The sequence below is a fragment of the Apteryx rowi genome, unplaced genomic scaffold, assembly GCF_003343035.1.
Source record: "Apteryx rowi isolate R43461 unplaced genomic scaffold, aptRow1 scaffold_383, whole genome shotgun sequence".
Taxonomy (NCBI): domain Eukaryota; kingdom Metazoa; phylum Chordata; class Aves; order Apterygiformes; family Apterygidae; genus Apteryx; species Apteryx rowi.
The window spans coordinates 60,750-204,928 of NW_020450341.1; the positions used below are offsets into that span (position 1 = coordinate 60,750).

A 144,179-nucleotide genomic window follows, 5' to 3' on the forward strand; every position below is an offset into this window, starting at 1 on the left:
GATCTCCTATATATTTGTCTTGTGCTGATATTTAATAAAAGCTGAACTGATGCCACAGCTTTTGAACATTAAAAATTCTGTCTTCTGTTGAGATGCCTATTTCCACAAACTTCATGAGACCTCTCTATTTTTGCCAAATTTTGTTAAAATCATCCCAGGTGGTCAATAGTTAGTGGGTAGGACTGACAATACTACCATATAAGACTGATTTTTCTTTTTTTTCTTAAGTATCCAGACTAAAGAATAACTCATCAATACTGAGCCTTATCTTCTGAGTCACTGATATACGTTTCTTCCTCTCTCCACAGCTTTTGACAATCAATGGCTTAGGGATTTCCTGAGCTAGAGGCAGCATCTGGACCATGATATTTTAATAGCCAGTGGTGGACCTTTTCTCCATGAATTTGTCTAGTCTCTTTTTAACTCCATTTATGCTTTTGGCCTTAACAACATCCTATGGCAAAGAGTTCCAAAATGTAATTATGTGTTGCTTGAAAAAGTGCTTCCTTTTGCTGGTTCTTAAATACTTGTTACAGGCAAAGTGTGTTCTCYGTTGAGCGATAACACTGATTTCTTTACTACTCTAGGAAGCAATCACACCCCAGGCAATAGGTGTTCCCAGCAGTAGGCCAATGTGGTTATATGTAGACATCAGTGAGAAGAGTGAGGGGAGAAAGGAGAACTGTGTAGTGGCCCCGAGTTCATTTGACTTTGTTCTGTCATGAAGCTATATGTAAGAACATTATACACTTAAATAGAAGCTGCACTGCTATATCATTTATTGCTGATGTTTAACAAAGTGGACAAGTGTTTATTGAAGGCTCTTACTCTTACTTTGCAAATGAACTGAAATATAAACTGAAGTTTACCATACATGGCTAGGTGTAAGCTTCTATTGATCTATGTTTAACAAWGTACATTTTATATATTATGTACCAAACACTGGTGTCTCTTGACGTAGTTATCRGATGTGCCCCCAAGCATCATGATCAAAATTTTTGTTAGTAAACATGGTTTATTTGGTAATAAAATCTTTTCCAGATATACTGATTTAATTGGAATTGATGATTGCTTAGAACTTATGAAAGCGGAGCTTCTGGCTTATGTAACGAAATACAGATAAAGGGAGTTTTAACCCAATATTAATAAAGAAACTAGTGCCTGAAAGGTAGGAAAAAATTTTGATCATCTAGATCCTCTTATTCTTGTCAGCAGTGTCCCAAAAGACGATTAGGGCACATACAGGTTCTCTCTTTTTTTTCTTTCTTTCTCTTTTTTTGTAGCGAAGTGCGTTAATTTGGTATTATATCAAATTGACTGTGCATTGAGCTTACATTTTCAGAGCAATCCTATATGTTTTTTACAGAAAGATTCAAGACTTATTGCTATTGTAGAAGTAGATCAAGGTCATTTTTTTACCTGAATTTTGAAGACTAACTAAAATAAATTTTTTATGGAGACATATTTAACTGCATTATAACGTGATCTCCTCTTTCACTGTTCATTAAATTGAACACATATTTAAAACTAAATAAAGACAAAAGGTTACCATAGAAATGTCTTCTTTTACTTGTAAAGGCAAAACTATTGCTGTACATGGTGGTTGACAAAGAGTGTCACAGTATCAGTAACCAGTGAAACTGCATTGAGTTGAGGCCATGAAAATGCAACAGATATAGTCTGTATTATTAAAATGCCTTTTTTTCAGGGAATATGTGGGTTACTCCATACTGTCAAATCTAGGTACCTAACTCAGATACCTATGTTAGCCGGCTAGTCTCCCCTGTATAGGAAACAGTAAGAGAAAAGAAGGTATTCAAAGAGGGATTTTGAATAAATGAAATCCGACTCCTCTGCCAAAGTGAGAAGGATAGGTTTGTGAAATCAGTGTATAATCGATGGAAAGGGAGAGTCACTACTATAGAAAGTAATTCATCACTCCTGTTCTGAATTTTCATTTGGAGGTGTCTGATTGTCTCTGTTAGCTGCATACAGATGTTAACTTTGAGAAAATAGCTTTGTTTTGCTTGGTGAAGRTGAGATTTTTCCCTGCAGGTCTGGTTCCAGGGAAGCATGGTGAACACTTTTGTAGGTGCTGTGGGAATTCAGAATACTGGAGGAACAAGAGAGGGAAATTGCAGCATTCATAGGAACTGCAGGATTCAGTTAACAAGGAATTTCACTTTATTCTAGATGTATTTCCAGCACTTAAACCTAGTGCCATGATTATGCAAACTTAGGAGGTCAGAGTGCAATAACTTCAGTCAGTACCATTTGACTTTAATTTCACATGCAAAATCACTTTCAGGGTTTTTTTCCCCCCCTCTTTTGCTTCATAGGAGCATAGCAGTTTTCTTGTTGGTAAAACATTCAGCAGTAAAGTCACTGTTTACAGACTGGCTTCCACCAGAGGGACTAGAATGTGCTTACAAATTTTTTCTGTAAATTTGTAATGCAGCTGACAGAGGAGTCATGATAGATAAACAAAAACTCACCATGTGAAACATTACAGTCCTCAAATCATTTCCTAAAATTTATCAGGGAAGTAACAGGCTTTTAAAATGTTAAATATATTTGCATCATTATTCTTGAATGTCTGATTTCTGAAATAAATATTAAATCAAGCCTTGTTACTTAGTTAGGAAGAGTTGCATTGATCTAAAAGGAAATTACTGAGTATCATTTTCCAGAATTGGCATTGCCCATGTAAGTCTGTTTATTTACCTCATGGTAAATAATTTGATTTTTGGTGTTAAAATCATGTATTTTAATAACATAATGTTTCTCTTTTTACAGACTGTATCTGATCACAATAAGCTGAGGTAAATTACAGGTGATGGTAATGGCTCTGGTACAAACACCAATTACCAGTGTCCCTCTAATCTGCTCTAAAATGAAGATATAGGCAGATTCTCAAGGGTACATGTTGCTTCTCTGAAGCCTCCATTTGTGAATACAAAAGACCCATATTTTCAAGAGTGACTAATAATTTTTCATGTCCAGTTGAAGATCCTTAAAAGGGGTTAAGTTGCAGGGGCAGGAGGAGAGGGTAAAAGCACAAAATTTCTGAAAACCAGGCTACTTCATGATACTCTTTGTGTTTGGTATTTACAAACGTAGGTCCCCTAAGCCAGGAAACACTTTAAAAAGGGGGGCCCACAGGTTTATTTGCCAGAGTATTTTGCTACTGGCAGAGCCTCCTCACCGAGCAGAGCTAAGTGGAGGAGGCCTTAGAATAAAGAGTGAAATTCAGAGAGGAGATATGCTGTAGCAGTTACAAACCTGCCAGCCTTAGCTGTCTGAATTTCTTTCAGCAATTTCTTCAGTTATTCCATGGTACTTTTAAAATAGATGTTCACTGTATTAAAAATTCTCGTGCAATTAAAGGGTCACCCCAGCTATGTAGACACAGCTGAGCTTGCTTAGACTAGTTGGCTTCGGCACTGGTAACAGCCTAGGCACCATGGAGATCCCCACGTTGACTAGCTGCCTGTATTTAGGCAAGTTCCCAGCCAGGCTTTGCAGCCTTAGTTAAGCTCCCTGTTTTTGTGGTTGGACTGTAATGAGTGGGTTAGGTTAAGACTCTGTCAGGAATGTCACTCCTATAACTGCAAAAGTAGGTATAGCCAAAATATATTCTGTGATATACAATATTTTCATCTTGATATACCTGTTCCAATAGTTATGCTTGTTAGGACGAGATGAAAAAAGGTAAATGTTACAGGTAGGAAAATATCATCTGTTTGGACTCTTCCACTATTTTGTATAGCTGGTTAAATTTAATTTTGCACTGATACAAGTATATAAGGACAAAGCAGTTGGAGTTGCGTTATTAATATTCACAGCCTTATTTTCTTTGACTTAAACTTTTTGTATGTCCTTCACAAGCAGTGGAATTACAGTGAATTTCTACACAAAGTTTACTGCATGTACCTTGTTTTTTCAAGTTCTGTTAGTAGATGTTTATTTCTCTGCTTGAAAAATGACCTAGATGATAAATAAATATTGCAAAGCACATTGTCCTATTAAAAACAAATCTACAAACAGTGGAACTAGTTCTTCTGTCAGAACAGAAGCTGAACTCCCCTTGAAGTTAGCTGGAGTTGTGATTACATATCTGAAGTCAAAATTGTATCCAAAACCTTTTAAATGTACAGCACAGAGGGGATTATGTGTATAACTGACACTTTAAAAATATTTCATTTTTAAATAGAAATCAAGGAGTTCCTGTATTAGAAGGAGTGAGAAGGGTGAATAACACAGGGAATTTATTGGAGAATATTTGTAAGTGTTCAAGACAAGCTTAAAACTTCTAGCCATATGGAGAACATATGTATACACTAGCTGAAAAGATGATGTTATTTCCACTGTCCAGGCACATAGAATTTATTTATTAAATGCATTTTTGCAATAATATTTGTAGGACATAATTCCTAACCAGTGAAACCCACATTTTTTTTGTTTATTAGCTCAACTAAGCAGGTAGAATCAGCTCTTCCAGCAGCAAAACTGAGACAGCATTTGCTATGGCTCACTTTGAGCCCCGTTTTTGAGTAACTGATAATGCTATTTTGAGGCAGAAACACAGTAGGCAAAAAACTTCATGTTTGTTGATATTTATGCTAAAAATGGAAGAAAATAAACATGCTTTTCAAAGTATAGGGTTTTCCTTGTTTTCTTAAATAGTGGCTATCTTTGTGCATAGCTTTTTCATTTTAAAAGTTATGTATTAATTCATGTGTAACCTGTTGCTCCTATAGACATGTCATGACTTGAGAGAGGAGCGTCATGACCTCCATAATGGTTCCTGGTTATTCCTCCTAGACTGGTGCACTTCTGAAGGGAACATGAGTTCCCTATGGGCATATTCAGWCCCTGAATTAGGTTCTTCTCAAAATGATTATATTTTGCAGGGTACCTGATTGTATTTTGAAGGGTACCTCATCATTCTGAGTAGATTTTTTTTGTTTTGGCTCATATTTTGTTTGCTGAAGAATACAGTTTCTTGTGACCTAGAGCTATTTGAAACAGAAAGAAAGAGCAGCTGAGGTCCTGCCTGTGCAATCTGTTGTAGCAGTCTCTGGGCTGATTGGTTTGAAGCCCGAGGAGTGAGAGGGTTTAGTTGTTCAATGTGTTCAGTTTTTCAAGGTCATGTCAGAGACAACAGAGCATGTGAGCAGCATGGGCAACCAGGARAACAAAACCCAGCAACAAAACAGGGAGTGAGCCAAACCAGGCAGTGTATGCATGCTCTGTACTTCCTGCTCGAGGGAGGAGGTCAGCCACCAAATCAAAAACATTTCAAGTTATCAGTTACTGATACAGTGTGTCTTTTATATATTTAGACTTTTTCAAGATAATTACTTAAAGCTGAGCACTTTGCCGCCACTAAGATTTTAGTCTTCTGAATTGCTTTTTCCTTGGKGTTGTTCATTCTGTCATATTCCCAGTGAATGAATGGTTCACAGTTGCCTGCACTATTAACTACCTGAAATAAAATTCTTTTCCTCCCTCCCCCCCACAGTCATGACCACCAACTTTTGGGTTATACATGTTTCTCTCCGACTTTGGAAAAAAGGTTACTATACATTCCTGAATATAAAAGGACATTGATTACTAGAAAARCAGTTTCAGAAGGAAATTCCTCTCACTTAAAATCTTTAGACAGCCTCCAAGGGAGCCTTTCCTATCGCATTCCATAGACTACAGCCCTGCTCCTAACTTCAAACACAAGCCCATGATTTCATTTCTGAAGTAAGGACAAATAAATGTAGCTGACAATTTTCCATTGCATTCCTAAATGCACAAAGAATTTTTGGACATTTTGTCCTGCAAGGGCACTTTTGTATAAAAAGTGTATTTTTAGGTGGAACTGAAATAACAAGGGAGCAATGAATCCTCAGAAAGCAGGAATGGCCATAAAAGCTTCTCATACTTGTTGTAGGAGAAAATAGGAAGAAGATGAGACCTGCAATTCTTCAAAGTGTGGTGTGTGCTACAAGTCAGGATAAAAACCTCAGACACGAGATGCTTTGAGCAGTGGTCCCCTGAAGAAAAGGCAGAAATTCTGTTTTCCCCTTGAATAAGACTCCGATATGGGAGAATCTCCACATCTGAGGCAAGAGGGCTGCGGTCTAGGTGGGTGGAACAGTAAAAGGTGGTGAAAGACAGGAACCTGAGATTGCACTGAGACAATGCTGTTGTGATAAGCAGGATCAACATTGGCTTCTAGCTGGTGACTAAGTTGGGACCTTTGAAGAGACAGTAGGAAGTCTCCCAGCCACCGCTGCAGAAAGCTGAGACCTGATCAAGATCTTGAAGAGAACTCGGATCTGCACTGAATATCTGATGATGAGCAAGTCCCTGCTACTTAGAGATAAAGATCACATGAACTGTGCGGGAATGTTTGTGTCTGGAGATGGTGAAGTATCAGTTGCTGGAACAAGCGTTTGTTTGAATTTTTCTTTGGATTTTTTTTTTTTTTGAAGAAGAAGAGTGTAGTTCTGATTGCTAAATCTGAAGACTCATTTCAATTTTCTTCCCAAGTGGCACAACAAGGCTAAAAACAATTCACCGCCCAGGGCTGAAGAAAGAAGTTTCTGTGAGAAACAGGTTTAACTATTATGGCGGTAAGCTAAATACTTGTAATATGGCTTTTAGGCTTAAGCCTCTATTTCTAAGATTTTAAAATACAGAGCTGACCATGCAGAGCTTATGACAGTGTGGCTTAGCTGTTACCTATATGACTGCTGATGAGCAAGACCTAAGAAATGCATTCAGGAATCTTGTTTCTACATTGGAGAAGACAGGGTTTCACATACACCTTGACCCCTTCTTCTCTTACACATTGCCAAGCACTTTTCTTTGACTATTTTTTAGAGAAGACAAGGTTCAGTACAAAGTTTAATGTAGGCAGGCAGATCCCTATAGATTTATTGACTTTCAGCTGAACATTAATGCTATTTTAGTGTAGCTCTTTGTTGTGAGTGTCCTTTTTTGTTAGATGGTTTTAGAAATTCTCAGATAAAAAAGTACTTAGAATTGCTCATATAAATCTGAATTCTCACCTTAAGTGATCAGAGTATACTACATCTAGAAATATGGCCAGCCCCAACATTACTCCTTAAAAARTATTAAAATTCTACCTTGTTGAAATGAAGGTCTGTGTTGGTCCCATTTCCAATGACAAGGTAATCAGTCAGTAGTCCTAAAGATAAATTACTCAGAATTAAGCAGCAAAGATCTAATGATCTCCATGAAACAGTTCCTTCAGCCATTTTTAAGAATACATTGCCATCTGGTGTACAGAATTTTGAAGTCCTTTGTCTTTACTATTTGAAGTGTAATGTCCTTGAGCAGAATATCTTCCACCAGCTGAAATTAACTTCCTGGAATCAACTTGCTGACCTCAAGGAAGTCAAACCTCCAGCTGAGGTCACCTTTCAATGCCAATTATTGCCAATGCATGTCATAAAGGTTTTCTGAACACTTGTGATTTTATGCAATGGAAATAATATACTTTAACTGTCACAGAGACTAGTTACATTTAAGAGCTACTGGACCCCTGCGTGACTGAAATTTATCTTTTGGTTTATCTCTAAGCTAAGAGAGCAAAGTGAGCATAATCCCACGAAAATAAACTGTGTTTCTATTAATAGGGCAGGCATTGCACTAAGGTGTAGTATCGCTACTCATTGTACCTTGTGCACAGGGAAGTTTAAAAATAGAGGGGCAGATCGTCAGTCCAGATTTTGTAGATTTTAGAGGATGTTTCACTCATTTAAGTTAACTAAAGATTTGATCCCTAATATTGAGTTTTATTAAGTTTCGCCTGTGTCCAAAAAAGTACGGTTAACTGCAGATTTGGGATAATTAGTTTCATTTGGTGTCTTGATAGTGTCAGCAACTCTGAGTTTGTATTAGCTCTTTAGAATGTATCTTGGATCTTCTGTAAAGTTTGATCATGGTCAATCATGGTATTATGAAATCTGGTAAAACTGGTTCCTCAAATGTTACATTTATCATATGGTAGGCATCATACAATGGTTTTCCTGCTAGAGATATGGGCAATCTGAAAAAAAATGGAAGGCCTGCATACTGCCTGTTTTATTCTGTGGTACAAGCAAAAGTCTGAAGTGTCTTAAAAACAAGAAAYACAAAAAACCCAGGCCCTTCACTCCCTGCAAACAGTTACATTCAATCTGAAGAGAGATGGCATGGAGTCTCTGTTTCAAACTTAATTTCAGGATCAGTTCTATGTTTTTGTGTAAGGAATTTTAAATGACGATGATGAGGTTTTAAAAAGTGCCCTTTTATTTTTTTTTTAACAAATGATTTCTGGTGTAGGTAAATTCTAGGTAAATTGGTAAAGTGACTGGCATTCCTGACAATCGTGGTATCCTTGCTGCTTTGTGCCTTTACAGTGTCTAGTACAATAGGTCCAATTCTCCTTGGTCATGAAAGACTGCCATGGTATAAACATGTTTAATACTAATCTTTCTTATCTAGGGTTCTTGAGGACCTCTTTTTCTCTCCTCATGGAGTCTGAGGAACAAACACACAAGGTTACTGGGTCAGGCTCTGGTCCTTCTAACAATGAACTCTGATTTGTTTAATTTATCTGTCAGGATTTGTTTGGCTTTACATAATTACTTCCAGGCTTATCTCTGATAACTTAATGGCTTACTTTTGTTGTGACCTTTTTGGTAAGGTTATATATAAAAAAATTCACTGATTGCTTAAGAGGATGTGGGCAGTATTATAAAAGACATTTGTTTGATTAAATGATAATTAAAAAGAGAATGTAATTAAAAATACTGTTATGCCCAACTATTTTGTTCAGTATGATTCCTGTGGATCTTTAAGGTCAGTCTACACTATTACCACAGCTATTACTATTTATTACACATGTGCCAAACCAAGCATCACACAAATAAAAAGCTAGAAAATAGCTTTTGCAGTCCCTTTCAAAAGTTTATTATCTAAAGTAAATTTAGAAGGAACCCCATTTTAAAACTCGTATCATTTTTCTTCCTGAAGTTGCTCATTGCAATCAGGCTGAARCTCATAGCAGAACGCTGACCCTTAAGAAGACAAAAATTTTCAGGATAGAGAAATACTTTGGCACATCCTGCAGGCAACTAGGGTTGCTTTGATTTTTCTACATTCTGTTTTGGGGTAATTAATACTTCAAGGGAAGCTAGTCCTTGCTGTGTGTGAGGATGTGGTTGCACAAGCGTGGGAAGACAGTGGATATTTGCACCTCCTAAGGAAAGAATGCAATGAAAGAAGCAAGACTCCCTACATCTCCATCTCACTCAGACAGCTTTATCTTATCCCTGTTAAACTATGCTGTGCACCTGATTGCTGGTGAGAGAAGAAAACTAGAAAATACCATGCTATAAATTCAGGAGTAGTTTAATTATAAATGTAAGTAAGAAAAAGCTCAAGCTGTTTGGTTAGGCAAAAGAATCAAGAAAAAAAGAAGTCAAATTTAAGATTAAGTACAGACCTTTCTTTCTGCTTCCTCATCAGAATGATTTGCAACACAATCTTTAATTCTCTGACCACACTAGAATTTTTAAATAAGACTGCACTCTGCATTTTTCTGATATAACTATACAAACATGGTGAGTTAATCAAGAGATAAACTCTGATGTATTTTGTTTTCTCACTGAACTGCCTTTTTATCTGGGATGGAGTCTAAGGCTTGAAGTCATGACGTCTTAATTTCTGTTTCTACCTTTTTTTTGTTGACTAGTTTTAACACCCTTTACAAGTCTTATCTAACGAAGCTCTGCAACATAGCAGAGGTGGTTACAACATCTTCACTTAACAAATGGACTCTCAAAGGCACAGAAAGTTTAAACGATGTGTTCATAGAGAAACTTGTTTCATAAATGGGAAAAACTTCCAGATCCTGGAATAAACTAGATTTTTATTCTTTTTAGTCTTTTTTTTTCTATTTTCCTACATGTTCTAATCTATGCACTTCCTTATGTGAATAGTGTCTATTTATGCTTCTCTGTCAAATGATTTGTAATCAGAACAGCAAGGTAGTTCAGTTCATTTGTATTTAAATTTTGAACCAAACAAAATTCCTCATGAGTCTGATACTATTAAAAAGAAAAGAATACTGATCTCTTTTGCATCCTTAGTGCTAAATTTCTAATTCTTTTTTTCTGTTTCCCTAGTAGAGTTAGCTGTAAATTCATCTTGGTCTATATTTTTAAGGAATTTTAATATTACAATGCTGATCTTAATCTGCTGTGCTTGTGCCAGATCTAGATGTCTCCTCATCTATATTTCTTCTTCTGAAGTTAAATTCTAATTCAGGCCAGCTGCTAAGGTAGCTAATGTCTAGTTTTTCAGCCAGTGAAAAATAGCAAATAGTAGTAAATGCTCACTGTGGATGTGGAGGATCGGCAGTTCAGTTTCTGCTCTGGATCAAGCATGAGCTGTACCAGCTGTAGCAGGTATTCGCATGCCAGATGAATCTCCCAAATATTTCTGTGCTGACCTTTGGCTGTAAGTATGCTCTGAACAGGCCTGTAAGTTTGAGCTCCACTAATGAATTGGGTGTTTTCTATAATGTTACGTCTGTAAATGACAGTAACAGTAAATTGCTTCAAAAGCTCCATAGTGGACTGTGTACCTTTCCAAGTGGCTGGAGAAGACAGCAGCTCTGAAACCTGAGTCAATGCAAACATATATATATGTATATATAAATAAAACAATGTGTTTCAGCTCTGCTATCCGTTTGTGGATTTGACATGCAGGGCAGCTGGCTAATGCTCATTTGGAAGTTAGCTGCAAGCTTTCAGCAGCAGGATGATCACGCCGGGTCTCTTCTGGTGTGCCCCCAGGCAGTCTGCCTGACACCGGCCCCGGCAGCCATCTGAAACACGGCTGCTCGTGGAAGGAGCGGCTGTGGCAAATACGGGGACATAAAGTTTGGAAACGACCATTTCAGGTGTCTCTGTTATCTCTATTTCAGGGTTAGAGAGAGTTCACCCCAGAGTGAGCAGGCCAAGAGAGTTCAGACAGGTAAAAGAATGAGGAGAAGGCAGGATTACTGCCTTCAAATGCAAGACAAACAGGTGTTTTCTCACCAAATACAAATGAGCTCAGTGAAGTTTTTTTTTTTTTTAACATTTGTTTACCTAGATTTAGTACAAATGTTTAGACCATTATGTCCCTTGAAAAAAGTTGGTTTTGAGCCAGACAATAACAGTAAATAAATATTTTCCTGATGCCTTCAGTTACTAGGGCTCCCAGGGGAGGGAAAACAAATAATGCAACAAACAAATGCATGGTTAAACTTATTCTAGTATTAAGTTTTTTGCTGTTGTAAATAATCTTCCAATGGAGGATGTATTATTTCCTTTCCTGCTGACCTTTAATATTATAAAAAACTACTGATTTAAAAACCCGGACAAATTCAGCTCTTCTAGAAAGCAAGCCCTTTCCTAATGGTCATTATTGTGATGCCTGCGGTCACTTTAACCTTGATTCTGAAAGTGGGTCCTTGTGGTCAGAATTTGGCACTGGCCTGTAATCCTGAGGTCAGTGAAGGTTTCAGAGTGATAATGTCTAGCTAGAGCCAGTGGCACACAGAGGATAAAATATCCAGTTCAGGTGGGCCTGAATTGTGATTTTCATATTCAGATGTGGACCAGAACAACCTCTTCTCTGCTGAATTCAAGGCTCTTGAATCTAGTAGTTGGTGCTTCTGTGTGGAAAGTCTCTGTGGATTTAAGATGTAATTTGCTTTATGGCTTGGCTGTGGGAATGTAAAGGAAAGTTGCAAGAGCAGTCYGTATTCTTGTCATTTTCCTCCAACAGAAGTGGACAGCACAGCTTTTCAGGTTTCCCTGGCACGCTTCAAGATCAAGACTGTGACTGTATCTGTAAATAATATACTGCTTCTTAGGACGGACAGTTTGGAATCATATATTTAACTTTAAGAACATCCTGAAGTGCTCCAAGAGATTAAGTTAGGGAATTAAACATGTTCAAGGTTTAAAGTCTTAACTTATAGAAACAAATATTAATGCAAATCTTACTAAAGAAATACTTATATTACAGAGATTTCAGAAAAGGGCCTGTTTTGTTACTAACCACATAACAACTGCAATTGCTTTTCAATGAGTACAAGTATTTCTTACCTTCTAGTTCTCAAAGCAAGTTTATCTGTGTGGAACAAGCTTACAGGAAGAGAGCCTGTGAGATATTTTGTCCACTAGATGGCAGAAGACACTTTGCACCAGGTTATTCCTGAGCTCTTTATACGAAAGTTAAACTTGCTGGATTTAAATACTGCTTTTGACCCACAACTCCAGAGTTTTCATTTCTTCAGGCTATATCTGGTCATACGTTAGCCAGTTTCCTTTGAGTATATAAGCCCACTCTCTCTGAATTATCGCAAATAGATATTCAAAGTTAACTCTTAAAGGCTTGACTACATTATTCTCTTGCATTTATGTGACATTGAAATTGTAAATGGGTTATAGAAACATCAATGAGAAATATATACATACAAAAATCTATCAGTCAAAAGAAGATGCAATTAAACTGACACAAATGCTATTATTTTAAGTGTTTCTATTATAATATATGTCTTGTTTTGAGACTATATATGTAATACATTCTATGCGTGCTAAACTTTTTACATTAGATAGTGTATTGAGCTGCCATATGGCAAATGTTTTACCCGGTCATTGTTTTCACTAGCACTTTCATTGCTGTTCACTTTGCTGTGGCTTTGGTACAGCGCTGTGAGAAAGCAGGAGTCTGTGTTTCGCCAGCTCTTCTTAGAGCRGTGTGCGGGCAGCAGGTGGGGCTTTCACTGGGTCATCACTGCAGTAAGTCTGCAGTGCTACATACATAGAAGTCACCCTCTCTCTAGCATACACACAAGTATGTAAATACGTATCTATTTTCTGAAATATTTTTCACTAGGTGCTTCTCTGACCATCGGACAAATGCTGCAATTGCTAAGGCCGTTGTTTTCTGTGGATGTTTTCCATGCAGGTTTAGTTTCAGTAACATCTTGCAGGTTTGAAGCATCAAAAAAACCCACTACCTCTCAGGCTGAAGGTGATATAATATATTCTGAAACATTCAGTGGAAAGCAAAAATGTGTCAAAGACCTTAACTCCAGCAAAACCTATCCTATCACTCTATAGCCACAAAACAGATGAACTGCTAAATATTGGTAGAAAGTTTCCAGATGGAATAAACTTGGAGCTCGGTTAGGTTGCTTTAATTAGCTTATACTTAGTTAACTTGTCCTGTGACTTGAAATATTTTCCAGATATTATGTAAACTGTATATTATAGAGACTAATAGAATCGCCCGTGCTTTTAATATTGTCAGTTCCAAGAGCCACTTTTCAGTTCCTTAAGATTTTCTAAACAGTAACACTTCAGGCTAGTATTTTATATCCTGGCTCTGCCTCAGACTGAACTTTTTGGAAATTTTTGGCTGAGAAGGTTCAGCCATTTCCAAGAAAGCCTAGGGAAAATGAGTTATTTGTTCCATGTTTAAAAAAAAAAAAAATCTGGGATCTGTTCTTTGACTGACTCTTGCTGTCTGATGCTCTGAAGTTGACATTTGAAATTGAGCTGAGGAGGAATGGGGAAGAAAAGGCAACTCAGAATGAGAACGTGACCTTTGCTGCTCATGGGAAAATCTGTTACAGGCTTTTGCAAAATCACTCCCTGTGCATATACAGTATAGTGTCCCTCATTTTTAGTAGCAGCCGTCTCCAGAAAGCATGCTTAATCGTTGCGTGCTGTCCTGCGCTGAGCAGCCAGAGCACACAGGATCCCCACGGCACGGGCGGGAATGCTGCCCTCCATCACGGCTCGCGCGCGTCAGGGTCGCTCGTGTACACGGCACCGAACAGGCGAGTGCATGCCAGCCTGCCGACTGCGGCCAGAGGCGGGAAAAGGAGGAGGTTATAACACCTCCCGCTTCCCACACTGTTCATGGCTTGAGCAAGGGCACTTCCTAACAGCACGTGAAGGCACCGCCGTGCTTTTGGCATCAGGCACTGTCCCCAGGGCAGCTCTTGCAGCTTGGTGCAAACCCTGTCCCTCAGGTCCTGAGGAAAGCAATTTGCTTGGGATGCATGGAGTACCCTAGTTCACCTCAAATAACAATCCACTGCTCCTTAAGTATTTCTAAACTACCAAAATTATTTAAGAACAGAATAAGTCTCTTTTATTCTATTAAGAGAAAGGGTTAAAGATTCATTGTGATAAAAGAAAAGCTACCAAAAAACAGAACAGAAATACACTGTTGAAATTTAACTCTGTTCTAAGCTTTTTTCTATGCGGCTTGTCATAAGCCTAAGGAAGGAGAATATATTTTAGCAAGAACCATGTCTTGTAGCATAAGGCCTGAGAAAACTATCCTAATGCTACTGCAGTAATTCTAAATTCTTACCTTATATGAGGAACAATAGATCGCAAATGGCTTTTCAAAGGACACCCTGTGGAACACCATCCTTCTTTCTACTGTTCAGTTTGAGGAAGTCCATTGTATTATTTTAAACTACTGATATGATGTGCAGATATAAGCAAAATATTTTCCCACTTATTAGAGATCCCCTTTAGTTTGCCCGGAGGTTTTTACACCCTCCTTTTTATTTTGCACCCTCCTTTCTTCATCATTTCATTAGGCAGGCAATATAAATATTGTCAAACTTGTTTCCCTTGTTTTAACTGAGTTGTATTTTCTTTTGTAGAAACCGTGTGTTATGCATTAATTATATTTCTTAAATTCTGTCATCCGTGTCTTCTTAGCTAGAGTTTTCAAATATACTAGTTCACAAATCATATATCTTAAGAAACAACTGCTATACCAATATCCTAGTAGCACTATAGAAATCAGCTTGTCCTCAACAGTTCATAGAGACCAATTAGGCTAAATAAACATTTTTCATTTCAAAATTGAAAGAAAATTCTCCAGACGGTATAATGCATATTCTCCCCACACCATTTGTTTCAGGGAACTGTTCCAGTGGGGTCTGTCRCACACAATGGTATCATGTTCTAGAAATATCTTTTCTTGTGTATGAAAAACTTTTTGTTTTGTTTTGTTTTTAATATGAAAAAGAAAGGTAGTTGATTGCTTAGATAAATCTGGATAACTGTACTTTGCTATTGCTAAACATTAAACAGAGTTTGATGTTAACTAATGGAAGTCAATAGTTTCTTCTATGAAATAGTTTCTTCCTGTGACATTTCTAGCTGATCTGAGACCAGCTAGAGTTCTGTGCAGATTTGATAGTTTCTGACTAAAAGTAAGGGCAGTTGCGGATTTTGCTTTGTGGTTGTGGTTGTGAGCAGGTTTTACTGCCTCTCGCTGATACTATACAAATATTGCAAGAAGGCTTACGCTTGAGACCAGTTAAAAAATCGACTATGTCATTTGGTAGTATATTTGCCTATATTCCCTTTGTTGTTGCTGTAAAAGATAACACAGCACTCCTTTAAATGTACGTTTCCTGTCTCCCATAAAAGTCTTGGCTCTTAGTTTGCTTTCATGTTAGCAGAAGAGATTTGTTCCAAATAACATTAAGAATCAAAGAAACTCAGAAAATTAAGGTGGCTTGAAAAATCTGTCAAATAAATCAAATCTTATGGATTATTTGGCCTTGATAGCAAAAACAACATCCTTTGTCTGCTAAGGTTTCAACACAATCCTGCAATGGAGGTCAGAGCCTTCCTTGATATGAAAAGGAATCCTGTTACAGGGATAAGTAATCAACCACCTGGGAGAATATAAAACTAAAATGAGAGGTGTCCACAGAGACGCAGCAGTGCTGCCAAGTTGAAGATTTAAATCCAAATAAAATATTACAGTAGTCTCAGGTGATAGCATCCATAGAAGTTTGGACCTCATTAGGGGAATTGAAAAGCTTAGAGCTGTTTCCAGTAATAACACTCAATTTAGCTGGTTAAATTAAAGCCAAACTAATCTCCTTTCCCTGAAGTGTTTGAGCAAGTTGTAGAAAACTCCCCCATCAGATTCTTGTAGGAGAGAGAAGTCCCACGTAAATAGCTCTGCAAATTTGAACTCAAACTCTTTGTACCAACCTGGCAATTCCCATTTACATTTTGGGGTGGTCATATATCTCTACCTATTAAACAAATTTAAGGCCTAACCATTTCATCCTTCATCAGATCTTATAAAATCAAACTCTTGGAGACTGAGTTCGAGACTGGCAGCTTTATTCTTGTGAAGAAAGTGGTGAGTTCATGACTTCAAYAGAAGCTAATGGAATTTGATTTGAAGGAATTGGACTTGAGTTTTCCTTTTCATGTGGTGTCCTCTGTTTTTTTTGTGTAGTCCTCAACTACTCATAAAGATTCTTAGGAAACATTTAACTAGCCAGAGTTAAAATGAAAAGATGACTTTAAAGGAACTATTGAAGACAAGAGCAAAACATGTTCCTTACATTGCAAATCAGTATTAAATTGAAAATGAACCAAATTAAGCAAAAGCAATACTTCTTCATAATTCAGAGAATACTGAATGTAGAAAATGACTTTGTACAGTGTATGTGAATATCCTTAAAGCCTTTTCTACAAACTGTGCTCACAATATGTCAATCAAATTATAAGTTCCAGTGTTTATTGGTGATTAAGCTTACTCAGGGCCCATCTCAGTCTTTGTCTAGCTGGTATTGAACAGCACTGCTTTCCTTCATTCTCTGTATTTTTCCATGGCATTTCAGAAACAACTGTCAGTAATACAGTAATTTTGTTTTCCAGTTTTCCCCGACACTTTTGAATGCATATCGCCAGACTGAATTAAGTGTCTCTGTTTAGATTTACTAAGCATTTCACTCTAGCTAAAATTAGAGTGCTCCAGCAAATGTGAGCCTGATATCATAAGCTGAAAGTTGAGGACACCATGAAGGCAAAACTACCAGGTTTTCTATATAGAGTTTTAGTAAATTCATGGAAATAAATCTTGAAAAATAAGATGTGTCTGTTGGCCTTTTTTATTACTTACTGTATACCACAACTTATCCTGGATCCAATAAAATACTTAAGATGAATTGGCTTCAGTGAATTTCAGCATGTGTTTAAAGGTTAGCATGTGCTGGAGTGCTTTGCTGAACTGGATGTCTTGCTTGTGTATTGTGATTTATCTTGCTTTTATTATGCTTTCTAATAAGTTTCTTGTGCTTGTCACCTTTGCTTTCACAGCTTAGATAATTTCTTGCTTTTAAAATTCTCTTTGCATTTGATGAGTAGTGTGAAGTTTCACTTTTCAATGCGAAAAGTAACCTTTCCTGTGGGAACTCTGTGTAGCAGGGATGACAAACAAAAGACGGCAAGATTGATCGGAACCACTGAGTCAACAGGACCAAACCAATGAAATTGCTTTCCTATGTTGTGAGGTAAGGAGACAATTTACCATAGATGAGCTTGTTTTCTTTAGTCCGCTGCCACCATCGTGCCATAAACTTTCTCCAGTGTGATCTACTCAAAGCTTAATGAATGGTTTTGGAAATGTGTTAAATGTGCTCAGGGATGAGGATAGAGTTCCAAAAACCTGTAGAAACTAAGACTTTGCACCATAATGGCTCCATCCACCCGTAGGAATATTATTGGGGAAGTTATGTCTTCCATCCATAGAGGGATGAAAGGCCACATGCACATCGCATGGGTGCTTCAGAGTGGGTGTCTAAGTTTCTCCTACTCTGCATGTGTCCATTGTGGACAGGCTGTGAAGTTTAGCTGGAGTATATGGCAAAATGAGGGCAAAACTGTAGATTTTAGGTTGCATAGCCTCAGCTTAACACATGAATCTTGCAGGTATTGCCATGTAGTCACTGAATGGATTGTACTAATTCAGATAAAACAGTTTCTGCCACTGTCATGGACTGGCAGCAGAACTGGGTGATTCTGCTCTATGGATTGGACTTAGTAGCCTGTGACGAGAAAGGAGCAGACTGCCTTGGTCCCAAGCTATTGACTTTTGCTTGCTGAGTTAGCCCTGCAGAACATGACCAACACATTGCTAAAAATACTTGAAGTCTTGAGTAACTTCTAAAGGCCTCTAAAATATGTAATTATAAATGCCTTAATAACTTGCAAAGTTATGGAAGAGGAATATAGTGAATAGCCTCATTTAAAAAAATCAAACAGCAAAACATGAAGCTAGAAAGTTCAACAATAAAACTGATATTCCATGTCAGAGGTACACTTTTTTTTTTTTTAACAAAGGCTGAGGCCATTTAGACTCTTAAAATTACCTGTGTTAAAATAATCCATGTTAAGTAACAAAGTCAGATGGTTTAAAGACATAACAAAGTCCAGCTCACACTGAGTTTTGTGGATTTAGTGTGGCATTATTTAAGAGGATGCTCTTCCTTTCCACTCCTCTTTTTTCTTCTCCTTTTTGAAATCTCTTTTTGTCCTTTACTAAAACCACTGATACAGAAATTGAAGTACCATGAGATCATTAAATAGCTTTTTTTTCTAAATGGCAGTTGATGCAAAGTCTTCTTTAACACTGATTCTAGATAATAACAATCACAATTAAACTGTACTAATTAAAAAATTRCTCTAACAAATTAAAAGCCCAAGCTAGCACTACTTGCTGTGACAAAATCCAATGGAAGCTTTGCAGATGAAAACAATGCACACTTGGACCCCAAATAATTACACAATTATGTACTTTCATTTTAATCAGTGCTCCTAAAATTTCTAATTGAAGAAATCAGATTATAGGAATGAATCATGTACTTAATAAATACAGCACATTTGTGAAACTAATCTCTCATTTATGCCTTACTCCTATTGTACAGAAAGTCTTTTTTTTTTTTTTAATAACCTTGTATAGCTCTCTTAAACTGTGTGAGTCTCTTTGGAATATATGCCTGTTTATTTTATTGTGCTCTGTTTAGTTATTCTAAAAAAAAAAGTTACAGACACATAATTGTAGCCATCTGTTGTGTTTTAAGTCCAATCTAGCCCAAAAGTAAAAAAAGTCATGGAAACAACTTATAAAAACAATGGCAATAATAAGAACTCACTATGGTTACTGGTGAACATTTATTTCTCCCCTAAAATGAAGTAAGTTTCCTCAGAGAATTATTTTAATATTTGATTTATTTCTTTATTAAATTTGCCCAAAGTATGACCAGCTTCTCCATCAAGATTGTCATACAGCTGTCTCTTTGATAGTAAATCTGCATTTCTCCAAAAAGTTAATTCTATTTTTATACAAAACCAAACACTAAGGAAACCCTCTGCTTTTGCCATATATTATTCTGGCATAAACCAGCAAGTAAGGTTGTTTAAGAAAATTTATCAGAGTGACTGAATAATAGTTATCATATAATATATTCAATCCATAGTCTGACAGATTTAAAATCCATTATTTATAGATTTTAGCTATTTGAAGTATACATTTGGTTGTACAGTTCACTGAAATATTTAGCAAATAATTTCTTCCATGAATTTCATTAACATGTCAGTGACTTTTATGACAGATTTTCAGTTTTCAGTATTATCCTGTTTTCTAGAAATCCCCAGTTTGTTAGTTTACAACAGTTATTTTAACTAAGAGGTATGCATTTGGTAAGGATAGATTTTTGAACTGTGCAGAATAAATGCCACAGCTCTATTGAAACTGGCCTCTAGATGTATTGGACAAAATCAGATAGATGGATGCTTCCTAGTACTGCAGATAGTGGACTTGTTATATTTCAGTCTTTAGTTCCCTTTCCTCTATATTTGTTTAAGAATCATGTTATAAAAATCCACGCACAATTTTTTTATACAGTCATTCACATGTCTATCTCCTGTTAAGCAGAAAAAGCTAAAGAGCATTTGGAGAGTGGTACTGTCCTTTTAGTAGAATTATAAATCAGGGAATTCTAGAGGATTATAACTATCTGAGAAATGTGAGGGGGCCTAAGATATGAAATACGTATAGTCATTTCTCTCTTTTGACTATGTAGAGCCTAGGATTACAGCAATCCTAATTTGGTGCCTCATTCATGCATATAGTCAGGCAAGATGGATAAGATTCCAGGTCACCTCAAGACATATGTTGGTCTAATGAAGAAAATAACATTTTCTCCAGATTATCAAGCAGTGGGCATTACCATTTGCACTATTAAGTTTCACAGTAGTCACCAACAGGGAACTGGATTGTTTCTGTGAAACAAAATCTGGTATTGTAATGATGAAGTTAGGAAGAAAAATAACAGAACAGAGATCAATTTCAAGTTGTTTAAGCCACCTCCATGTGAAATGAGAAGAGATTTATAATAATGGACAATGGGTATAGATTATTTCATTTAGCTAATAATAATATAAGTAAAATGACAGGTATTTCAAATTGCTGTAAATGGGAGGTGTAATAAGAAATGTAAATGATGGTATATGTGCTAACTTCATTCTCAGATATAAATGTCATGGAAAAGCCAACTGCTGTTTTTTCATTTGTCATTTACTGGCTTAATTAAGTTTGTGTTTGGGTGTCTTTGCTTTTACTCTAGGTTATTTTTCTTTCAGTTTTGATAAATGTCTACTAAGCATGGGAGTGAACTCACTCTCATTGTTATCAGCCTTATACTACCACTAAAAGTGACTATTGGGCTTACTTTTACAAGCAAACTTATTTCAAGGGTGTACAAAAAGTATCAGTTTCTAATATAAAGATGACATATTTACAAAGTGATAGTAACTGCAAAAATTTGGCCCAAAATATCAACTTTGTTTTTTCCACCTGAAAAACTTGTACTGAAGAATTATTTACCTGGTCCTGGTATTTTCATGGGTTACAGTGGAAAACTTTCTATCCACTGATATCTTGGATTTTCATTTAGGAGGCCTTGGAGTCTTTTCCTTCATTGCTTTCCCACTCTTGCTTCTATCAGACTTCTGATTCTCTCCCATTTGAAGTAGTTTTCCAAGTATTTATCATTATTTCTTGTCTGCGTTTGCATTTATGCAAGTGGAGCTGTCTGTAGTCATTGTCTTTTGAATCTTGATGCCTGAAGTTAACTGGAATTGATTTTATTACCATTTATTACCTTTTATCAAGCAATACAGTAACTAAAAATCAGCTTGTTTTATATCATTTATACCAATTACTCATTTCTTTACTATTCATAGTACAAAACTTTCTGTGGCTTCCAGTATTAGTTTGTTAGAGGCAGGTCATTGCATACAATAGGACACGCCTGTGGTTCAGAAGGCAAAAGGTGCATGCTGTTGCAAAAGGAAAAATGTGCCAGACTCTAATATGATCAGTAGCACAGTCCATCACCTCACGTGGTTCATCACCCACGCACAGCTGGGGCTACGGTATGCAGCTGCAAGAGTTTCTGATTTTTTAAATACTGTGTCATCAATAGCAAGTAAGAGAAATGGTGTTAGGAATAGAAAAGACTTTATGACATTCTTATTATGCAGCTCAGAAAGCTGAAATACTGATGACACTAATCTTGAATATAAGTGGAATGAGTTTGGATGACTTAAAAACAAGATAAAAAAAACTCTGAAGATCTGACACTTCTAAGTTTCTAATCAGTGATCTCATCTGTTAAACAGGTGGTTGTATAAACCATTTGAAAAGTATTAGCAAGATCAAAATATGAGTTGTATGTTGTAGTGTTTGGAATTTCAATTCACTATAAACCTTGCTTTCCCATTTCATCTCTTTCAGTCTTTGTTTAATATTAATCCTGGGTAATGGTGCAAACATTCTGGGTGTGATGCAACAAGGTATCAAAGCGTGTTCGTAATTTGAAGTATTTAAGCCATCCTTTTAACTGATAAGCATATGATTAAGTGCTTTGCTGGAACCGGGCCAGAGTACATTTTACTGCTGGCTAGGATGAGTTATCTAGCACACTGAAACAACACATCTTCAAATCCTGCTCAGGGCAAACCCTCCCTATACAGGACAAAGTAGGTACGTTGTGGATCGTTAGCACATTAAACAGCCAGACAGTGTTCAAACCATCCTCCAGTGCAGTACAAAAAAAAAGATAGGAATCCTGATCTGTGCCTGAATAAAGAAAGCAGGCCAATTTCCACAGTTTGCCTGAAGGAAAAATCTCCCACTGACTTAATTAGGTGCACTGCCTGCCTAAAGCCTGCATGATTTGGCCAACATTTTGTATCATTCCACTGTTATGACAGAAGTCACCAGAACAATTCCAGCTGAGAAGCAGTCATGTTCTGCGTTTCATTTGGAGAACAAATGGACGATTACTGCAGGACCTGAACACGGACTTATAATAGCTAATAATACTACATAATCTTGTTGCTCAGCTCCTGTTGAGCTCTCAGATTTAATGACCCTTTTATTTATACAATGACATGAGATGGAAAAGGTTTCCTAATAGGTAAACAGAGTGAAGCTTTTGCTCTTAGGTCTTGTACGTTTTGTATAGAAAGTGCTGTTTCTTTAAAAATAGCATTTTATTTCTAATAGACACCCTTAATATTTTATTCTACTTATTATATTTTTTCTGTCATTGATATCTGGTGGCAGAGGTTTAGTTTCATTGGTTTCCCCTTTGCATATCATTCTTGTCACACTGATACCTTATTCTGATTTCTACCAATCACTTCCCAGAGTATTTTTGGTTATCTCTCTTCTCTTCTTGAGCAGACTAAATCTTGGCAATAACTCAAGTTCACATTACCAGACACTTCAAGATGAAAAGCTTTTGGTTTTCAAGGACTTTGTATGTGTTACAGCTCTCTTGACCATAGATGACTTAGAATTATCTTGTCTTCTATTTTCTTTTTCTTCTACCCCTTCTTTTTTGTAAATTTTTGGTTTCTGAAATGCATCTTTTTTTTCACACTTTTTGCTTACAGTTTTCAAAAGACCTTGTTCACTTCCCTTCTACATCAGAAAAAAACAAAATGCTGTAGTCAAATACGTTCTCCTAGGAGATGGACTCTATTGGTTTCTACTTTCACCTTTGTAGGCATCCTTTTGTGAGAACTAAAACAAGCCCCCAAAACCAAAAAAAATGTGGAATTGATAAACATGATGCCAAAGCAATCAGTCCCGTCAGTTTGTATAAGGGAGTCAGATGATGAGGTTAGTGTTTTCTTTCTTTTTCATTGTCTGTCACACACAGCCTTTTTGTTGTAATGTGAGTGATGAAATATTACTTGAGCCATATTTGGGGACTCAAATAAAGAGACGTTTTAGCATATATCCAAGGGGGAAAAAAATGTGTGGACCTGAACCTACAGTAGCACTTAATGCAATCATTCTTCATGATCAATTTTCAAATCTACTGGCTTTTCTAACTCCCCACGGATGCACTCCATCCTATTTCCTTGCCCTCATCTCCACTTCCTGCTCGGGCGGCTGGTCCTGCTCGACTCCTTGGCGTCTCTCCTCCCCCCGGCCGGCTGCCCAGACCTAGGGTGCTCTTTCACTCACATTGCATCAGCTCGCTGGAACTTGCTGAACTGTGAGTCACTTCCATGCTCTACAGCTCACCTTAAAAGCCTCTCTCCTTCTCCCGAATAAAAGCAGAGTGTGAGTTTGCATCCCAGAAGAGAATCCACCACTGGATCATTTGGATGTTGCTGTTCTTTGGTATCTCATTGGAAACCTGGCTAGAAGTAGGCAGACTCTAATCTTTCCAGACATCCCATGGGTTATTGCTTGTTCTCCAGTATTTCTGACTGAGGACAACTTATCACTGAAGCAAATTTTCCAGCCTATTTTTTCCCCATGCAATTGAAATAAATGCTACCTAATGAACAGCTGATGAAGAGGGACATTTGAGGTATCTGATACCTCAAATATAGATATTTGAGAAAGGCTTATGCTATAATTTCTGTGCATTTTCTACCAATTTTCTTGCTGTGTATGCCTTCCTTCTCTGCTTTGCATTTGTGCTCCAAGGACACAAAATAAAAACAAATATTGTATTTCCATTTTCATTCAGCTGTTTGGCCATAATTATAGCTCTTTGGTAATGTAATACTGTTAGCTGTTTCAGGACACAAAAGCAAATCACAAGACCATATAATTATTTCCCTGCTAATATTTTTTCAAAGTATGTGGTAGGAGATTGTCTCCTGTGCTCTTTTCCCTGTGCTCCGCTTGGAAGATACAAAGGCAGCAAAGACTTGTTGAAGGTCCTCTTGGCGTGAGAGAAACTTCTGTAGGAGGGAGCAGGGAGAGATCTGCTGGTAAAGCTGACTCCTTTATCGCTGTTCTTAGCCTGGGAGTGTGCTGGAGACAAGAAAGGAAGTGACATAATTAACTTTGGTAATTTCCCCAGCTGGTGGGTAGTCCCTGGAGCAAAATGACTAAAAAGTGTTTGTTAGAATAGCGTCACTCTGAGGCCAAACTGAGAGAATAAAGGAGCTGTGAGCAATATTTTTAGCCCAGTCTTGGCTGTACCCAGTGTAAGCCAGGCATAGAAAAAATAAATTGGGATATATATTGTTCTAGTCCTGGACTGTTTTGTTTTTCAGTTTTAAATGTTAAGCACTTATACTGATCTCACATTGTCTATGTATCTATCTGGTTTTATGATGCAGAATCTTAAATTAGACATGTGCTGTTTTTACCTGCTTAAGTTTGTGTGTGTCAATGTCCATCTGAATCTGTGTAAATTCCACTATTGGTTTTCCTAGCCAAATTAGATACACAACATTTATGTGCCTCTTGTAGTCGTTGGCTATGGAAAGATACACACTCCAGCAACATTAAGCTAAATGAAAATAAATCAAGAAACAAATGTAAAGTCTGAAAAATTACAGAGCATATTTATAACATAAACTGTTACTGATGGAATGGAAAACAGTTTAGAGCTGAGTGGTATTTTCGGCTGGTTGCAGTGTCAGCGCCATGTACGTAGTGTGCAGCACCAAAAGGTGGCAGCATTCCATGCAACATTGTCAAGGAACAGCTATTGCTACTGCATGCATTTTTTCGGGCATATCACAGTAAAACATGCCTTATATCTGATGCTTTTCAAACTACTGTGATTTTGCTCCAAAGACATACTACAAAAGGCATTGTATGCATGCAGAAAATATTGTTTAATATCAAGGAGCTGAAATTCTCTGTAGAAAACTGAAATTCATCTCAACTGAGACAACACATGGCAGAACCTACTGAGATACGCTTTTCAAAGCAGTGTAGAGAAGTTCTCTGTGTTTCTGTCTCACTTGGTAGCAGAATCCATATGTACTTGTCCAGTGCATTAAAGGAAGCCTAATGCCTTTATAAACAGAGTACAGCCAAAGAACTTACTTTCCTATTTAAGGTCTGTGTGGTAATAGAGTAAGGCAGATAACACACATAACATAGCTTTATACTTCTCGGAGACCTTGAATGTAAACCTTTTCTGGTCACAGATAAGAGGAACAAAAATCTCCATTAAAAAAATTATAGAACAATTGAAGTCACCAAAAGACAGTTAATAATAAAATGCGTGCAATCTTCCAGTCAACAATATAAAATTTATTTAAAATATTTAACAAAGAAAGACTACTAGAGGCAAGAGGCTATTTTACAAGAGTATCCTGGCAAGAGGGGCGGCATAACAGTCAATTATTACAAACAAAATCCAGGTTTCTTAATTAAAATACAAAATACTGGCTCTGCTGAGTAGCCTGTAATAAGTTATGTCTTGAGAAGACTGTAATTATGCTGGCGCCTGCTAGTGCTGCCATAGTTAAGTCTGTCACCATTTCCATTATAAACCCCATTTTTAAGCAATTTATAACTTAGCCATAAAAAATAATTTTAGACTGAAACTTGGCAAAGAAGTTCTTGGACCAAAAAGTTTTTTTTCTTTTTTTAATACAAATAATCTGTTTGGTCATCTTTATGTTTTTTAGAAGAGCACTAAACAAACCAGAACTTTTATGGTTTTGAAGCTTTCTAGCCATCGTTTAATATAAACAGTTTCTTTTTTCATCTGCATTAAGAATATCCTTCATTGCTTGGAAGTAGAAGATTTTAGTTCTTTGAAGATCCATGAATACATGAAAACAAACTTCATGATTCTTTACAGAAGAGGTGAAGTATGAAGTATGACTAACATTGAATTTCAAAGGAGAAATGAGAATGAATAGAGATTTGTTAATCCTGGGCCACAGAAGAAATCACTGTAAATTGTTTCTGTCTTCTAGTTATACTCTCTGTCCATTGAAATGCACGGCCTAGCTGTGCATACTAGGTATCTTATATGTGCCTATAGATGCCTGGTTTATAACCAGGTATCTTAGATATGCTTGACATGCAACAATATGCCAGGAAGATGGCACAGCTAGCTACCTTGAGTCTAACCTTGGCAGAAGCCAGCAGCACCTTCCCGTGGTGGAGGAAGACGAAGCAGAAGCTCCAAGGGACAGCCTGTGGTGGAGGAAGATGAGGCAGAAGCCCCAAGGGGCATCATCTCRTGGGTCTCACGAGAAGGGAGTTGAGGCTGGAGCTTTTGTGGCAGACCCTCGTCTCTGTTTGTTCTCCAGGTGCTCCCGGGAGGATGAGGACAATATTTGTCCAGAAGTCACATTTTACTATCCCATAGAAAGTTCTCAGTAATTTGTCCCTGTGCACATTTTATCACTGAAGGATGATAAGAGAAAATGAGCATATAAAATATCGGGCATCTGCTCTGAAAAATGACCATGAGAAGGTACACCTCTGTCCTTGGGCTATGCTGCAGTAAACTATACCTGCTGAGCATTATAGATGTAACAACAAATTAAGTCAATGACGTTCCCTGTGTATAATCCTAATTTGAGCTCTGAATAAACAAAACTCAGGTTATTTTTATGTTTCAAGGCCAAGTTTCTAGAGAGACAGATACATTTTTTGATGAGTAGTGCTGAATCACAAATAGCAAAAACCATGAAAATAGCGTTATGAAACCACTTCCCAAAGGAAAAGATTGTTCTGCAGTCTCAGTCTGCATCTGTAGTTGTCTTATAATTTACATGATTTAACTAGAATTTTTTCAGGAAATATCATTTATTCCAAATTAAAGATCTTAATGCTAAGGAAGGAGCAACAAAGGTTGTGCAGAAATGAAGCAGAAATGAAGGTCTATTTGTGTATACCATGTTTAGACTATGGTGCAATTTCAGATACAAAGCTTGTGATGTAAATTATGCTCTTCTTGCCTGTGCCTGTTTCATGAGGAACATGATTTATTCTATTAAACATCAGGCAGATCCTGTTTTCAGAACTCTGCCTGCATGAAGGAAAGGTTAGCAAGCTAAAGCAATCCTTCAACTTCAATATACAGATTTAAGTGCAAAGTAGATAAATGCTTTCCCCATTTTTTCAGTTTTTCTCAGCTGTAGTAACAAAGCACTGAGGGGAACAAGTGGCTTTTCCAGGCCAGCAGTGTAGACTGACTTTTGACTTTATTCCTTTGCTTTGCCAGCTTAACAAATTCTGGCTTGAACTACACTGTTTGTAGTAGTAAATTTTAGCAACTATTACCTATTGTTGATTAAATGAATTTTATCACCTGTGGCAAGTTGTAAATATTTTGCAAGATAAAATCATTATGTGCTAGAAGGGCATACAGTCTAATGATAGAAATTGAGGAAATCATTATTTTACTGTGAGCACTTTCTTTGACTTGTGTTATGGTCATTGCCGCCACATTGCTTTTGTGTTTTGCCTGGTTCAATAGACCCAATACTGGAGACTTTACAGATTCGCATGAGGTGTTCACACACTTGCTCGTCACAATGCAGCTCAGCTCCTGTCTGCTTTTGGTTCTTGTGATGACAGTTTAGTATATACACAAAGGATACAAACAATGTCCTTTTTGATTGAACTAGCAGTAAAATGGTGGGCCAGCAGAATATCCTTTTCTAATGTTACTGGAAAATTCAAAAAATACCTGGTGTGGTATTGCTGACTCTTATTTGACTCTGAGTTGTCTATTTTCCTGAAAATGCTGTTGTGGCGAAGACTTTACAGCATTTTGCTGTTGAGTCATTGCCAGTTCCTTAGCTGGATCTGGACTGCTTCCCTGATGGATGACCATGCCCAAAGAAATCTATGTAGAAAGAGCAGTCAGCATGTACCAAAGATTTTAGGGTATGCACGGTCTTACAATGGGCCTGTGCACATCCTTTTCTTTTGCAATCCTCTTTGAACAGTGAGAGATGACTGGTCTCTCAAGGACTGCATGATTCATGGCAGTACTCATTTAATTGAAAGTACTGGAGCAGCAGCTCCTCTTTTACTGCCTGAGAGGCCAGCTGATCTCTTACAAAAGGGGAAACATTGCTAAACAAAGGAAGTCATTTTAAAAGAAGAAAATAACATCTGTCTACGGATATGTGGGGAGGGAAAGAAGAAATATGAAGGGCAGGAAAGGGGTAAAAGAAAATGGAGATGGTAGGGGGGCAAAGGTTTAAAGGTTAAAAAGCTGAAAAGAAAGGCCATGTGGGAGCAGAGGCAGCACTTTCAAGCAGCAGACTAAAAGGAGAGACGTAATGGGAAGAAGTATAGGAAAGAGAGGGAGAGGGCATATAAAACAAGCCAAGGGAAAAAAGTATAAAAACAAAACTGTGATTTACAAAAGGAGATTGAGAGACTGCTGTATCCTACAATTTCCAGTAGAGGTGCTAAAGTCACAGCTATAGAATTTAGTGAAAAAATGCTCACGGGAAGAAGCAAATCCCGGATTCAGATAGGCAGAGTATTTCAAGAAACAAACAATACTGCAATGCAGCTACTTAGAGGGCATCAGTTTATGAACAAAGTTTTATACACATTTGTATTTGAAAACCGAGAGGCAGCCAGCAAGAGCTAGAAGAGGTTCGCTGAGAGAGCACTGGGGACAGCACTGGCACGGCAGAAAGTGCCTGTGGAAACACTGCAGCCAGGGAGCAATGAGACTAGCAGGTACCAGTGTGCAACTGGGGCACGGTAAAACCCTGCTATGAGCTCAGCCAAGAATAAGCTCCTGAAAAAGTGCTACGCTTTGCTGCTTACAAATGTTGCTCTCGTCCAAGTGTTTTGTATTTGCCTCAGTGCAGTTCCTCTTTTTTTTTTTTTTTTTAACTAATTAGAGGCTTATTGTAAACCAAAGGGGATTTCTGGGAGCTCTCTAGGTTTGAAAATTATGCAAATGACAGCACTCTGATGCTGGCTTATATTATTAATTGTATATTTTGTGGTTCATGTTTTCTAAAGAATATGTGTGAAACAAGCTTTTTTTTTTTTCTAGTCCTTGAACACAATAGGTTAAAAAAAGTCTTTAGGCACATAACAAAATTATTTTTCCCCACTTTCTTAAAGAAGAGTATATTTTTAATGCTGCAGACTATTCTGTGCTGATAGCTTTACAATGTTGTGCATGTACTATGAACAGAACAAACTTCACAGATGATTATACTTGAAGCTGGAGGTCTTTCTGTAAATTTAAAACAAAGTGTTCTATTAAATGCCGTCTATAAATTCCTGATGACTTACCTCCTAGGCTGATTTGTGATTTTGCCTGAACTTTTGAAATTCTGAATGAAAAACTCTTGTGCTACGGGAAGCTGGTTGGTAGCTGAATAAATAGCACTATAATCTGCGTATTGAACACTTCTACATAGCGGATATTATTTTGCAATGCATTCTTCTGCCTGGAACGTAAAACAGAAGTGCTTTCTATATATAATGCTTAATGATCCCCAGGAATATGTGTAAAGAGTATGGATATTGGGTAAAACCCCAATGGTTATCCTAAAATTCCCCTGTGGTTGAGGAGAATTCAGCACAGCTACCTTTCCATCCTGCTATAAAGTTTAATAAAGAGATAACATTGAAAATATTTTCTATTCCGGAAATGGTAGTGTTTCTGCATGTGAAATYATTCCTGTCTTTCATACAATAATTAGCATATGTCATGAGATTATTCTGAATAAAAGGGGTTTACATAGATATGTTGCATTTAAAAATACCATAATCAATATATGTCTCCAGCTGCCTATTTCTTCAGCTATTTTTACCAGTTTTTACATTGTTTCTATTACAAATGGAATTCCCCTTGCATTAGGAGACTTAGCTTTCATTGATACAGAAGGATATGTTTGTATCTCTTCTACACGTGTAGGAAGTAGGAATACAATTTTCACACAACATCCACTCAATTAAACTAGAAAGTAACTGAGTGAAATATGCCTATGTATTTTGTTAATTTGGAACAAATGCACGTAGGTATAATATGTGTGAATACTCATATGTATACCTCCTGTTGGCCATACCATTGTAAATACAGTTTAGATAGTGGTAGTATAACAACTACACATAACTGTGGTGTCTGTGCAATGTTTCTGTCCCAGGAAGAGAATGGAAGACTTGCTTTCTTTTTACTGGGGAATGTCTAGTTTTAACCCCTAAAGATTTTCCTTCTTTCATGAAACCTTTTCATAGAAGTCTCTTTCTCCATGTACTTCTTGCAACAACAACCTTACACATTTTTAATGCTGGGTCATCTGTTTATGTATAATATTGATCTGAATGCCAGATTTTGCTGGTCGTTAAGGCGGAAAGAGCTAGCAGAATCATTCAGCCTGCATTTGTAGGTATCAGATTTAGACTGTAAATGTCTCGGAGTGAGTGTGCATTTTCTTCTAGTTTGTATGTGGCAAACAGCTACAGAGAACCATTGTTAGGGCAAATCACCCACGGTTACTGTGATACTGAGGATCCAGTGGACTGCTACCTTCAGTAGCCATTTGCTGATTTTATTTTGGAGTAGTGGGCAGTGCCCATCAAAACAATCACACCTGCTGTGATTGCTGTGGTCTGCTGGATAATTATGGATTTTTCCTGGTTGTAGTGTTACGATCTGTTGGAATCAGAGATTGGCGAGATCCTGATTCCCAGGTTTCATTTTTTTCCTTACAGTATTGACCCTAATATTGCCTAGGGTAGTGCGACTGCTGTAAGCTCTGAATTCACTCATCATATATGTATATGCCACACTGTTTAAGACATTCGTGCAACTGCTTCCTCCTGCCTGCTTCCAGCAGTGCCTGCATGGGTGGCACTGCGCTCCTGCCGCAGGGACCCCAGGCTCCAGATGCTCCACGGGTTACATGCTCCTCTATCAGCTATCTATCCCTAACGTGAGCTCACTCGTGGAGTCATTTTAGTTTTCTTTTCTAATGACAGGGTAAGGACCGGTCAGGTGATTTTCTATGTTGCTTACAGGTTGACCATCTAGGGAAGAAAGCAGGTCAAGCTGCGTGTGTATTTTCTACCCCAGAATTTCAGTTTTAGATGCAGGGTAAAACTGGAATCTCTGGGTCATCTTATTCAAATCCCTGGTTTTGATTCTGGGTCAGCATTTTATACTGACCTTAACTGTTATTTGGATTTGACTGCACTAAAAGCAGTACGAACATGCCATTTCTTTCAAGTTTCAGTATTATGCAAACAACTCTGAATATTTTTTGTTGTAAAACCAGAAACCTAGATCTAAGGTGACTTTGAAACTGAACCCAAACCTAAACTAAATCCAGATATCTGTGCCCGTGTATTTTTATATATTATCAAATAAAATATCTTGACATGCTTACATTGTATATCATATTTTCCTTTAGAAGTTAATTTACCTATTGGAAATATGAAGTGGGACCTATCAGCTACCATAGACTCCTTTAATTTCTTTAGCAAAGGCTTTCATTTTTAGAGCTGGCTATATCTTACGTTTATAAGATCTCCACATTAAAAGTGGTTGTTTATAGAACAGAGGTTTATTACAAAAGGACATCATTGTATTTATATTGATGAAAAACAGTTAAAGGCTTTTATTTTAGAGGTTCCAGTCAAGGATGCCTGGTGGCTCAGTTTGGCTAAACTAGTTTGATTACTAAAATATAAATCTTTTGTATTTAGGTTACACGTTTGGTTGTGGCTTCGTCTGAAAATGATAGGAGCTGTTTTCCTCAAATGTGTGATTACTAGCTTATATGTTTTCTTACTCTGTTTGTGTCTAGAAAGATGTTTACAACAGAAATGCACCCTGAAAACTGAGGGCATTTTTGGCTTTTTAAACTGGAAAAGATTATCTAAATGTGGACTCCAGACACTCTAGTGCGATAATATAGGAAGTTTCTATTGCTGGATGTACCGATGGGCTGAGGACTTAAATCCTCTGAGCAATCAATCCACTGGCTTTTATGAATGCTTAGGGAAAAAAGGAAATATATTGCTGGAAAAGAGAAAAAAAACCCTGCTTACAAAATACACGATGGCCTAATTCAAAAAAGACATATGGATAGTAAGCTCTCATATATCATTGCAACTGTTTGAGCAGGACAATTGAAAGCAAAACAAAAACAGGAAATAATAGTTTTCAAATGGATTTAGAGGGGAAAAACTCAGTAAAAAAAGAAAGCATATTGTTCCTCCACTGAGAATAACAGGTCTTTTGCTAACTAATCTTAACTAATTTTAGTGTTAATTCAGCAGGTCTACTCCTTTCTTGGTAGAAGCACTATCTATTATGCATGTTGATTTATGAGAGACAATTAGCTATATTTTAGTGATAGCAGAACAAGACTGTAAATGTAGAATAGGACTCACAATATATGAGAAAAACTCGTTTGTACTTCATATACTAGATAAATTGTTCCTGGCTTCTTAGGGTGTGATTATACTTGCTGTCACACTCCCAAGTTTACTCAAGTACTGTGATTTGCTGAGTAGGTGCTAGTCATGTAAGGGAAAACCTGATGGGATGCGTTTTATATACCTGTTTCTTTCCTTAACGTCACATATTTTGTTAACTTTTTTTGTTCATATTTTCTCTCCTTCATCAAAAGAAAGTCTCCACAAGACTTAAGGCAAATTATAGGAGTTAGAAAAATAACAGCAGATAATATGAGCAATATGAAATTTAGCATTATGATTTTGTTTTAAGTGAGAGGAAAAACACAAGTTGCTGGCTATCGTAAAATTCTTAGCTGAACCTTAATTTCATACATAGCAGTTAAAAAACAAAATCTATTTAATATTTCTTATTTCTTGAGTTAAGAGGTTTCTTTCTCCAGTTAATAATAGGTTGTGGGATTAAATCTTAGCTTTTGATATTTACTGAGAAATGTAGTGTGGTGATTTATGAGTCAAAATGTATTTTGAATAAATTATCATTGCAAATTACAGTTTATGAAAGTTGTGACTATAACTGTAATTATACCATTGGCTATGCACAATTTGAAGTCTTGCCTGCTGAATAAATTTATTTTCTTTCAGATTGCATTCCCAGCATTTTCAGAAAAGAGTAAATTGAGGCTAACTGACCAAATTTCCTACAGAGGAAAAGGTCACCTGTATTTCCTAAACTTACCTAAAATATAAACATTTCTTGAATTAATGAGATGCTTTTTTAGTTTGTTATGAGAGTTTCATATTCAAGTTTATTAACTATAGACTCATAGGATCTTCCACATTACGCTATGACTTTAGCTATATATCCTAAAATTGTTAAAGTTAAAATTGATTGTTTGGATATTCTGGAAGCTGTCAGGAAAATTGCAGTCGATAGCCAACTTAGGTTTGTTACTGTAAATTGGTAGGTGGGGGAGCTTAAAGCTTTGTCTGGCAACAGAAGGGTTAAGGACTTTTTTGCTATACCCGTTTCAAATTACAATGAGAAGCCTCTTCTTTCCCAGCAGAGTTGTGCTTACATTAGTCTTTAGATCTCTCTTGAAGAGAGCTGTTATATTTGTGCCTGCTAGAGTTGGAAATAACAGTTAAGAAGCTGCAAAGGGTTGAATGGATTTACAGAAGTTTTTTTTTTTTTTTTTTCAAGTAAATTCATGGCAACACATTAATTTGATTAGTACATGCTTTAGAATTACTTCACACTAAAGCGATTCAAAAGATGTTAAAGTTATCACCAGGCTGCTGGACAAATGTATGTTGCACCACCAAGGTACAGATCAAGACAAATCTGTGACTCAGGATTTTATCTTGGAAAGAGCGCAAGGTGTACGAAGAACTCAGAATAACAAGGGAAGATAACTCTGGGAACTACAATGTGTCAGAAGAACAGCTCTTGCTAATACAGCTCCCCAACAAAGACCTGGTTATCTAAGGTTTATATAGGAATGTCTAGGTCAGCTGACAAAATACTGGTCTTCTGCTCCATAAGTGCAGAAAAAACGATAACAACAGTGGAAAATTGGAAGTCTGAATTTCAGCTTTCTTAGAAATAACTGCAACCTGACACATTCCATAATATTTAAACAGGGTGGGGGGGAAGAGAAATCACCAAAGATGTTACGTTTAGAGATGACACTGACATGAAGAATAGGTAAATTTTGTTTTTCAGCCACTGGGCAAGCAGACCTCATAGGAACTCAGAACAAGTAGGAGAACGATTTTTTGTTGTTGTTGTTGTTGTTGTTGTTGTTGTTCTTTTTCCTTTTCAAAGATGAACCTAACTGCGTTCAAAGCTTTCGTGGGCTTGCTCTGGAATTGCTGGGCTCTGGTGGGTCACGCACAGGGAGGGTTAGGAGACAATCATGTCCATTCGAGTTTTATTTACAGGAGGCTGCGGAACCATGAGCGAAGGGAGATTCAGAGAGAGATTCTCTCTATCCTGGGTCTACCTCACAGACCCAGACCATTTTCACCAGGAAAGCAGGCTTCTTCTGCACCCCTCTTCATGCTGGACCTGTATAATGCCATGACAAATGAAGAGGAGACTGAGGAGCTGGAGTATTCACTAAAGGGATCAATGGCAGGGGAGAGCAGAGGAATACGGAAAGGATACCCTGCCTCTCTGAATGGATATTCGCGGAGGATACAATTGTCTCGCATGACCCCCCTGAGCACGCAGAATCCTCCCTTAGCCAGCCTGCACGACACCAACTTTCTGAATGATGCTGACATGGTCATGAGCTTTGTCAATTTAGGTACGTCTAAAATTTTTTGTTTCTGCTCTGTCTGACAAACTGTTAGCCTGATCTTGAAGTCCTTGCAGAGGCAAATCTCTCAGCTGGACCTTAGCCTGCTCTAAACCAGCAGGATTGGGCCCTGGTAGCTGTGCCACTAGTGAAAGAAAAGTTGTACTAACAGTAAAGTAGCTACGTTGTAGGTGGCCATGGAAAAAGATTTTTCTCACTATTTATATAAAGTCAGTTTCTATAACTCCCCTCTGCTGGCYTCTGTTTTCTTTTTTTCATTGATGTAATGAAAATTCTAGCCTTAGGCCAACTAACTCCTTATTTTTTTAAATCTCAAAAAAATCAAACACTTAAGCCTATTGCTAGGTTATTTCCTGCACTGTTTTGTTTAAAGCTTAGACATGAGCAAATATCAGTTGTTAATATTTTAAAGACTAGAATGTTATGAAAAGGGAAAATTTAAGCCATTTCTGAAAAAAGAGGACTTCTTAGGTCATTTAGGTTTCTTTTTTTTCTCTTGGTAAGTCAAATTTTTATTATCTTTTCAGCTGGATGGCTGGATTTTAAATAATCTGTTGCTGTTTCTTTGTTATTTCTATTTAATAACCGCGGACTGTTTTATTAAATTGCCATGGTGCCCAGAGTCTGCGTTGATTCTAATTTTCTGTGTCATAAATACATTAAATAACAAATAGAGTATTAAACACCAGAAACATGCAGGCAAAGAATGTTTTTGAAAATGATATCAATTCAGATATGAAAAACTGATAAAACTAAACTATATTAGCTTGTGAATGTAAACATGCTTACCAGTTAGGTTGTGGTTAAAAAAGCAGTTACTGATTTCTTTAATAGAAGGTAACTTAAATCTAATTAAGAACGCTGCAAATATTTCATTAAATGTATTTACTATTTTTATAAGTATTTCAAATGCTGCAAGGCTCATAAGACTATCTAAAATTTTTTTCACCTGAATAGCAAGAGATTGAATTGAAAACTTGAAGTTTCTCAGTAAGCTCGTACAAAATGTGATAAAGTCTTGCTTTCCGGGATAATACTTTCTGTAGAAACTTTTTAAACAATGGCACATGTTCTGAAATGCCTTCAGATTATCATACACATTTTAAACCTTTAATGTCTACCAGGTCTGTAATCCCTGCAGCAGGATTAAAAATGTTTCCAATCACTAAACTTCTCAGCAACTAGATTTTGTAGGAAAATGACACTCTAGAGTTTAGTTGTCATAATAATAAAATTACATTTCATTAATTATTTGGCAGATTAGAAGGTGTTCAATTTTGAGGTCTTTTTCCATATGAGTAACATCTGCCCACAACTCTAAATATATGTGCTTATTGCTCTTACTCCTGAAATAGAAGACTAGAAGAAAATGAAATCCCTATTTTTAAAAAATGTGTTCCTCATCCTTAAAAAAATGTTTGATATTATCTGTGTATTACTTTAAAGTTATCAGTTGTATGACTCAGTTCACCCAGAGTCTGGAGTCAGCTGAATTTAAAATGGCAATGTTATAAAGGAAAATAGGAAATGCTCTGATCTCCTAAGCATTAGCCAAGGCCCTGATCCCACAAAGAATTTCCTCATGTATCCTCAGACAAACCCTCAGTACATATGTCACAGACCATTTCATCAGTGGCACTGACGACTGTTTGCATGGGACCTAGACTTTAATTTCAAGAAACATCCTTGATTTCAAGAGAACTTCTTACAGTGCGTGTGTATAAGTCTTTGAAGGATCAATGTCACATATGTGCTAGCCTGATCCTGCTGCACTTTCCTAGGCAAAACTCCTTTCGGGAAGAATGCGAGTTTCGACTGAGTGTCTTACCTTGACCAGAGACTTTTTGATATTTRTCTCATTTTGTTGGGAAGTCAATGTTCCCTTAACAAAGTATTTTTAGGAAGTCAGAGCGCATCTTTCACCTTACATTTCTAAATGTAAACTGGGGATCAGGTATTTTATTTTTCTAGTGATTATAGTTAATCGACACAATTAACTTAAAAAATACCACATAAATACCAGGTTTTGTTTATCTTCTGTAAATTTAAAATGTATCTTAGCTCTAAGTGAGGCTAAACTCTAAATCACTTCAAATGCTCTTCCATACATGTTGGTTATTGTGGCCTCTCACACATTCTGCCATGTAACATTCATAACAAATATTGATGACTAATACAGATTAGGTTCAACATTTTTATTAAACAATCCTATGTTTCAGTATAATTAACATCATAATGAAATAAATTATGGAAACAGGTAACCCTTTTATATGATTTATACAATATAAGATCATGACAGATGAGGGCAAGCTCTTTTAATGTACAAGGGGGAAAAATATGCAGTGATAAGTGAATGTTAACACCATACCCTAAAATCAATAAATGCTGATGCAGCACAGTAATAACTCAACTGGTTTTAGAATTGAAGCATCAGTCAACTTGCAGCAAATTAATCTGCTCTGGAAATAGTATTCACCATGTTCGAACTTGCACACCATTAATTACATAAGGTGCAATTMTAAAGCTTTATTAATCATCATGATATTTTAAATTGAATCTTCTGTATCTTCAGTTATAAAATTTAAGACATATATATTAAAACAAGATGTGTATCTGAGATATTTGATAAGAATTACTAAGCATGACCCTCAGAAAATAAAACTGAATCAGACTGAAAATTAGAGTAAAAAAATAGGCAAAGACAAATAATTTTTATTAAAGAATAAAAATTGAAACTTATATGCTAATTTCAATAGAAATCAACCTCTCAGTGGTGCAAATACCTCACTTTCAAAAACAAATTTAGAAAACACTATCAAGGGAATTGTAATTATAAGTCTGTCAAGCAACCAGGGAGAAAAACAAGACTGCATTTACTTCTCCTGAAGTTAAAATTGTAAACACCTGCTCTTTATACTGGAATTTATGCCACAATTTCCAGCTCTTTCTTTCTTGAATGATACAACAAGACAGAGACTATGTCTTGTCCTCTGTATTGTATAAGACTCTGAGCATTGGCAGCTCTCCATAAATACTGATGATTGTAACAGAAGAGTTAACTGGGGTTGGTCCAGCAGTCAAAGAATAAATCCTCCACTAAATACACTGGGGTTTTCAAAGATCTGATTATATCACCTACAAGTTCAGGACTCTGTTTTCCTCACTGGGTGTTTTTTTATCTTGTTGTTATATTTTATTATAGGGTTGCAAATCACTGCCTGTTTAGAGTTCTGGCATCTTCTTTTTGACTGATTTCCCCAAATGACATATATAGGATACCCTGTTCCTCAGAGAACAGACACAGAGCACTCATGTAGTCCTATTCGCTTTCCTGCTCACTCGGAACATAGCTGGGGAAGGACTTTGCGAAGATAAATGTTAGCGTTCCCACTCTTCACCTCTCACCAGAAGAGTGGGATTGAATAAAAGATGTATATATGACCAAAACTTGGAGGAACAGTGAGACTTTTGACAATTGCATTTAAACACTTCTAGGAATGAATTTTCCATGTACCATCAAAGCGATCATTAAGTTTACTGTATTTAAGAATTCCTTCACATGCAATTCAAATGTTCAGTACTTTCATTTGTTTACAACACATCTGTAAATATTTATCTAAACAGATTCCTGCATTTGCTAAGCAACTCTGTTTTCTTTCTCCATATTTTCCTATGAATTGATCTGACCTCTTTATATGATAGAGGTGAAAAATATAAAAGTTTTGTGTTTTTCAGTTATGTTTTTCTTTCTTAACATATAAAATTAATTTTAAAAATCTCAAGGTCATTATAAAATTTATGTTTTTGACCTGCACATGCTAATTTGAAGAAGGATATGATATTATGAAGATTTTTAAAATATCCAGTGCACCATGAAAAGTCACCTTTTCTTCTTCAGGGCTTTTTGGAATAGATTCTGCAATCTTAATTGAAATAATTCTCAAACCACACCCACTCTGATCTGTTATTAAATCAGACCCTGAAATCAAAGGAAATTTTGCCTGTTTGAGGCAGAGAAGGCAGTTCATATTTCTCCAGATTGTCCACCCCAAGTTTGTACACTGTTTTGAAGATTATGTTTTTCTTTAAAACACAAGTCACAAACAAAACACATAATTCTGCAATGTTTACAGCCCACTGTCTTCATCTGAGAATGCTCATGTGGTAGAGAACAACTTTTGCAGAACTCTTTTAAGATACCTATTGTGTGTCAATCCATACTGAATACTTGTGCAAATATATTTTTGTTGCATAAGAAAAATAAAGGATTCCTAACTGCCTTTAGACCTTGAGCGTATATAGTAGCTAGTTTCTTAAAATAATTCAGTTTCTACAGCCTCCTACTCACAGCTAACATATCACCAGCGAGGGATATGGAGTGCTAAGCTATAAAATGTCAGGAATTGTGCAAGTGGAGCTGTTTTTGAAGTATACATGCAAAAAGGCCTCAGAATCATTAGCTTCTCCATTCATTTAAAGCTTTGAAATGACCACACTTTTTTTCTTTTTCTTTCTTTCTTTCTTTCTTTCTTTCTTTCTTTCTTTCTTTCTTTCTTTTCCACCCAGTTTCAGATGTTGCTGTCTTAATTTTAACCTTAAGTTAGTGAATTCTTTGGCTATGGTACAGTTTTAGCCCATAAAATGCTGACTTCTAATGAAAATATTGACACAGTCTTAATTGAAGTGATGGAAATAGTGCTATTATCTTGTGTTAGACAGAGGGATGCTATCAGAGAGAAAAAACTTGTTAAATAACAAATAGATCGCCTGTCTTTATTTGTGGAATTGGATCAATATCGAGAAAAAATGAGAAAACATTTATGAAGATTTGGCAACCCAAAGTCAATACAATGGTATTTTTCACTCTTTTATTTAATATTAAATCAGATCAAGTGCATCTTCATCTTACACCTTACTGGCATCTTGACATCCTAAGATTTTTTTCCCTTTATAATATTTTAGTTACCTAGTCAGTGAGCGGAAACATTTTGTTGTGACCTAGGTATGCTAGGTACCCAATCAGGCATTAGAAATACATATTAATAATGAAATCATTTTCTATGTGCAAATTAAATGCTAAGACAGCTTTTTAAAAAATAGGTTATTTATTTCCAGAACAAAAGAGCTTGACTCATGGGCTAACATTTCCTAAAAGTCCTCACCCAATCTTAACAATTCATTAGGCAGTTTTAACCATTTTTGTGTAATGACAGAACAGGTTGTTAGGATTTGTTTTTGATTTCAAGCATGAAATTTTCTCCATATTCCTTTTTGGAATTACACTACATTTCTTGTTTTATAGCAAAATATTTTACATTTCCTTTGAAATCTCTCATGTTACATGAACTTTATGAACTATATAGCTCTACCTCTAAACAGGTTTGTGTGTGTTCCATAAATATCATCTAACAAAATAATGTTTTTATAACTGTCAATTTTGCCAAAAAAATGTCAAGCTCTCCATTAACTAGGATAAAAATCTGTCTGACTTTCCTTGCCRACAGATTTGAAAGAAATTGTAGATAACTGAAGAGAAACTGATTTAGCAGATGGTTAGATGTGCATGGTGAAAAGCTATATATATATACACATATAATGTGTGTGTGTGTGTGTATATACAAATATGTATTATTATTAATATTTTTCCCATTGGGAAGAATGGCTGACCCATTTCTGCTTCTTCTTTAGAGTGTGCTGCTTTCCAGACTAAACACAGACTTTGGGTGGGGTTGTGCGGATTGTATGTATTGTACAGAACATATTTTCCCAGGAAAACACAATCTCACAGTGACTCTGGCTGGCTATGAAAGGGAAAGAGAAGGGTTCATGGAGCCTTACTCTGTGCGGAGGATATTAGGGGAGGAATAAGCCCGCCATGAACTACATGGAGATTCAACTGGTTCTGTTCCTAAACCACAGCTTATTTTTTAGATAACAGGACAACTTTGGCACATATGGGGTCTCCTACATTTATTGCTTCCATTATTATTTTCTCTGAATGCTAAATTATGTAAAGAATTTTACCATGGCTACCTGCCTACTGACTGCCTGAGTGATGGAGGTAATTATGACGCAGGCAGTTCCTTTTTCTTCTCTTTTTAGCCATGGCAGTTCCTTTGAGCTTGCTTTCACAGGCCCACAGACTAATAGTGTTTCCGCAGAAAATTGATTGATTATAGTCTGATCATTCTAGGTGTCATCTGGTGTTTTCACATAGCTGAGAATGAACAGTTTATGAAGTGCCAATTGCAGCCTCCAGCTAAAGAAAGGCTCCCCAGGGCTTCAGGAGAGCTTTGCCTGCTACCAGACTTTATAATTATTTCCCACACTTTTCCCCATCCTCTCCCGCTTGTCCTTTTCCTTGTCTCCAGCCCCCTCAGCCCAGGCAGGGTCACTGAACTTTAATTTTGTGTCAATGTCATTTGGCTGCAGAAGGGATTAGAGGAAGAAAAGTGGTGAGAATAGGTGCGAACGCAGGAGATGGCCAGAGAGGGAATTAGAAAAGGAATGAGAGAAAAATGGCAAAGCACAGTCCAGGACTTACCTGAAAGGGTGCCCTCTTCTCCATGGGCAACTGCCAGCCTGCGGGCTGGACGTGGACCTGGTGAGGACAGGAAAGGGCCAGCACAGAGATGCACAGCGAGATTGCACTGGGCAGGCACTGGTGTTAGTCCTGTTCCTCTGAGCCTGATGTGGAGCATGGTGTTGTAACCCTGAGAGCATTTCCCAGCTCAATAAAATTACAAGAGCGGGGGGACATAGGAGGGAGTTTATGATGGTAGGGAGGAGAAGGCGTATGCAGACAGAAAGGGGGAACGCAAGAGAAAATGAGAGAACAAGATAAAGTTAGATAAGTAAGTTTAAGAGAAAAATAAAATGAGTCTGCGTTTGGGATTGTTTTCCTTGAAGGCCTTGCAGGTGAAGGGAGCAGTTTTCTTCACAGTCCCTCACAGGAGAGCAACTGCTTCAACCTCCCCAACCACTTGGTTCCCTGGGCAAACATTTCATTCCTGCAAAATAAAATGCAGCCCCCCACCACCCACTGAATGTGCATGCGGGGAGTACACAGACGGGCTACTAACATTTATGGCCATAAATAATGTAGAAGCTAGCTTTTAAAAACCACAGGTTAAAGGATGAGGGCTGCCATGACGCACACAGAGAGGCTGAGATCAGAGGAGCAGCTAAAAGGGGTCGGGAGAAACAATGAATCCCCTTGTTCTGAGTCACATTTATGAGTGCTCCATTGCACCTAAAGTTCATATTTTATTGACTAGGCCATGGGGTTTCCCCATTTGCTCATCTCTTAAAATAACACCCCTGGTTAAAATTTCCTATAAAACACAGAAGTGCTACAGCAGGCAGAACTTGTCAACCCTGACAACTAGATTATTTAAGTTGGTGGGTGGGGTACACAGGAGCTGGTTTGTGTTTTCTACTGAATTATAGATTTGTTTCTATACAAAAAATGACTATAAACCAAGTAGAAAATGAGAGGTTTTACAGTTCAGTTCTCCACTCAGAAACTTTCCAGGGGCTACTACTACTGAGAGATCCTCCAAAAGGTGAATCTACATTTTACTCTTCTTGGGCAACTCCTCCAGTGCAATAAATTGAGAACTTGACTTTATCAGCCACTATTGTAATTCAATGGCATGTACAGTACTTTACCAGAGTGTGGCAATACTTTCTTCCCAGTGTAATTCAGGGCAAATGGAGGCAGCAATTATTAATGGGTCAGAGCCAAGAAAGCCGGTCAGGAGAGCTGGTGATAGTAAATACTATATATCCATAGTTGACAACCAGTGGCTTTGCAGAAGGAAAATTCCATCTGACCACTCCTTTTGGAGGCTGAGGAAGGCCTTAGGAGAAAGACTGATAGGAATTTGACGTGGTGAAATTTCTAATAAATAGGTTTACCTTCTACAGATTCAGCAATATTATCCATTCAGGCCCCATGAGAACTTGGTCTCTAAAATCTCTGTGTAGATCACATCTATCAAAGGAAGTTTTTGTTGTCCTAATTCTTATAGTCATACTAATAAAGCTATATTTATATTATCTGGAAAAGTTGTAACCATGATCTAGTACAGTTATTAGAAACTGATAATAATTTTTCTAAGTATGTTAATTTAAAATATCCTCTTTTTAAAAAGTAAGGGGGAAAATAGGTAGAACATTCAATTATAAGGCACTGCAAAATAATTTCAAAAAGATGTTGTGTTGGACTTTGATGAAATGGAAGAGTGATTTATTACTAGCATCAATTTTGGAGGTAGATGTGCTAATTTTTGTGCTAACAAAATGAGAAGAATAAGCAGGGACGCTAAATGATTTGTGAATTTGGTCTTGGAGCAGTGGGTGAAAGGCACCTCATTGCACCTGTTGCCTAGAGCCATGGCATGCTCCTGGTATATTTTGCAAAAAAAGGTGGCTAAGAGAGCAAAAGAGTAAATGAATAGTGGGGTGGATGATAAAACCACGAATGCACCATGACAGCTGTAGTCTTTATGGTAATTTATGAAAGCCAAGATACAGCAGGAAGGTTGTGCTGCTGTCCTATCCTGTCCTTTGGGAACATTGTCCCCAAGGTTGCTTCAGCTGGGGTATCTGTCGATGACTACAAGTCCTAACATGTTAGTGATTCAGAAGTTTAATCTGCTGCTCCTGAGCAGGTAATCTCGCTGTACCATGCGTGAAATGCTGTGCAAAGGTCTTGCAGTGAGTCTGTCACAGTCCCAGTGCAGCTTATACCTGAAAGTCAGTGTATGAAAAGTCTAAGGCACTAAAAAGGAAAAACCTAAAGAGACTCAGATAAAAATGAAACCAATATGCCTCAGTTTCTCAGTCTGTAAAAAGAGGATGGGCAAATACCTGTGTGTTCATTTCACCTCTTGTGCTCTCCTCCATTGGGGGGGGGGGGGCTTTTTCCTTTGTCCTTGAGGAGTACTAGAACAGCTTTCTTCCCTTGTGGCCTCTTCTTCCTCCAGCAGTGTGTCCTGTAAAAGATCTAGCTCCTGAGAGCCTTTTAGGACCTTGCATTTTCTCCTGGTGATCTCCAGCATTATTTTTAAAAGGCTTCTATAAACCTGGGTCAACAAGTTTATTTACTGTCCTTGAGACAGACAAGCTGTGCAAAATAATGAAAAAGAAAAAAAAGTACTGGAATTCATGCATCAAAATTCAAATTTGAGTCCTGTTGCAATGAAGAGATACTATGTGATTGGTTTAGCCCTTGTTCCCAAAGTACAGAACTGTGTCTCTCTGCAGCATGTGTGCATGCGTATCAGCACGTGAGCACGTCTTTGTCTGTGTAATATAGAAAGCATGTAAATCTCTTCAGTTTTAGTCATTCGGATTTTTTCCCCCTTAAATCATAATATTCTTTGCCATCAATACTATGTGGCTTGAGCAGCCCCGACCTTTCCAAGCTGCCTGTTTGGACCAATGTTTATCAGATGACCGTTTGACCTCCTTGTTAATTGTACTTAATTACATCCTGTCGTAACATTTTGAAATAAGGAGGAGAGTTTATGGATCTGCTCCAAAGAGCTGAACGCTAAAACAGCAACAGAATTCAGTGGTATGAGGTGCTGAGTAATCTCCTAGTTAGCTCAATAAGAGTTGTTCTTTGCTCAGTTGACTGCAAAATTAGATCCTTAAACTCCTCCTCTTCCATTTATGATCCTTGGTATTTCTGAAAATAAAATCATACCATTTTCTTTGTTCTGTCAAGGGCATCTTCTCTCTGAAAAAAAGCTCAGAGCTTTCTCTAAAGACATCAAGGAAGGAGTGAGAGGCCTACCAACAGCATTGCAAGGGCTGAAGTTCACATACGATGATGAGCCTCTGTCACCACAAGTGATCTCTCTGTGGTTTTCCAAAACTTCAGAGTTCCTTATGTTTCTTCCCTAGAATTGCCGGTTCCCATGAGCTTACTGAGAGTTGCATAATATTTGGTATGAGATTTTCTAGGAGTTGATGATTTATGGGAACATCTAAGCTTTCATTAAAAAGCAGCATTTATCCCCTGTAGTTGCAGAAAAATAAAAATAAAAACAAATCAACATCCGGAAACAAATGTAGTTCTTCAAAGTAGGCATCCTAAATGCTCAGAAGGCAACTTCAAACACTTCATATTTTATAATGTTTTTCATATCGTTAGTGGCTTTTGAAGCACATTGGGTTGCCCATATTGCTTCTCTTCTTTCTAAAGACGATATATATAAGTTTTCTCTGTTGTTGTTGTTCGACAGCTCACTTGGCAATGTTTGCAAATAAGTTTGATTAAACTTGTTTTCCTAAAATGAAAGAAAAAAAAAAGGAATAGAAGTAATCAATTAAAAGGGAGGTGGTTATACAGCATCATATCCCTTTTTATTTTGTATAAAAAAAAWATATATATATATAATTTCCTTGCCTTATGTAAATAAGGCAGCTCCACTGATGTCAACAGAGCAGCGCTGATGAATACCAGGTGACGATCTAGTCTCAAGGCTAGAATCGCAGGATGGAAGAAAACATCTTCAATTTTATTTTATCAGAACACAGATAATGAGACTTATTGGAGAATGAAGTGCCATGGAGAATTAAGTAGGTTTGTGATAGTAAAACACCCATAACTATGACATTACTGTAAAAGGTCTATCATCCAGCATTAGTCATATTCTAGATAGAAAAGACAAGGTACTTGGCGCTGTGCTGTAAGACTCTAGTCTGATACAGTACTGCCCATGAATGTCACTGTGAAGTGAACAGCATTATTGCAGAAGCTTGAAATCTGTACTAAGTCTTTGAGGCAGCAAAGGCTAAACCTACAGTTTAGCTATATACAATTGCATTTACATAGTTATATCTTTTTACATGTTGATTTAGGTTATAAGCATGTATGATTAAAAATAAAATACAGAATTTGCTGATTATCATAGTAAGGTGATCAGAAGATCATGTTTGAATCTTCTGCAGTTTTTACCAATCTAAGTATAACAGAAACCACACAATTAAATATGATGACTTTCAAGGAGGGCTGTTTTATTTTTCAGAGTTTTAAGAAGTATGTGGATTGTGAAACAACATAGTAATGTTTATCAAAGCAGTTTGATATTAGGTGTCATTTCAGAATAATGTTCTTTCTTTGACTCCTTGGTATTCTCCTTTCTGAATGTCATTTCTTAGCTCTTGAGATTTAACCACCTGACTCTTCAGAGAGTAATATATATATATATATATATATATTTCTTTATTTCTTCTTAAAATATGGAATTAATAATCATGTTTAGTGGGCTGGATATCATAATGAGATCACATGTAGAAGAGATGATAGATTTTATATATATATATATATATATATATAAATGAAAAATTCAGATACAGTTTATGCTATGGAATGAATACAAAGGATATCGAATTCATGTTGCAATTCACTGTGTCAGAATGTAGGGACTGATGTCACTAAGATTAACAATATATTTTCACCATTTTGGTTTCCCTGCAGTTGTGGTACACTATGGCATGCAAGCATTCAAAATGGGTGAATACAAAGGCTATGCTCACTAGGATGTGCTTGGAGGTGGTGTGTACAGGGGAGACCTAAGCTACAAGGGGTCCATCAGGGGATTCAAATGAATGAAACAGGCACATGCATGAACTGAAAACTTGGCTCCATAGACATAGAATAAATTATGAAAAAAAGTCCAGGCCTGTTCATCTTGCGTTAAGACTGCCACCTGCTGCAATACAAGATGGAAGCTTCTTTTATTAACATTTTATTAATGTCACATCACTTTGGGCCAGTGAGATGTGCTGTGGCCTCCATTAAACCTTGCTGCTCCAGTTTGCCTTTAGGCTTGCCTGAAGTGTGCCCTGGAGCATGCTCTGGTCAAAACGGGAATGAAAGAAAGCCCCCCAAAAAAGAGACTGTGACACTTTCTATTTTGGGAATGGGCAACAGATAGTTCTGAGTTGCTTTGTAAAGAAAACCAGGCCTGTCACCTAAGAACAGGGCAGCAGTCACTTCTAGCCCTAGTAGAGACAAAGGTTTAGTGTAAACAGCTGCAAAGGCTGATCACACACTGTAAAATAATTGCCAAATATTCTTAATAGTGCTGTACTTAAGAAATTGCATGTGAATTAAAAGTACAGTGTTAGTGGCCACAGTCCCACTCCCTGCTTGTCTTTACCCTCTGCTGAAAAAGACACTCAAATTTTGTCTGAGACACTTTAGCTCAGTTATTAGTAGTGGAGCTTCAGGAAGTCATCTTTGCTGTTTCAGAAATCTGTTATATCGATAGATGCGTCTACAAGAAGCATGGATATTCTGTGTGTAAGTAATCTGGCCAGGAACTAAAGTGATATTCCTATGAAACATTGTATCTATGTGCCCATGAGAAATGCAGTTCTCGGTAGAACAACAGTGCAAACACAGGACTGGTGCGAGCATCACAGAGAAGGGGGCTCTTGCTCTTGCCGTAGTCATTTCCCTCAACCTTTGCTACTCTTTTTTTTGAAGTGGGGTGATGATCTTAGGACAATTGCTGGATGTACGTTTCTGTGGCAAGTATTATGTTTCTTCTTTCTACTTTGGATATTATTTTCATCCTCTTTATGTTATTTTGACACTCCTGTGCCTCTCTCCCCCAATCTGTCCAAAGTAACAGGAATTTGCCTATTGTGAGGGATCACCACCCATTTTTGTGTTACTTAGAGCTAATCTGAGGTCTTCCATGGCACAAATATTTTTTTGAGAAGACTGTTTTTTTTTCCTCTGGTAGCGCATGGATAATGCTGGGTGGCCAACACAGAAGACTTTTAATTCACTATCAGTTAGTAAGTTTCTGCACTGAAAGAGGGTTGAAGCATTCGTTAACCTGGGTAAGATTTAATTTAAGTTCCTTTCAGGAAAAAAAAAAATCCATGTGTTTGTTGCTTCCTGGTGAGGAGACTCATTCAGTATGGTATTATATATGGGTGAAATATTCTCTCCTTGTGGTGAATAAATCCTGATCAGAATCCAGAGTACCAGAGCTGCAGAAGAGACGATTCTGCTTGAATCAATATAACAAGCTGTTAAAATCACAGCCAGCTCCCAGATTGGCTGTTAAAACCTGCCTCCTGAAAGTGCCCCTCCTCACCACGACTGCCCACTGCCCTGGCCCTGCTTCCTTCTGCTCCCGTTTGCACCCAGGCACGAGGTCTGGGAGGGCCCCGCTGCTCCTGCCACTGCCCTGCCTCTGCCCCCAACTCTGCTCCCCTTCCCCACTGCTTAGGGTCACCCAGGCAGGTGGTATGTTGTTGGCCAACAGCAAGTATGCATAGCGCACGCCTTCAAAATAAGGGCTAAAAATATAAGTATCTTTGTATTTTTAATCTTTAAGGTGATGATTTGGTTAATATAACGATTAGCCCAGTATACACTTGTGCTCACAAAGTATACATTTGAGGAACTCTTAATTAAGTGGAACCATACTGCCATATCAGCAAAGAATGTGGCCTTAGATCAGTTATTTTTGTAAATGTGTTTATATAATATCCTATATAAAATGTAGTGTATAAAAATAAATTTTAAATTATTGTATATCGTAAGAATTTTTCTGTTCTCTGAATGAGATGTTCTTGAGGGTTTTCTTCCCCATCGTTGTTACAGCTGGACTGATTTAATTGAATGTTTGGTCAGTGTTAAACATTTGGAAAAGAAAATGCAGCAGGGTAATAATAATTGCCTACTTAGTCTCAGGTCTCTGAAAGATATGTTGTTGTATATATTCTGGAACAGCTTTCATACTTCAATCAAATACAGTTTATTGTAATGTGTTATACGCTTATAAATCTGAAGTGAGTGTAGTATGGGTAACACTAAAATACTCCAATACGAGTACAAGTTAAACAGAAAACAGTGCATACCCAGCCATATCCAGTTAGATATGTGGTAAAAAAACCTTCTATGGAAGCTTTTCAGACAAATTTTACTGTGGGAAATGGATGGAGATTATTAGACAATGTATGTAAATGGTAAATGGTAGAGTAACTTGCCACCATTTGGTGGAAGTGAGTAGAGGGTTAACATAAGAAGGAGCTAAGAAGATGTGGGAAGATAGAATGTGCTTTAATGTTTAGCTTTTACTCCCCTGTCATTTGCCCTATGATGATATATACCCTTTCACCCTTCTCAGAAGTTATGTTCCATCTGTATACTTTTACAGTGTCAAAACAGTTATAACTTACACCTATTTTCTGACCATTGGATTCCAGAGGTATAACTTTTGTTCCTATTCAGTTGCAGCTGAACCCAAGAGGGTTTTTTTTTCTGTCATTTGTTAACCTTGAGGTTGTGTTGATCTGATATCCTGACTTTCACACGCAGTCAGAAACCTGGGAATAATTGTTAGTTTTCTTTGTGACAATTTGTGATTAGAGAAAAACAAAATGAAATATCAGAAAAAATGGAAGACTATTAACAGATAGTGTCAAAATGTACTGGGTATGTCAAAGTCCCAGTGAAGGAGACATCAGTGAAAATGCAAATTAATAGCTTCAGTCATGAGGTGTAAGGATTAGTTAATTTATCTATTCATTAGCCCAGAACTACCTAGTACAGTGATCTTTATTCTAATCTAGTCTATTTATTCAAGTAAAGATATATTTTTCACTGATGAAACTGAATATGACCAAAAATCTAGTGGATAGGCATTTTTAACAAAGGTATTTGTGATTGTGCCTCTGCAACACAATGTAACTTAAAACCATGAAGAAATCACAGAGTCCTGACTTATTACTTTCAAAATAACAAACTCCAAACAATCTCTTCTTCATCACCTGCTCCCAGATCATTGGTTATGATACTTCCCTCCTATGGCACATATTATGACCTACTCACAGTACAAAATAAGTGTGAAGTTCCTTTGTTACTCCTAGAAGCAGTGACTAGCTGAATTTTAAACTGTTTTAATTTAAGGAAGTGGATTCAACTGAGATTCTTCCTGCTACTATAAGCAGGATTCAAAAATGCCGTATATGAAGTATATCTTTTGTTGTGCTTTGTGCTACAGCTGAACATCTGAAGTGAAAGTTTTGCATTCAAGAGGCCGAAGCTCATTATACAGTAGAAGCTAGAAAAAAAATTAGACTTTGAGAAAAGACTATCAACTACCTTTGATATTAGGACTGTGATAACACTCAGACCTACAATCTCATAGTTCTGTTCACTTCCAAAACCCTGCTACAGCAGGAATCAGCCAGGCTCTTTATTCTGGTTACTTATTCCTACTGTTACATTGGCCAGGATCAAACTAACATAGGAAAGGCAGGGTGCTGCTTTTCCGTTCCTTCAGTATCACCAACTGAAGCTTTCCAGCATTTAATTATTGGAGCAGCTGCAGTGTAGCACTTGTTTTGACATGTCAGGCAATTGCATTTGACTTGGAAGACACAGAGAGGAGTAGATTGAATGAATAACAAGTTTACCAATGAACATTTCAGTAAAACCATTCACATATGAATCATGCGACCAGCAATTTCATTAAAACATACATTTTGTCCCATGATATTTTAGACAGTGTAAGGTAACAGGAAGGCATGATAAGTAGTCTCATTATGGGCGGAACATCTGGCAGATTATGCCTGAGAACAGTGCTCAGTCAAGCCTCTCTGGTCTGAGCATTTCCTCAGGTCCATGCTTATAAAAGCTGTTGGTAGGCACAGCCATACTGTTCCTGCTAAGGGTGACTGCTGAACACTTTTAACTACTAATTGAGCTTTGTAACAATGTAATAATAAATTGCTTGGGTAAGATCCTTGAATATTCTAACTTAATTTTGTTATAAAGTATGGGATATTGAAGTACCTTCCTTCTATGGAAGGTAAAGAATGAAAACTAATGTGTGTTTGAAAAAAGTCCAGATGATGTATTATTATTTTTTTTAATTGTGGTTTTTCTTTTTACTCTTGCTCTAGAACCTGTTGCACTCACTGAAATTTTTTCTTTGATTTTGTCTTGCCTTGAATAACTTTGCAATACATACATTTCAGTAATTCTGTGTAACTATGGAGGGGATATTCTACTAAGTCTGTATTCAATAAACAAGAGATGATTTTTCATGTATTGAAACTGCCAGTAACTGCATAGTATTTCATCAGACAATTTTAAAGCTGTGCCTAACTTAGTTGAACAAAATAGCCAAATATTGCTCATTGATGTCAGTAACTGACTGAAAATAAATACTTTAGTGAAATAACTCTGAACTTACAGCAGTGACTTGCTTCAAAATGTGAGCTACCAAGTTTTCTGATTTGTGTTTTAATAAAAAAAAAATTATGTAAAAGCTATTTACATCGCTCTTTCAGAACCACATTTGTAAATCTATAATTATTTTTAATACAACCATTCTAATATTAATATATACAGAATAACTTAAATATACAGTACTGCAATACTGCAGTTTTTAAGAAACAGAAGTGTTGCAATGAAAAAGGTAAAGTTTCTAGAGACTCCTCCTCCTTAATCAAGCTCTCATTGATTATGGAAATGGTTTTGCCTCAGTTGGAGGGGGTCAGAATTTGGAGTAAGATTCTGACAATGAGTTTGATGTTTCAGATGTTCTGAGTGGGACGTAATTTGGGAAGACAGATAATTGTGGGGCCCCCAATTTCAACCAGTGCCAACCTTTTTGACCTAAGGGCTCCTAATATGCCTGAACTTGAGCCTTGAATATGTACTGATCCACTTTGATCAGTCCCAAAAGACCTTAGTTCAGGAGGTAAATTCTGAACATGCCTAAGACATCACAGAATACACAACGTATTTTCCTGCAGAAACCAGGTGGTAATGATGCCATCTCCAGGAACCCCTTTCATGGCCTAATTCCTTACTGAGGAAAGGGGGGATGTGGTTTTAGTTCCCTTCTCAGGCTGGGGAGGGAGGTGGGGAGGGAAAGGAGAGGGATATGAAGTCTATATCACCCACTTTCTCTTACAACTGGCTACAGAATATGAGCGGGGGCACCAGCCCTCCCCCGTTCTGCTGCTGAAAATGGGTCTCAGTGCAGAAAGATGTGCAGAAGACTTTGTACCGGAAGGAGAATGAACAAGTTGGCATATGACATATGACTCTGAAGCTTTGTAGTGTAGGACACTCAGCTGAATAATGATTATTCAATAGATGCCTAATATCAGATGAATAAAAAGTCAGATGTGGGAACAGAAACTTATTTTATTCTCATTTTGACCCCATTTCTTCTGTGGAGTGGCCCAGGATGTCCCTCTACCAGGCTACTCAATATCCTGGCACTTAGGATATAGTCATAGAAAGTAGCTGATACAGATTGAAATGCCCATTGGCTGAGAAAGGGCTATGTCCCATTTCTGGTCCCTGGGACTTCAGCTGACTAAAGAGGAAATGCAGATATACTCGTCTGTTCTTCTTCCTGGCTGGCTGGAGACAGTTGACCCTCAGCAAACGGAAGAGTCTCTCTATTGACCGTATCAGGCAGATAACTCTGGTGTCTGAAACATTCTTCTGAGGACAGGTGACTATTTTCATGAATCTCAATGTCTAACTTGAAGTAGATTTTCAGAGTCCAGATCAGGGTTCTTTCAATTCCATAGAACAGATTAAATCTTATACTAGTAAAGCTCTTAGACCAGTATTTACATTCTCTGATACTTTTTTGTAATAATCACTTCCGTAAAATAATTTTTACAATAGTTGTACTTAAAAAAGTCCTTTCAACTTACTTACTTAAAACCTCTTTTAGAAGGACTGTAGTCCCTACTCAAAGGCCATTGGCGGAAAAAATACCTTTTTAAATCTGTTATATACTCTCCTTAAGTATTTGCTCCGCAGAGTGTGAATGATGTTCAGCCTAATGTGCTTCTTAACTTCTCTCAGAGGCATTTCATTAAGATATTTACATCTAGCAAAGTTTTTTTAAGCTTTCACTCAGCTCTAGGATCACGTCTTTTGTGCTGCCTACACACCCTATTGCCATATTTTGCTAAGTGTGTTACCCCTTTAAATAGTCTACTCGTGGAAGAGAGAATAAGTTTCTAGAATTTGAATTTTGGAGAGAAGAGCAAGAATGAAGTAAATAGCTATTTGATGTCTGTCTTTTCACAGTAGCACAATTGCTAATTCCTAGAGCCTCTGACCTTTTAGTGTCCTGTAACAGAGTACTTGCATTAATCTGTTGCTTATCTGTCACCTACCACATTTGATATTTCCAGCCTCTGCTTTCAATTATCAGTCATTAGAGGCAGCACTGAGTAATTTCAGGAGAAAACGCCTGGAACCTTTGACCTGTTTTTGTCAGATAACTACAAGTGTTCACTGTAGATAAACTATCATTTCATTATATTCAAGATGTAAACGAGTGTCATTTGTAGTGTATCAGCTTACTGCAACCTTTATCACCTTGAAGTGATTAAAACTGCCTGGTTTACTTAGTGCTTATGCAAAGAATTCAGAGTCAAACAGTGAAATTCAGTGAGATTAGTGTAAATGGCCCCTGACAGTCACATGGCCTGTAAGACCCTTGGTTTTGCCTTGGCGTGTGTATTTAGTAGTTAAATAGTGACATTAAGTTGGTTAGTGAGGCTTCACTATGTGTGCGTCCAGTCGGGATCTCACACTGCAAAATCAACCTGTTACAACATAGCTTTGATTTGATCCCTAGTTTGACAAAGCAGCTTTCACTTTCCACCCAGGTCACAACATACCAACATCTTTGGGAAAGGCCAAACACATGGCAGTGGGAAACTAGTCACTAATGAAAGAGCATGTACAATAGTCACTTGTGCACTATGGCATAAAGTTGTTGCTGACACTTCTTACATTATAATTTTTAAGCTCTATCAACAGTTAGACACTTATAGCTGAATCCGTAATATGTTGATTGCTTATTACACTGCCCATCCATATAGGTGCTTTTTRTTTTTTCCAGAAGACCATACTTTTTGTTAACAAAAATTTGTGCAGTTCTCAGATTCATTTATACAAATATTTTCTTTCGATATCAGTGATGACCRTTTTTCTAAAGTATCTCTATGGTATAAATTTGTCTTCTCTCTTCTTATAAATATGCTTTGTGTAAATGTATGAATATTTCATCAGTGAGCCACATGGGTGTAAAAATTATTCTTTGTTATCTTACACAAGCAGTATTTGTGATGTTGCCCTAAGCTGTGATTTGACTGATGTAACCATAGTGCTGAATATACGAGCTTCAGGTGGTATTTTTGAGTTGATGCTAAGAATCCTGGTCAGTGAGAGCAAATGAACTTTCATGTAATCAGCACTGATATTCTATTGGCCCTGATATTCTAGCTATTTTTTAATTAGAAAAACTATATTCCTCCAATGGCTTAAAAAGTACTTCCTCATTTTCTAGTCATGCATTTATTAATGCAATATGCATTTATAGATGCTGTGATCAAACCCAGAAATAGATGCATTTTGGCAGATGAAATCAGTAATGTTGGGATGACATGAGAACAATATGGAAAAATTAAATAAAAAATATATTAAATTAAAAATTAATGGAATTAAAAGTCTTAATCTGTATTTTACAGGTTGTCACTGCTGAAAAGCTCTTGCATGGGAAATAAAGATATTTGAGACATAGTACCCCACAGCAATTTGTGCCATTTCAGCAGAACAAAGGACCTGAGAGATATCCTGACTAAACACTCGGTCTCCCCTGACAAGGCAATTATTCGTCCCTGGCTAATGTAGAAGTGATCTAGACTTGTGTATTATCCTCAGTATTAAAATACTTAATTTCATTAAATAATGTTTCTCTTTGCTTTTACGACTTAAACCTCTCATTCTAGTCATTAGACAATATTACAACATCATAACGACTGCTTTTTTTTCAGTCTACTATATAATGCAAAACTTTAACCTGTCCAAATTTGTTTTTTATGGTTTGTACATTGGCCTACAGAAATTTACAGTTTGACTTTCTGGCTTCATTGTGGACAGTGGGACTTCCTTGGACTCAAGGTTTTTCACAGTTTGGATTGGCTGTTTTATTCAACCTTTCATTTGTATAATCTGTTATTACTCTGAAATCATAACTTACCTGTAAATTCTGTCCTAGCAAGTCTAGGCCTAAGGAAATTTTGAAATAGTGGCTGACTGCATCCTTTTCAGATGGCAGTGCTGTCTTTTCCTTAGGTATACATGGGAACATAGATAAGTAATATCTGTATTAGCCATATTAATTAATTTTGCACTCCAGGGGAAATTGCTATCAGTATTCTTCAGCAGTCATGAGTGGTCCTGAGAGAAAACTATCAACGTTATCAGAGTGTATTGTAGATTTTTGTGTCCAAACTGTAACATATATGGAGAGAATTACTGTTTCCAAACTAGTGTTATTAATTTGAATGTACTTGTAAGAAACTAGGCTAAAGAAAACCTCAAACCCAAATAAAAACAAAACAACATAGGAACACTGACATTTAAAATCTTCATTTAGAGTCTAATTCTCTAATGCTTACTCATAGTGTGTAGTGCTTAATCACTCATAAATGATGGTAAGTAGTTGTTGAATAAATATTAACCAAAGAGTATCAGAAATGATTGCTACTTTAATTCTATTTTTAATATATTTTACGTTTGAAGATTATTGTTGTATCTGTTCCACTATAGTTTAGAAATTCTGTTATAATATTAGAAACTTGCAATTAGATCTTTATTCTAGAAAGATCCTCACCACATCACTACATTTGCATATGCTAATCCTTGCCAGGTTCTCTCAGAAATGAAAGGCTTTACATGTACTTAAAAAAAAGCAAATGAACCCCAAACCTCCAGTTTGATTTCTGTATATACTTCCCAATTTAAAACCTAGCAATGGAGCTGCTAAATAGACGGTATCCTGTTTCTCTTCGGTAGCAGCCCATTCGTCTTCAGATACAGAACAGGCAGTTTACATGCTTCTGCATCTTTTCTGCTTTACTTTTTCTACATAGTGTTAGATGGCAAACCCATGTAAGCTAAATATGCATTTGAGGCAAGTAAACCTCACAGTTAACAGACAATTTTCCTTTTGTCAGCCAAGAGAAACTTCATTTTCACTGAAGTAAAGACAAAGTGTTCTTATAGCCTATATATTTTATTTTCTGCGGTTCTTACGGCAACACAGATTTGTACATTTTAAAGAATTACACTAATGAAAACAACAATGTTTTGTATTTTTGAAATCATGAAAAGGAAGCTTACTCTGGAGGACTAAATATAAGGCCACTGGTGGCTTAAATACATCTCTGAAAATAATGTAAAATACTTCTGCATCAATAGCTCTCATTTACATGTGTCCATAACTATATCCTTTTATGGCCCTCCCAAAACATCGTTGTTTCTTCTAATATATTCCTCTTTTGTAATCCTACACACATATTATAATAATACAAACACACACACACACACACACACACACACACACGTATACAAAACATATTATTTTACATCTATTTAAAATATGTGTGGATGTACATATATGCATGTGCATATAAGTATAAATATATATACATTGTAATAATATTTTATTATTTACAGAATTGCTGTATGTAATATTTTGTAATCTAGATGTGTGCTTTTTCAGAATAACACTGTTCCTCTCCTAGATCTGAGGAATATCAATACTAAAGCTGAGTAAATGAGGGGAGTTTAGTGGGGGGATTGTTTAGTGGAGCTGGGTACAGTCATGAGTGTTTAGCTGGTCATCTAAACTGAATCCCAGGTATGAATGTTTTAGGCTTTGTCCATCCTCAATGAACCAAAACACCTGTATCATAAGGAAGATGGAAGAGCTTCTGAAATGCTGCAAGGCGTAGAGCACTACCTTGTTCAGAGGTCAAAAATACGTTGTACTCTGTGGGAATGAAAACTACAGATCATTTTCCTTTCCATGTCTGTAAAATCTGAAATATTAATTCCATAAGCTGATCATCAGTCATTATCGTGGCCTGTAGGTTTTCTTGCCACATTAAAACACTTATTCTGTTAAGAAAGTCATTCCTAATTCTGGATCAGAACTGCAGCTGATAGCTGAATTATCCCCAAATCAGCTGTAAATTCAAATCAACTACAAGTCTCTCTCCTCCTCTTTAAAATTCTCTGCAACCCTGAGTAAGCAAAGAGGGCACTGGCTTTTCTTTTGGAAACTGTGGCAGTATCAGAAACACTGGAAGCTGCCACTGCAGCCCCACTGTATTTCTGGGAGGACTGAGGAGTGCTACTTCACCCGCAGCCTGGCTGCCAGCACCACTCAGCCCTCCTTCACCGTTCCCTTCTTCTCACTGCTGGCAGGAGGACCCTTATGCCATTCGATCACAATGTGTTAATTTATATGATGTAACCACTTCATAAATGTGTGGTAGTTGTACTGCACTTTAGCACCACTTCAGAATTTATTACGTTAAGTGGAAGTGATCAGCCTTCCTCCCATCTGTCCAGTTATTACCTGCAACAATGTTTTCCAGAGTCATCTGTGTCTCTCACATTATTGCTACTGCACTTATGACTAAACTCAAGTCCTAAATCCTTTCACAGATTTTGGTTTGCCCATATTTCTAGCTACTTTAACAACATGCCCTCTTTCAGCTTTTTTTGGATATTCTTTCCACTCTGACTTCTGGAATTTTTATAAAAGCCACTGAGGGTTTTTCCTTTTGAACCAAAGACACTTGGCTTGTGGAATTTCCTTTAACTGGAAGTATGTCTGGACTTGTGGTTTTATGATTTGCACAGTTTTGTATTGTTCTGTTTGTTTATTTCTAAGCACGGGGAATGCTCCATTAATCATAGAAAATGTGTATTCATTCCACCTCTCTAATTTAAATTCAACTCTTCTAACAGTTGAAAGAGACAAGGACTTTTCTCATCAGCGGAGGCACTACAAGGAATTTCGATTTGACCTTACTCAAATCCCACATGGAGAAGCAGTGACAGCAGCTGAATTCCGGATTTATAAAGACCGAAGCAACAGCCGATTTGGGAATGAAACAATTCAGATTAGCATATATCAGATCATCAAGGAATACCCAAACAGGTACCTTGTTTGTGCGCACGTGTTACATTTTGAATAATGTCTTATGTTTCTATCTTAATTGGAGAGAACATAACTGATCATAAATGTACTCTCTGCAAGGAATTATTGCTGTCAGCGTAGCTTGTGTGGTATTAATTCCTAGGCAACAACAACAAATACTGAGTGAGAATAAAACATCTTCAATGCAATTTGCTCTGGTGTTATGGAGAGTTACATATCGAATCTGACCAAATAATCTGCCTGTACAACTCTCTATTGCTGCACGCAAAGAGGGGTGAGGATTAGTTTCTCAAAGCGCAAATGGTGGAATCACATGCACAGTATGTGTCTGGAATTGGGAAAGACACCGTTTGCTGACACAGAGGTACTACAAGCCAAGATTCGTTTAGCTCCTTAAAGGCAGATAAATTATTCAACTTTGCTTACTTTTGAAGGAGCATCGCTTTTGTGCATATGCATTTTAATATTCTACAGAATGTAACTAAACAGATCAAGTCATGCACTCACTTTAAGATGATATATGCACACTTAACACATGCTGCTTACCAAAACTGAATATTAAAACAAATATGACATTACACATGAACAAATCTCTGATTCTAAGTTTGCAGAACACTCTATGTGTCATATTTCCAAGACTGTGCAAAACCTGACTAAATTACCAGATTAGACCAGGCAAAGTAGCTCAATATCTGAAAGTCCCACTAAAAACTGTTAGCAATTCCAAGGCACTTCTGAAAAAAGCTATATACTTCAAAATTTTTGGTTTTGTGGCTGGATTGTTGAACATTTTGAAATAAAATTGTTGTATTTCTTTTCTCAGCAAAGGTAAAAAAAATAGTTTTGTTTTGAGAAAAATGAAAACTCTCCCTCATGATGGAACAGATAACACATTTCCATTCTGGGCATGTTTAACCAAAGCAAAGAAAATGGTAGCCTAAACTTGCAGAGCATTCTGGAGACCTGATCACCAGTTAGCTCAAAGTCCAGGCCAGAGTTCGAATCCCTTTTCTGCTCACAAAGACTTGAGCTTTTACCTTCCAGGTGAGAACCCTGAGCATATAAACATATAAAATTGTTATGGCTTTTTTCTTTCTGGCCCAATAAACAGTTAGGTATTTTATATCAAGTGGAGCAGAATCAACAAGAGGGAATGAATTTATCCTTCCAGAATACCTTCTGCTTTCTTAGGTTCACAGTGCAGAAATTGTTTTCCTCTGTGTTTGGCTTGCAAAAGTGCTGTTGACATATGTCCTAAAAGAAACTTCTTGGAAGAAGGAAGAAAACAGGGAGGAAGAGAATGTATCTATTTAAGGGCACAAGTCAAGGTTAGGGTGATGTAAGTTCTGTAAACTCAAAAGGTTTTTTTTAGGAATTAGTGGGTAAGGTTAGCTTTCTAATCTGTTTTGTGCTTCTTTTTGTTTTTATTTTTTCCCAACAAGTGACTTCTGTTTTCTTTTAAGGAAGGCAAAAGTGCTAGCTACTCTGAAACAAGATCAAACTTTAATAGTATCTGGCTATGTTAGAGTGACAACTGTGATGGTGAACCAGTGAAGAATTCTACTGATTTCTTTCAATGTCCTATCTGCAAATTTCTAGGATAGTAAAAGTACTAATTTCCATTTATAAACATAAAAGCCCCCTGTCCTCTAACTGAACCATGATGCTGGAAAGGGGCATATGCAACAGTGTAGTTCCACCAATTTGTTTTTCACCAGTATGTCTGAAGAAACTCAGGCTTCTTAGACTAACAGTCAAGTGTTTACTTGCTGCTGGTGATCTTGCCAGCCTCTCCTCATATGTGGAGTATGTAGAGACAAATGTCTCAGAGGGATGAGATGGGAGAAGACCACAAGCTCTGTACTATTCATATTTAACACAAGGAACATTTTGCTGGTTTCCCAGCTGCTTCGTGATGCCTCCAGACAGATGAGCTCCCAAGAATATTTTGTCATTGGTGTTTGCAATAATGTTACAACTTTTGCTTTGGGGCTCAGACCTCATTAACATTATTCTTGACTTGTTGCCTCAGGTTTGTCCTACATATGTATATGAGATTTTAAGTGAAATTTTTTCAGAAGCTGCAGAAGCTGTAACAGAATGCTCCACGCACCCTACTAGCATGATACCACAGCAAAACCACTCAGTTCCACCCTGCTCTCAGACCCTTACTTTTAACAGGAAATTTGGGTGTCTGCTAGAGTTCTGCAACCTGGAATGCACTTCTGCTATGCTTTTAGACCAGTAGTGTTCAGGGTTTATGGCTTTTGAGTTGCAGACTAAGGATTACTTTGTAATCCCAGACATTTTTCTGTCTCTGTGGCAGTATGGCCACTTAAGAGTGTGCATTGAATTCACTTGGAGTTTGCTGAAATGACAGTGTTTCAGATTGAAGTTTTCTATTTATTCTACGGAAATGTGTAAAGCACAGCCAATGGCAAGGCAAACTTTCCTACATAGCCCTGCCAATGTACTCCTACCCTGATCTTTTCTCACGACGAAAGTAATGTACTCCAAAAGGCCAAATCCTTGTTCAAGATCTGGTGGCAGTTAGCCACTAATTTATCTAAACCTCAAGGATTCTTCCCACATTAGGGAATCCTCAAGTGGCATTAAGATGCTAAAGCAGCTTTCTGGAAGGAGGCAAGAGGTGAAGCAGCATTATGGGGATGGTCTATTACATAGTAACCACGATTTGATCTGGTCTAAAACTTTGCTAGGTTTCAAGGAACATGTAGGTGGTTTATTCCATCTTTACTTTCTTAAATTCTGTGTGAAATGACCCGGGAGACCTGGAGCTTCTCAGACATTCTGCCCATAGCCTCTTTGCTGAAATTCTTGACCGTGGTAGCATTTCTGTTGTAGACAACTGGCCCTTTGGGACCAGCCTGAGATCATTAAGCTCAAACAGCCTCCATAAAGGTAAAGCCAATCAGCTGTATTCTGCCTGAATGTGTTCACTGTTGTATTTCAGGCTATTTACAACATAATGCTTTATTTTTTTAATATATGTTGTAGGCTATTTTTTAAATAGAAATATTTTTAAAAATTAGAGCCAAAATTTGCAGCTGTTTTTCATTTTAGGTGTGATAGGTTTTGCTTTTCACAAAATAAAGGAGAATTTTGAAATTAAAAATGTCACAAAATGCATTCACAAATTTCAGTGAATGACATCAGCTAATGGTGGAATACTGATCCCAGAGCAATCACTCACTTGTGAGGGGTCGGGTTTTCACCCTATGTTTATAATGAATTGTGAAAAAAGATGGTTTTTTTCCTGACAGATATTTTCAGTCTATGTAGTACATTACATGGGCTAAATAATTTCATTCATCTAGAGAATTCTTTTCTATTCCTCTGCCTGTTCTTGAGAATCAGTTCTAATTTTCTGTTTATTAATTAATATTTGGTTCATTTGCAATGGTAATAGTTGAGACCAATCTACCTGTTTGAGTCTAGGAATGTAGAGAAGATGACTGATATATCAATGTCAAAGATAGCTGGGTGCGTGTTTCTGCTGCAGTATGGAATGATAAAGTCACACTGAGGAAAGATTCTAAGGAGAAATTTGTGCTTTATAAGGATTTCAGAACTGTACCCATTAATAGTGCCCTATTCTAGTTTGGCGTAAGAGGCATAGTTCTTCTGGGGATATTTTATTCATTCCAAGCTGAGTGTAGACCTGAATGAATCTATTTAATAAAATAATTATGTATTCTCACACAAAAGTCAAATGTGAACTTATAGCGTTGTAATATTGTAAAAGTTTATATTCCAAACAATTTTATAGTTTTCTATTAAATTTACTGAACAATGCAAGAAATATTTACAAATAGCCATCTTAAACATACTGTCCCATTCAGAATGAAACCTTTCAGTTTTAAAGTTCTGATTAAACTGCTTATTAGAGAAAAAAATTGGCCTTTAAGACTCCAGAAAGTACCATTTATGAGCTTGTGGTACATTGTTAATTTGTTCAGTGCTAGCATAGCAGGTCAGGCTTGTTAGAATTGTAGGACTGTTTTCATGTTAGCTCCAGAGGGAGAAGGTATGTTTTCTCCTTGTGTGGTCATTAACACAGTTCTGCTAGAATAGCAGTGATAAGATCCCAGCAGAAGATTATAGTTCAACAGAAGAAAAAAAGGAAAATTGAAAGAAAGCTCTTTCGATTTTCATAGAAAAAGAAAAAAACATAAAATACGATCCCTTCATCATTGCTGTGCTCTTCAACCTGATGCTTCTCACACTTAAGTAAATGTATGCTTCTCTCAGTTCTTTTGGTCTTATTTATTGAACGTTGAACAATCACAATTTCAAGAGCTACACAAGGGTTTTTTCAGTATAAGAACTTTTAGGTGCATTTAAACTAGTTAGTAAGTAATTACCTGTCATGTCATTGTGATTAAGCAGCATTAGACTGCAATGACAAGACCACCATAATTTTAACTTCATTTATTATACAGAAAGACTATTATCTCTGTCTGTTTTACCTCCTTAAATATATATTCATGCTGTCTGTAAGGTAATGGTACCATTCCAAGGTTTGTATAAGCCAAGCCTATCTTTAGTTGACACAGACAGTCAAAATATAGAATAAAATGTCTTCTGGTATACTAGTGTTTTCATTATGGCAGAAAATAAATAAGTTTCTGTAGCTGTAGATTTCAGTTAAGAAGGTTAAATGGTGAAAACAATTTTTAATAATGCATGCTGCTTTGTAGGAGGAGGGTAAAATGATAATGAGAGTTAAATAACTTGTTTTTAGTATGGTCATTGAAGGACATTATTTGTAATATAGATGTGGTTCTGGAACTAATTGTGTCAGGAGATATGTGAAAACAGAACAAAGAAATGATCCATGCAAAACATTAGTAACACAATTATACTAACTTCCTTGAGTAGTCCTTCTGAATTACTGGAAAGTTTCATGGGAACAAATTTCAGAATATACCAGGAAACTGAGGGTTAAAATGTAAGTATGTCTTTGAATAGGTATATAATTTCTACTTTGCTATATAGACTTATTTTCTAAACATATCTACTAACATGAAACTGTCTAAACTGTCATATATTCATGTTTTTTCATATGATACAGCTGCTGTCATATGTTATTAATAACATATTTTTTAGTGATGCTTTGCCTTTCAGTTTCAGTTGAAACTGGAATGTGATTTTGACTTTTTTATCTTTTTCACTGTACAGTTTATAAAAGTTAATCTTCCAGAGACATTCTAGTGCTGAAAGATGAGTCTTTTATGAACAATCTTGATTATTCATTTTGTGTATGTATGTCAGCAAGCTAGATTTTTCAGATTTCTCAGAACTATAGTTTTCATGTGCCGAGACCCATTTCAGAAAGGCCTCTAAGGAGAAATACCTGTATTATACTTAACAATTTTGTTAAGTACAGCATATGCTGTACTGCGTCATATGAGGATATGTCAAAGGATTATGCATTTGGACTTGAGGAAGCTATTGTCAGCCAGAAAGTTAAGGACAAAAAAATGATAATATTTGAATGCCCTAACTCTCTATTTTCCTTAACTTAGGGATGCAGACTTGTTCCTGTTAGACACAAGAAAGGCTCAGGCTTCTGATGTGGGCTGGTTTGTATTTGACATTACTGTGACCAGCAATCACTGGGTGATTAATCCACAGAACAATCTGGGCTTGCAACTCTGCGCTGAAACTGGGGATGGTAAGACAACTATAGATCATAACTCTGTATATGCTCTCATGGTGTGTTTCTGTGAACCTTTTCTGGACAGAGTGTATTTTAACTCCAAAGGGTGACAATTCACTGAGAGTTTAGAAGAGAAGAACATAGTCTTATCCTGCCATAGCCCTAGCCAGCATACTTTTTGATATTCTCAATTCTGTAGAATTTGGCAATTATAAAACTATATTGAATCAAGTTAAATTAAATGAAGTTTGGGGTAAAAGCTCTTATATAAAAATTAAATTTTCATATTAAGGTTCTTCCACTGATGATTAAATACATATATTCAGGAAACTCAAGCAGATTTGTGGAATTTTTGTTTTATAAAGTTTCTAAAGATGTTTCTGGGCTGGACTGTGGAGAAAAGCATAAAGAAACCTCTGGACAGTTCAGAAGTTACCTTGTAATCACTGGTACTGATCTTGGAGAAAGGTTAAAAATGGTGTAATGTGGAAACTATTTTCTATCCTTTGAAAAAAATTTAATTTCAAAGCTTTTTTATCTTGCAATGGGTCAAAAATTTGAAATCTTGAAAATTTTCATTAGCTGAAAATAGGAAAGGATACTATCAAATTAATCAGATTCATAGGTTTTTTTTTAGTTTAAAATGACTAGAGTATAACAGTATTCACAGTTATCCTGTTCATTAAAAAGTGAAAATGTATCTTGATGCAAAATAATATTTTTAGAAGAATTGTCCATTACTTAGACTTCTTTAGAAACTAATAAAAAGAGAATTATATACTGTTTTTTCTGGGATGGTTCACTTAATCCACACTACTTTACAAGCAAACTTTTAGATTTAGCTCTTTCTTGTCAAAAAGCTTTTTATGTCAAAGGTCAGGGCATCTATGATGCCAGTTAATCTAAATCTTAGCTGACATAATGTTAATGAGTAGCAGAAGAAATCCTGATGTAAGGATTAATATATATTTTTTTATTCTTGCTTTATTCTGGCTACGTTTTCTCATTGTTTTTGATCTGAATTCCCCCTCGGGCTCCACTGGGCTGTGAACAAAGCTGCTCGTACTTTTTCAGCAAGTGCTGGGGAGTTATGTAAAAACTGCCATGGCCTCCATGGCCTCTGAGAGGCATTGTTTTGAGAAAAGATGTTGGCAGGCTTCAACCCGGGGGGACGGTTTCACCTAATATTGCCCATGCAGCCCCGACAGAGTCAGTGCAAAAGGAAGAAACCAGTGTGGAGCAGAGCACCTTATTGCTATATTCAGCTGGTCATCAGCGGTCCCTCATCTGAGCCAGGCTGCAGAGGAAGCGGCTCTGTTTGGTGGACTGCTGCACTGGGCAGTCTTCAGCCCTCACAATCCTGGGGAGGTGACACCTCCGTCAGGCATCCAAATTAGGTGGGCTGGCATCCATCCAGTTTTCTGGCTCCAGCATAAACTCCATCCCTGCCTTTTTTTCCAGGAGGTTCAAATACAAGAATTCTCGAAAATTAAATAGTCATGAAAGGCATTCATTAAGAAACCCTGGAACTAGAAATAGTCGTAGCAATTTGTTGGTTCTAGCCTTGAAATTATATTGGTTCAGTAAACAGCAGGAAAGTTTGTATGGGTAGAAGGAAACCTTTAGATTAATACACTGAAGAAATTGTAAAAGAGCTGTTTTATGTAAATATTTCCCCTGTCTTATTCCTAAGATCAGGAAGGTGATAGATAATTTTCTTCCATAAATTCCAAAGCCACAGACAGCTTTACCTTCTGCACCTCGCTTATTTGAATTTCTCAAGGTAGTTGCTCTAGTGAGGAGGGAATTCCCCTCTTTTCTCAGTTTCTGTTTCCTTTTCAGTTTATTCATAAAAGATGAGTGCCATTTTAGGGGTTACACTTTTCAAAACTATAGTGAAGAGCTGTGCTATGCCACTTCAGCTTAGTATAAGGAAAATCATCCTTTCAGGCTCTTACAATTTTGCTCTTAAGGCTTTGATTATTTTTATTGGGTTGCTGTTACTTCTGGAAGCTATTAGAAACACCAGCAGTTGAATGACATGTTTGTGTACAGATGGAACATGAATTTTTATACATGACTCAGTATGTAGTGGATCCTGTTTATAACCCAGAGAACCCCACCCACCTTTCCTCCAATCATTTTTCTATGAAAGTTCAGAGATTAATTCAAATCAATTGAAAAACGTTCCATTGGCTTAAGCAAACTTTAGGCCATACAATTCTGAAGGACATTTCTTCATGCCTTCAGCTGGCCATTGAGTTATGGGGAGTGCAGGACTGGTTCTGCCCCAGGAACCAATGGGATTTCTATAGTAAGACGTGATCCATTCAACTCTATTGCAACAAAATAGAATTCTGTTAAGTCAGAGAGTTCGCATTTGACTTATTCAGATGCTGCACTGGGCCCCTGGAAAATAAAGTCTGTAGACACATAGTAACTTTTTTAGATTTATTCATATAGCATCTTTAAAATGGGACACCAGTAATTACTGAGATTCTGGAATGCCACTATATTGTTACCATTAGCATCAATAGTAATCTTTCTTATAGTTATCCTTCAGTGTCCTTTTAGGCAATTACTTGTGTAGATATATTTCTCTGGTGAAGAAATTTTATTTCTCTGAAGATGGGAATTTTATTTTCCCTAAAGATGGCACATAAATAATAATGATGTCTACATGAGGAATAAAAAAATTTGTAACTGTTTAATATAACAGTTTGATAAAAACAATTTTGGAAGAATCTCTGGTTGTTATAATTCGTGTTTTTCCCCCTTTGAAAATGCTGAAAAAGTACGAAAGGCCACATGACATTGGAATGTGTTTTCTTTTTTCTTTAAGACAGTATTTGGTATCACACACATCATTTTAGAATGAAATGTAGACTTTTTCTCTTAATGGGACATTTTATTTTGAACAGTAAGAATAAAGGTTTGCATGACATATGGAAGCTGTCAACATATAATGCACTGTTTCCCCGGGGCTGTGGTAAATTAAGGATCAGATTTTTTTGATTCTCTTTTTTAATGGCTCCTCAACATTCTGCTGCATCCCCCTTTGGACGATTCCCTTCTTTTGACACCAAAACTCTCTATGGTGTTTAAAATGAGGGGTGATCATTTTCACACTGATGGAAGTGAGGGTGTTAGATGGACTGTAGCATAAAATCAATGCAGATGCACAAACAATTTGAAAAGCTCCATGTGACACTTTTCCTGTATGTATACCATATGTCTCTTAAGACTTAAAACATGTTCCAGTGAATCAGCACCTTTGTATTAACACTTAACATTTTTATAATTGGAAGTTAGCAACAGTTTGCACATCATTTTAACTGGAGGTGTATAGAAAGCTGCAAGAGTATTTTGGCTGCTTATGTCGTTCATGCTGAAGAGAACTTGGTACTGTATACTCAAAATGGGAGAGAGAAAAAATGTCTAACTCTGATTATCCACAGAATAGRAGAGATCCCAAACACAAAGCTCTCAATATGACATCCTGAGCAGCCTCCATGTCTTTTCCTGGATCACTATGGCTCTTAGCTATTTTCCTTCTGCCTGCTCATCACAGGGGAAGAAATTGATGGCAACTTTGACAAGCCCAAGCAGATTAAGGTGATTTCTGTTACCACGTAGTCCTGAGGCAGGCTTTCTTTGAGCTTTCTGGCTCTTTGAGGTGGGCAGGCAACAAGAATCCTCTGCCATCTAACTCTGACTCTTCTACTTCAGGTATTTTTCCCCCCTCAGCGCAAAGGGAAACTTGAAAGAAATGGGTTTCCTGATCCAAGTGAAGCCTGGGAAAGGCCAGTTCACTGTTCATCACATCTTCGGGGTCACTCCTACACATGTCCCCTGGAAGGTGATTTGGCTCCACTGCTACATGATGCAAGAGGGATTGGCAAGGTCCTTCTCCAGTGATGGTGGGGAGACACTAAGAGACACACTCTTTCCCTTTTTTGCCCTCTCCTTCTCTCAGCCAAGGCCTTTCAAGACCCTTTTCTCCTACGAAACTTTCAGCGTGGCAGCATGCCCGCCTTCTTCTTCAGGGTATATATTGCAGATGGCTGACTTGCTTTCAACCCATAACATCCTGTAGCAGCACCTTGGTTTTTTTAGCTAGTTGGTAATGATGCTCTAACCTTTCATATCAGCCTTGGCCTCACCTTCACAGCACTAAATGTTACCAGTTTTCTTCTGAGGTTGCCCCCAGTCAACCTTGGCACCTAAGTTATAAGAACAAGGTAGCTCTCAGGTACTCTGGAGGATGCCATTGAGTTCTTTCAGTTAAGTCTCTTGGTGGATCTCATATTTACAAAATAACATATCAGGAGTGATTTTACCTTGATTAGTGTCTTTACAGTGGGGGAATTTGGGAYATATACATATTATATATATGTATGCATGTATTTTATATACATATATGGACTTCGGCAGGCAATAGCTCTGCCTAAGTTCTGCACCATCTGGAAGCCATATAGCCATGTTAGCACAGCACTGAACCCGAGCTAATATATCCTGCCCCTCAGCAGGTTTTATTAGCTTGGGCTCAGGCGCTGTCTAAGTACAGCTACATGAGTTCTGGTTCAGAGCTGACTTTGGCCAAAGTTATACTAGTAAATTAAGCATGCTCAGGAATATGGTGGGGCACTAACCTCAACTGGTATGAAACAAGCCAGAAAGCTGGCTCTCTCAGTCTCCAAAACAGTGTGACTGTATGCAAACTGCCCACTGGGAGAGATCCTGCAGCACGAGGTCCTGAGAGGTGCCTGGGAACTGTGGGAAACGGGTAGCCAGCCAGGGCCAAAGGCATGCGGGGAGCCTCCTCCTTCTCCTCTAACAGCGATGATGATCCAGATCCAGTGCCTGGGAACACTCTTGAGCATGCTTTAATTTACTCAGCTAGGTGTAGCACTTGTTTCCAGCTGGGTCAGAACAGAGTCAGCATTTTCCTGTGTCTGCTTGTCAAAGGTGATGTGGACACACCCTTCATTAGTAAGGGCACACTTAACAGGAGTGAGGGAGGTGCAATGGGCTCGTGCACCTCCTCCAGCTGCCAGTGCCTGCTGGTGCATACTGGTCCTGGCTGTATGGCTGTGCAGCTCTCACTCCATGCCCTGCTCCCCAGGCAGATGAAACATGCATCTGCTCCAAAGCACCAGTATTTTAGCAGCAATAATTGGCATTTGTGCTTAGTTTCATTTGGAAGGCTTTTATCCATTTTATTCTTCAATGGATGGCCAATTAATATAATCTCTCCCTGTTTTATTGTCTTGCTGAACACATTTTAACTGTGTGGAAGAGGCCTAGGACTCCCACAAACTATTCACTGTTTAAGTATATTAAACTCAAAGGATAAATCCAGTAATTAACAAGCTGTATTTGTTTATGATTACATCTTACTTTTGTTTAAGCGTGCATGGTACTGCCCCATTATACAGCATACCATGGTTCCTAACATTTTCACAAATAATCCCACTTGCTTCCTTCAAGACCTTTATAAATATCAAAATCAGCACAAAAAGCTATGCAAATTCATTCAACTGAACTGAATGAAAACAACAGAAGGAACGATTTAAAAAACAAAATCTGAATCTTTAGTTTTGACTAAAGCTGTGAAGCCTAGGAAATGTAGAATAGACCATCCAAGACCACCCATTTTTTCAGAATTCCTTTAAGTCTCCAGAGAGCAGAAGAGTTAACAAAACACGTGAAGCTGTTTCAGAAGCTATATATTACATCCATATAGATAGATGTGTTCACCAAAGGAAAAGTTTGCAAAACAGTCTGTGTAAATTATGCAATAGAGACAGGAGAATATAGCTTGGAGTGTTGTGGTCGCCTTATAGATGGATCCATCATATTTGTCATTAGTTTTTCTTTTTTGTTAAATAAATCTTCCTTTGGTCTTTGATAGGCAAACTCTACCTCAATTCTTTTGTTTCTGTGAAGTCCCATTGCTCTCAAGAGCACTGTTCAGGCATAAGAAACCACATAAGTTTCTATCTAATTCTGAAGTTACCTTGCGAGCTTTTAGCCTCAGAGATTCAGGAGAAATTTTGCTCAAGAATTAGATGTTATTGGACCCTGCACACTCAGGGTCTTTCTCCAAGACGCCTTTCCCAATGCTCATTTAGGATATTATTCCCCACAAGAAGGAAACAATAGATGTGGCATCAGAATGTTTTTCTCAGCAAACCAGAAATGAATTCTCAACATCACTAGAGTTTTCAATTCTACAAATATATAAAATTATTACCACAAAACTACTGTGACTCAAAAGTACTAGTTAATCTGTAAAATGTGTTTTGTGGCTTGTTGAACACTTCTGAAAGTAAATAAGTGCTTGTTTTTCATAACAAAATGAGTGGTTTGCTGCAGTTCGATGACTCAGGACAAAATAATGGATCTTGGAATCATTCATTGTCCTGCGTTGCCAGTGTACATCTGGCCAAGATGCATAGTGGCTGAAAGCTCTTGCAAAATTAGTGTCTGCTCAGTGCCTTACATAAAATATATACTGCCTGGGAGAAAGATCCAAGTCACAAATCACATGATTCTGAATGTCATGAAAAATGAAGTGATCTCTCCAGGTCAGGATTTTGAGACACGTTGTTATACAATGCTTGAAATGCTCTTGCATTTCCAGTTGGAGCAGCTGGGGGAAAAATGAATTTTTAAGATGGAACTTGATCAGTTCATGAAAGTAATTGTATGATATGGCTGCATGTGACAGCAGAAAACTGGGTGTAGTGACATAGCGACTAACTCCAGAGTTATGTTCCTGAATGCTAATCCTATTCTGTGAATATAAAAGAAGAATGAAATCTTCAGGACTTTTGGGACAGTACCTTTTTATGAGCTGAACTGCATAGTCATTTTCAAAGCAGTCATTCCTTAATTATAAGGGGAGAGAAGGTAAAAGGACAGATAATATTCATTGAGTTCAGACAGTCAAACCAGCACTTTCATACAACCTTTTGTACAATCTGCTAAGGGCATTTTACTATCAAATGGAATAAAAGCCAAAAATAAGTTTAAATGCCAAGTCAAACAAATACATCTTGCCAAAGACTCAAAGTTATATGAATAAAGAGTAAGGAGTTCAGCAGATTTGGAACACAATGCCTTATACAGGCTTTAGTCTCCAAATATACCTGTCAATATGGAGAAGAGACAATAAATTATCTGAGTGGGATTGAGAAGTGCATGCCAGAATACAAGGAATACAAAGGCTCTGGATCCTCCCTGTACAGAGTAAGTCCATCTGTTATGCTTATTTATTTTTGTTAGGTGTGGGGGCGATTACAGTGGCTGGGTTCAGCAAAGCGAGTGCTAGCTGACTGCTGGTTGCTTGCACTATACTTTAGTGCCGAGAGCAATGTATTGATACTGTGCGTGTTTACAGTCTGAAGAAAGGTCTTTGAAATCCTCAGGATTAAAGATGTGATAGGAATATCAGAACAAACAAATTATTCTGAATGCTTGACCACATTCAGCTCTTGTCCAGAGATGCTGAGGAGCGGCAGGGAGCTACACGTTGCTGTTTTGTTTTCACCCGTTTCACGTGGGCGAAGCGCTGAAGGGATGGTGCAGTCAAGCAGGTCAGCCTGAGTCACTCTGCTGCTTTTAGCAAATATTGCCCTAACACTTCAGTGTGGAACAACTGCATGCTGGAGAGACTTGAATTTTCGCTTTTCACTGAAGCCAAGAGAAAGGTTTTCAAAATGCTTACTGAAAATGTTAGACTTTGGCCCATGGTCCCTTCCTGCTTCAAAGGCCAGTCCAGGTCAGGATGAGGTTTCGCTTACTTTGGGTGGCCTGAAGTCCGCAGTGCAGGAGAGCTGTGGGCTCCCCACCATGGCCATAGTGCGCAGATGGAGCTGCAGCTGGGGCAAAAGGTGTGGGGCGTCCCCAAGGCTGGAGACTGCAATACCTCCTGCTCAGCAAGGGGCAAAGCTTGGAGATCTTTGTATGAAGGAAATCTGCCCCCTCCCCCCTTTTTTTGTTGTAAAGGATAATGGAAGTTCTGTAAATGCAAACTTTCTTTTGCACAGAAGCAACCTAAAATGGAGACAACATATGTGGTTTGAATTTCCAAACTAAACAGTTCAGAGATCCTCCTCAGAAGAAATATAGCGTCTCAAGGGCAGTGTATATTTTGATTGCTTCATCTTCTGAAAGTTAGTTAATCTAAGGTATATGATAAACTGAGTGAGAGAAAAGTTTAATGATGAACCCACTGAAGTCAATAAAAGTTTTCCTGTTGACTTCACTGGAAGCAGATTTCAGTGCTTAGACTATTCAGAAATTGAAAAAAAAAGGTTCCTAAAAACTTATGTTGGCAGTTTAAAAGATCAAGCAAATAAAGGAATAAAGTCACATAAACTAATTCTGTGTATAAAGAGACTGTGGGTTACAGGCTTAATTTTTTATGGTATATCTCTATAACTTGAATAACTAAGTAAGCCTTAACTTGTGGAATCTTAATAGTCATCTCATTGCTGAAGTCTAAAGGAAACCCAGAGGAAACTTAATAATATTAAAAGTTATTTTAAAGGGAGTTCACATTGGTTTGAAGGATATTTTGCTTCTCACACAATATCTACCATTGTAAATTCAGAGAACCTAGATTTAAATTCAGAGAACCTGCACACATCTTTATAGCCTCAGTATATAAATCTAATAGTATTCTTAAAATGTCCACCGGTAAGGTATTGATCTTTTACAGATAAAATTAAAATTCTGAAAGTCATTGGAACAAAAAATAAAGAAAAATAATAAAAATATTCCCTCTAGAAATGAGGGGAAACTTGGAACTTTGTGGCAAGAGGTTAGTTTGTCCATGTCGCAATGAATAGAGAATAGTCTGTACAGTTTTTCATATCGGACTTGCTATAGAAATTTGAACATATAGAAATTAATGTTACTGAATTATTTAATAGAAACTTAAATAAATACATGAAAAGAAGAATTAAAGAAACATAAGATTAAAAAGCCATTTAAAATGAAATCAGAAGCTTCAACAAATATATTTTTCCCTTGCAGTCAAAAAAGTAATTATCAAAATTGTTCAGAATATGTTGCCAATTACTTTGCTCCATAACTGCTAACTTTCTCAGTTCTTCTCTTGCCTTTGCTGGGCTCTCTGTCACTGGAAACATCTTAAACCAATTTAAAGTGCTACACCTGAATAAACATGTTGTAAAAGTGTTTATGTATTGAAGTGGGTCAGTTCAAGGTATGGTATTTGGCTGGAACTTCTAATTTCTCTTTTTACTGCAAAAGGGCTGCCAGAAGGAGGAAGTCTGAGCTGAATTAATACATTTGTTACAGTGGAAGTAGAATGGAAACTACTTTAACCACAAATCAAACTGCCTCTTTCATTTATGCCAGTGATAGAGTTTTTCTAAGAAATATAGGCTCTGGCATTCAGCCACTGTAGGTTTGTGTTTGAAAAGGAAATCTATATGCTCATTTCTGTAAGGTTTACTCCTATGATTATTTGCAAGTTCTTTTTTAGGAGGATTGAGTTAATGGTATTAAACATTTGTGAGGCAGATGCTCCTTTGTTGTCTGTGTAACAAACTTTTCCAGCCTGGGTCAGGAGACTCCCCGAGCGGCGCGATGCTGCGCGGCGCTCGTGGTGCACCCGCAGTGTCTCTGCCCATACCTTCCTGGTTAAAGGACCTCTGTGTCCCCCACCCAGCACAGCTGCACAGTTTCACATGACACTGTCTCATTTTCTGACAGTTGAAGGGCTCTGCATAATACACGTACGCACAAAAGTGTTTATGCTGCCAAAATAAATTCTGTTAAGAGCAAGGGTTTATTTGCTAAAATGTCACTGATGCCATTTCAGTGACTTGTTTTGCTTTCTTTTCTTTTAGCAAGGTTTAGATCCTATAATATAGTGAGGTTACCACACAGGCCTGACTGAACAAATATTTTAAAGAAATATGCACATCCCTTGGGAACAGAACCAGAGTCAATAACGTAAATTTTCCAAACTCTGTCATAGATTTCTCTCAAACGACTGAATGCCTTCATACCTTTACTAGTGAATGAACATGTGTTTGAATAACACTGTACAATATTTATTTTTTAAAGCAGAAGTATATTATCTACACTTCTCTGCTACCGATTTGCTTTGGGGATATAAGGTTCCACACCTGACACTCTTGTGATGCAAAGATTAGATGACCACATTGCATTATCCTTTTGATAGCCTATAGACTTTAATGGGTCTCATTTATTTTTCAATTCTAAAGATGCGTACATGAGATTGAATTAAAATATCCATGTATCAAGTAAGATATGCAGCGTACAGAGMCACAATTTTATGCAATGGCAGACTGCCTGTAAGGCTGTTGAAACTTTTGTAAATTGTTGAATTTTCAGTCTTCTAAGTTCTGTTCAACAAAATTAGGTTAAGATTCCTAATAACATAAATTCAGGATTATGGGCAAAGTCCTTGCCAGGCTTCAGTCAGTGGCAGAATTCCCACTGTGGCTTCAAGAAGACCAGAAGTTCACCTCATGAATTTAACTTGCAGTTTCCATTACTTTACAGGTCGGAGTATCAATGTTAAATCTGCTGGCCTGGTTGGAAGACATGGGCCTCAGTCAAAGCAACCATTCATGGTTGCATTCTTCAAGGCAAGTGAAGTGCTTTTCCGTTCTGTCCGGGCAGCCAGCAATAAAAGGAAAAATCAGAACCGCAACAAATCCAGTAGTCATCAGGAGTCTTCTAGGATGCCAAGTGTTGGGGGTAAGATGATGCCATGATTTACTAGCTTCTGTTTGTAGGAGTTACAGGCAGCCGCTCAATTGTGGTGGAGTCACAACTGCTTAACAAGACACTGCTCATCAGCTTAATTGTCAGAAACTGTGGTCTTCCTGGTAGCCTGCCCCATTTGTACCTGCCCCTAAGCCTAGCTTAGACCTCGTTCGTTATGTTTGGAGCCCTGAGCATCATCTACCTCTGTGAGTCAGTTAGCTTACGTCTGTTGTGGGCTCCTGGACAGTGAAATGTCCATGTAGTTCTGGAAAAAACTGTATATGAGTTTGAAGTGAGTCCTTTGGAGTAGGCAACGGCATGAGGTCTCTGCTGTGCGTGACAAGGAGGTAGACAGAAGAATTGCATGACAACTGCTTGACTAGAAACCCTTAGCAAGGGACAGTGTTTGGACTCTGTTTAACAGTTTTCCAGCTAAAGAAGCTGAGACATAAGACAGAAAATATTGAAAATGAGGAAGCTTAACCAGTCTGTGAAAGTGTAAACAGTTTATGAGTACAGACCAGCTGTCACCCATTGGTATAAATACACACTGTATCCCTGAATGGGAGTGAATTTGATCCCTTATTGACCAGAAAGGTACCTATAATAATGCATGTGGAAATGCTAGTTCCATTAGGAACCTGGAATGTTTTGCTCAAATTCTTTCCTGAAATGCTCCTTTCAGCTGGAGGGATACTGTCACTTTCTAGATATTCTCACTTTAGAACAAATGTTTCTACTATTCGGGGATAGGATGCAAGGATCTGAAAATATACCTTTCTAAAAGCATGGCAGATTTAGTATCAGAGTATCAAAAACTCAGTGTAGACACTATTCTTAAGCTCAGTGAATGTTTATAAGCAAGGAAATTAGTATCTTGTTGTAGAAAGAATTTGGTCTCAGAGTGGAACTCATCTATTTGTGGAGTACCATTATGAACATTATGCATTGCTTAAATCCAACTCAAAACCTCAAAAATGGCAGATTAGAGACCCCTCTAATGTAATACATAAGCTTTTCCCTGATCCTCTGTACAAGGATGAATTATAGCCATAACAAGTACAAACTGCTCTTGAGTTGCTAAAGAAATCATAGAAATCGGTTGAACCTATCTTTCTAAATTTATTTAGGATTTACTTGGTGATCTACTAGAACAAAATACCACTTTTAAGTTAAAAATGAGTATTAAAATATTAACAGAAAGAAAAAGGTTTTTAATCCACAGCAATGATTATTATCACTTCAGTAGTGGGCTCAATTTTATGTGTATACAATATATAGGTAGAAAAAATACTGTGCTCTTTGGAGAATACAGTTCATCTTTCTAGTTTCTGTTGAAACTAGAGTTATTTCTGAGGTAGATGACTTGGAGGGATGCACGTGTTCCCTGTGAGGACTCCAGCTTTTGAAAAGCCCCTGAAGTTTGTTAAGGCACTGGGATTCTTTTTTTACAACTGTTCCTTTGCTTGTATTTTTGGGGTAAAGTTCTCTGATAATCTGTATGACTGTACCACAAACGCCTCATCTGCACAATTAACTTTTAACCCCTCATAAATCAATATTACAGGTGAGCAATTATAAATAGATAAGACAAGATGGCCCAAACTGCAAAATTTAAACTTGTATTTGTAAAATAAAAAAAATTACATGCCTTATAGCAGAAAGGCATTTTTTTATGATTTATTATCTATAAAGTGATATTGACTAAGCATTCTCTCTTCATTAACTGTTTAAATTTATCCAGATTTTTGGAAACAATACAGGTTAAAAATTGGCTGAGCATTTTGCAATTCATATCTTAATATCTGTTAACTTTTCTAGCTTACATTGACTTAAAATTCATTGATTTTGATAAAGGAATTGAATATGCTGTTTGTGTAATTCCAGTATGATCAGCTTTGGTTCTGCAGAAATTGTTTCTTCTATTTTACTGCTATCATAAGATGCACTTCCCTATTTTCATAAAAGTGCTTTGGACTGAATGACACACTGTGATGGTTTTCTTGTGGTGTTTTTTTTTTTTTTCCTTAAAATGTAGTCAGTCGTACTCTGTGCAACTGCCTTAATTCCAAAAAACAATCCCTTACCTCCAGAGTAAGTAATATTCTCTCTGCACAAAAAACATAAAAACACTTTTCATATTTACTAGAAAACGTCTACTAATTTTGAGAATTATGTAACTGAAATATAGAAAAAAAAACCTAAGTATACAAATAGCTCTGTATTTTATTTCTGTGTCTACTTTTTAAGAGGCACATTTTAAAATTAAAAAATGTTCTTTGCATCCATAACAGAATTCCACAATTTTATTAAGGTTTTTGTCAATAATTCATGGCCTACTTCATCAAATTATTTCAATATCCACTATTTGATTGTTGTTTTGTTTTCTTTATGAAAGCTAATCTAAAAGCTGATAAAGTAGCTTGTATCTTGATGAATGAGGAGCTGCACTATGGTTTTTAAACCTATTAATAAAGTCTTCACTTTGTCAATGATCTTAACAGTCACAGTGATGGGGTAGTTTCTGTCTGAATCACACATAAAGTGAAAATTAAGATTTTTGTTCATTAAGAATATCATTTCACCTTTAGAAGTAGTGTGATTTAAAAAGTTTAAGGCAAAAATATCCTACCTCATTGCATCTCAAAGTTCACTATATTTTGTCTAGGCACCCTCTTCCTTTACATAAAGCTCATTAAAGGCATTTAGAAAAGCAAACTACAAGCCATACCAAGAACAAACCAAGAGACAGCAGTACCTGAGGCAATTAAACAGGCTTTAGGCTGACATGAAGACCTAAATTAAAATGGGTATGTACTGGTGTCTAGCTGTGTAGGCAGCCGGTGAAGATCTAAGGTTTAATTAAGGGGATCCCACACAGATGTCTAGTTTCACTTGAGATGTTCTAGTGTCATTTCAGAAAGGCCTACCATAGTTCCTGTGTCATATCTGCTAACCACACATTTTCTAATATCCCAGAGTTTCTGAAGTGGTGATAGATGTACATCCCCTGTTAACTGAATCCTGCATCTTGTCAAACATGTCAATGAAGTCTAGGGATCAGTTCAGCTAACTAGGTTGAGCTGAATTGCTACCCAATCTCCTTTGACTGCATTGCCTTGATTTTCATCAAATCTATTGGGAGTTTAGACTTCTAGCATGTCTGTAAGCACTTACATGCAGATACCTAAATTTAAATATCTTAATTTCAAACTGAATCCCATCTTTCTAGCCCATAAGAAAATCAGAGTTGAACAAATTAGTTAAGCCTACATGATTATAGCAGGAAAGTTGTATACAAGCTCCCTGCTGCTTTAACCTTGGAAAATCCAACCTTAACTTTCTTAGCCCTAACTATGGTGGCAGGTGTGAACTGCACATGCTAGAAAGTTGCATTAGCATGGGAATTACCTAGGGAAGAGTTGTCTGTATATCTCAAAATACTAGTGAACCTCATTTATGTATCTAGTCTTGCTCCAGAGCTGTTGTAAAGCAGGCAAAATCAGAACATCTCCAGTGAAAAGTGCTTTATGAAACAAAATTTATTCCTGACTTCTTCAGGCAAATAGCTGAACCCTGAAGAATAAGTGTTTGATAATGTTCTGTCTTGAAAGTTAAAATGGGGATAATTTATGTTGCTATTATAAACTATGTTAATGTCTTTTACCATTTAAAGTATTATTCTATTTTTCTTCACTTCCATTTAAATTTTAAATGCTCTGTCTTTGAGAGTCCATGAAAGGACTCCTACTTGCTCCCATTTATTAACTGCATTTATCTGACCTTTAGGTATTCAGGGGGAACCATGTAGTGGAGAGCATTCAGTTTTGATACCTAGGACTCAGTTTGACATGCCACTTAGGGTTGGGAAAGAGAAAGAGAGCAAGAGAGGGAGTTGCTGTGGGGTAGGAGGCACTATTCAAGGTAAGGAAGTAATCTTCTCCGCTCTTTTTCACCACTGCCTCCAGGAGGTAACGGTTGCCCCCCATCTACATAATTGCAGAGGTACTTAATTATATATATTGATCTATGCCAGATCTCTGTCAACAAAGATCCTGGTTTAAGAGAACCTTACTGTTAAAACAAAACTAGGTTAAAAAGCAATTGCATGTGCAGTTATGTCAACAGTAGGGACGTGACGTCTGATGGAGGCAGCAAGATAGCAGCAGACTGGACTCAGTATCCATTTCTCATGGCAAAGCTGAAGTCTGATAGGTAACTGCAGGCTCTCATAACAATGTCCTCCATAACAAAACTACCTGGAGGAGTAGCTCCTGCACTGTGACAATTTGGCTTTCATGCCATTGCCCCAGCAGTCCCCACATCACAAATAGACAAACTCCTTTTATTTGGGTGCTATTAATGATCAACAATGGGACTTTTCATGCTGTAAATGATTCAAGATGCTTTTCTTTTAATAACTATTGCAACAATACTCTTTAAAATCTGCAGATGAACACACTGATGACTACTAAGGTAATGTGCAGTTTCTATCCAAATGCTCCAGTGTGCAAAAAGAGGCAAAGCAGAGGACACTTTCTTATTTCCCCAGAGTCACGCAGAACATGGGCACAGTCCTTGTGATCTTCCATGGGGAGAAACTGACAAAAGTACTTCCCCAAAGTACACCACATAACTCTTCCTTAAAAAAAAAGGCTGGCTTCATTTTTTTTTTTAATTTTGAACTTTATCTTTTGGATAAAGTTGCAATGTAATTAGGCACTAAAGGATATCCACATTTAAATACTGAATAGTGACTTATACCAGGAAACTCAAAAACAAAGCTACATATTTTTTGGTCATAATGTGGGGAGATAAGAACAGAAAACAATACTTAACTGTGTATTTCCTGCATTTTATTGGTTGATGTCACACTAATTAATTAAGAACACTACTTTGAGATAGTATATATAGAACTGTCCGTATGTCTTTACTTCCCTTCCCCTCAAAATACCTTGTTAAATTTTCTGAACAAATATATTTTCTTGCCCTCTTTCCATAGCTCTTTCTGTTATATAAAGGTTTGGACCCTTATTGCAGTCCCTGAATAGCTCAGGAACATTTAGTTAGTCACAATATCCTATGGTTTTGATTCTTGATAGGATAAGCATATGGGCCTCGAAGCTGCAGTTTGTGAAATTGGATCCTCAGCACCAGATCTTATTATAAATGTCACACTTGATACTTATATCTAATGTTACATTACGCACAACATATGTCCTATATGAAAGATAGAATTCAAGGAAGGAATATGGATTTGTGTGAATTTAATGTTTTTCGTAGGTAGGTGTGTGGGTTAAATGGTTCAGATACAAGTCTTCACATAAAACACAGACCATCGTATCCGGTATCCTGGTGTGACTGCTCATCCACCCCAGGTTAATCTATATTCAGATAATTCAGAGTATCAAGATAATGAATATATCTGAAGTGATGACTTACATATTTATTGTTCAGCCTTTCTCCTTTAGCTGTAGGGACTTCTGGTGTTAAAACTTCTGAAAATATCATGACTGAGGGAAAACTTGAAAAAGAACAATCTTCAGCTTTCAGTTGTTTTTCTGCTCGGGTGCTATCTAAAACAAGACTGTGACTTTCCTTACTTTCTCATATGCACATCTTTCCCACATTTTTCAGTCACATTTTGCAAGATATTTACAAAATGATGTGCATTCTGGGTGACTGAATTTAAAATTCCTGTTAATAGCTGAAACAGGAAACCTCAATATTTACCTCCTATGAGCATTCATATTAGTCAAAATCAGTATACAGATGCTTGTAGAAAGTGATTGATGAAACAGTTGAAATTTTTTAGCTTCTAAGACCTTTACTCTCCTCTACTTTCTTACTTCTAATGGGCAATTCAGAACAATGGATGACTGAGTTCTTGATTATATTAAAGGCATACAGATTTTTGAAAAATCTGTGATTTAGGTATCCTTAGGGTATCCTAACTTGCTTCCAGTGGCTACTACAGAAAGACACAGGACTTGCATAGGGTTTGGATATATCTTTTGGCCTTACGTGTCCTGAGGTAACTGACGGTATCTGAGATGGCAACAGGTAACTGTATGTGGAGAACTGAACCAAGCCCTTAACAACTGTCATTGAGAGCCAGCTCATTAAGGACCAGGAAGATACCATAGGAAAGAAAGTAGTATCCATCTTTAAAAAGGAATGAGAATTAGGGGTATTATAGCTTAGTAAGCCTAACTGCAGCACCAATGGTGATATTAGGACAAATTACTTAGTACTGCAAATGAGTAGCTAAGCTCACAAGGGAGACATGCATATGGTATATCTTGACTTGTGTACAGCTTTTGATGCAATCTCAAGAGATATTTTGTGATCCAGGTGCATTCATCAAAAAGTGGGTACATAGCTGGTTAAAAAAGTCATATTCAAAGAATATTTTGCCAATAATTGTGAAATTTAGGCAGGTGTTTTGAATGGTATCTCATTGAGTCTCTTCTGGATCTGATTCAGTCCAACATTTTATTGGTAATTTGGGTGACTGATCACTTCCCCTAGATCTGGCATCCTCTATGAACTTATTGAGGGTGTACCCTGTTTCACTGAACAGGTTGTTAACAAAGACATTAAACTGTATTGGCTCCAGTACTGATTCCTGAGGGACATCCCTAGTAACCGGCTGCCAGCTGGACTTAGTACCATTGATCACAACCCTCTGAGACCAACAGTCCAGCCAATTTCCCACCCATTATATTGTTTATATATCCAAACCATATCTCACCAATTTATCTATAAGAATACTATGGGAAATCATATCAAAAGCAAAATGAACAACATCCACTGCTCTCCCAAAATCCACAGAGCTAGTCATCTCAACTCAGAAAACACTCAGGTTAGTTAGGCACGGTTGCTCCTTGATAAATCCCTGCTGTCTCTTCCCAAACACCTTCTTGTTCTTCATGTGACTGGATATGGCTTCCAGGAGGATTTGCTCCATAGTCTTCCCAGAAACTGAGGTGAGACTCACTGCCCTCTTGAAGATGGGTGTGATATTTTCCATTTTTGAGTCATCAGAAACAACCTCCAGGCACCACATACATTTAAAAATGGTAGGGAGTGACCTTACAGTCATTTTGGTGAGCTCATTACGCACCCTCAGGTGCATTCCTTCTGCTCTCATGGGCCTGTGTATCTTCAGTTTGCTTAAATGGCTCCTAACTCAATTTTCTTTACTGGGGGTAGTGCTTCAGTCTCTAGGTCCAAGGACTTGGGAGTCCTGAGGGCAAATCTTGCCAGTAAAAAACAAGGTAAAGAAGGCACTGAGTACCTCAACCTTTTCTGAGTTATTTGTTATGAGGTCCCAAGCCCTGCTGAGCAATGGACCCACATTTTTCTTACTTTCCCTTTTGCTGCCAATGTACCTGTAGAAGCCTGTCTTGTTGCCCTTCTCATCCCTCACCAGTTTCAGCTCCAGCTGAGCTTTAGCTTTTCTCATTCCATCCCTGCATGCTCAGGCAATGCCTGTATATTTCTTGTGTGTAGCTCATCCCACTTCCACATTAGAGTACTTCCTTTTGGAATTTGAACTCAGCCAGGAGTTTTCTATAAAGCTATGCTGGCTTTGTGCCACACCTGTTCAACAACTTGGGACATCAGAATGGATTGATTGATCTTGTGCTTCAAGGAGGCTCTCCTGGAAGATCAGCCAGCTCTCCTGGCCTCCTTTGCCCTGGGGGCCAGCCTGTCATGAAACCCTATCAAGAAAATCTCTGAACAAGCTGAAATATGTTCTCCTGAAGTCTGGGGCTGTAATTCTGTAGTTGGTCTTGCCCACATCTCTCAGAACCTTTAACTCCACCATCTCATGGTTGCTGCAGCCAAAGCTCTCATCAACCTTCACACCCCCAACCAGTTCTTTATTCATGGATATGTGTAAATAAAACATAATGCTAAGGTTARCTTAACAGCAGTACCTGAAAAAAAAGATCTGAAGCTTGTAGTAGATTATTTGACAGTGTGGTTTTGCTGAAAAATTCCCATTCTGGGATATATTGCTTAAACCATAGGAAATAATTATTTTACTTTACTTGGTACTCTCTTCAATCTTGGCCATCACAACTTCAAAAGGATGTCAACAAACTAAAGAGAATCCAAGGAACTGATGATATCACAGATCAGGACACTCAAGAGAATGGAACTTATTTAGTTTAGAAAAGTTGTAAGAGTGGCAAAGGAGCAGGAGGCTAGGGAATCGTGGGAAATTCTAACAATATTTTTAAGACAAAAAACAATGCTTTAGAAAAGAATAAAGATCAATTATCCTGCTGAAAGCAGGACAAGAAGTTATTGGCTAATTTGTGGAAAAACTCATTTAGGCTAGGTATTTGGAAAGGTTTTCTACAGGGATAGTGAAGCACTAGAACAGGTTATCTCAGACACTGTAAAACTTCCTTCTTGGAGGTTKTTAAATATAGATTAGGCAAGCAACTGTCAGCAATGGCCTACATATACCAATTCCATCTTACAGCAGAAAGATGAACTAAATTAGCACTGAGAGCTTTTGCAGCCTTCCATTTCTATGATTTCATTGTGCTTAAATATGAACTTTAATTAATGGGACCATTAGTATTTCTAAACATATACATAAGTATTTCATTGAACCAAGCTCTAAGGAACCTTGCAGGATAAAGGCAAAAGTTCTGGAGGAAACTTATGTTCTGGAGCTATGTCATGGAGTTATTCCTGTCAACAGAAATCTTTTCCATATTATTCTAGGATATATTGGAAAATGACTATTTTTTCATTTTATGCAAAAAAGCCTCTCTCTTAATATTCCAAGAATTTTTAAACAGACACCTCCCTCCCAGGCTCCAGTCTTTTTGTGTTAAAAACATTTCTAAAAAAACCTTCTATTCCTGAAAATGAAAATTTGATTTTTTTCAGTGTCTTTCTTGTATGTCTTTGTTGTTGTTGTTGTACATTTCAGCCAATGTTGGGTTTTTTTTGCCAGAAAGGATATTTTGGTCCAAAAAAAGGCACATTAAGCATTCTTTAAATGGAACCAGAGGAGACAGACTGTCCTCCTAGCTCCATCGCATGCCTCRCTGACAGCATCATTAGAGCTAGCATCCTGAACTAACTCAGGTGGTGCTAATGCAATGAAGATATTAGCCCATTCCCTTCCCTTTCTATTACTCTGGGGCAGGTTGTAGTAAGGAACGAGCACTGCATTTTCTCAAGGATTAGGATTGTCCTGGACAAGCATGTATGGAAGGTTCTGTGTGTCCTTCTATCCTGGCAAATCTCTGACAGTGCAGAAATATTTAGGCCTTTAAAAAGCATTTGTTATTCTACTCGTTTACATTAATATTAACAATTAAAATCATTAGCTGATGAATATTTCTGGAAAATATGGTAAAAAATGAAGGAAAATATGGTGAAAATGAAAATGTGCTGATGTTTAAATAACAAATTTTGTAAGTTTTGTTGTATCATGACAATTTTATTTCTTAATTTATCTTTTGAACTGGGCTGCTATCTTCTCTTTACCTGGCAATTAAATCTGAGCCAAGAAACAAAAGACTTCAGTATACCTTGGGATGGGCTCTCAGCGTCCTCCTTTGGTTACCTGTGCCAATATTATCAAAGTTGTTACTTAGCTAGCCAGAAAATGGACGTCATGCAGACTTATTTCCCCTAATACTGAAGGCATCATTTCCACTGTGTACACAAATGATATCATGCTGACACCGCTGATTCTGAATTTCCAAGTTTACACCGAATTTAAGACCTACCCTATGAATATGAATGACAACCCTAGGAATATAAATGACAGTAAGCTTCTTCCTTTCTGTTGTACTGTTTGGTCAGGAGCTCAAAAACAGCTAAATACTGTCAGTTGTAGCAATGTTTCTAAACAATTTTTTATTATTTTCTTCCTATAGATTATAATACAAGTGAGCAAAAGCAAGCATGTAAGAAACATGAACTTTATGTGAGTTTCCGAGACTTAGGATGGCAGGTATGGTTATAAATGCTGTTTCCTATCAATTCTAATCAGGAAAACTTATTTTACACTCTCCCCTCAGTTATAGTTGGACATTTCCTCATGGTATGTGGTATTTCACTGATGAGAGAAAAATTCTTAAAGTGTGTTTTGCAATGGCATGTTAAACTCCGCAATCCTTTAGGACAAATTATAGAGCTAGTCACCTTTCCAGTCTGCAGATCTCAGGGATAACAATATCTGTTTAATTTTTTTGGCTGTTTCTCTCTCAAACTTTTCCCCAGCTTTAACGGGTTTATGATCTGGATTCATTCACCTTAAGATAAATCCAAACCATTACTCAAGATCTGAATAGATCTGAAGTAAATGAAACCAAAATCCTCATACTAAGCAATACAATTTTTGAAATTTGCACCCGAATTTTCCCTGGTTCACCACTAGCTACAGCAGGTCAGAAAGATTTCATTGGGTTAGAGTCTATAGGGAACTAGCACTTGGATTACTGTTCAGTGATTTTGATAAAACCATAGCTAAGCTCATATAATTCCTAGCATCAATCTGTTGTAGGAAAAACTCATCCTGCTGTACAATAACAAAAAAGAAGGTATATGTGGTAAGAGATCAGAAGGACAGAGGTAGTGTATTATCAAGAAAAGAAAAAAGAGATTCTTTTTGCCAGAAAGTAAGGACTTGTCTACAAAGAAATAACAAGAAGGCTATCAGCAACCAGTAACCTTAAAATGTTGCATATGTCAGTAAGAACTTAGAGATGCAAGGCTCTCAGATCTTTGGTAATTCAAGGTGGCCATAGAGGAAAGAATATCGATTTTTTTCACAAGATAATAGAAGAATTCAAAATTCTGGTTGGAGAACGAAAGGTATTTGTACAATATTTGATTAGTGAAATTTGGGATGAAGTGAGATAAAAAGAAACTGAAACCATGGAATATGTACCTGGTTCTTTCCCCTTCTTCCCACCACAGCTCCATTACCTTTGCCTGGCAAAGAAGAAATTCAACAAACCAAACATATAGCCTTCATTAAAATTTTAAAATATTTTCCCTCATGTGATCTTTTTCCTATGCTGTCTGTATTGCTAGAAGTAGTCAAAATGCATCTTTCAGTGACAATTCCAATGGGTAATTACTTATAACCTTTTGTCTCATGCAATAATGGGAATAATGATATTGAATATGCTGAGGAAAGAGGATGCATTTTAATTACTTTTGTTGCACCAAAAAGTGCTCAGGAATTTCAATCAGAGAGGAAAAGTATGTTTGGACCTTTAATTCCCCTTACAGCCTCATTCAGCACAGATTTGTAAGTTTAACTTAATTTTCATTTGAGTTTTGCAGGAACAAATCAAATACTTTTTTTGGCAAAAAAAGTATCTTTACATGCCACATTATGGAGTTCATTTTGTCCTTGGACAAGTCTTAGTTAGTTTGATATAGTTTTAAATTCTCTGAACTAGAAAAAAAGAAAAAAGAGTACGTTCACTTGTTTTTCTGTTTTAGGACTGGATTATTGCACCGGAGGGCTATGCTGCGTTTTACTGCGATGGAGAGTGTTCTTTCCCACTCAATGCCCACATGAATGCAACGAACCATGCCATTGTTCAGACGCTGGTATGCCTCTGCCTATGTTATCGTTGTCTATTTTGTAGTTGCAAGCATCTTGGCACAGGGTCTGTCTGTCTCTTCCTCTCTGTTTGCTACTATTAGATTTTGATTATGTTTCTGTAAATGATAACCCGTTTCAAAGACATGCTTTGAGGATTGCACTGAATAGTGGATGAACTGTCCAGAGCAGCCTGTTCATTTCAAATGCAATAATACATGAAAAGACTGTGTCATACCACTGAAGAATTTTGTAGGCATGAACCAAAGGAGGGCGCTGGCCCCATTTCCAAGAGTTTTTTGCAGCTCCATGTTAACATCTACGTGCTATACCTTCCAGAAATGTTGACAYTTGGCCACTCTGTAGACCTTTGCTGTCAGCTGTTGGCAGAGAAGCTCAAAATGTAATGTAATGTGAAGCCTTGCAAGCAGATGTGTTAGCATGTGAGACACTGTGTTCAGTCATGCCTGGCTAACAAATGCAATTYATAAACAAGTGTGTTTGGATTTGTTGCTCTGCCTGGTACATGTAAGAGGAGATTTGCAGCCAGCTTTCTGCCTCTGCCAGTTCTTAGGCTAGTCTTTGTATCAGCTGGGGCAGCCGAAAGGATGAGCTGAGTTGTATCAGCTGGCAAGGCCTCCTCTACCCCCAAAAGGTCCAGTTATGGTTCTGAAAGCACCACACTTCCAGAAACCAAGACCCTTAGAATATGCCTAAGTGTAATGCTTTGAGTCTGATATCTAGTTATAATTTTCCACCTATGCCAGCTGAAGTGCCTCTGGACATCATTAAGAACAGACAGGACAAATTAAGAAACAGAGGAACGAGAGTGGGAGTAAGAAATCAGAACCGGAAATGATTGCCAGTCCTAATTAGTTTCTAGAAAGGTCAAGGCACTCAACTGTGACTAAAGAAACATGGGTTTAAGGCTCCCCCCGATTTAAGCTCGTGATGAGGAAAGTATCCTGACCACCAGACCGTGCTGATGAGTCTGTCTCTGACGATGATCTTTTTCTTTGCTTTTGACAAAAAACCCTGAGAAACCTGTTCTGCTTCAGAAGTGGGTGCAGCTATTACCCTCCCAGGGGAAAAATAAACACCTCCCACTCACCCAAACAAAGAAAGCTTGGTTTTCATTGATTCTTTCTAACAGAAGACAAAATTTGCCTGTGAAAATTGCCAAGTATTTCTACATGACAGGGATATTTTAAAAAACCACATGGCCTGAGACCTTTTCCTTTCCATTCAGCTTCTCATTTATGCACCTTCCACAAGTCCTGCCACTGATGCAACATTTTATTCCTCTAGCCCAGAGTTCAAGTCAGCAAGATTCACAAAAAGAAGGGAAAAAGTCAGAGGTTGGGAATAAACAGAAGAGTTGTAGTAAGGGGTTCAGGTGCAGGTAAAAAGCAAATGCTAGTTAGCAAGGGATATAGTAATGTGTCCATGAGATGATGAAGAACAGTACATATGCAGCCATGAAATGAAAAGAAATAGGTCAGCAAAGCAATAGTTTAGCATTATGTAAACATTGCCCAGAAAAGTTGCCAATACCAGTGAGATCCCTAGGTTAGAGTTCCCTCCTACAATTATGGACTGTGAAATAAAAAGTGGTCCACTGCTATTCTCACTTGTGCATCTACCCTTTCCAAAAATTGTTAATTTCCCATGGTTAACAAATTTCTGTCGAATGTCTTTTTTTTTTAAATTGGATACTTACATTTTCCCTCCTATTTATGGCCTTTTTGGAATTGTGTGTCTCCCTCTGCATGTACTGTACATGCATTCAGTTATGCAGCCAAAAAATCATGAGGCTAATTAAATTTTAACTGCACATAAATTAGATGAGATAACAGTAGTTGAATGCTTTCTGGTTTAAATTATATAAAATTCAGATTTACACAAGGTGTGCACATGGGGATGGCTTGGGAAACAATTATTCATACACCCCACCCTAACCCAAATGTAATCATCTCCCAGCCATACTGATTACACCATTCTAAAAAAGCCCACTCTTTGGGTTGGGAAGCGATTGTTCCTTGGTACCCCTCCAAACTTTACTGACTCATTTTTTTTTTTTCTTTTGTAACAAGCATAGGAGAAATGTTGGGCCAGTACCTCTCTCTCTCCTTTTTTTCTGCAGGAGAAATAATACTGAACTTAGATAGAACACATAGATGCATATAAATGCAAGATAGATCATGTTTAAATGAGTTGATATTATTTTCTTCTCCTCTCTTGCTTCCTGTGAGCCTCTGGAAAAGTATTGGAGTGGAATCGACCACATGGTGATTGCAGTCTGTGGATTAGCAGGCAGCCTCACACTGACTTCCAGGCTTTTGAAATTCTCACCTTAATAAAGATACTATTTAAAAGCATGGCCTGCCTGTCAGTATTGCCATTGTTAGGACAAAGCCACATTTTCTTCTGAAACAGATGTGTTTACTGTGCAGTGTAGTCACTGGAGATGCTGTTGCCCCACACCTGGTCATCACCAGCTCTTCCTTCTTGCTACTGCTCCCTCTGCTGAGGCTTTGTAACTAAACACATGAATGCTCCTTTCAGAGCACCCCCTGGCTTGAGTCGCCCAGCACCAACAGGGACTAGAAATACAATTAATGAAAGAGGTTTAATCCCAGTGTCTCAGCACTGACAGTTAGCACCATGATGAAGTGCCTCCTGCTTGGCCCCCGCCAGGGTTGGTGCCTGGGCTGAGTGCCCCAGCAGGAGGGTCCATGCTACCCACGCACAGCGCTGCACTGCTTCCCACGGCTCCCTGTGGCCACCTCGGGCTGGTGCTGCCAGCAGAGCCTGGCCCTGGCTCAGCTACTGCTCTGGGGGGCTCTTGCCTCTCTGACCCCTGAAAGAGAGCAGAGCTCTCAAGCGTGGACTTCACCGTAGCTTAGTGGAGAAAAGGCAGCCCAGAGAGAGAGAGAGAACCATAGTAGCCCATTTCCAAAGCTTGTGGCTGGCCAGGATATTCCTGGCTATCTGTACGGTGAAAAAGGCTAGGAAGTCTAACACCGGAGATGCCTGCACATTCACAGAGCTGTGGAGCTCATAGTTGGAGAGACGGAGGCTGGTGGGACAAGAAGTTATGGCAGGGCAAACATCTGCTCAGGCAAGGCACAATCATTCTTCAGTGCTTTGCTATTCATTTGTTAAACTGTTTTTAAATGTGTGTCTAAACCCTTACTAAACTGCTACTTCAGGATTTATTATTGCTCATTTCAAAAGACCTTCTCATGGTAACATTTATGTAAAAATCGTTTCCTGATAGACTGTTCTCTGTTGTCTGGCAAAGACTCTGAGTTTATATCACTGCAAGACAGATGGCTATAACAGATTTACAAAGACTTAACATACAAACGAAAGCTATTACTGCTGAAGTCTTCATCCATGCCTTAATAATCTCTTGCCCTGTCTATTACAACTCCCTCCTTTCTGGCCTGCCCAGTTTCCAAGTCTTCAGCATGAGTAGAATATTATTACATCCAACTTTAAAGTACAAAGAACTTGTATTTCCCCCATTTTCAGATATTTCCACTAGATCTTGTTCATTCTGGGATGCTGTTCAAAACTGTTTTCTTTCTCTTTAACCTTCCATTGATATATTCCAGCCTTGTGTACAGAAAGCCTTCTCTGTCTCAACCCCTTCCCCAAACCTTCTGTCCAGCTGGCACCCACCTTATGAATTGATTTTGACTTCAGTGGAAGTAGAATTGGATACAGAGATCCCAAGATAAGACCTGAAAAATACACTGATGTTGTCTGCAAACCCACATCTTAGTGTTTCACAGGCTGAAACTAGTGTTTCAGAACAAGCCTTTGCTATCCATAGCAAACTTTGTGTGCTCCTCCATGCTGAGAAGAATCTTGCTCAGGAAGGCAATTTAGCACATGCCGAAGTCCTATTGAGTCCAGGGACTTCAGCGTGGGCTTCATGTTAAGTGTTGTCCTGAACAGAGATGGTACTAACCATATGTTTAAGTGTTTTCCTAAAGAGCAGCCCAATTCTGATGCTTTTCTAAATTTCATCTGAAAACCAACTTTCTATCTTGGCTGCTCCACCTAATTTATCTCTCCATCTGCTGTTGTTTAAGTCTGCCCATTCGGCTGAAATCAGGGGAAAGTTCTGGAGGTAAGGTGGGATTTAAAGTTGCTAACCAAAGAAAATCTGTAACCACAGCACTCTTTGAATTGTATAGCCATGCTTTGCACTGACCTGATCCTTGTACCTCTCTGTTTGATATATGAGCAATGTATTTATCTGTCTTTCAGGTTCATTTGATGTTCCCTGATCATGTACCAAAGCCATGCTGTGCACCAACAAAACTGAATGCAATCTCCGTGCTCTACTTTGATGACAGTTCCAATGTTATTCTAAAAAAATACAGGAATATGGTGGTGCGTTCATGTGGCTGCCACTAGAACAAAAAAATAATAATCTAAAGCAGAGGGTTTTGTTCAGAATTGTAATAAAGTCAAGTTATGAGCGTTGCTGATGAAAAGGCAACCCTAAATTTATTCCATTTCATGTCATCTCTCATTTAAATGTACAGTATAATGTATATAGTAGCTTTTATTTATTTAAAAGTATATAGTTTCTTTTGTATGAGCAAAATTTCAAAACCATTTATTTTATGGGTCAGTAGAACTTCAAAAAATGATTTTTCAATTGAATATACTGGAACCTACTTCATTTCATTTCGATATTTTAAAGTAAAACCTTTGTATAGATTTTTTAAAGAAGTGAGAAACTCCAGAACTTCTGTAACTGCTTTATATTGTTAAAGGAGCTAAAACRTGTTTGGTCATATTGTGCCAATGAAAACTGTGGTGGGGTATTTATTTAGAAAAAGGCACGGAGAAAAAAAAAAACTATACAAAACTGCTTGGCTAAACATATTTTTTCTTTTAGAAGTTCTGCTCCATTAGAAAAAGTGAAATGTCTAACAGTGTTTAAGTAAATAGTAGATAGAAAATAGAAGTTAAAAGGTTGCACATAATTGTTTTAACTATTTTCTTTAACAAGATCAGTGTAACTGGAGGAGTATGTTATTTCTTGGCTTGTGGGTTGTAGACTTTGCAAAAGGCTCAAAGCTTCAGGAATTCTGTGGAGACAGACTCCAGCCTCTATCTATAACTTTCCATGTTAACACTAAAAATTGAACTACAACATTCTTACCTCAAATCAGGTCAGTTTATTATCTATGGCACTACTGCGACAAATATTTTTTAATAACGGCAAAAGGTAAAATCAAACACACAAGCCCTCCCGTTATACAGGTGAGTGACTATGTACCCAAATCATGCAGAAGACCAGTGTTTGGAGAGGCTTAGCTCCTGCTTCCCAATATGTTTTCTGACTGTGCAAGGAGAAGGATGTAGCAGCTGCTGCACAGGGACAGTCCTGTGGCCTGTCTGACTCAGGATCTCGTCTCTGCTGGTGCCTGTCCTCAGAGGAAAATGAAAAACACTTTTCCCAAGGAGCTGTTGGGTAATTATCTGTAGCCTGTTTTAGGCCCCCTATTCTTTTCTATCGTTTAGAGATTGGCCAAAATCATGAAGCATAAGATTTAATATGTTTTCTTCTCTTAGCATTAACTTTTGTCACTTTGAAAATTCTCAAATCCATATAAATAATCATTTTTTAAATACTCCTAAATTTTTGGCCTCCAATAAACTCCTGTGGTTGTGAATTGCACAGTTTAATTCCAGATAGTAATCGTTCTCACCACCACAACCCATATGCTTGTTTTGAATTTACCACATTTAATATCTTTGGATACCCCTTGTTTTAGTATTATGAAAATGGGAAAATAGAAACTCCGTTTCCTCTTTATTGTGTGATTAATTATAATATATGCTTTTATCATGAATTGGCTTGATTAAAAATGTTATATTTAAACAGTTCTCAGAGTGTTGTTAAAAAATGAATAGACCATATCAATTTCTCCTATCTTAGAGAATCTATTCATTTAAACTCTGATTTCAGTGGCTATTTAAAGTATATTTCAGAAAAACTCAGATTATTACAGACTGATAAAATCAGTGTAAGTGTGTGCGTGTGTGAGTGTGTGTATGCATGTATGTATGAAAATGTCTGTTTTTTTTGCCGAAACTAATTTATTTTATCTTATTATTGGAGTACTACCATAAATCTTTTCTACTCATACACTCAGTTTTTTGAAAAATTAACAGTTCTGCTTTCAGTCTCTGGAGCTCTTTCTCCTTAATATTACAGTTCCATTTTATACTTCCATTTCTACTTTATACTTACTTTCCCTACATACCTATGTCTGTTGCAGTTGCAGTTCATGTACAATGGTGTGTTTCAAAATATAACGTCTCCCATTGAATTACCATTTTGAAACACTTAAATAATGAAAGTTAAATTTCATAGGGCTGTCTTCAAAAAATGTACTGGTTTGTGTATAAATCAGGTAGATGGATATGCTTTTCGAACTTGATTTATTCTAAATAGAATTTGATGAAAACTAAATTTTGGGTACATTAAGTAATATATTTTTGAATAATGGTGTACCATTTTAAGAATAAGAAACTGAAGATTATTGTTACATTATTCTTTAAAATATGCTGTTGGAATATATTTCTATATTTTAAGACGTAATAAACCTGTAATACTATTTTGCTTTGCTGTGATTTTGATTCTGAGCCACATGATAAAATGATGCCAGCTTCATATATTCTTTTAAAGGTAAAAGCAAGAGATTGCCAATAATTATGGATAGATTTTGTTGCGGTTTATTAATACAGACATTTTGCAAAATGACTTATTTTTTTACTTCTTAAGCTGCAGCTGGTTGTACCATCTACTGTCTCCAAACTACTAACACTCCAGTCAAAACACACTGAAAAATAGAAACAGTTTAAAAAATTCTCCTTAAATTGCTAACTGGTCATTCCTTTGTTTGAAAGGAAGGATGTTGGCATCACACCCTCTGCATGCTCCAGAAAAGTGTATATATTTCCCATTGTGTTTTAATGTAAACTTGTTCAGGTGTCCCCTTCTCCAATAGTACCTAGTAAGGTACTTTTTTGTTCTTTTGCTAGGTTCTATCCCAAATCTGTTATTTTTTATATATATGTATGAATTAAGTAAATATATAATTATATAACATTAAATTCTATTAAGCTGTACTATATATTTTTATAGCTAATTACTAGGACCATTCCACTACATTATCATTTGGGACATATGACAGAACTTTGTTCTTTATAAAGTTGTTTAAGCTTCCTGCATCCTAAACAACTGGAAAGAGTGCTGGCACTGGTAAGTCTAAATATCCAAAAAACAGACAAAAGAAAAAGCTCTGTACAGAATTAGTGTCACATTATGGGTCAGAGCCTCTTAGTCTTTAACTTACTGATAATGTTAACACCATTGCTATACAATCTCAGCCAAAATCCAATGATTACAGTATGCTACCAGTGACCGCTTGTATGGCTTTGGACTACACACTCAACAGAAGTCAGAGTTCAAAAGTGAATAGTATTACAGCAGCAATTATTTTGTCTTCCTTTAAAAGTACATAGTTTGCGGAGTGTAATTTTGATATTTAAGAGAAGGTGAGCTCTGACAGAAACTTGGCACATTTATAAGTTCTCTGATGTGATTGATAAACTATGAACCCACATTGCAGCCTTTCGTTCACTTGGGTTACTTGACATGCATCTCTCCTCTATCTGAATGTCCATTTTCACAAAGTTTTACTGTGACCTCTGTCAAGTTTTTCCGAATTTGGCCAAAGGTTTAAAAGTCATTAATTAGGGAATAGGCGTGGGAGAGGCTCACTGATAGTCAAAAACCTGCTTGTTACGATTGCGTTAGCCTTTTTTTTTAATACAAGATCAAGGTAAAAATCAAATTCATATAAAACTGCTGATAGCTGACAATGTAGGAGTATATCTGATCACTACAAAACTCAGCTAGAGATATCTCTGACAAACATTAGCATAGATGACAAATAGGATGATCACCATGTTCTGTTCATATATAACTTAAAGTTTATCCCGAACAATACATCCTTTCCAACCCTATCATTCCTTCCTTCTTCAGTGGTTAGTTTAGGTTTTTAGAAAAATTTGCATTTGTGTTGAGTGACTAGGTGGGTTATATAATGGAGCCATATGAGGAGCTCAGATATCTTCAGAAATAAGAATTGATGCCCTTTGTAGCTTCACAGGACTTTGCAGCTGTTTATTTTTCATACCAGTACCTACAGAACTATGATGCAGTATTTAGGGTTTTTTTATGATGGGACTCAAGTATCAGACAACTTGGGGCTTCATTTTACTAAGCACTACATACAAGAGTGCTATGAATTACATCTATACTGTAGACACCTGAACTTAGACTTCCTTTAGGGTCAATAGAGAGAAACTGCACTTTTGGACTGCAATTTACCTATTTCTCTCCAAAGACTATAAAGAGATCTCCGGACAACATCTGTGCTATAGACCTTCATGTCTGAGCACACGTAGTAAATGACAATCCCTGATAACTTTAAAGTAATGTCATGTTGTTGTAAAAGTTCTATTTGTTATCTTGATGTTAGACATTTCCATTTTGGCATATGATTTTCTCTACTATTTATTTGGAAGAAATTGCCTGGATTGCTGACTGGAAATTTCTTCTGTTCCATTTTTTGCCACCTCCTCTTTTGAAACAGCTTGATGGTAAATTGACTTTGACTCAATATACTTTTAAGATGGTTAAGAAAAGAAATCAAGGTTTGTACTCGTATAAGATTCTGAATTGTTTTTGCAAAAACAAAAGGATTCTAATAGCCAATACTTTAAAATTATGTTCTTTACAATCTGTACTAACTTTTCTGCTCACACATTCAATTGTGCATAGGGAGAATCTGACATGTGGTGCTTGAATGACAAATAAGCCACATGTGAATTATATAGCATTATCTTTTACTATCTCATCTGCAGTCACAGGACTTGCAAACTGTGATTTACAATGTGTTACTGAATTCTTACTCACATGGCTTGAGCAAGAGCCTGATTAAAAACAAAAGAAACCTACACTAAAAACTCCAAGAAAAAACAGCAAGAGGTTTTCTTGCCATTTTAATTCCAAAAAATCAGCACCAAACGTGGTACATGAGGAATCAGGAATCTCACAAGATTTAAGTGAGCCTTTTGTATTCTGTTTTCCATATTTACAACACATGGCACAGATACTTCTTACGATTGCTGTATTTCCAGTTAAAAACTTTGTGCTCTGTTCTTGCACTTCTTTGCTTCCAGATGGGTACATCAATTATTATTTTTAATATGAATGAAGATATTGTCATTGCATTAATGGAGGTTAATGGTTTATAAAAAAGATAAGTGTTATTATTATTATTGATACTTTGCAGGTACAGAAAGGTGGAGAGACTTGCCTAAGATAACAGCAGAAGAGAGGCAGTATACATGAGACAACCAGATCCCCTGTCTCCCAGTGCTCTAACTACTACCTCACACCATTTGCGGAGTGATATATACACTTCACGTTCCTGTCGCTCTTGTCTTTTAGTGATTATAGGCATTCTTAGGGGTTTAGCTGGACCTATACCTTGCATTTACCAAGTAGTTTTGCAGTTTCATGATTGTTTGCTGAAATCTGAGCAGTGGCTGATAAAACCAGGAAATGTCCAGGATGCACACTGCACCTTTCCTATGTGGGGGTGGTTATATTTTAATGTTGCTCCTATGGAACAAACCAAGATCTCCTTGAAGCAGATCTCGGAGCACCTTTTCAACAATCTGCGCCAGTAGAGTTGAGGTCAGTGATACATCCCTCACTTTTTCTCCTCACATTTTCTTCCTGCTCAGTGGAAAGTTTAGCAATGAGTTAAGACTGATAATATTTTTGTAGCAGGAGATCTCAGGGCAGATGTTGGCTGGAGATATGACGGCAACGTATTTCCTAGGGAACAGCTCTGTTGGAGAATAAAATTGAAGCAGAGATATGGGAGCAGAATGTCTGTATAACTTGTCCTGGTCTCCTCTGGGTCTTCAACAGACTTGTGAGCAGAAACATTTGTAAAAATGAGAAAGGTCTTTGATGAAATTTTGAGGAGAAAACTTTGAGGGGGCTTTTTCTGGCATCTCTGTCTCTCAGAAGTCCTCCCACAAAGGAGAAATCCAGGCTCAAACCTGGAGCTACTCAATTGCATAGAGACTAAAAGTCAAACAAGATGTGGTGAAGAAACATTGCACATACATCAAACTCCCTGAATAGTTCTAATTGAAAAACAAAGCTTTTCATGCCTGATTATTTTCTTGGTTGTTGAGCCATCATATATCAACTTGCCACAAGGAAGTGTGTTCCCTTTTATTTGGGCCAATTATATATCCACCACTGGGATTCATTTTCAAAATTAGTGTTTCTCCCTTAACCTCTGAAACAACTCTTTTCAGCCTTCTCGGCATGTAATCTGTTTTATTATTCAAGACTAACAACTCCCACAGGGAGTGTGCTTTCCTAGACTGTACTGCAGGGATGGAACAAAGACAAGATCTGCCAAGTCAGTTACTTGTTTAATTGGGATGTGAAGCTAAAAGAAATCTTTTTTCTCACTTTTTATTTCATTTTCGCATGTGTTTGGGAAGTTTCTTGGTTTGTTATCATAATATAAAGTCTTGTGGATAAAGATATGTAGATAAGCGCAAAGTGAAACTTTCCTGTGAATTGTATTTGTTTCATTTAGCAAGAAACAAAACAAATCACATTTGGTCTCTTCTTTAATAATAAGATGGATGTAGCTGGTAGAAAACTTTGATGCCCATTAAGGAGACAATTTTTAGCAAAATACTGAGCTAGCTTACATTTGATGTTTTGAAATCTATTAATTTAGTCAAAATTAATGAGTTGTTAATTAGCAGGATCTACATTGTTTACCACAGGATTTATATGCCAGGACCAGATATTTATTCTCTGATACACTGATGTCAATACAAAATCCACCATAATTAACAGTGGCCTTGAAATATTCATAAACATATTTCTGATTCTTTCTGTTTATCGATATTGGACAGTGAGGTAATCAGAACATTATTTATGCCAGAAAATAATTAACTGCTTAATCTTCAGATTTATCCTCCTCATAACAAAAATCCTATGCTTTTATTCTTTCCTCTCACCTATCCACAATGAGCATCAGCTGAAAGTCACAACTTAAAATTCTTCAAATTCTGCAAAAAAATGTTTACATTTCAGAATGGAATTGAAAGTGGAAATTCCACAACTTCCATTAAAAGGTTAAAAAAATATATCTAATATAATATTACTCATCTGCAGAGTCCAAACGAGGGCGGGGGAAGCATTTGCCTCGGGCAGGGAAGCGAGGCTGCTTCCATACCTTGCGGGAAGGCCAGGCAGCCTGGCAGGAGCTGCGCCTGCAGGGTGCCTCCTCACTCTGACAAGGAGCCAGCACTCCCAGGGACTGCAAGCTCCCAGATTCAGGGAAAGGAGCCTGGAAGCTGCAGGGTTCCCTGCTCCGACACAGTCCAGACATCAGGGCTGTCCAGGAACCATGCATCTTAGTGCATCCAAGGCTGACAAACAAGAGAAGTTTCTAATAGAGTGGTGCATGGTAGATTCTGCTGAAAATTCCTGTATTTAATTAGAAAAGTGCTTAAAGATATGTCTTTGTTTCAATAAATTGACATTTTTTTGACATTGTGAAGTTCCCATGCTATTGCTGGCTAAAATTTCTACTGAGACTTTTGAGTGAAGTCTTACTGACATTTTCACAGAGGCTTGCTCATTTTTAGCAGGGAAGAATTTGACCCCTATCTTCAGTCAAGTTACACCTCATTTCCGCTGACCATCTCTCAGACTTTTACCATTCTCTTAGTTTTTCCCATGACGTAAATACAAACTCCATTAGAAGCAATAGTGTTTGTCCTGATTTACTCTAAAATAAATGAGTAGTGTTGCAAAATACTTTCTACAGTGTTTTTCTGCCAGACCTTTACTCTTCTGAATCTTTGCCCTTAACTGACCTCTGCTATTGAAAAGGCTATAAGAAATGAGTCAAATAATAATGGTCAAGGCAAGAATCAGACTGGATCCATATATTACATTTATATATATGATATAATACACATTTATTACCTTTCAATCTTTAGTCACAGGGCAGGAAGAACAGCTTTGTATAAGTTTGCAGCTGTTTGTAGGTGTTGACATGCACTGAAAGCCTTGGGTGTAACTGTGTCTTACACAGTGAGGGTATATTTGAGATCAGGACAGATGTCCTCTTCTGCATGCAGCAATGGCAGTACAAAAGGCTTCTGTCCTGGCCCTGCTCCAAGCACTATAGCAGGTTAACACTTTCAATCTTTAAGCAAAACAGTTAATTTGAGTGCTTCAAGCAATATCAGGCTAATTAAGCTGCTTAATCAAGTTGGTCTTTGCATTTTTTTAAAACAGATTGCTTCACTATTGGTGATTACTAAATATGGTAACTTCCTTTGGGAGAGTGTTGAAGCACAGACAGGAGTGGTAACCTCCTCCATTACTTTACCTGGATCATGAAAAAGACACCTGTCCCCAGTTTGATTTTCATTGGATAAATGTTCTTTATTTTCTAGATATTAAAAATGATATTGTGCTTTTCTACCAGCTGAGAACTCTGCCACATATTAGAACCCACTTATGTTGTTCTTTGCTCAGTAGTTCTGCCTTTTTCTCTGGTTTCCATGATTGCCCAAAGCTTGCAGAAGGCATCTCATTCATCATATCAAATACTACAATTAACTTTCCTGTGGATTACTCCAACTTCATGTATTTTTAATCACCCTTTTGATATCTAGGTAATTAACACACTCATTTACATGCACCCAGATGTTTTGGTAATTATATTCTTGTTTGCYCATTTTCCCACCAATTCTCTCAGTCACAGTCATACTTTAATCTTTTTACCCTGCAGAAAATTTGGTATTCTGTTTATGGAAAGTTGGGCAACTTGCATTTTGTCTCTTAGAAAGAGACAAGAAAATGTTTCTAAGGTTATTCTATGTGACATAATCCAGTTCTGTGTAGATACTTGAGCTAATCCTGCCCCAGAGGCAATGCAACCGTGTTACTGCATATTTCCAAGTTGTTTGCAATACCAGCAGCATTTCAATCGGAACCTATCTTTTGACATGGCAGTACACTAAATGGTGTAAGATACAATAAAATGTTGCTTCTTGATCATCTGTGGGTCTCTGAGGTGAGCTGATAAGACCCATATGAGTTTGCAAAGGTCTGTGAATGGCAATGTTGTTAAGTTTATGTTTTTCTGTGTTTCCTCTTTGCTGTGAATATTGTAAGCAAGCCAAGGCATAAAATCGTAGAGTCTTTCATTTCAGTGAGTCCATTTCTGTAAGCTGTGTTCAACAAGATGCTGAGCATCAATTCTCACTGAAATCAAATTTTCATTAACACTTGGGTTTTTCTTTCTCTTGCATCTGTCTTGTATGCTTTGGTATATGTATAGTCTCTGCTGCCTTAGAAGTTCTGTTATAATAGCACCATCTTCTGACTAACTTCCTGTCAAGAGTACTTTTGACTGTTTTTATCTTTGGTTCATTGCATCTCTGAGGATCCTAGTTTTGCAAAAAGTTGACTGCTTCACTGCTTCATGCATTGCTTCAAAGATGCGGTGAAGTGGTTAACTCAATCAGATACTAAGTAGTACAGTCATTTGTGCAGAGCTGAAAATTCCTCAACTTTGGCAGCCTAATATTGAAATGTACACACATTTCCAATGAAAACTCTGAGAGAATTAAATGAAAATAGAAAATGTTCCACTGATATTTTTGATGCTGGCTAAGTTGTGTATGAATAGAAGCCACTGACAGCACTTGTCTTCTCAATCTCTCTCAAGGTCAAGATTTTCTACAGATATTTTCTATTTTCAAGAGTCTATTACAGTATTAATACAGTCCAGTTAGTAAAGTTTTAATACAATATAAAGAGACCTTATTTCATCTTTGCTTTGTATGCACAAAGACGTAAACCTTTAGATCAATAAAAGTGGTCTGAGCTGTTTTTGCAAAGCAGTCTCTGCATTTGTATAATTTTCAGATCATATGTACTTTTACTCTTGGATATGTTCTAGTATATACGGTTGCTTTCTTCTCATTTTTGTCTGAATGGCAGAGAAAAAACAGTACTGATTGGCTGCTGACTATCAAAACTATTTACTCAATTAATTTTAGAAAGTCTGTGGACTGTTGTTTGAAGTCAAATATCCAGTTCATTTTATATAAATTATTGTTACAACTTAAGTATAGTTTCAAGGGCATATAAACAGAATATTGTGCTTCACTTCTATGAGAGAGAGAAGGGCTCCGAAGTTCTGGGTTGTCTCTTTGCTTCTGTCACTGATTCAATATGAAACTTTGGAAAACAAATTCCATGTCTACATGCATTATAAAAGAGAAGTGAAAATACGCACTTTGAAATAAACTAGTATTTGTGACACATTTAGAGATTCAAATCTGTAAGGCAGAGCAGAAATAGAGCTGTTCTTGGCATTAGATATTGCCAGTTTGTTTCCTAATTCTGCTCCACTATATACTTCTTTTTGTGATAGGTCAAAGTTTTCAAAGATATGCTTGGCTTAGTAGGACTTAGGTACCTTGTTCAGTTCTCATCTGTAATACAACAAAGACAAATACAAAGACAACACAGCTAGGCACAAACAGTCCCGGAGGTTCCTGCAGAGCRTTGGTGACAACTTCTTGACACAGGTGGTGGAGGAGCCAACAAGGAGAGGTGTGCTGCTGGACCTGGTACTAACAAACAAAGAAGGACTGGTGGAAGATGTGAAGGTCGGGGGCAACCTTGGCTGCAGTGACCATGAGATGGTGGAGTTCAGGATCCTGCGAGGAGGCAGCAGGGCACTGAGTAGGATCGCAACCCTGGACTTCAGGAGAGCAAACTTTGGCCTCTTCAGGGACCTACTTGGAAGAATCCCATGGGTTAGGGCCCCAGAAGGAAGAGGGGTCCAAGAGAGCTGGTTAATATTCAAACATCACTTCCTCCAGGCTCAAGAGCGGTGCATCCCTATGAGTAGGAAGTCAAGCAAAGGAGGTAGGAGACCTGCATGGATGAGCAAGGAGCTCCTGGCAAAACTCAACCAGAAGAAGGAAGTCTACAGAAAGTGGAAAGGGGGACAGGCCACTTGGGAGGAATATAGGAACGTTGTCAGAGTATGCAGGGATGGGATTAGGAAGGCTAAGGCCCGTTTGGAATTAAATCTGGCAAGAGATGTCAAGGACAGCAAGAAGGGCTTCTTCAAATACATCAGTAGCAAAAGGAAGACATGGGGAAATGTGGGCCCTTTGCTGAATGGGGTGGGTGCCCTGGTGACGAAGGATGCAGAGAAGGCAGAGTTACTGAATGCCTTCTGTGCTTCAGTGTTTACTGCTCAGGCCAGCCCTCAGGAGCCCCAGACCCTGGAGGCAAGAGAGAAAGTCTGGAGAAAGGAAGACTTTCCCTTGGTGGAGGAGGAGTGGGTTAGAGATCATTTAAGCAAACCTGACACCCACAAATCCATGGGCCATGATGGGATGCACCCATGAGTGCTGAGGGAGCTGGTGGATGTTATTGCTAAGCCACTCTCCATCATCTTTGAAAGRTCATGGAGAACAGGAGAGGTGCCTGAAGACTGGAAGAAAGCCAATGTCACTCCAGTCTTCAAAAAGGGCAAGAAGGAGGACCCAGGGAACTACAGACCAGTCAGCCTCACCTGCATCCCTGGAAAGGTGATGGAGCAGCTCATCCTGGAGGCCATCTCCAAGCATGTGGAGGAAAAGAAGGAGATCAGGAGTAGTCAGCATGGATTCACCAAGGGGAAATCATGCTTAACCAATCTGATAGCCCTCTATGATGGAATGACTGGCTGGGTAGATGAGGGGAGAGCAGTGGATGTTGTCTCCCTTGACTTCAGCAAGGCTTTTGACACTGTCTCCCACAACATCCTCATAGGGAAGCTCAGGAAGTGTGGGCTAGATGAGCGGACAGTGAGGTGGATTGGGAACTGGCTGAATGGCAGAGCTCAGAGGGTTGTGATCAGTGGCGCAGAGTCTAGTTGGAGGCCTGTAGCTAGCGGTGTCCCCCAGGGATCAGTACTGGGTCCAGTTTTGTTCAACTTCTTCATCAGTGACCTGGATGAAGGGACAGAGTGCACCCTCAGCAAGTTTGCTGATGATACAAAACTGGGAGGAGTGGCCGATACACCAGAGGGCTGTGCTGCCATTCAGAGGGACCCCAACAGACTGGAGAGGTGGGCGGAGAGGAACCTCATGAAGTTCAACAAAGGCAAGCGCAGGATCCTGCCCCTAGGGAGGAATAACCCCATGCACCAGTACAGGTTGGGGGTTGACCTGCTGGAAAGCAGCTCTGCAGAGAAGGACCTGGAGGTCCTGGTGGACAAGAAGTAGACCATGAGCCAGCAATGTGCCCTTGTGGCCAAGAAGGTCAATGGTATCCTGGGCTGCATCAGGAAGAGTGTTGCCAGCAGGTGGAGGGAGGTGATCCTCCCCCTCTACTCAGCCCTGGTGAGGCCATATCTGGAGTACTGTGTCCAGGTCTGGGCTCCCCAGTACAAGAGGGATGTGGCACTACTGGAGCAAGTCCAGCGAAGGGCTACAAAGATGATTAGGGGACTGGAGCATCTCTCTTATGAGGCAAGGCTGAGAGAGCTGGGTCTGTTTAGCCTAGAGAAGAGGAGGCTGAGAGGAGATCTGTAAGGGTCTGGCAGGGGCGATGCCTGGACTCCCGGCAGGAACAGATACACAAACACAAGGCACACTAAGGTCGATGCTGAGCGTTTATTACCTCTCCGTCTGAGCGGGGGTTCCCCAGCGATTTCCCGATCGAGGCAATAAAGGAGCGGGAGAGTCCCTGGCACCGCTGAGCATCGGTCCACAGTGAGGAACGCCGGGGGGGCACTGTATGTGGTTTTTGTGTACTATACACATGCGCAGTGGGCACACTGAGCTCGTCGCTAGTCTCGAGTCAAAGCCCAGGTGCACACCACACTGGCATAGGCCCAGCTACATGGCTATGGGTCAACATGTCCTGTTGATGCTCCTTTTCCCATGGAACAGTCTGGCTAGCTTCCATCGCCTATCTCCTCGACATTCTTCCGCACTTTCCCATACAAGATCTTATTAACATGTACAAGTATCTTAAGGGAGGGTGTCAGGAGGATGGAGCCAGACTCTTTTCAGTGGTGCCCAGCAACAGGATGCGAGGCAACGGGCACAAACTGAAACACAGGCAGTTCCATCTGAACATGAGGAAAAACTTCTTCACTCTGAGGGTGACAAAGCACTGGAACAGGTTGCCCAGAGAGGTTGTGGAGTCTCCTTCTCTGGAGATATTCAAAAGCTGCCTGGACGCGATCCTGTGCAATGTGCTCTAGATAACCCTGCTTGAGCAGGGGGGTTGGACTAGATGATCTCCAGAGGTCCCTTCCAACCTCAACCATTCTGTCATTCTGTGATTCTGTAACACAGAGAGAAATACAAGTGGTAATGGTAATGTTCTTTACAGCATACCTCCATTAGGAAATTTGTTCAGTATCACTAGAAGCAAAAGGATTGTTTTTTATGCTTCAATTTTAGCACACTTGGTGCCATCTACAATTTTTTACTTTGGAAGCAGATCTCCAAAATTATGGTGAACTTGCTGGATAGAAAAACTCATTGTTCCCATCCCTGAATTTATTTTCAGATGAAAAAAAAAGGTAGATGGAATTGTAGATCACAAGGGTCATGAGAAAGAGAATTATCTTAAAATAGCTTGAAGCAAGAAGACTGTGCATTCAATTAAAATACTGGTGAGGTGATATCCCCAGGTGGGTTTAGTTCTTGTTTTGATTTCTGGCTATACATACTTGTTTCTTCTCTTGCACAGCCACTAGTATACTCAGAACACCCCGAGGGACCAAATGCCCTTAAGGAAGAACATAGATGCCCACAGAAACATTGTCTTCTTAACTTTCTCCTTAACTTTCCATCCTCTAGCCCTGCTTACACTGGTGTGTGTGTGTATATATATATATATATATATATATTTTATATAAATCTTTTATGTGTGTGTGTGTGTGTGTGTGTGTATTACACTGGTATATTCAAGTGAGTATATTCAGTATATCTACATTAGTGATTCTATCATGCTTATCCCCTTGATATTTAAGCACTTCCAAACACAAAATCTGCCCCGGCTGCTGCTCCTCTGTCTTGCACTAGCACACCTCAGGTCATTTCCTTGTTGACCTGATGATCAAAAATGGTCCCCTTCCACACTAAGGCCTGTTTGAACATTTCTTTCTTTGGCCAGTCTCTTCTTGTTCATTACCACATCTCTCTTCATGCTACCTCTTATGATGGCAAACTGCAGGCAATCTTATCTGTCTGCCTGCTTTTCATATTAATGTCCCTGTACCTTTTCTAATCACTGTCCTCCATGATTTTATCCACAAATTCCCCTCCCATTTCTTTCAAATTGCTCTTCAAGCTCACCCTTGTAAAAAAAAGTTAAGGTGTTCTTTGGGCAGTACACAGTTCAAGAATGAAAATTTACTTCTATATTTGTATTACTTTAAACCATGATATGCTACAAGTTCTAAATCATGATAATTCTCCCTTTACTAATTTTATCCTTCTCAGCCTCACTAGTTGCTCTACTACTTTTTATTCTCCTCTCCACGCACTATTGTTGAAAAATGGTTTTAGATATCCATTTGTTRGTGTACACAATTTTCTGATTATTTGCAAATTTGTGTGCCTTTCAGTGTGATGTTTATTGTTCATGTGCTTTATTTGCATGTATATATACAGAACCTCCTGTTGGGGTACAGACCAGCTTTCTTTGAAATGCCTTTTAGCCTTTTTTTCACTCAATCTATTTCAAACGAGCAAAGTATTGTTGAGTGCAATGAATTGGTTTACGGACTCAGAATCCCGCTAGAAAGGCCAGAGCATAATGTGATGGCCTGAAGCTCTAGATTTTGCATTTATCCTTCTGAATTTCCTGGAAGATAGGTAAAAATCACTTGTAAAAAGATAGGTCTCTGTGGACTGTGAATCTGTACTTGCCTGATTTGTGGCTTCTTCCAGAAACTATATGCAGCACAGTGTGTTCCCGAGTACAATAAACTTTCTCCCTAAAGGACTGTACAGAAAGAAGCGTGTGGTTTAGGGCTTTCATGTCCTCCTTCAGACAAATTTTGCTCTTATTTTGGGTTTGTTGAGCACAGGTGTTCAGTCCACATATATCTGTCACAACACATATTGTCAAGAGGCTGTGGTGTCTTTGCATGAAAACAATAGTGCTTAGGCAGTTTATTTGTTATCATCATATGTTACTCTACTCTGATGTGTCTTGCATACAACTTAAAATTTCAGTCTTTGGACTAGATCTGCAGCTGGTGCTTTTTAAAGTAGCTTTATTATATTTGATTGACGTCACCTGAAGAGTTGACATTCTCATTTGCAGCAGTGAAAAATGAAGCTTTCCCATCTCACAGCACACAATGACAGTGCTGTGCACACAGAAATGAAACCTGGGTATGGAATTTATCCAACAGCCAGCATACATCTCAATGACAAATAATAGAGAGAAGAAAAAAGCTCAGATTTTAATCCCATGGGTTCTACTAGCAACTGAAAACAGTCTTGAATTTCTATAATTTATAAACTTACTCTTCTTGTTTGATAAAAAGCATTTACAACAATTTTATTACATGATGGAAATGTGATTAGCATCCTAGCATAGTTCCCTCTCTGGCTCCTATGTTTTTTTCTGTTTTACTGCTGTTGAGATAGATTTAGAGTAAGTAGAATCACTTTTTTTTTTTTCTTTTTCTTTTTTCTTTTTTTATCTGATATTTAGAGTATTTCTCACTTCTCAGGGCTCAGATGTCCACGCAAAGATATGGTAGATAAATAAGATAAAGATGAGCTTCTATCTTTTCAGCTACTGTGTTTGTGCTTTAACTGCTGTCTTACACTTTAAACCTCTTTTTCCATGAAGGTTTGGAGAAGTAGGCAAAAGTATGAGAATGGCAGACTCCGGTGGGACTGCTGAATACTCCTCAGGGCTCCAGGAGGATCTGAGGAAGCGAGGGAAATCTACCCAGGATTTGGATGAAAGTGCCTTGTAGGGAATAAAACATTACAGACCAGGTTTTTATAATTTCTCTCTTAAGACACTGGAAACAAAGTTGTATGAAAATAAGCTAATAAAATAGCCACTATAAGTGACGACTATATTTCTAGCAGTATACTAATAACAGTTATCAAAAAAGACTGTTCTGAGAGAAATTATGACAACCATAATGACAATCAATCTTCCAAGAAGCTCTAGCTGATACTAGTTAATATCATCTTGTACCATACTGCAGCTGGAGTCAGGAGTCACTTGTAAAACACTAATTTTATTAAAGCATTTACAGTATATCTTTGAATGGTTTAGAATCATAGTGGCTAAAATTCTCAAAGACATCTAGGCAAATTAGCAACTTTCATCACATTTTCAAAAGCAGCTGTGATACTCGGACTTAGAAAACTTAACTGATTTAGGAATTCACACAGTTTAACTCCTACAAAAATCACCTTTGTCCAAATGTAGATCCAAAAAATCTGAACTTAAGCATCATCTAATCCTGAAGTTGCTTAAAGTCTAATTTCTCCCAGTGAAATTCCCTAAAAGTGCTTAAATGCCTACTCTTGGGAGTTCAAGGACTGGCAGCACTTGCTAAATTGCTAAACTCTTTATGCTTAAAGCAAAGCCCAGGCAATCCTACCGGTTTCATTCGCAGGTTTAAAGGGTTGGTGTGCAAGCATAACCTCATTGAACTGTTGGATGCCAGAGTCCTGACCTCTCTCTTTCAGAGTTTGTTTGGCCCTCTTTGTGATGAGTCATTTCAGCATGCAAATCCAAAAGAAAATCAACGCGAAAGAAAAAAGCAGTTGTTTTCTTAGCACCCTGACGGGGCTCAAAGCAATGCTGGCCAAATGTTGAAGTCAGTGTAGTGGATCGACAACTGATGGCGAGAGATGGGATCCACCTCACGAGGCGGGGCATGCGGGTCTTTGCCAACAGGTTGGCCAACCTGGTAAGGAGGGCTTTAAACTAGGAAAGATGGGGGAAGGGGAGAGTTATAGTGACAGGGTAGTTGGCAAAAGACTGCTCAAGTCAGGATGCCTCCAGCAGGTGAATGCAGCCAGGGAAGTGCGCATGGGATGTGGCTATGGAGGACCCTCTTTTACCCCTCCTGGGAAACCTGCATGCTCGATCACCTCCCTGAAATGCCTGTACACCAATGCACGCAGCTTGGGGAACAAACAGGAAGAACTAGAGATCTGTGTGCGGTCGCAGGGCCATGATCTCATTGCCATTACAGAGACATGGTGGGATAGCTCGCATGACTGGAGTGCTGTCATGGATGGCTATGTGCTTTTTAGGAAAGACAGGCCAGGAAAGCGAGGTGGTGGAGTTGCTCTTTATGTGAGAGAGCAACTGGAATGTATTGAGCTGTGCCTAGGGGTGGATGAAGAGCGAGTCGAGAGCTTATGGGTAAGGATTAAAGGGCAGGCTAGCATGGGTGACACTGTTGTGGGTGTTTACTACAGGCCACCTGATCAGGAWGAGGAAGTCGATGAGGCCTTCTACAGACAGCTGGAAGTAGCCTCACGATCCCAGGCCCTGGTTCTCATGGGGGACTTCAACCACCCCGATATCTGCTGGAAAGACAACACAGCTAGGCACAAACAGTCCTGGAGGTTCCTTTCTGCTCTCCTAGGTACGTGGCATGCAGCCTGTTCTCAGCCATATAGGAATTAAGTGGATATCTACAGGGATGTCTCTTGGGTCAGAGAGGGTAGCTTTCAATTCTAAAGGCTATTTTGGGATAAAGTGGCCTTAGTATTGCCTGACAGAATTGTTCTTCTTCTGGAGGTGTACTTAAATCTTGTTGTAGAAAAGAAAATATACTTATGATTATGAGGATCAATACCTTAATTACTGGAGAACTCATGTGGGAGACATGCGCTCCAATCCCCTCAAGCCGTTCTGAATGCCAAATTACCACATATTGGCCTGTAACACTCAGTTTTTCAGGTTAAAGGGAATGCTTTTAGCCATTAGCTTTTATTGCCAATACCAAGTTTTGTGCCTAAGACTGCAAAAATATTAGTTTGCAAAGGAATTCATGGAACGTATTCCAGCTATACAGAGCCTTCTTCATGCAGTACAGACTTTGGCAAATCTTCCAAAATTGCTTTATCACCATGTGCTCATTAGCTTACTCAGTCCTCCATTCAGCTTTCTGGGGGCCAGATATGGCACCTAATTCTCCCTAAGTACCAGACAACTGTGGCTGAGCATTCTTGGAGATAGTGAGGTGCATAAGCCATTGGTGTTGTGGTGTTCTGCTTTTTGATGACTATACCATACACAGACCAGAGGCCCAGCCGAAAAGGGGACTTACGCTTTTAAGTCACTTAGAAGCTTTTGAAAGTATCACTGCTTGCCATATTAGCTGAAAAATGTTTAATATAGAATGTGATACTCCCCAGCTGCTTCAGGATATGTAATCTGGACTCTGAACCCTGCGGTCACTGTGAAGCCTCCCATTCACAGAAATGTTAAAAAGATGTAGACCAAGAGAGCTTACTGCATTTCTCTGGCGAATGTAATATGAGATCTTTACATAGTAGCTGATCTAATTTTCATCAGACCCAGCTCACTATTTTGGGAGATCTCACTGAAAAAAAGAAAGGGAATTGCTTATAAAACTGTATTTCAGCAAATAGCTTAAAAGTACGATAACTTTTCTCCTGGTCTTGTAATGTTAGCTTTACTCTGTTGAAATATTGTTTTCACAAGACTGAAGAAAAGTAATTTTTTGGTGACTCCTGTGCTCAAGAACTGTCTATAACAATAAAATAACAAGACCATGTAGAACAGACATGCAAGTGCTCTCAAAAAGTTTGTCTGTTTGCTTCATCTATATATTTGAAACATTTCTCATGAATCAGGATGGCAATTCTAGCCACTCTGGCTATGGCTACACTAATAAATTAAACAAGGCCAGGGCATGCGCTTGTCCTGTTGTCCATGTCTGCCCTGTTGTCCATATCCAAACTGCCGTTACTGTTAGTATTGTATTATATTCTCTCTGGCCATAGTTTTAGCTCATGCTAGCTGGCACTCTTTCATGTCTAGGCTCATTTCTGGGGATAATATTGGCTAGGGGGACTGTTCCCAATAGGTAGTATGGATGAGGCCATCTTACCTGGGGGAAATGGGGCGGCATGGATGTGTACCTTGCCAAACCATTTGTCCTTAGAGCCAGAGAGGGAGCTGGGTGAGTCCTGGCTCATTTTATTCACTAGGAGGTAGACACATACCTACAGGACTAAAAAGAGCATTCAGCAAAGATAAGATCTTTGTTTCAGCCAGAGAAGGCTGTAGGTCTGGCCAGATGCCTCAAACAGTGGAATATACCAACAGTACTCAAGTGAACATGGCCGTTTGACATTAGGCCATTTTGCTTTTTGGCCTCCAGATTGTCTCCCCACTCAATTTCATCCTAACATTTTAAATTAAGAGAGCTGAGAGAGGTGCCGCTCTCCGGTGAAAAAGATTGCTGTGGTGAACAAAGGAGCAGCAGCTCAGGACCGGCCATGCTTCCAGCAGAGACCCAGGGAGACTGATGACAATGTAAATAGCTCTAAAGGGAAGAGTTCTCTAATTAAGTTCTTTTTCTTCTCTCCATCTCATTTAGAGATGATTGACACTTTCTGACTGAACCCTACTGATTTCTGAATTAAAAGAAAAAAAAGTATTTAAGAGATTAATTATTCAGACTGCCTCACATCATCTTCCTTTTTCATTTTGAGTTGTACTCACCATATTGGATCAAATCAATATGATATCCAATCTCACAGGGTTTTTTAAATTCTCTCTAATATGAGTTGGGTCATTACATTGACTTTGAAGGTTTATATAAAATACACTGCTTTCTTTATTAAACTTAACTCTAATAAGTTGTTTATCAGTAGCTGTATACCTGATTCTGATAAGCTTGCAATCTTGAATTTCACAGATTAATGGTAAAAACATATTTCTTTAATCTAACTTTTCTATTGTTGTTCTCTTTTAAATTCTTTCTGTTTATTATATCATAAAAAGATGAGTGGAAATACCTTATTTCCCTTATTCATACTGCTCATTTAATATTCCCTTTTCTAATGTAGCGTAACCAGTTCTTCTCGTATGATTAAGAAATAAAAAAGAAACCAATACGGGAAAATACTTCTGTCTTAAAATATAAATAAAAGTAAAATTAAGGGAAAAATAGAATCAAACTTTGAGACTTATGCTTGAAAGGAAAAAAATCTTGTTTTCCTGAAAAAAAGGAAACAGAAGTACTTTGTGTTCTGCAACATAGTAAAAAAAATCAGGTTTCTGAAAAAAATTACATTATTCCTCTGAACAGAATACCACTGTCTTGATGGCTTTGTACATGCTGAAGGAAGTTTTTAAACATTTTTTCATTAGTATTGCACTGGATTTGTAAATCATTAATGCATTCCCTCAACCAACTTTTGCTGAAGATGGTAATAATGTAACTTTTGGAATTCGTTTTCTGCTAATACAGCTACTTAAGTTTGCACAGCTGGAAGACTTCTATTTTTTCCTACAGCCTTTTCTTTCCCCTCCCCCATTCTGATTTGTTATTGTTTGAAATTCTGAGAATGTTTTACACACATTTCCAGTGTACAACATTGGGACACTGATAAACGAATGACAAGTATGATATAAAGCCTCATGGAAGACCCTTTAGGGTCTATCCGGGGAGAAGTACACATCTGTCTCCAGCTGTGCAGCTATTTAGGAGTGAAATGACTTGTCCTGGGTTGGGCAAAGAGGGTAATTATTTTTGTTGTTGATGTGAAGATCAAAGGTTATTCTCAGGAAGTAAGGACAAGGACTGTGGTATTTAGCAGGAAAGATTTATACAGGACATAATTTAGTACATGGTTTGCACATTAACCTGGTGCTAATGCATGCAGATGACAGAGAAAATGTAAGCAGTCCTGATGTAAGATAAATTATAATTGGTGAAAAGCAAATTAATCTACTAGTCATGAATCTCCCGCAAGTTAGCAGAATCTCGAGCAGCTGTTACATTCCAGAATCACACTTTGAAAAGAACTGCTTGATCTGAGGATTTCTTGCTACAGTGCAAATAACTTGTTCCTCCTGTCCCAGCACAGCTTTCTTTTTAATAAAGAAACCTCTGCATTTATCAACAGCATCCAATCCTGGACTAAAATAACTCACAGATTTCTTCCTATAAGAGTGAATCCTTAGGGTTTATGGTATTCATAGGTATGAACTAAAGAGAACCCCCTTCACCAAAACCACGGAGGTAGTAGTTTAAAAATGACTTTTCATAGCTGAGTGTACTATGACCTCATGGTAGATGAGATGTAATGTTTACTTCTCCACAGTTTCCTGATACCAGGCCAGAAATCCATGAAGTAGCTTTCTCATGTTTCTGGTTCCTAAATTTGACTAACATATGCAAATAGTTTTTCTCTGTTATAAGTTCTTCAGTATAAAACACAAATATACAAATTGTGTGAGCAGAGAGAAAGAAACTGAAGAATTGACATGGGAAGAAACATTGAGATTCCTTACAGCAAACCAAGATTTAACTAAGATTTATGTACTAAGCATTGTGATATGAAATATTTTTCAGTAATATTGACATATGCATAAAAGCTCTTCTGTTTAAACACTATGAATTCTAGTATCAATAGGACCTTAGTTCTCTTTACTTAGTCTGATTCTGCTCAGATATGTACTGTTTAAATATGGAAAAACTTCATGAGCTAAAATGAGCTATATTGATGTGAAATCAGTATAAATGAGCTTTGAATACATAGAAAATGTTCATTACAGATTCCAGTGACAGTTGCCTGTTTGGAGGAGGCTTAGCAAAAAAAAAACAGAGGTAGCAAAATCTTTTAATAACAGTAGTTCATTCACAAATATTCAGGCTTATTCTTAGAACAGAAACATATAACTGCCATGTATATTAAAATTAAGGCATCTATCTCTTGAATAATTGTTAGGCTATGGAGAAACAATGAAAAGAAAGAAGTTCTAGACCTTTTCCCTTCTTTGTCTGACTGTTCAACTTTCATATTTTCAGGAAAGAACATCCAAGGACCAAAAGATACATTCTTCTCATATGGCTTTGATTCTATGATCCAAGCATCAGGTGTTCAAGGAAAGCAAGTAGCGATGGATTGCCCAGAGAATACAATGCAAGCTTCTACATGGTAGAGAAGTTTCCACCATAAGCTGATTTGGTTTTCTAATTTTGTGCAGGCTCCAGTAAATCTCTCAGCATAGATTAATCTGCTAAAAGCAAGTGCAGCCAAAAATCAGAAATTCTCCAGATAATTCCAGTTGTAAGCCAAACCCCATTGTTTCCACACATCACCACCCTCTCACAGAACAGAATCTTACTCGAATCTCTTAAAATAGCAAGTGAACTTTGAATTCATTGAGGGAAAATCGACTTCAGCCAATGAAGTACAGGTTACCAAGTCTTTATATGGATTACACTTAATTTAACATACAAACATTACTGGCTGAACTGCTGGGCTCAGTGGCATGAAGCCCAGCTGGAGGCCAGTAACTAGTAGTGTCCCCTAGGGTCAATAATGGGTCCAATACTGTTTAACATCTTCGTTAATGACCTGGATGGGACCAAATGCACCCTGAGTAAGTTCACTGATGATACAAAACTGTGAGGAGTGGCTGATAGACGGTTGTGTTGCCATTCAGAGGGACCTTGATAGGCTGGAGAAATGGGTAGGCAAGTGCCAAGTYCTGCCCCTGGGGAGGAGAATAACCCCAGGCACCAGGACAGGCTGGGAGCTGACCTGCTGGAGAGTAGCTCTGTGGAGGACCTGGAGGTCCAGGTGGACAATAAGTTGACCATGAGCCAGGAATGTGCCCCTGTGGCCAAGAAGGCCAATGGCATCCTGGGCTGCATTAGGCACAGGGTTTTCAGAAGGCTGAGGGAGGTGCTCCTTCCCCTCTATTCAGCCCTGGTGAGGCCACACTTGGAGTGCTGGTCTAGTGCTGTGCTCCCCAGTCCAGGAGAGATATTGAGCTACTGGAGTAAGTCCAGAGAAGGGTCACAAAGATGATGAAGGGACTGGAGCATCTCATATAAGGAAAGGCTGAGAGAGCTGGGATTGTTTAGGCTGGAGAAGAAAAGGCTCAGAGGGGATCTTTTCAATGCATATATACTAAAGGGAGGTGTAAAGAGGATGGAGCCAGGCCCTTCTTGGTGGCACACAGTGATAGGACATGAGGCAATGGGCACAAACTGAAACACAGGAAATTCTGTCTTAATGTAAGAAAACACTTCTTCACTGTGAAGGTGGTTGAACACTGGAACAGGTTGCTCAGAGAGTCTGTGGAGTCTCTGTGCTTGGAGATATTCAAAACCTGACTGGACAGGGTCCTGGGCAACCTACTTTAGCTGGTCCTTCTTGAGCAGGGAGGTTGGTCTAGATGATCTTCAGAGGTCCCTTCCAACATCAACAATTCTGTGATTCTGTGATAAAGCCTTATTTATTTATTTATTTATTTATAATTATATAGGCATCCTTCCAGAACTTAGATACATTTAGCATTTATGTATAGTTAAAACTATTGGTCCACAATGTGAAGAAAGTAGTAGTAAGAAAGGCTTGGAAGAGGAGGATCTACCTCTGGTTCTTTTTCAGGGAGGAAAGGGCAACAGGTATAATAAAGCTCAAAGTGACGAGATTACCAATCATTATGGAACTGAGATAATTAAAAGCTGACTGGATAGGAGCTTCAGCTACTGAAACCATAGCTAGCTTATTTACCTCAGTGATAAAGAGTTTCTGTGTTGAAAGATTTGGGTGCCAGCAGTCCTTAGCGTCAAATTGCTAAGAAAGCATCATTGTTAAATCAAAAGTTGTTTGTAGGCATGCAGAGGTAATTTCTATCCAGCAGCGCTAGGTCATATCAGGTAGAATAAGTACTGTAGTATCACTGGGAGAGAAACAGCCATATGTGCTTTCTGCCTCTGCTGACAACAATTGTGACACTGTAGCAAAGCTACTACAAATGTAATAAATAGTGGGAAACGGTTGTCTGTACTCCCACTAATTAATAATTAAAAAAAAATGTTAATCTGCATAACTGTCACAATGCATTAAAAAATCCCTCTAATATGTCTTGTATAGTCTGTAAATGTAGCACTTTGTCTTCATGTCTCTTTTTCTGTGGAAAGTTTAAAATTGAGTTCAAATCTTTTCCAGTCCCTTTTCATTTCCTTTTCCATTTTCAGAATGTTATAATGCATTTATTTTTAATAAAAATAAATAATATCTGAACAATAATTGCTTTGTATCAATTTCTATTCTACAGAGATTTATTTCTAAGAAAAAAAAAGACACTCCATTTCTCTCCTTCAGAAGTTCCGTAATGACAAAAGGACAAAACATTCAAGATGTATTTTGGAAAAATTTATCTAACCTTTAGCTTTCAAAAAGGTCACACAGTGAACACTGTATATGCAAAAGCATGTTGAATAAATTCATGTATGGTTCACCTCTGAAGTACAAAATGGACACTTCCCACGTATGTCATGTTTTCCAAGCTGAACCTTTACTCTATGTTTTTACCTATGTTATATTTCTTGTGGTAGAAGCTCATAAAAATCCAAACATTTTAAGTCACTTAATAAAGACTAATAACATTAGCCGGCCAGAGCTGGGGAAAGCAACTGAAATGGCCAACACTACTGACAAAGCCAGATTTCACAGTAAATTTCAGCAAATCTGTAGAATGCGAATAAACTCCTTAGCGAATAATTTGATAGTAAAAAAAAGCCAGTGGCAACATTAGAATCCAACAGACTTTGAAAAAAAAATTTTTGTTCCTAATATTTTTTGCAAGCCTTGTAACTTCCTAGTGTCACATAAACGTAATTGTTTCATAATATCACTGGGGAGAGTGCATTAACCACATGGTGTTTTTAAATAGAAAATCTTAGCAGCCAGTGCATCATCACATTCATTTCACTCAAAAAACAGGAAGGAAAGAAAAAAGAAGAAAAAAAGAAGAAATCTTGTATTTCTTCCAAGCCATTCAAACACAGGAAGATCTCATACATTTTTTTTCCTTCATAAAGACAGTTGTGGAAGGTCTGTTAATGAAGACTACTATTATGTAGGAATGTTTATGGTCATTAGCCTTCAGGCAAAGTTCATCAAAGGAATAAGGACAATTACTTTTAAAATACCTGTGGCTCTTAACTCATCCACTTTCAAACTTTAAACTAGTTCTACAGGTTGTTGCAGAATTTGATTGTAAAGAAAGCCATGATGTGTGTTGTGTATCAGCCTGCTAAAAGGGTGGGTGTGCTTCTGCCTCCGTATAAAATTCCATGGAATACCACATTCATCACCATGTGAATCACAGAAAGACACAGCTGCTAGATTTGGGTGGATCACCTTGTTCATTAGAAAGATCAACTGACTGAAAGAGAGCATGAAAAACAGAGTGATTTCCTGGCAGTAAAAGTGACATATGGAAATGTTTCTTCATGCCATTCATGGTTAGCTGGTGAAACTCATTGCTGCAAGAGCTCATTGAGACAGGATCCAAAAAAGGCTGGACATTTACCAGTATATTTCTAATCCCCAGAGTTAGACTAGTAAAGCCTAAATATTACAGATGAGAATGATGGGAGACATAAACCATCACACATTTCAGGAAATAAACCAGCTCCTAATAAATGACTTAGAGGAGAATCCTCTGACATATTGTGTATTTGTTTCACCAGTATTTGTAAGTGGCTGGGAAATAGTTATGTGACAGAACATGTTAGACCACTGACAGTGTGATGGTTTGATAATCCCTTATAATTTGAGGTATGTTTAGGACTTTATCAAAAGTCCCCACCATTCAAGTCCTAACACTAGTTTCAATGTTATGCTATTTAACTAGCAGATCATAGTAGCTTCCAGCTTCAAGTGAACAATCAGTGTTTTAGTCCTTACTGTTACAGAAGATCTTGATGATAATCTGATTTTGTGCGTTTTGTGTGCCTGGAATAAGACCACTGAATATTAGAGATGGTGGAATTCATCTGGTGAATTTATATGCTGCTTATATGCTTATATGCTACTTGAGTACCTTCACAATAAGTACCAACAGAGATGGAAGAAGGGGTTGAGGACTGGAGCTGTGAGGTTGACCACTAAGCTGGGGCTTCTTATTTAGAAGTATAATTAAAGAAGCCCTATGTTTCATTTGTTTACCGTTTCCCTCACCCATATACAAAGGCCCTTTTACCTCTGATTTTTAAAAGATTCTGTCTCCAGATGATCAGACTGGATCACAGAGGTTTAAATTAATTTTCCGAACACAGAAATAAAAATGTATTTTGAGCCCTGCTCCAGGAGAGCACTTAAATCTTTCTTAGAAAATCTGGACATTTATTAAGAGGGAAAACTTATATATAATTGAAAACACAGGATCTAGCACTAGCAAGAGTTTTAGGCAGCCTTATATAAGTAAGCCTCTGCACCAGTTCATTGGCTGTAAGTTCAGTGCTGAAGTGGAGTGTTGCCTGGTGGTGCAGCCTTCCCCATCACATGATACCGTGGTCCTAGCAGTGAGTCTTACGGTCTCCCTTTCCGCTGCAATATGTCTACCCCAGCTCCTCGTTTCTGACTATCAGCTGTGTTAACAGCTATCACCTTTGTTTAGATATCTACATTTATATTCAACTTAATCATTTACTTTTTATGTTGTGTCTTTAATTTTTGCTCTTTCACTGGAGAAAAGAGAACACAGATAGTTGCTTTCACACTCTGGTTCTCATGCGCTAGCTCATTGCTTGCCTGGCAAATACTATACCTTTGCTAGAAGGAGATTCAGGGAATAGCTAGATTGGTTTTTACCATAGGAGTTTATCCCAACCTTGCAAAATCTATGCATGTGGGCCAAATTTCATCTGGTGCTATGCAATGCAATAGCATTATCTGGCCCAGCAAGGAATGCTTTAGAACAGCATTTCCATTTAGTGGTAGAAATTCTGCATTTCCCACTAACATGGGAGACCGATTGCTGTATTCCAGTCAGAGAGCACACTATAAACAATACCACACAGTCTGAACTGGGCAGCACAGTTTGGGCTAAAACCCTAAAAAAGGAATAGAAAGAATAGCTGCTGTATTAAAAAGGGAAATTAAGGGCAAAAATTTATCTGGAGATATTCCAGGGATAAAAGAAGCACTATAAAACCCTTAAAATATATCTATTCTGTAGCTAAGTGTTTATTTGATTGGTTTTATTTTGTACTTTGTATATTGCAACTCCTGTATTACAAAAAATGCTAGATACACAATGTTTAAAAAGTATTATTATAGGTTTACTGAACACTTTAGCAAGAAATTATTTGGAGAATAAGAGTCAAATATATATATATTTCAGAGTGCAAATATATATTCACTTTGCTGTAACAGAAGAAATCAAACTTTTCAAGAATAAAATATATTTTCTTAAGTTGCAATTTTTAAATGATTTTCCATATTTTATATGTACTGAGATTAATCTTAATTTTAAATTGGTTAGAGAGCCCTTCAGCATCAATCAACTGATTTTTCCAGGTAGTATATATTTTTTCTACCTTCCTTTCTTTGAGTCTTTGAATTTAATAATGTTGGGATTTCCTCCTCCAAAGATGGATCTGCTAAATAAATTTGAATGAACTTAAACATTAAAAGAAGAATGAAACCCTAGAAAAATACATTCAGATAACATCAAGAGTCTGAAAAAATAATCCCCGAAACAAGACAATTTGAAACACAGTCTGAACCTGCACATTCTCCAGTTGTTATTCAGAAATATTAGCTTCTTCCTATAGTTTTTAAAACTTTTCCACAAACCCATAGCCTGAACATGAAGTTCATATAGGAAAATATTCCAGAATAAGGCTATTGTTATACGAGCCCCAGAACTCTCATGGAATTTCTCTTACGAAAGGGAACTCCAAACTGGCCAGTTGGCTTTCCTGTCATCTTTGCTGGTAGAGACATTCATGGGGTTATTATTGTGGGTAATGTCCCATATGCTTCCTGCATTAAGAAGGTGAGGGGAGATGAACACCTGCCATGACATAAGTCATAATGAAATTCACTCTGCAAGGTAGAAAAGCCCTAAGAAATGAGCGGAAAATCTGTATTTCAGGAGTGGAGTTGTAGAGGACACTTTCAGCCAAAAACTGATGAGGTTTTGAAACAAATGATGGGGACAGTCTGTATCTTGCATTTGTTCCATTGGAATACCAAAGACTTGAAGATCACGGAAAAGATTAGAAAAGAAACTGGAAACAATTGCCAGATTTTTAAAATAGACTGGTCAGTTCCAAGCATGTTTCTGGATGGCAGCACTGACGGGCCACACCATTTCCGTGGTGTTAAGCACCATGCAAACACAAACATGCAAGAATAAAAATACGTTCCTGTGTAATCAGCAGTGCTCCACCACAGATGGTTTGTAGAAATAGCAGAATGAACTGTCATTTAATAATACATCTGTACTAAGAAGCAGGTTTTATGATGCCAAGTACAGTATATGTTTGCTAAAATGTGACTGTAAAAAAATCAGGCACAAATTACAGATCTCAGCTCATTTTTATGGCAACTGTGGGGGATGATCTTATGCCAGTAGCTGGGAGGTATGGCAGGGTTTGGGAGAGGTATCACTTTTCCCTGAAGCATCTGCTACTAAGTCTTGCTGCAGGCAGGTACTGAGGTAGATGGACCTTTGGTCTGACCCAAATGTGGCTTTTCATATTTTCAAAAATCCAATATATGTCAAGGACATCTGAATTTGGTACTCCTCTGTTTTCATTTTAGTTGATTCATCCTGTATTTCAAATATAGCCATATGAATGATTTTTTGAAAAACAAGCTATATTCTTACCTACAAACATTTTTCCAGTTTCATCAGGCTAGAATGTGTTTTTAGAAGCTGCTAACAGGCCAACGTGAAAGTGCACAAGATGTGTAGAAGGGAAATGCTGACAGACCATTAGCTATAGATGTGCCAGTAAGCCAACTCAAATGTATTGCCATTAATTAAGCGGCTGAAACAGAACACAGAGGGAAAAATTAGTTCGAGCTCAGTGGTTACTTGTTGCAAATTTGTAAATGGGCTCTCTACCATGGAGATATGTAAAATAATGCTCTTGTTAAAAGTTATGTGGAAAATAAAGGTTCTCAGCAAGCTAATTTTACTCTGTTAACAAAGCACGGTTTCAGGCTATTCTTGTTAACCATCCACCCACTTTCTTTTCCTTCACCACCTCAGATTTGCAGATAGGAGGTACAATTACAGTCCTTTGTTTCATCCTGAGATCTCTTTACAAAATAAAGTCTGCTTTTATCCTGTTGAAACCTATGTGCTTTCCTTCATTGTGTAAAGCTAAAGGGGCTGAGGTCTAACTTTAAAGTAATCCTTTGTGTTGCTTTTTTTTCCTCCTTGCCTCTTTGTTTTATGTCTAGTCTAATTGTGTGCCTTCAATTGAACTTTTCCCCTGCCAAATCACACACTTAAAGCAGGAAAAAAGAGGCTGGGGAGAAATCCTGACCCCACTGTAGTTAATGGACTTTAACGGGGTTGGGTTTCCACTCCAATGACTGCTGCTCTCGGAGTTGCTCCTTTTAGTCCTGCCTCAGATATACTTTTCCCTCTCCTTGCATGGAAGTGCTCCAGTGCAAATTTCTGGTGTAGATGGTCTGCTACAGTGAACAGAGTCGTGTGAACTTGTGTGATTGACACAGTAGTGGGGTCATGGTCTAAGTACCCTATTCTTAATATACAGGCAATTCCTACTATGCCTCCAAAAGAGTGAAACTATAGAAATCATGTGTTTTTATTTTCTCTTCTCTAGTGGCCTTTTTTTTCACTTGCCAGAGCATCCCAGTTCAATAAAGGCAAACTGGTTTTTCGATGTACTTCATGCTGTTTTCTGGGGATTTGTAGCAGAAGAGAGTGCTGGAGAAGATAACCAGAAAGGGGTGTAGAGATGGCTTTAAAGGTAGGTAGCCAGAACCAATCAAGCAAAGCAAAACAAGAATTACCAAGACAAGTTTGACAACAGAGGTGGCAAACTTGGCCACCGAGTTGGCCAGGGCAAGCAGGGAGGATGCTTGTCTGCAAGATCAACGTAGAGGAGTTATAGTGGTAGAAAAGTTGAGACGTTAATGCCTGGAACTCTTGCTTGGCAGAGTCTTCTGGTTTTGCTTTCATGCCTGTGGCACAACTACTTTCTGAAGGAGCCACAGGAGATGGGATTGATGGCAGGCTTCTTGACTGAGTGTATGCCTGAAGGATAAACCCTTCCTCCTTCCTCTGCCAGTAGCTTCACCCTATTGTGATTTCCTGGTCATCTCCTTCATTTCCATTAAGTAATCCCACTGAGTGCACATGGAGCCCCCAGGGCAGCATGCGCTTTGTGTTGAATCGAATCCACAGGGAGACAGAGATCTGAGGAGATCTGCTCGATCAGACAGACAGAACGGACAACTTCACATTTCTGCATCTTTCCTTTCCTCCATCAATTAGACCACTGTCATCCAGATTAGTTTGGTCCTGGGAGAAACTCTGCTTATTCCTACTCAGTATAAGCTCCTCTCTGTGACTGAGGCACCACCCTTCTGAAATCAATGCTGTAAAAATGGCTTCTGATGTGGTTAAACTTCTATAAGCCTCCATACCACTTCCAACGAGACCTGTAGGATACTCTGAACTTATTTGCAGAAATGCTGCTTTGTTGTCTAAGCTTTAAAAATTGACATAGCCATTGTCTTCCTATCACCTATACTCATCTTAAGCTTAAAAGGAAGAGTAATTCCAGTGTGATCATATCTTTCCCCCCCTTGTATTTCTCATCAAATATTTTTTTTATTCTTTTCTCCTGCCACCTTAGGGAGCTGATTTTCCTTCTGAACACTAGATTTTTCTTCAGAACATTAGATGGTTACTAAAGACTGCAGGGAAATCTTTGGTGTTTGCATTTTGCATAGTATGTCTAGAAATTGGAAAGGTTGCAACATGATTAGAGAGCTGGAGAAAATGTCTAAAGCCCCTCAATCTGCTTAGGTTATCAAAAAGAAGATTGAGAGGTGACTTGACTGCACTGTGTAAATGCATCTTGTGAAATATTTTGACATTGTAAACTCACCTACAACAGGACTTTCATGATGATTGAAATGACTAGCAAATGCAGATAGTTTCAGCCAAAAGCTGAAAAGCTTCTAATTTGGGGTCTTTTAAAGCTAAAGTTTATTCCATTGTTTGAAAATAAGATTTTAATTTAAAAATCGACCTAAGTGAAAAAAAATCAAATAAAAGAGCCAACCTAAACATTTCAAATTGATCCAAACCTTTTGTTTGATAGTTTCATGGCAAAACTTAAAATAAATTTGATCTGTTTTGAACTGAATAAAAATTGTTTTCTGTTTTTCAGTTTGGCCATTGAACTGAAAATCCATTATTTTTTCAGATACAAATACAAACTCTTAAACCAAACAGAGGCAGACATAGCAAGAATTAACAACTGAACTTTGAAAGAAAACACAGTCAGATTAGAAATGAAATGGCACACCTTAATCAGGAGGATGTTTTAACTGGAACAAACCAATAAAGGGAAGTTTTGGATTTTATATCTTTCTAACTGAGACTGGATGTCTTCCTGAAAGACTTACATTAGTCAAACACATGTTAGTGGGCTCAGCAGAAATGGTAACTAGGTGAAATTCAATGCCTTGTGCTAAATAGAACAAGACACTGAATGAGCCCATGATCCTATCTCGTCTGTGAATCTATTWATCTGCCTTGTGAAGCCCCTACTACTAGCATGCTATGCAGTGGTAAACACTGCAGTGCTCTGCGGCTGTTTTCCCTATGAGTAGATTCATATTCATGAAATCCGTAAGGTCACCACAGCATGGATAACTCTTAAGGACCCTGAAGGCAAATACCTGGGCCGATTCATTATGTTGATACTAACAGTTCTACCAGTCCAGCTGTCACTGTGTTAATTATTCCAGTGCTAAAGAGACATCCCCTGCAGTGGGCTTTGTACTCTGAAGTTAATGTAATCAAAAAAGCAACGAGACTCTGGGATCATCTAAGTGTTCTCGGGTATACAAATAACCATGCATTTCTGTTAATAGAAAAGTTAGAGAATGGCCTACCCACATTTTAACTTTAGAGTTTGACTCATATATGATAAGAAAGAGAGGGAAAATTTAACCATTATTAACATCATCATTTTTCAGTTTTAGTCTATTTAAAAAAAATGTTTAATAACTATTTAAGGCTTTCCTGTCAGAACCTTTTAATGTAGCCATAACCTTCAGATGCAACATTCTTAAGCCCTCTAATTTTTGGCTTTGTGATTTGAAGAAGCTCAGCTTAAAAAAAAAAATCCTAAAAGAATTATTCTGAAGATCTCTTCAGAATATGCAAAATATTTAAGTTCATTTAAACTCTCGTGTAAGAAGTTATAGGAAATTAATAAAAATATACATCTAGGGTAAGATTGTTGAAGTAATCAGGGCAATGGACCACTCAGGGAGAAGACCCAGCCTTTGTCTGAATGAGGACTCAAGCTTAATGTCTACCTGGGAGAAGGAAAAATTATGAAACAAAAGGACACATTTTCAAAATTCTTATGAAGTGAAATCACTTTGTTCTTATGCAGTTCTTGTACCTGCATCCTGCTTTTTGGAATGAGTATTTATCTCTCACTCTAAAGAATATCAGATTTAAGACAAAATAAAGATTAACCATCTTCAGCAGCAGTAGTTATGTCTCTTTTACAGGCCAGCCAGCAGCTCTGGACTCCTCCAAGCTGCTCTAAGAAAGAAAGCATTTGGCTTATTGGACAAAGGTGCTTGGTGGAGCTCTAAAATAATCACTACCATCCCTCATCTTTCCCGCAATGCAACTATATCTTTTAATCCTGTTTTTTTGGCAGAACATATTTAATCTCCTGCCTTCCATACTAAGAAAAATTGATCTGCATGTAAGCTTAAATAAAAGCCACTATTTATAGTAGTTTAAAGTGATTTATATTGTCTAAATTTTTATTACACTGTCATGATAAATTTACAGTTCTGTTTTCAGTCTTTTGCTTTGAATAGAGACTCAGATGTATACTTTGCTTACACTGTCTAACTACTAAAGTTGGATGATTTTTTTTTTCTTCCAGTAAGGGACCTCTTTACCCCTTCCTATCCTTTTCTAAAATACATTTTGAAGTCATTCAGAAACAGTTGCAAATTGGACTTGTATTTTGTTTAATTGTTCCTACTGAGTGAAAAATAAAGACAAATTTTGTAAATGAGACATTTTCATTTGAAATTTCCAAATGCTTTAAATCCTGGGGTTCAGTTCACAGCAAGTCTAAGGTGCCCTTCATAACCCCGTTTTGCCACTGCCAGCACTCCCATAGTTAGGACACAATGCAGTAGCTTGGATATTTGCTTAGTAGATGTCCTATTCAAGCTCTCTGCCTGCTTTTTCCTTGGAGTGTTTTCAACCTTTTGTTGCAGAATATTGTGTGGTAACTCTCTCTACCACTTTTTCTCTCCCCATGAACTCCTGTTTAAACTCCTAATATTTGTAAGAAATAATTAATTAACATCATTTTGATTAGTGAGAGGGGAAATAAAAATTGTATCATATTATATATTTTGGTTCTGTGGTCATATAGAAAAGTCAATTATTTGCACAGCCCACTACCCGCATGCTAAATTTTTGGATGATGATTTCCTGGATACATTATGTTGCATTAATAAAGAAATTTGATGTTGTGGTTTAGGTAAGGGGAAGTCTAAAAAGCTGGCTGAATTAGTCACTGACCTAAGGGCTGCTTGCTTCTAAGTGACCATTCCATACTATAACCTGGTTTCTTAATGACTGTTTTATTTTGTTTTAATTTCATGGTTGTTGTGACAGAGTGAATTATCCAGTGTAGGAAAAAGTCAAAGCATCTGTGTTCAATTAATCATTAATCCTCTCGTGGTTTGCAGCAAGCTGGGGTAGGAGTGGGGAGAAGGCTTTAAGGCCTATATAAGCCAGACTCAATTCACTATAGAGTGACAAGTAGGTTTCAGAAGTTTCTGAAGTGTCAAGAAGAAAACTTTTATAATGTGAAAGCATAGACTGTGAGGCATGTGAAATAATCCTTCCATTCTGATCAAGTCTGACTTTGTCCAGCTTTGGGCATCACATTCAGGAAAAATGTAGTTCAAATAAAAAAGGTCCAAAGGACAGCAGAGGGAGTAGTCTGAGATCTTGAAGGTATGGTCTRCCAGGAAAGAATGAATGAATTGTAAGTGTTAAGCTTAAAGAAGTGTACCTAATGGGAAACCTTGAAATAAACAAAGAAGAAAAAAATCTGATCTCTCTGTCAATGAAGGAGAGATCAAAAAGTAATAGGTTGAAACTACAGCATGGAAGGTGGAAGTTAACAACAGGAAAACCTTCCAGTGATTAGGCAATGAAATAAAACCATGTTCCCACATTCCTATTAATGAGAAATTTCATACTGAGCCACTCCATCTCTTAGTCCCCTCCTTACCAACAGAAAGAGTGGCTTTGCAGCACACCCAGAAGGCAGTCCTGAGAAGGTCATTGCTAATGGTTGATTTATTTTAATTAGATGAAGAAAAGAAAAAGAATGGAATGATCAAAACTACGTTTTTCAGTTTTGTTGGCCAAAACATGATGTTTCATGTCAAAATATCTCATATCATGTGCGATAAAATATTTTGGGTACCTTTAAGAAAAGTGATGAATAGGGAAGTCTAACTACAGTATTAAGAAAATTGGAAATATGTCTAATATCCAGCAGCCTAGAGCTATTAAGTAGTGGTGGAACTGCCTCAGTTTCCAAATCTTCAGCCTCTCAGAAGTGTCCTGTCCACAAGACAAGCAGGTATACTATGTTAGAGGGCCAAACTCTTAACAATTTCTGTTAACATTGTTCTACTTTGTAGGAGTGACTGAATACTCTGTGAGTGAAGCGTGTCTAGATTTGCTAACTCTCAGCTGAGTGTTAGTGAGAACCAAGAAACAGAGAATCTTTCTCTCTCCAGTTTGGCAAATAATTAAATACGTACTGTAAAATGGAAATTTTGAAAGTTCATAGAAGGGATAAAGAGGGACATACCTCAAAAACACCTAGGGTTAACACTGTCCTGACCATCTTTCAACATGTGTGCCCTGAATCAGACAGATTCCAATTTGGTCCTCTGCCTGTAGATGAATGTTCTACAGTTTAGACCCATGATTTCCRAATCAGAAAATAAGGTGTGAGCACAATGAAAATGAGTTGCCAAGGCCAAGCTCTGGTCCTGCAGGGCAATAGCAGCAGCAGTCTTGGGGCTGGGCTAGGGAAGGCAGGAGGGTGAGGAGCTGCATCCACTAAAGCATGGAACAGGGCCAGTTTTCTCTCAGCTGATTCTCAGCAATATAAATCCTGGGAAACATTACTCTTCTGAAGTGAGTGCTTTTCAGTCCTACCCTTAAAAATATTGAGACAGAGATAGGCAGTAACTCTGGTCTAGTTAAGTTACTAACCAAGTGGTGGGCACCTGTGTTTCAGTGCCTGTTCTAGTGGGAATGTGTTTACGTAAAATAGAATAGCTTCCACAGAAGCAGCTGGGTCTACCCATTTCCTCTCAGAAGGCTTTCTAACTTTTAAGTTTCTCTTTAAAGATGGGGCTTAAAATCCTTTTACCCGGAAAATTCATTAGCTACTGTCTACATTAGTACTTTAACCCCTGAGCTACCAGATGAAAAGAGCAGAGGAAGGATCTTCACATCATGACTAGATGTTTTTTTGAAAAATTTAACATGGAAAAAAAACCATGAATGAAACTATTGTGCAAATTCAGTGGAATTGATGTACAGTTTTTGGGTGACTGAAACTGAACTTTTCAGGGGGAAAAAAAAAGGACCTTCCTACAGCTGGAAAAATGTTGTCAAGATGTTTTTCTAGCACTTTTGATTATATTACAGAGTTAATGCTTAAGACACTTAAGCTTAAGGTTAAATTTAATGTCTGAACATGCTCACTGTGAATGCAATATCTTCATTCTTTTCTAGAAAGATAAGAGCTGAGAACAGCTGTTAGCCTCATGAGAACAATGTCTTAAGTATCAATTAGCTGTTTGCTGCTGTTTTAAATGGTTTCAGGACCCTTGTGCAAGATTCTTTGTAGTTTCTTTTACAGAGAGACCAAAAAATTAACTATGTCACGATCCTAGAATATAAAGACCCAAAGCAAAAAAAGACATCCTGTTTTATAATTAGGACACAATATGTGAAAATACTTATTCTTTTCAGCTTTGCCTACTGATGATTAAAATGCAATACCAATTGCTTCCAATTCTTTATATCATGACGGTCCTTTTCCTTCTTTATCCATTTATCAAGGTGCCAGAGTACTAGAACAGTCTCCTGATCCATTTATGGCTTATAAGGACAAATTTAAAATAAGATCTCCACCCTACTTATTGCTTAGCTTATTAACATTTGAAGAGCAACTGTGGTCTAGTCAAATGTGAACACTGGTAAATAGAGTTTATTCACCCTAATTTCAGGTATGTAGAACCTACACATTTCTCAGACAGCCCAAGCAAGTACCTATCCACTCCTTAATTCCCCAAAGCAGACCACAATTGTTTTTTCAGTCATGGATCCTTACTCCTGTCCAGAGTTGTTTTTCTTGTTTTTTCATGGTAGACCTCCATTACATGGCTACCAATGATGGTATTGAAAATCAGCATGGTGAGGAAGGTGAGATCACCAGAAAGGTTGGAAAAGCATAAAGAGAAAAGCTAGCAATAGGCAATATTAGTGGAAGCCTGAAAAAAATGTCTGCACAATAGAAATAAAGGAACATATCTGGTATTTTCTCTTTCTATGTCAGTGTTCATTGCTGTCACTCCTCATTCATTTCAAGAAAGAAGCTTGCCCAGTTTAACTTACTTTTTTATATTAAAAGCAAACAGAATGGATACTACTAAACAGCTCTAAGCATAGTTATTAATGGGAGAAAAAAGCTGTAAGAACCTGAAGAGTAGATGACGGGCTGTTGAAGCCTAGAGCTGTGACAATGCTTGTTGGAAAGTCTGGAACAGCAGGGAGGAAAGTGGCAGCCAAGAAACCTGAAAAATACTCAAAACACTATCATAAAGACCTTTTTCTAATAATATGTTTTTAATTTTAATAATATGTCATTATTTGGTTTATTTCTTAGGGTTCTATGTTTATTGTAAAGCATTCCTTGAAGCTATCAGTCTATGGGAGCTCCCCTAAAAGCCCTTAACATGCAGCTTTAGTGGTTTGCCTCTGGTTTGAGAGGGCACATTAATAACCACATACTCCTATAGGCATTAAATAGGCCACCCACAATTTTCACTCTCCTAACAAGGAGATTCCACGTTTCTATCCACTCTTTATGGCAGCCAGCCGAACAGGAATGATGTCAGGGGGTGCAATGAAATGCCATGCGCATCTCTTGACTCCTGTCTCAGGGAGAATCTTTTCCTGTTAGACAGCTATTCATACAGGCAGGGAACACTAAAGTGGAGTTGATTTAGTGCTGACTAGAAAGGAAGAGTGCCACCTGCCAAATCATCATTAGCAGACCTGGCTGCCAGCCAGTGCTGTCGCCCTTTGGTCACGTCTGCATACACATGACCTACAAGTTGCTCTAATTACTCCTATCTCTAGAGTTTATCACCAACACACACAGCATGCCTGTGACCTATGAGCCACTGTCTGCAGTGGACAACTGCAGCCAGGGCTCTGCAGCTCCCTTTTCTGGCTGACTCCAGAGAGTTCAGGCTCGCTCTTGTAATTCTGTAGTCTTCCCATCTATGTCCTGCCAGTTCTGCTGTCTCTGTCCAGAAGTAGACATGAGGGCACATACGAGGTTTTTGAGGAAGTGCACGTGTGTGTGCATATGTGCGTGTGCAGAAGCTTTATTACAGGCAGCGTTGGCAGCTCAGTTTATTTCAAGTTGCTTGACACTTTCCACTATAAAATCTTGTTTTCAGTTGCTGAAATTTAACCATTTGGGCTGAAATGTTCCAAGCCAATAGCTCACCTCACATTCAAATGATCATATGGGGCATATATTTATTTACTTGAAGATTTCAGCTAAATCTCTTTAGTGGTCCCCTGAAAGTTAGGGAGACCAATGCATTCTTTACAAGCAATACAATTCTGTTCCCACATTAAAACAAAACAAAACAAAAAAACAGTTCTCTGGTGAGTTTTTCTTTGAAAATCCCTCATGCCTTCACACTAGCAGGGATGACTTACTGCCAATTCAGCTGGCATATCAGTGGCCTCTAGTCTATGGGGCTTTCAGTGATAATGTGCCCAAGTCTGACTGAGAGTTAAGCCAGCTTTGAAGGCATACATATCAGAAATTGCAGCCTGCCTTGTAATTGCAACTTAGTTTGCTGTTGCTGCAGCCACATCAAAGAACAAGAACTGGTTGTAGGCTGCTCATTAGTGTCTCTTGACTGAAAGTGTCTAGACTGCACTGCCGTCGAAACTCAGGTGTGTCCATGCTACACTTCAAATATGACATCTATCCTACAAGTCCTTAGGATATGCCTTACCAGGCATCACACAGTCACCAGATATCCAATAACTGCAGATAAGAGATTATTCCTGTGGCTACTTCTCAGTGATCTAAACTGATGTTACTGCAGCAGGGCCAGGTACCGTCCTTTAGCTCTGAGCCCAAGTGACATGGCCTTGCTGCATTCATAGCACATAAGAGTTGACCCTGCATTGCCTGTGAGTCTTGTGAAGTGCTCTGTTAGCCTCACTATTTTTGTGTGTGTGTGTGTGTGTGTGTGTGTGTGAGAGGGAGTATCAATTCAAAGTGTCTGAAGTACTGAGGGCTATGTTGCAGTCCATTAAAGCTGTGTTTTTGTAGCATGGCCCTTAATTAGGTGTGCGGCATAAAAGCACGTGGGAATGCCTTTGGACGCAACAACTACTGGGATAGTGAAGGACTGTGTAGAGTGGAGGAAGGCAAACTGGCCAGACTGACTAGACTATTTTGTACTGACTGAACAACGGATTGGTTCATTTATGAGCTATACTGTTGATTAAGAATGGTTCCTGGCATGTGCTGTGTGCCTAACAGTGCCATGGCATTGATGAGAAAAGCACTAGTTACCAAGGAAAATCATGTTTAGGAACGTGACACTGTGACTGTGATTAGGATTAGGAACAATGTGACTAGGATGTTGACAGGAGGGTAACAGCAAGAGCGGGATGTTCTAGGGAACTTGCAGGACAGAAGGTGAATCTACCAGCCCAGTGGGTAGCCAACCATGAGTCTTGGGATCCATGCCTAATGCCAGTGTAATATATATGTATGCATAATGTAAAAGGCTATGCTTGTGATAGACCAAAATCACTGTACTGAGATGGCTCTCTCTGTTGTAATATGAATTCACTACACTTACTGTGTTGGTCTGCACATGTGCAGTAGCCACTCATTCAGTATTTCTGGACATTCAATAGCTCAACCAGAGCTACTACTGTGATAATACCAGACAGCCAGAAATCTGGATAGCCATGCAGATGGCAGTGTACTCAGGTTTTTCCAGGACAAAGATTCTGTGTGGAAAAAAAAAGGGGGGGGGATATATGGTAGCCACATATTTAGTCAGACTGGTAAAGAGGCCAAAACCAAGGCACTTTAGAGTTGATGGACTGGAAGGGGTCACAGCAGGCAGAAAAGTCCTATCTTCCTAACAGCTATTCCTCTTCAGTCCAGAACCCAACATTCCTCACCTGCTATCAACTCAGATGTCAGCAAACACTAACAAAGTGAATTACCCTCTTCTAGTGATAATGAATAAAGAGGAAGACCACTCTACATGTGTTATCAAGTTACTTCATTTGTTCAAGTGGAAGAATTTTTGTCTGATGTATTGGGAGATCAAAGGACAGTTACATAGAGTTTCTGTTCTCTTTGTTTTTCTTTTTTCAATTTCCTTTATTAAAAAAGCCCAAGACCCTCTTCATACATTAAAGAATTGTAATCAGATTGCATATTCAGATAGTCACAATTTAGGAAATTCCAGAATGAAAGGCATTGCTAACTTCTGAGTGTTTATAATATTAACTTAATTTTATAAAATATAAACAAATGCAGGAAATACTATATAGTTTGCATCAGTTTAAAATATACCTAGATATTTTTAAAAAAGTCTTAATCACAATATACATCATTCTCTATTTCCTAATATGTAATATTTTAGCGCTGTGTCTACTTTACAAGGTTTTCTTGAACTTCTCTAATATTTACTTAATAGATTTCCCAGTCAACTGCTAAAAAAATCCTGTTTGATCCTTTGTTCTTTCTAGAATTGTCATTCATGAGTAATGAATCTAATCGCTGAGGTATTTTCCTGCTTTATTTGACATTTTCTTTATATAAGAATCCTGAATTCTGATCCAGTCAGTCAAGAATTCCTTCAATCATAATTATAAAGAAATGTAATTGAATACAAGAAGAAAATTAAATAATAGAACAAAATTAAATAATAGAAAGTAACAGGAGACTGAAAACCCAGTCAATTGTTTCTAATAATTTTTAGTGTTGTGAAAGAGAAAAATACAGCACATGATATTTTCAAGTAGAGCAGCTTTTAGAGAGCTTTTATCATGAGCAGCTGTCACAGATGGGTTATGTTAGTTAAGAAGATTCCAAAACAGGAAAGAAAAAAAAAACATGCTTATATAAATGGGAAGAATATCAGTTTGGTTATAGTCTCTTTTACTAAGAGAATATATACTGTTGGGGCTGTCTGTATTTGCTTAGACATGAATAAAGGAAGTTTAGACCATAAAAATTGAGTTCTAAGCACTTTTTTCCATCTAAAAAACTTGCATCTATTCACATGCTCAGTGATTAAACAGAACACAATATATCATTCCACATATTTTGAGGACTTTGTAGGAGCCTGGTTGAGAGAAGTGTTGAGAAGATCATGAAGCCAAAAGCTAAATTTGTTACTCAAAGGATAATATTTTATTGCCAGATTCATTTCTGAACTTTATAGATATTTTTATCCGAATGCATTACAAATTGATGTACTTACTCATTTTTATTTGAATCTTTACAAACTTTAATTAAACAAAAGTGTTTCCCACAGAATTAGCATAGACAGTCACAAGCCAAAAGGTATTAATAATTTGAAAGTGACAAGAACTTTGTCTGACATGATCTCACACTTTCTGTTTGGTCATATCAATAGAATTAACTGGAATATATTCAGCAATTCCTGTTACAGCTCTTCATGATGCTAGATGAAAATGTTGATTGTATTTGTCAAGTTCATTGCATAGTCACACAGAAGAACTAACTAGCAACAGAACACTGATTTAAGGAATATTTCTCTAGCCTAATCCATCAACATAATCTAGTAATAAACTATCCGTTTCAGTCCTTGCTATCAAGATTATGTCTCTTTATCCTCTCTAGCTAATATAAAGAATATCAGTGCAATAATGCAAACCTTTTTGCTTTTATGTATAGAGGATCTTAACTACTAGACCTCCTTCTGATTCCAAAATTTGTATTCCTGACTGCCCAGTGATGCACCTTCAATAGAACAGCCAATACATGGTTTTACCTTCTGGGAGAAGAAAGATAAGTATTTGAATCCCCCGGGTTAAGGTGGAAAATTAACCTTGGTCTTTCATTTCTTGGGTGCATGCCCTAGGCACTAGGATATTATGCAAATGGTAGTGGTACTACCACCACTTCTTATCTGAATAACAGGCCAACTGTTTGTACCCTATGAGGCAAGCATGATGCTTTAGGTGATGCTTTAGGTAGTTTCAGCACCTGAATCCCTCTTGCAGAGTAGCTGAAGGATATGAGAGGGTCAGAAGTCTGGGCAGTTTCTTTGGCTGCGTCCCTCATTCTCAGGTAGGCTGATGTTATCCATACCCTCCTAAGGCAGATAACTTTCAAAATTTATTGTATAGGAATGCAGATTCTTGACTGAATGTTATGAAATCCATCTCCAGAGGTAGCACCTACAAGTCAGATGCGGTTAAGCCTCATCAAAGTGCTCTTTTCAGAATTTGCCCAAACAAGAGAGTATCACTCACACTGGCTAAATACACATATGTTAAACTGTATTGGAGTATGAACTGTACAAGCTGGTGAGTGCAGAGGAATAACTAGAGATCAGTTTTGGCCTGCGCTGTGCCTATATTGCTTTCCAAATTAATTTTTTTCTCATACCTGATATTTTGATATCCTGAATACATTAGAAAGGGTTCTTTAACTGTCGGCCTGTCATAACCATTGGCTTGGTTTTGGCTTTCAGTGTGGATTAAACAGACTGTTTTTAGTAGCCTGGCACAAAATAAGGAGGTGCTCTAACAACAGCAGTGGTTGACAGTAATAGGCAGAATAGAATGAGTAAACCCAAGGCATCTCTGTTTTGATAATTATCTTGTAAATTGACATTCCCAGGATAAACATGAGAGTTGAAATGTGAAAAAAATGAACAGTTTTAGATTTGTCCCTGAACAACAATCTTCAGGGGAACATGTTTCTCTAAAAATGTGTCTCTGTCTTAAAGGGCTAAGAACTTTGTCACCTTTCCTGTTGCCAACATCCTCCTTTATTCAAATTGTCTGAGTCACATAATTAACTAATTCAGAAGAGTTATAATCAGTCTGTACTTAGCTTGAAGTTTGCAGCAGATGATCAGAAAGTCTTGTGTCCCTGAAAACATATTGATTATTTCTAACACCACTGATCTAATAAATATACATGAGCACTAAAATCCTGATGTGTTACTGAAAATCACAGCCTGAAGGAATCTGTTAGAAATCTATTCTTCTTACCATGTCTGTAGGTTCTTTTTGGATATCTGTGTCTTATCTGGATATCTGGATATATGTATAGAGAGTTTTCTAAACTCTTTTTTAAGATAAGGCATGGACGATTTTATATGGGAACTGTCATATAACACATTGTAAAACTTCTTAAAGTTTAAAAAGTTTCAGTGTATCAAGAGGTCAGAAAGATAGGAGATTTGGGGAAAGGAATGTGTTAGTTTGTTTTCAATAAAGACAAAAGGAAGGGTCAGTGAGTAAGAATGCATACTAAAGCTACTAAAGAATTAAAAGGTGCAAAATTATAAATAAAATGATAATATTTAACACTAATACATTCTTAGTCCTAATGATTTTGTATATTTTATGTCCTTCGTGTGCATTGCAGCAATATATTTAATATTAAAAATAAAATTATTTTTGGTAAAACTATTTCACAAAATCACATCTTGAGAATCATTCAATATTTAGGAGACAGTAGGAATGCTAAATAGCAGTAGAATCTGTCTTAAACAGCTTGTACAACCAAATGTAAACAAAATAACAAACTTCAAACAATTGTAAAACTGAATTTGTTTGAATGTGTCAAGTAAACTAGCAAAAGTGAAATCAGCCATTGAAAGCACATCAAGACAGCCCCAAAAGAATTCACTAGAACTAAAAGTGACAGAGAATGTCAACAATTTCTACACAGGAGCGAATGCTGTAAATAGCCAGAAATCCAAACCCGTAATGTTACTTATTTATTTTTCTTAATTAGTGTTAATTAAACACAGAGTAAGAAGTTAAGACTTCTGTTTCCCAAAATATAGTCATAATGAAATATTTAGGTAACCTATCTTTCTGCCTAACGGAATTTTCTCTTGTTTTTATTGTTTGTTATTTGTGCCACAGAAGGATCCTGGAATAGCTCTTGCACACCATGATTTTGCAAAGTACAGTACTAGCTCAAGCCACAGTGCTTTTTTTGTTTTTTTCCTTAAGCTGTAATTTAAAAGGTCTAACAGATACATTTCCAATCATGTAGCCATAGTGGAAAGGCTAAGAGCACATGCAAAAGGGAGCAAAGAGAGCAGCCTTCTTGTTCTCACTTCTCTAAAGTGAATACCATTGTTTGGTAGACCAGAAGAGGAAATTCAGACTGTAGGTAATATTTTCACCCAATATCTTGTCCAAAAGCACTAACACAGTTAGCAGAGCTGAAGTCATTCTGCCAAAATACTATATATCCCAGATAATCAGACACGGAATATATTCCTGTAGGCGTAATTGAATTCTGAAGTAAATACTTACTGTAGTATAAAATACACTTGGGCAGCATTTTCGTTGCAACACTTAATCCAGCTGAAATCTGTATGAGTGCCTCAGAATTCCCCCAAAGAGTATCATATTTGCAAAAATAGATTTGACAGATGTATGATAGGTCATGAAGCATTTAACAGATATAACACCTTGAAAACATAATTACTTCCACAATGAAATGAATAAAAGAAAGGTGTGGATGCTTCAGGGAAATACATCTGAAATGCTACATGTTTTACTAAAGTACCTAAACAAGACTGATATTTCCAAGAAAAGAGAGGAAAAAAAAATCAGCACTGAGCATGCAGCTTTCAGAATACCAATTATTTCAATGTCATTATAGCACTTTTAGGATATGGATTGGTAGAATTTTTTTAGTTGGATCCTAGAATTAATTCCTAATGCCAATGAAAATGATGCAAGTGGTTTATTTTCAAAAACACTGCACTGCACCTCATTACAGGACAAAATACAAAAATTCTGAATAGGTTTTCAATTGTCAAATTGATTTAAGAACTAAAATGATTCTGGAACTTTTGGAATCACTTCTGTGATTCTGTGAACTTTTACTGTCTTTCTGAGATTTCAATATTTTGGAAGGCAGTGATTATAGAAATAATTGTTTCTATTTGATCACTCCAGGCAGTGTTTCCATCTTATTTACTGAACAGATTATAAACTATGAAAAGAATGATCAAGTACTAAAATATCCTAAAAAGATACATGTCTGATAAGACATCCCATCGAGCATATGCATATATTTGCTTGTGTCCAAAAAGAAACATTTTATTAATATATGGAACAGATTTTTTTCAGCATGGAAAACTGTAGAGCTTTTATATAATTACTGAAATTAAATGGTATAGTGTCTTTTTCCCATTTACACAATATCAAAATGCTTTAGTGCTAGGTATCTGATTTGCTTGGCCACTTATAGATTTTTCTTAAGCATGCAGTTTGTAAATCCCTTGACTCTGATTGCCTAATAATGGTTGTCAGCTAATCAGAATGGATTAATTTGCATTATTATTATATATTTCTTTTTCAATAGCCCTAAACTGAATGGACAAATCTCCGTACTCAGTGTGATGACTATAACCCTGAAGCTCTTGAGAATTCTCAAAAGTTTGCTAGCGACAGAGATGGTATTTCAGTTTCTCTCCTTCTTCCCTCTCTTCAACACAGGCAACCAGCCCCAGCTCAAACCAAGCAAATAGGAGAATTTACATGGAGGAGAAGGAAAACGTCTTTCCCTCCAGGCCTAGTTCTGCCTCAGTTAGAATCAATGGAAGTATTGCCAAGGATCTCAATAGAAGTAACACTCTCTAAACTTCCTTTCTTCCTGCAGGCCAATAAACTTCTTATCTGCACAATGCCTGCCACATATTTGTGCCTACAGTTAGACTAACTTAACACTGGGAAAAGTTACACACCCATAAATTTTGAAAGAGTTTAATAGGGCTTTTAGACACACAGTCCTCCGTGAACCAGCAGAAGTTATGCAGCTGAAACCTCAGGTTCACTCTGGAAGTGTTATTGAGGTACCATTTTCTTGTATATTGTATGACTATTAGTAGATAAATGGGCTTTTATTTCAGAATAATGAATGTAAAATAGACATTGCCTGTTTTTAATATATGCTATTGAGTATCTGAATGAAACAGAACTGGTGGATGGAGGGCTTGCTCAGGGAAGAAGAGAAATATTACTGCTTATAATTCAAACTTTGTCTTTGAGTGACAAAGTTTGTGAGTGGTGTAAGCGACAAAGTTTGTGAGCATCTGTGAGTGGTAGAGCTGGAAGGCTGATGTGTGTTTGGCTTTGTGGTCTATTACAGTTTTATTAATAATTTCAAATTTGGAAGAGGGGGAGAAAATATCCACAATATATATATATAATTACAGTATAGACAGTTTCAGGCTAGGCAGCTTTCCAGACTCTGGCCTACTAGTGTGCCTAGTGCTGACTTGAAAGGATTGTGTAGATGAGATTCTCGTTGGATGCAGTCTTTTCCGCCTAAAGGAAGAGAAAAAGGCACGTGTGACATAGTTATGGGATGATCACATTTGCCCATTAGGGACTGGACATCTATCTCTCTTTAAACAGAGCTACTGAACAGCCATCATTTACATTAAAACTCTCAGTCCTTTACCAACAGGTGACCTTGTGACCTTAGTTTAAATGCTTCATATCCCATTACTTTCCACCTGAGTCATCTACTTTCTTAATATCTTACACTAATGCACTTCGGCATTGTCACACATTTCTGGCTCCTATTCTGGAAAACATTTCTTTTTAGGACAACAATCAACTGTGTGCTTTATTTTAAGCATGTACTTATCTCATGAAATTAAAGTGAAGCATACCATTACTGTTTGCTTTCTGTAGAAATAGACTGAACATATACTTATGTGCTTTTCAGTCTGAGACTGAAGGATGGGAGTTATTTTTTCCAGTCTATTTCAAACAGAAAAACTAATGTAATCATAAATGCATTGAAATTAAATACTAATAAAGGGTCTTCAGAAGAATGCATATATTCATGTTCCCACTTAAAAAAAAGGTTTATTATACTAAGATATTTGAAGCATTCCAGCTTTCTAAAGCATTGCAATATGCTTTTGCAATGTCTTGTTACCCATTACTGAATAGATTTAATTATACTTTCTCTGTAGTAGAATTACAGTTACAGATGTTTTTTTGCTACTGATTGGAATGTCAGTAATAATTTAATTAGCTATTATGACAGTTTCCATGGCTTATATGTTAACAGTTAAATTCTCTCTGTAAACTAATTTTGAGAACAAATGTTTCTGTTCAAAACCTTTTACTGTGGAAATGTTTCAAAGGTAGAAAAAGTTAATTATAAGGCTTTCCCCCCCAAATCCTCTGAAGGAGCAAGAACATTTTCCATGGAAATATGGTCAGTGACTGAAATGTCAAAGAGGCTTTAACTGTAGAACATTGAATAGTATATGGAAAGTATATGAAACTTAAACTACCTTACAATCTAAGTTAAACGCTGCTATTTATTTATATAACTATAGTGACCCTCAGTGTGCAGAAGATATGCTTTTTACTGTGTGGTTTTCTTGTATGCAAGAACATTGAATGGCTGCATTATATTTAATTAAAAGCAATAGTGGGCCTACCCAGATGTTAAAAGGGCTTGATCTGAACAGTGTGTTGACATCAGATGAACAGGAGAGGCCACCTGCTAGCTCCACTTTTGGCTTTGTGGATGATTTGCATTCCTGCGGCCTGTTGCTCTGCATGATTGCTCTCAGCACTTCACAGCCCCCTGAACTGTTTAATATCATGGATACCTTCCAGCCGTGCAAGCTATCTCCTTTTGTAACTTCAGTGCAAAAGAAAGAATGACCACTTGCATGATTTTGATGGGTAGAGCATGATGTTTTCACTTAATATATACCACATCAAAGAGGAGGAAATGCTTTTATACAAACTGGATTAAGATAAAAATTAATCCATTCTTGCCTAAGAGTGCTAACAGACCTTTTTTTTTCCTTTCTAGAAGATAATGCTCATCATTTGAATCTGAGTACATTACAGTTCAGATTGTAAGTGGTATCCTTGCCTTTCCACACAGGCACAGAATGTTTCTAGTGTAAATATGTAAAATTAAAACAATTCACTAAAGGCATGTACTTACTTCCTGAATACTGAGAATCCCTTTAGTTGCTCAAGTGTATTCATGAAACCAAATACAGCTATTAGACTGTACATATTGCATAACGCTAGTGCAGTCCTGATTTCTATCAGCCTTTTAAAAATTATAAATATTTTTAAGTGAGAGAGAAGAAAAATGGAATCAAAAAGAAAAAAAAAAACAAACCTGTATCTTCTAGTAAGTAATATCAAAAGACAAAAGAAAAACTTCAGATGCATGTTTCCATATATTGTCCTCTCTTGAGAATATACTTGCTGCGTAAGACTCACTGAAAGATTTTATATGCTTCCCACTTGAAGGTTATGTTATAATGACTCAAGTAGTGGAAGGATACCATTATCTAAAAATAGTCATAGTTATTTTCCAGGTTCTTTCGTATTTGTTCTGTATTTATTTTTTCAGTGATAAGTTGACTTCATCCAGGAAGTTCACACTGATATTTCCTTGCAGTTTTTTAATTTTAGTATTAAATAATGTATTTAACAGTCATAAAAATACATTCTGTTATGGTGTGATAAAAAATAAATTCATTTTTTAAGTTCTAAATGCAAAAGCTAAAAGTTACTTTAACTTGTAGTAGACTGCTGAAAATTATGCTTGTTTTTATGTTTGACTTATCTTTTCCCTCACRCAGTATGACGATTTAAGGTATAAGAAAGAAAAATACAATGTTAATGCACAGCAGATTTATACATAATTTGTGTGATAAATCAGTTTTATCTTGATATTAAGATATTTTTAAAATGTTGAACATTATAAATCAACTTTTTGCTGTAACTGAACAACAATCTTTTTGCCAAGTTACTTACTTAAGAGCTAGGATAACTGAGATTAAAGCAGAATTTATACACCTAAATGCCTCTTTAGAAACCTAACTCTAAAGTATAGGTTTTCTAGCACTAGTGGTATATAAAATTCCTATGAATTTAAGTTTATGACATCAAAATTGCTCTTGTAACTCAAATTTTGCTTCTCAGCATATCCACACATGACTCTGTCTCAAAGCATAAAGAGGGTAGAGATTTTATTTGAAAGTCCAGCAGATAAAGTGCACCTAGCATGTATGAGAAGTATAGTTTCAATCCCATCTTTTGGCTAAAAGGATTTGAATCTAGCAGTGTTTCTCAAGCGCCTGACTTCAGAGGTTTCAGGGAATAGGAGCTGTCAGTTTTGGCTGATTAATGTTTTTTTACTGACTAATTAAATACTTACTAGTCAGTGACTGTGGTCAAGAAAGTCAGTGACTCCATGCCCTGCCTATTAAAGTATTCAGAAGGATGGAGAGATAAAATTTCATTCTTTGTCTAAATAATGAAATACAGTTTGGAGAAAGTGGAGACACCTAACACAAGGTATTACCACAGGAAAAGCTATAGCCTGATGGCTAGCAAACTCCTTCAGCTAAATACAGGGTTCAGGTCTGCTCAGGCAGAATTTGAACCATAACCACTAGATTAGTGGCTGAACAGAAGGTACTTGGTTGCTTTGGCTTTTTTGCAAGAAAGAATTGCCCCAGTTTCAAGACTGTGAAATGCCATTGGCGAGAAGCATCTCTACCCAATCTGCAACTAAGTATCCAAATCCTTACAAGGGATGAAGCTGAACACAACCTCCTATTTATAGCATTTGCTATTAACCACTTTTCTGATCCCAGGTCAACATCTCTGCTTTCTGTGAATCCCATTCTTGGGTCCCAGTTTCTGCCCTGGGATTGAATAGAAAATCTAATGTGTGGCTGTGAAATATCCCAGGGAGTTGCATTCTGGTGCTGAATATTCAAAATTGCAGTACTTGACTATTACTGCTTTTATTTTTTATTTATTTTTTTCTGAAGAAACAGTCCCAGCATTAGGGACTGTGCAGAGAAAAGATCAGGCTCCATAAACACTTACACTGGGACTCATACAAGTGTCTACAGACACACGAGGGGTTAGGCTGCACCTAGGACCATCTGAAGTGATGTGGGGTGTCCAAGACATCTGCAGGAGGTTGACAGATATCACAGGACCTGCAGGAGACTCTTCTGGACTGGCAGCTAGGAGACTATGGCATCTCAAATGGCAATGGGCACTTGTAAGCAGGCATGTAGGTTTAGGCAACTGAATCTCAATCAGGGTRTTCAAGCTCCCATAATACTTGGTGGCTATCTAGTTGATGTAGCCTAGAGAATAAAGTAATTCACTTGATGCCTGGAGCTGGGACCTGCTCTTCCACTTTCACTGACTGTATTAACTAGGTCCTCACTGGCTGTCACTGGAGCTTGTCTGCCTAGCATACACGTAGACAATTACATGTAGACACATAAATTTAGGTGTCTTAACCATGCACTGAATCTTATCATTAATTATGATATTTTCCCATACTTCCATTGTAATCAGTAAAACTATATGGATATAGAAAATACATTGCAACAAACACAAATGTTGTAAACCACCTATTTGTAAGGTGACCAAGGAAGCCAGGTATTGCACACTCACATTTCTACAAAAACTACAATCGCTTATGTACATCTTCTCTATAGCATCATGGAAGTGTACAGAGAAGAGAACATATTGATATTATTCCCCCAATGAGCGAGTTTGCAGCATCAGATTTAACTAAGAGCTGCTACAGCTCGTGTCCACCATGTTTATTCTGGAGAGGCTGTGCAGTCCCAGGAAAGCTGATGGCCTTGAAACTGGCGGCAAATTAAAGTTTAATATGTACTGCAATTTGTATCCGTTAGAATCCTACATCACTTCCCCATAAAAACTCTGTGTTAACTGCCATTACATCCAAGTATATGAAGTAAAAAATAGGTCCCAAGTGCCAAGTAAATGCTAAAAAAAATGTGGGAACCATCTCTAAAGGACTGTATTTCTGTGAAAGGAAAGTTATTACTGTTGTTCTACAAGTGTTTTCCTTCACTAGAAAGCTGCTATAGAAAATGACAAAGAGTTTACCCTTTTGTTGAGTGCTCTGCAAATGCTGTATGCCTTCTCCAGATACAGCTTTGCAGATGGAAATGTTTGAGTAGAAGCAGAATGCTTTACTGAATTGTGACCTGCTGTAACATGAGTTTTCTTCTCAGCCTAATTCTCTCTGCTTTGCACTACTCAGGTGCTGCAGAACAGCTGTTGTGTTAGCTGACCTATGCAGATTTAGATTCTTCTGAGTGCCTGAATCCCCATGTAGTGTTGACAGAAAAGGACTGCAAAGCTGAGTACCACTCAGTTTTAGCCATGAAAAAGAGGAGTGGGGTTTCCCTGGAAAGGTGATGGTCCAGAGCATTCCTGCACTCCACTGATTCCTATACCTTTGTTTCTATATAGAAACTTGTGTAATTTTGAGGTAGAGCTAACTTCTAAATGGCTTCTGCTGAACCTCAAGAACACTGAAAATGACATAAAGGCATCTTTGCCAGCCATCCATGACAGAGGATTATGTTTAATCAGCCCCAAGGAATTTAAGTAAAAGGGAAGAAGATTATAAAAATTTCACTTTTAAAACAAATACTAGATTATCATCCCTTTGACCACATCACTGAGGCAGCTTTGTGATAATATCTCCAAATATATCCAAAACATGATAAGGAATTGGCAGTGTTTTTGTTTTCTTGTTACAGCAAATGGAGTGGTAAGGCATTAGGATAACTACTGCTAAGCATTGCTATTGTATATATAAGGACAGGGTTGTGGGGCACCATGCTCTTTACTGCTTATCTTTGTCTATTTTTAAGCAAAGTGTTAATTGAGTGCAAATGTGTCTGATTCTGTGATGTAAAGAACTGTTCTTTGTTGACAGTCCTTAGTTTCTTGATTGGTTGTTTGGTGTTGACCAGCTGTGGCCTTGAGTGATGAAACATCTTAAAATATGAACTGCTTTCTTCAAAGTATGTATTTTGCCTTCAGTATGGTGAAGCAATCAAACACTTAAGCCTAGCTTACAGGAAGAGAACATCACTATAATAAGTACTGGGGGGCCTCAGTTCAAGGGAAGAGAGGATGCTGAGGAACGTTAAAAGCAGACACTGTTATCACTCCCTTTGAGTACTGAGTTTACCTTCACATGTAGCTGCTTCAGATCCTCCCTCTCTAACCTTGAAGAAAGCCCTTCACAACTCTGGTGACATAATTTAAGGAAGGTGTAACACTGGGACAGGACAGGAGGGGAATATCCCTATCTTCTCTTCCCACGCTCTCTGAGTTACATTAACTTTTCTAAAAACATGCCTTCATGATAACAAACAACATTTTAAAAAATCTCTAGTTATCTTCTTCCACCCTTAGAAAAGTGTCAAGGCAGTTTCATATAAGTTCCCATCTTTGGAAAATAAGAAAATATACTGCAATTCTTGAGTGATGTGTGTTGACCACTTCTCCCCCTGCTAACTGTAGGGAATCAAGCATAGTTTCACTGATATTCTGATATGAGATTAATATCAGGATTGGATTTTTTTCTTGAGGAAGAGCTTCTTTGTATCTTTCCGCAGTACAAAATCAAAAACCTCAGGACCTCCCTGCTTACATAACAACAAACTGGCCCCAAACCTACCCCCTGTCCCCCAAACATGCACACTTAGGCACTGACCAAAAGCTCACTGGAGTTGCCTGGATCAGGCCAATGGGATGTTCACTCCAGCTGAGCTACTCAAAAGGGATGAGAATTCACTGGATCAAGCTCTGCTTAGGCACTTGTCCAATATGGTTAAAACAGCTCCCTCTCTCCCCCTCAGAATACAACTTCTTACTAGTGTTTTCTCTAATGTGTGTTTGTGAGGAGTGCCTCACAAGGCTTATTCTCCTTCCTTGAGAAATAAATATAACAATCATATTTATGGTACACACCAGCAGGGTTCTTGTTTCATAGCTCTTCTGGAGTAGTAGCTGCTTATTCCCATCTCTCAAACCAGCTCATTTAGCTTCATCTTGCTCCACTGGGAGAGACTGAAGCCTTTTGTGACTCCCTCCTTCTGAGAAGGTTTCTGTTCCCCCATTCTCTGAATTGAATTTCTTAGCTGGTGCAGGAGAAAAAGTTCTTTTCTCCTAGCTTAAACATTTTATCTGCTATCCTAACTCCCTGTCTTCTCTCCACAGAAAAGGTGGTGCCCTGCTATCATGTCTCTGTCACCAGTGCTCTACTAAGCTTCGCTGGTGTGGGAACAATGTACACATCAACAGCTGGAAACTGATTGTTATGGGAAGAAGTCAGGCCCAGCTGTTAACTCCCTGAGTCACACACACACACACACACACACACACACACACACAATGATTTTTATAAAAAAAAGTCACTAGACTATTGCTTTTTTATTTGCAGTGATTACATGAGTTGGATACATTCAAATTTCAGTCTTTCTCATTCTCATACACGTAACACATTTAGATGAATATGTGAGGCTCCAGCTTGCATGAACCTATCTGGTAACTTGGTATCAATAATAAAGCTAGAAAAAGATAGGACTTGATACTTTTTTCTGCAAATCTTCAATTAGGAAGAAGACACTTAAGACGTTGCTTAGGTAGCTCACTTCAGATCATCGTAACAGCTTTGCTTCTGCTATTGCTGGTGAGAGCCAGGAAATACAATAATTCAGTAATCCAATGATGGGCATGAGGGTAAGCTATACCCAGGTTTCTTGCAACTGGTGATTGAAAAAGAATTAGAGAAGGACAGAGAAGGAAGGAAAAGGAGGAGAGGGTAGAAATGCAGTGTATTATTCCTTTTCCTTCCAAAATGAGCTCTGAAAAAAAAAGACTGTGATCTCGACCTATAGTGAAGAGCCTCGTCGGCCAAACTGAGGAACATTTCCTACCCTTAAGCTTCCTGTAATTTTTCAGCTAAATCAACACAGCAGAACACCACTGATTAAAGTAACCAGTACACGATATTACCAATACTTTGTTTCTTAAGCTTGTTTCGAGGACGTCGGAAAAATGAATTTACCTAAGGATTTGAGGGTTTTTTTTTTTGGTTTGTTTGTTTCTGCCTGATCTATTAATGGATTATCATCTCCTCGGCCTGCGCTGGATGGAAGAAAGTTATTTGTGTGAGTGAAGCAAGCAGTACTGTGGTATGTGA

General features: G+C 37.7%; 1 protein-coding gene across 2 annotated transcripts; it reads left to right on the forward strand.

Moving 5' to 3' along the window:
- The first annotated feature begins 33,719 nt into the window (after window positions 1-33,719).
- BMP5 (bone morphogenetic protein 5) lies at window positions 33,720-90,937 on the forward strand. 2 transcript variants are annotated; one of them, XM_026074264.1, is made up of 7 exons: window positions 33,720-34,922; window positions 57,790-57,982; window positions 63,532-63,680; window positions 74,235-74,432; window positions 84,359-84,435; window positions 85,938-86,048; window positions 90,322-90,937. In XM_026074264.1, the coding sequence occupies exons 1-7, from the start codon at window positions 34,439-34,441 to the stop codon at window positions 90,469-90,471; spliced, it is 1,362 nt and encodes a 453-aa protein (XP_025930049.1). In that variant the 5' UTR covers window positions 33,720-34,438; the 3' UTR covers window positions 90,472-90,937. The 2 variants fall into 2 exon arrangements, with proteins under 2 accessions (XP_025930049.1, XP_025930050.1); XM_026074265.1 differs by lacking the exon at window positions 85,938-86,048 and having other exon boundaries at window positions 34,439-34,922; window positions 90,322-90,471.
- Window positions 90,938-144,179: the final 53,242 nt, after the last annotated feature.

Excerpts from the sequence above, each read along its gene's own strand:
- BMP5 (XM_026074264.1), top strand. The coding sequence starts at position 34,439 with ATGAACCTAACTGCGTTCAAAGCTTTCGTGGGCTTGCTCTGGAATTGC. Across the intron at positions 74,433-84,358 it reads TAGGATGCCAAGTGTTGGGG|ATTATAATACAAGTGAGCAA; the intron begins GTAAGATGATGC and ends TTCTTCCTATAG. Across the intron at positions 84,436-85,937 it reads TCCGAGACTTAGGATGGCAG|GACTGGATTATTGCACCGGA; the intron begins GTATGGTTATAA and ends TTTCTGTTTTAG.